General features: G+C 41.1%; 7 protein-coding genes across 10 annotated transcripts; 2 read left to right on the top strand and 5 right to left on the bottom strand.

Annotated features, from left to right (window-relative positions):
* Window positions 1-24178: 24178 nt before the first annotated feature.
* On the top strand, window positions 24179-37600 carry CHRNB4 (cholinergic receptor nicotinic beta 4 subunit). Its single transcript, XM_020583409.2, has 7 exons — window positions 24179-24325; window positions 24427-24479; window positions 29106-29251; window positions 31025-31069; window positions 31195-31304; window positions 33792-34764; window positions 36803-37600. The coding sequence occupies exons 2-7, from the start codon at window positions 24434-24436 to the stop codon at window positions 36941-36943; spliced, it is 1461 nt and encodes a 486-aa protein (XP_020438998.1). The 5' UTR covers window positions 24179-24325; window positions 24427-24433; the 3' UTR covers window positions 36944-37600.
* A 4461-nt stretch (window positions 37601-42061) lies between these two features.
* On the top strand, window positions 42062-50667 carry CHRNA3 (cholinergic receptor nicotinic alpha 3 subunit). The gene is made up of 6 exons (XM_039557640.1): window positions 42062-42472; window positions 44376-44515; window positions 44583-44627; window positions 45816-45925; window positions 46998-48009; window positions 49483-50667. Exons 1-6 carry the CDS (start codon window positions 42418-42420, stop codon window positions 49609-49611), a joined length of 1491 nt encoding a protein of 496 aa, XP_039413574.1. The 5' UTR covers window positions 42062-42417; the 3' UTR covers window positions 49612-50667.
* Window positions 48098-67400, bottom strand: CHRNA5 (cholinergic receptor nicotinic alpha 5 subunit). 3 transcript variants are annotated; one of them, XM_039557642.1, is made up of 7 exons: window positions 67230-67400; window positions 58669-58820; window positions 58338-58382; window positions 56978-57087; window positions 55194-56025; window positions 53119-53148; window positions 48098-48527 (listed from the first exon to the last, which is right to left on the bottom strand). In XM_039557642.1, the coding sequence occupies exons 1-7, from the start codon at window positions 67333-67335 to the stop codon at window positions 48474-48476; spliced, it is 1329 nt and encodes a 442-aa protein (XP_039413576.1). In that variant the 5' UTR covers window positions 67336-67400; the 3' UTR covers window positions 48098-48473. The 3 variants fall into 3 exon arrangements, 2 of the variants coding, with proteins under 2 accessions (XP_039413576.1, XP_039413575.1); XR_005602778.1 differs by having other exon boundaries at window positions 48101-48527; window positions 49921-53148; XM_039557641.1 differs by having other exon boundaries at window positions 48101-53148.
* A 2867-nt stretch (window positions 67401-70267) lies between these two features.
* On the bottom strand, window positions 70268-78500 carry PSMA4 (proteasome 20S subunit alpha 4). The gene is made up of 8 exons (XM_039557644.1): window positions 78424-78500; window positions 78167-78209; window positions 77246-77408; window positions 75852-75929; window positions 75534-75622; window positions 74542-74672; window positions 74203-74326; window positions 70268-73770 (listed from the first exon to the last, which is right to left on the bottom strand). Exons 1-8 carry the CDS (start codon window positions 78424-78426, stop codon window positions 73616-73618), a joined length of 786 nt encoding a protein of 261 aa, XP_039413578.1. The 5' UTR covers window positions 78427-78500; the 3' UTR covers window positions 70268-73615.
* Window positions 78424-84601, bottom strand: HYKK (hydroxylysine kinase). Of its 2 annotated transcripts, XM_039557643.1 has the most exons (7): window positions 84267-84601; window positions 84079-84158; window positions 83444-83781; window positions 82529-82671; window positions 80485-80668; window positions 79362-79825; window positions 78424-78506 (listed from the first exon to the last, which is right to left on the bottom strand). In XM_039557643.1, exons 3-6 carry the CDS (start codon window positions 83772-83774, stop codon window positions 79362-79364), a joined length of 1122 nt encoding a protein of 373 aa, XP_039413577.1. In that variant the 5' UTR covers window positions 83775-83781; window positions 84079-84158; window positions 84267-84601; the 3' UTR covers window positions 78424-78506. The 2 variants fall into 2 exon arrangements, with proteins under 2 accessions (XP_039413577.1, XP_010410646.1); XM_010412344.3 differs by lacking the exon at window positions 78424-78506 and having other exon boundaries at window positions 79306-79825.
* A 1511-nt stretch (window positions 84602-86112) lies between these two features.
* Window positions 86113-109411, bottom strand: IREB2 (iron responsive element binding protein 2). The gene is made up of 22 exons (XM_039557639.1): window positions 109305-109411; window positions 108610-108699; window positions 105321-105486; window positions 104066-104203; window positions 101849-102070; window positions 100188-100257; window positions 98976-99159; window positions 98261-98400; window positions 97702-97873; window positions 96498-96598; window positions 95952-96068; window positions 95088-95247; window positions 94109-94244; window positions 93441-93525; window positions 92689-92845; window positions 92287-92411; window positions 91879-91983; window positions 91457-91599; window positions 90849-90996; window positions 90637-90759; window positions 89931-90116; window positions 86113-89328 (listed from the first exon to the last, which is right to left on the bottom strand). The coding sequence occupies exons 1-22, from the start codon at window positions 109321-109323 to the stop codon at window positions 89218-89220; spliced, it is 2898 nt and encodes a 965-aa protein (XP_039413573.1). The 5' UTR covers window positions 109324-109411; the 3' UTR covers window positions 86113-89217.
* A 19965-nt stretch (window positions 109412-129376) lies between these two features.
* CRABP1 (cellular retinoic acid binding protein 1) lies at window positions 129377-142671 on the bottom strand. Its single transcript, XM_010412347.2, has 4 exons — window positions 142436-142671; window positions 141786-141964; window positions 138984-139097; window positions 129377-129707 (listed from the first exon to the last, which is right to left on the bottom strand). The coding sequence occupies exons 1-4, from the start codon at window positions 142503-142505 to the stop codon at window positions 129657-129659; spliced, it is 414 nt and encodes a 137-aa protein (XP_010410649.1). The 5' UTR covers window positions 142506-142671; the 3' UTR covers window positions 129377-129656.
* Window positions 142672-143700: the final 1029 nt, after the last annotated feature.

Here is a 143700-nt window from a genome sequence, read left to right as displayed (position 1 = left end):
AGAAGTATTGCACTCTGGAGTTTATCTGTTACGTGACATATGAAAATGCTGCCTAATGAGGACTGACCTAGTTTTAAGAATGGAGAGAGCACCCGCTGTTTGCTTCTCCTTTCACTGCTCATTAGCAAGTCCCTTCCCCTCTGACAGCCCCTGACCAAACCAGTACAACACATGGCTGATAATGTCATATTTTTCACTATCGCTTTAGGATTTCATTGGGTAACAGTAACTCTAAATTCCCCAGGGGAAAACAGACACCACCACCAGCCTCCCCTGCACCTGAAGCTCAGGAGCTTCTTGATACTCATCCTCATAGCGGGGGCCAGAGCAGTGTTCAGAACTCCTGGCTGGGCAACCTGTTTGAAGAGTAGTTACTTCAGCAACATTAATACACCACAAGGAGGAGGCAACACTGCAAAGAAAATTAAAATATTTCGCTGATTGCATTGAAAATCCAGCTCCAATTAAATATCATTGACACTGGGGAAAAAAAAAAGGACCTGCTTCTCTCAAATGGCTTCTAAATTAGAAGTCTGAGAGAGGCCTCTCGCCCAGGCAGATTTAATGAAATATTATTTCAGAAGCAGAGATCATGACTGCATAGCAAAAGCACTTCATCAACGGGAATCTGACTCATAAGGCATCTACATCCTAAACAGAAAAGATATAGCCAAGGTCAAAGGGGAAATGAAAGCCAACGGGGTGGAGGCAGTGTGCCCAAACTCATGCTTCAGACCCGAGCCAGTTCTACTGATGCCACGATGACTTTTTGCCTTTTCTTTTATACCTGTTATATACCTTTTATAGCTTTTTGTATTCTTAGTGTTTTTTAGCTTACATTCTTAGACTTATTTTGTTAAGCTAGGAGACTAAACATCTCAGAAAGCCCCAGACACCAAGGTCCTCTCCAGAACACATTTTGTAAACTAAAATAGAACCATCCAGGGGAAGTTTCCCTGGGGAGGGGGGCTCACTCGAGCCTCTCACTGGGGAATCTTTGATAGATGTGCTAATTAGTAAGACCTATAATGATATACCTGATCTATCGTGTGTGGGCATTGTGGTGTGCATTTCGGTGCATTCCACCTGGACGTAGTGCACCTAAGGATCCTTAAATAAATACTGAGGTAAAACCCCTTTTTCCCTTCTAGCCGTGTTTGATTCTTGATTTTAAAACCAGGAAAAGGTATCATTACAATTGGTGTCCTGACTCTGCTCAAGCAGTCCTGAAAGGCTACTGCTCACTGCATAATCTTCCTTTAGCTAGTCATGTGTGGATTAAACTAAACATCTTAAAAGCAATTTCTGAATTAAAAGCCTTTTTTTTGGTCATATAGCCAATGTCCTTCATATATACCAGGAAAGCATACCTGGAAATATACCTGGAAAACTTGCATTTGCTCCTGTAAAAATTCACCACTGTAAATGTATCACATATCTTTCTATCCTCAATAAGCTTTAAGTTTTTACATGTCTATTTATTTTCTCTACTATTTATATGACTTTTTAAAAAAACACAGATATAGTATAAAGAAAAAATAGTAAAAGCTAAAATCCTTTAGTTGTGAAATGATAAAATTATCAGGATTAGGGAGCTGCTGAATTACCTGAAACTACATTAAGTTCTCTGTTCTGTGTGTCTCAAGTAACTCTCTTTATGGTATATACAAAGAAGCTGCACCGAATCAGACTAATAAATGAATAACTGCATGAAAAGCTACTGGGCAAACAGCCAATATGCAGACCAATAATGCAAAAAGGAACATTATTGCATTTCTCACTGCTTCTTATTACACATGTAAAAAGCGGGGTGCTCTGCTCTTTTGACATCTGGAAAAAAGGAAAATTAACAGTCATTGTAGTATGAATACAGTAATTGAGTAAGACAGCTCCTTCATATTTATGGGCAAAATTAAAAACAGTAAAACATTCATTTTAATCCTGTGGGCATCAGCTCTATAAAGCACAGCTCTGGATACTAGGGTGAGCACTCATGTAATTACTTTTGTAAAAGATTATGTGACTTAAATGTTCTTGAACTACAGCCAGCTGAAAACCCTCAATTCTTTTCTGTAGAAGAGAAGAAACACGTTTTTATTCTTAACTAAGATACACAATGGAAGTCCGTATGCAAGGAACCTCTAATTCTCCTGCTGAAACTCCCTGGCCTGCCATCTAAAATATCATGCAATTGGCAGCGGATTAAGCTGCCATTCTTGAGACATTTTCTTTCCCTGCTGCCTGCCCTGCCCAAGTGAACTGACTTTCCCCCCAGAGACCAGCACACAAACCCACTCCCAAACCAATGCCTTCCTCAGTCTTGAACTTCAAGGCAAATCACGTTCAGTTTTGACTCACACTCATATTTCAGGCTAAAGATTGTTGCCTGTCTGATGCTGATTTGTGGCCCATTGAGGTTTCTGGCATGGAGAGAAGCAGTGCAAAGGGTCACAACTGGTTTATCCCTTTTAACTTAATGCACTGCCAAGTGCATGTCAGTCCTGAGAGTTAGCTGACATGAAGCTTAGCCCTGAAAATGAACTGTGGCCAGTGCCATGTCACAGTGATAATTTAATCCTGTTTTTATTTACACCGACTACTCAAATCATGGCTTTCTCCAGTCAAGCAAGCTTAGTTGCTTGCAGTGCTGCACATGCAGGAGCAGTTCAGGCGAAGTACTGTGGATAAACAGTGATGAGTTTCCCTTGGTTCATTGTCATCCTCTGCCATCACTGCTAAAAGCACCATCTAAAAACCAGGCTAAGAAAAACAAACCTGTCTTATGTGGGTCAAAAGGCCTCTGGATAGGCAATGTCTGTGGTTTGCACCAGGCAGAGGGGCAAAATCAAGTCCCACTTCTTAAGGTAAAGCATTTAATGTTAAAAAAACCCCAAACCATAAAATGAGCTGGCTAGTATCTTCCTCTCTTCTCTGCTTATTTTATGCTCTTAGGTGGGCTAACCAGAAAGGGAAGCAGGCCAGCATCATGAAGCAGATAATTAAGTCATCCTGCATTATTTCAGGTATGATATTGACCATTCACAAATATAATTGGTAGCTAATGGTGAATTAGTGCTGCCAAGTTGTCTTCTCTCTATTTTTCTCAAATAATTTTCTCTGGAGATGTGCTAGAAAGGAGACATTCCAAACCCCTTTAATAGGAGTTTATTTAATATAGACACTGACTTTCAAATGAAGTAATCAAAAAGGACAAAGCAGAGACAGTGACTTAGGGAATTAACTTCATATTCTAGAAAATAGATTTGTTCTCACATCAAGTGAAAAAGAACTTGATGGTCTCAAGCAAACCTTCCTGGGCTTGTTCAGGTTACAACCTCACTTACAATGCAAAAAGAAAGCCCAGAGCTATTATATAAGCAAATTTCAGCTTCAGAGAACTCACAGTGTCACAAACTCATGTCATGGAAAAATGACCCAGCCCTGCCCCACAGCTCTGGGCAGCCCCACAGTGGGCACAGCTCCCCCAAGGGAAGAACAAAGCAGGTTTTTACCAGCAGGAGCTGTTAAACATTCAGAGGCTTCACTCATGGCAAAGCTATGTACTTCATATCAAACAAACTCAGGAGTGTTTGGGGTACAAGGTACCATTCACACCATGTCTGGAGTGAATTCCTTCATGTGAAACAAATGGCTCGATGGATGGGTGCTCCCAGGATACGCATTCTGAGCATCCCACAGCACCTACAGGTGGCTATAAACCATGAGGGGCATCCTTCCATTCAATTTTCTTGATTTTGTATCAAGAAAAATGACAGTTATTCCCTCCTGTAAGAGCCTTTAGTTCTCTTTAAAGACATTCATCCTCCAAAGAGTTTGCCTTTTTCATCCAACCCCTGCACTTGCTGAAACCATTTCAAGGTGACAGTCCGTGAGGAGATAGAAATTATTAATGCTTTATTACTCACATTTTATTGCATCTTTATGGAGAGGAGACTTTGCTTTCCTTATAATTTGAACAAGTCTTTTCTGTTCTTTACAATTCATAAAGAATTAAAAACTACTTTCAAGTTCACACTGTGAGGTTCATTTGTGATTGCTCTCCCAGCACTGGTTTGGTTTTTTTGATCAATCTTACCAGTCCAAATACTTGTAGAACAACTATATTATCAACTGTTACCAAATCCCCTCCTACTGCCGCAGTCAGACAATATTAGGTTACTTCAACATATCGAATTATAGTCATCTAAAGTTATGTATGTAAAAAGCAATACTGCAACATAATTTCTGTCCTTAAATATCTAAAATAAACGTGCTTTCAGCATTGTTTCCTAATTTCCAGAGGAAAATGCATTCATCTCTAAATGTAAGAACTGCATTAACTAAGAACAGAAATTGAGAGTTTGAGTAGATTGTGTGGTCCCTGTGCACACCTGTGAAGTTTGATACTGGACACAAGAGGCTACTCTCCTCGTTATCCACAGGTGTAATTGTATTTTTTAAAGTCCCGGACTTTAGTCTTGGTCATTTTATTTAGACATTTAAATCTAAAAAAAAAAAGCTAGCAATGCTATGCTGTCATTAGAGAATTGTAACAGCATGAAAATCTGTATTTGTATTCAAAGCATACACACATTCAGAGTGTCTGTCTCAAAGCTAAATTGCCTCGCAGTCACACAATGAAGTGACTTGAATAAGAAACTTGCTTGATTGGTTCCGTAAGGATAGAAAGTTATTTCAGGTAATTAAATCCTCACGTGACTGCAAGGAGTTACAGAAAGCTCTGACAACGCTGAAGGAGCATTCAAATTCAATACTCTTAAAACACTGTAATGCACACAAGGGTAAAACCGTGCTAACTAAATCTACTTCTTAATAGAAAACTTACTATCCCTCAATAAAGTAATATGAGAGTCATTATGAATGGGTTTATGAAAGTGTTTGATACTCACAGGCAGTAAAAAGGAAGGTATGTCTGGAATTCTTAAAAAGAAAATGAAGATAAACAGAAAATATTTGTTTTTTTTCCTAGCAGAAATCTCTGCATTTTGATCACTAATCTGTTTCTTTTATTCTTCTCTAAGTGTTCTATGTATTACCAAAACATCAGCAGAGATCCAGAATTTGAATGCCAGGACCTTTGTTTGCTCAAGCACAATTGTTCTTGAATTAAAACCCCTGTTTTAATTACCAGTCACCTTTTCCTACTCACATTTTCAGTGGGATTATGTTTAAAAAATATACAACTGATTATTTATTTATTTTCATCCCCCTGCATACAGTTGAGCTGTGGTGGCAGAAACTTCTGAGCAGTTATCACTGTTCCTCACAGAAGCCATGTGAGCCAGCACTTCCCCTGGTACCACATGGGGATGTGCCCTGGTATTGCTGCCCTCTTGCTGCCCTGCCAGCCCCTCCCTGCCTCCACGGCTGGACAGCACATCAAATCCTCTGCTTGCCAAACATGTCTGCAGGACAAAGATGTGCTGAAGTGGGACTAACGCTGGTTCAGAGAGAACACCTTCCAGACTATCATAACAGAAAGGTGTCAGAAGAACTAATAAATAATGAAACCTGACTTTGCTTTTCAATATCTGCAAGTCTGGCATTTAAGAAGTTGTCTGTAAATCCAAAGTTTAAAAAACGTGATGATTCAAGGAGAATAATCAGTTATTGTATAAAGAGCAACTAATTCAATTCAGGATGAAGCAAATTAGTTTCCCTGCATGGGTAGAGCAGCAGAGTAAGCAGTGTTTGCTGAGCACTCCCTCCCACCTGCTGCACCCTTGCAACATAGTCACATTGTTGCTTCATGGATGTGGCAGGACTGAGCTGGCATGCAGAGGCAGCAAAAGAAACACAGCATCCCTGGGAACTCATACATAGACAAGGAGAGCCCAAGGCAGAGCCTCAACCCACCAGGAGATAACACTGTTGAAGAGGATTTCAGACACAGAAGGCCAATACGGACACCCAGGCTCACCTGCAACTATCCAGGAATGCAGCACTTCAGTTTATTGGTACTATTGAGAAATCACTCTTCCTGCACAAGAGGAAACAACTGAAAGCAAGTAAAATCTTTATGGTGATTTCTGTGGTCTTTAGAGTAGTTTTTAAATATTGTGTCTTCAAGCACTGCCCCTGGAGACACTTCAACTGCTCATGGCTTCCACACATGGAAAGCCCATAGCAGGTCCTTCCTGCGCAAAGTGACTCATCTTCTGCTGTATGTGCCCTGCTCTGCCTTGGGAACTGATAGAGAAAATCTTCCAGTTCCTTAACCTCCTCTATGCTCTTTCATCTCATACAACACAAAACTAATGTGCTTACTCCTAATGGCCAGTTATTGTCCTTCCTAAAGGAAGTCACTAGTGGTGTTTGCACATTTCAGAGAGTTTGGAGTGAGTCACTTGAGTTTCTTCATCAGTTTCTGTATTTATGAAGGGTGGTAAGATCTATATTGTACAGACAGTCCTCTGTTACAAGAGTACTGCTACAGATTACTATAAGCAAAAAAGTGCATGTCATTCATGAGAGGACATTTGGTAAATATTTTACAGTGCTGGTTATATATGGGCTCACCGATTTACCTACAGCCTGGTGCACACACCCCTGCTGGGACACCATTCATTTTTGCAACACTTTGTCTTCAGGTAGGACAGTGTCCTAATACCTAAATGCATTTGTAGAGTGAGTAAATTTCTCTGTTCCCATTACTCATTGACTTTTCATTCAATGTCCTGCAAGTCCCACACATCCTGAAAGCAGCAGTGACTTTTTTAAAAACCTATTATTAGAGCAAAGCAGGAGCCCAAAACCATGAGGACGTACTTTCAAAACCCCTTTGCTTTGATTCTGCATTTGCTATGCAGAAATGAACTTTCCAATACAGACAGTGGAGAGTCCTGGCAAACAGGCAAAAGTCAGAGAGATGGCATTATCTGATAACAGGTACTTTTCTTGATGTCAGTTCTTCCATCTCAGAATTTTTACAAGGACAGCATTATAGTTCTACCAGCAATGCTGGGATAGGAAAGACTGAAAGAAACAAAATAAAAAAAAAAAAAAAAAAAAAAAAAAAAAAAAAATCAACATGACACTTAGTGTGTCTATTTTCTTACTGGTCTCTGGGATAGCATGATCTATTACAGCATGCCTTCAGGAAAAGTGGAACAGAAAAGGCATAGATATTTAAATATTAATAACTTCTACTGCTCTAAAGCATTAGAAACAGCTCTGCTCACTACACACTAGAGAGCTGATCCCAGCACCAGAGGTATAACCCACCATTATCTTCCTAATGTGGGCAACATATTGATTTTTGTTTCTTTTATTCATGCATCAAGGCTCCCAGAGAGTGCATGTGCACCTGTGTCTATTTGAGCGAGTGGAGTAAAGACTTGAGATGGATGATATTCTTTGGAGATTTTGATCCATGTCTTTGGACACAACAGCTTTTGCCCTAACATTTTATGTTCCTCTGCTCCTTCATCTAGGAGCTGTTGTTTCCATGCTCACCCTGCAGCTGTGAAATGAAAGAGTCTGAGCTGGGCCTCAGCTGAGAGCAAGCGGTGAAGCATGATACAAACCTGACCTTCCATCCTCTCTGCAGGCAAATATGTTGCTTTTAGACTGCTTCCAGCCTCAGCTGAACTGAAGTTGAAAGGACAGACTCATTCTGGATCCTGCAGCTAGTGCAGCGTGTTGTACAGTGCACACATCAGATGTCAGCTAAGTCTCTGTCGGCAAATTGAACCATGTCAGAACTGTCTAGAAAAGCAGGAGAAATAGAGAGGAGAGCTAAATAAACTAACTCTCAGCAAAGTAAACTCACAAGCCTGTTTCTTATTACTCACTAGCAGTATTTCTTTCTGTTTAAAGAAAAAATCAGAAGTGTGTAGCAATTGTTGTAGTTCTCCTGGTATTTTACTTATGTGGAAAAAGGTAATAGAAGAGGCTTTTTCATGATACTCCTCACTCCCTGTTAGCCAGTGACCAACCCTACATTTCAGAATAAACTCTTTTTTGCAAAGGTAGAACTGGCCTTGAGCCCCAGTGCATATTGGCACCTTTGATGTGTCTGTACTTCTTTTTGCAAAAGAACAAGATTTTTCCTAAGGGGAAAGGCAGAATCCCCTGAATGAGTGTTCCCGATGGCTGTTTTTGGGAATGTCTGAACATGTGTGTGAAAGACATTGTTGCTATTACAGGACACACAACATGTGAATGGGAACTCCAGGGCTCATGTGTGGTCTGTCTGCAGATTCCAGCCTGCTGTATTTCTTCTCCAGCCAGGACTTCGGAAAGATAAGAGGAGATATAAATAGCACTTAGCATGCTGGCAAACTGAGCTGTGACAAAGTGCTGTGCTGACTGCTCAGTGTCATCCTGAAGGAATCAGCACTTTTTTGGGATGCTACTTCAAATCTTAATAATTGGAATAGATTGAAAAGATCAAGTGTGCCAAATACACTGATTCCAGTTCAGAGCAAAATTTTAAGTACGCAAAAAACAGGGGCATGGAAGGAAAATTCTCTCTAGAAATAGTCTCTTTTCCTCTCATTTATCTAATCCAAAAGGATTTAGCCTAGTACTTAACATACACACTGGTTAGAGAAAACAATCCATCCAGCATTAAGTGCCTTCCATGGCATCTGCTGCAAAAATCCAGTGTCCCAGAATACTCCCGACTTAACCACGCTGTTTTTGAGTGAGCTCATGGACAAAGGCAGGAGGAAGACATGAATACATGCAGACTAGACAGAAAATTCACTTCCAGAAATTCAGTCTCATCTTTTCACTGACTTTCAGGGACACTATAACAGGGATAATTCTGCCCCAAATGTAGCATGGTGATGACTTCAAAAGGCTGTGCCAGTTGGTAGGAGAAACAGAGAAGAGTCTAACAAGGAATGGTGCTTGGAGTGTGTACAAGCCCAGAAAGCCCTGACCGCCCTGTTAGAACATGGAAAACGCTGAAGTAAAACCAAACCACTCCTTCCCTAGACGCTTGGCTGGACTCATTTTCAGTTATAAATCATGCTTACCTAGCCCTTGCCAAGAACTGCCTAAGTAAAACCAAGATGACTTCCTCAGCCACCTCACTCTCCTGTTTACACAACAGTATCATGTACTTCTCTGTACTCCCCAAGAACAACCTCACTGGCTGTCAAACAAGCCAAAATATTTCTTTTATTATACACCTCTCTCAGACCCTAAAACAAAGACACTGTGTGATGTCTTTTTGGGTGTGATGACAAACCCAACAAGGGAGGCTTCAAAACATCATTCCAGTGACCTGGATAAACCAAATGATGGTCTTGTCCAGACTTCCTATGCAGCTCTACCTCCAAAGGAGACAGCCTGGGACTTAAGGCACTGAATGCTCCTCCTCAGACTTTGAGGAGGTCTCAGTAGGAGCCGTCCTTGCTGTACCCACCTACACAAGGCTTTCAAGCATCAAAGAAAGGAGTGGAGTCTAAAATGTCCTCTTTTCCTAAGTCTGAAATCAATAACTATTTGCCAAAATGTTTGTGTCAAGTACTACTCAGAGGTCATGATGTTCAGTGTGAGCTCTACTGCCTTATTACGCGCTGGTAATGAACTCATAAATGTCTGAAGGGGACATGAAGTGAACGTCACCTTGAATTTCTGTAGAGGCCAGTTGATTATTATGGCCCACATAGAGTAAGGTGCTACTTGACCTACTAAGAGGCTGACTGCATGAAGATTCAGGCTCAGGAGCTTCTATGCCTAGATGCACTTTTCATGCTCTGTATACTGTAATTTACTGGGTATTTTTGCCTTACTAGAATTAATTATCTCTCTTTTCTGTCAGTTTAGTTCAATCTCATAGAGCAAAATAATTGGCCTTTACCAAAGCAGGCATCCAAAAATACAATTGAAAGGCATACAGTCCAGCGTTCAGACTTTAGACTTTTTTTTCCATTCCTCTGCCTTTATTTGTAAATTTTTCTGTTAAAAAACAATCACACTCCGACAGAACAGTTTGAAAAAGGATGGCAAAACCTGTCAATAAACCCAGTGGGACTGGGAGCTGGAATGCTTGCTCTACTCAAATACAAAACATCTTAGTTTTTACCCCATTGGTTTGATATTCAAGCTGCTGCAAACAGCTCTTTTTGGTCTTAAGAAAGTGTTCTTTGCATAAACCTAGCCTATGGCAGACACCATAAAGCAATTTTTAGAAACACTTCTAAAGCAACTGAATATCCTGGATGAAGTGAAGCTCGACTGGCACATGAATCAAGCTGAATAGGTAAAATTCACATGAACACATTGTATAATGCACAGATGTGATCCCTGTTAACATAGGATTTAACAGTCTCCAGCTTTGTAAGTCGGTTATCCTCTCAGCTTCCCAGTGAGGAAGCAGAGAGAAGCTAAGGGACTTGTTCAAGCGCACAGAGAAATCGTGGAGAATGAGGAAAAGATCCGACCTAGACAAACCAGGTACAGAGCTCTGTGTGCAGAGCCTGCTCTGCTTGTGCCACAGAGCCAATCCACCTGCTGAACCCCCAACACAGAAAGACAAATCATGAGGGGAATCATAGGAAACATCACACAAGAACCTACATCTTGGGCAGAAGCAAGATTTCTTTCCACGGCTCTCCTCCCTGACTGCTGGTTGCCTGCTAACAAGCTCCAGTGGTTTCAGCAAGGCTCAGGCTTACTCCAAATGCTCTTAATTAAAGACCAAGGAACCAGCTGAACTCTATTCTCTGTTGCCTTCAGTTATAAAGAATTTTCCTGCTTCTAGGACAAAACTCCTGGATATAGAGGAAAATAATTAAGAACTGTCTCACATTTTGGTTGCTACCATCTTTCTGCTAATTAGATGACTTATTAAGTAAATTATCAGAAATAAAACCCAGCCAATTAATCATCCTTTATAATGGCAGATTACTTTGATTTTTTAATTGCTGCAAGATTTAAAAAAATCCCCAAATTAATGTGCACACTCACGAGCCAAACAGGAGGAGCTCATGATACGACTGCCCCAGAAGCACATAACCCAAGGAGTCAGTTGTGATGCAAGTACCAGAAACCAGCACAATGTTGTGTCCCCTGTGAGCTGCACAGTAACAGCAATCTCTCTAGAAGAATACACAGCTGGCCTGGGCTCAGGAACTGGGCTATTTGTCATTTGCCTGACAAAAGTAATCAACTATTGCTATGCTGCAGTCATCAGAAAATTCCCGCTGCAGCAACCTGGTGATGGACCCAAATGGTTCTCCAAGTGGTGAGAGAAGTAAAAATAAAACACATGACTTTTCTTAATTATTTAAACCAATAATCCTTGCAATAAATACTGAGCCAGTAACCAGGAGTTCTAATATTTTATTGCCAGACTTAGAGCACACATTTTTCATCCCACCTGATTAAGGTGACACTGATTGTACACAGGGTAGGATCTGGGTCTGCAGAAATGGCATAACTGACCTCAGAGGGGGAAGAAATCACTGACAGCTGAGCAAAAGTAAAATTCAGCCTTCCTCATGTGGAAAGCTACCAGTTTCTGCACCTGCTACTTTCTGAACCCAGCCTGCCTCCTCCTTTACAGGAGCACTTGTAAATCTACAGGTGAGTAATAAAAGAGAAAAGCTCCCACAGAGCATTTCCCTTTAATTCTGCACCAGCAGAACATGATATCTGATCACCCTTAACTCCCCTACCCCTCTTGTCTACCCAATGTGCACAAAACCAACTCAAGTGCTGCTCTCCAAGTCATAACAGAAACGAACCAGCTGATGCACAGAAAGCAGTGGGTGGTTTGGATCTCATAGTAATATGAAGTTCAATGAAACTAGACTGTATCTGGATTACCAGCATTTAGTTCTCCAGCTGGGTACTGGCAAACATAGCAAGAACCATCAGTGAAGTGGTTTCATGCATTTGCCAACTTCCTGGTCCCCCAGTGGTGTAATAAAATTGGAAGAAGAACCAGCTGAGGTGTTAAGCAAAAGAGGAGGAGGTGGGTAAAGGTAAGGAAGGAGTAAGGGGGTGCAAAGAGTAAAGTTAGAGAAGGGAAAGATGTCTCTAGAAACTCAACAGTAAAAGGGGTCTTGTGCATAGTTAATTCACAAAAACATTGGGATTAACAAACTGTGAGAGATTTAAAGGAGCAAAACCAGAGGGGTTGGGAAAATAAGGTTCAATGTAAGCACCATTTTAATATTAAAAACCATACCGTATGAGTAAAAAGCAAATAAAACAAGGAAAAGCTCATCTCCATAACTCCTGTGGGTAGTGACTTTATGCTTTATATTCCTAGCCTTGTTTCCTGGTAAAACAGGAGTTCTTATTTATGTCACATTCCTGCCCAGTTGGCCCCCAGTCGCTTTGGAATTTCACAGCTGATTGAAGCTGTGCTCACCAGAAGGGCAAGGCTTCGAACCACTTCAATACCTCTGCAGACAGGCAATCAGCAGCAGAGAGAAATCCCAATATGCTCATCTTGATTAATCAGGGGACCTGTACTAGAAACAGCCTTGCAAACCAGACTCCATTTTCAGCCAGTTCTGAAATTCCTGGGTCTGAGATACTCATAACCTACTCTTGAATGACCCAAGCAACTACAGAGAATAAGACTGGGTACCAGAGTTTCTGGGGTTTTTTGGTGTTTTTTAGGCAGCAGAAGCTGCTTAAATTATGGCACAACATAACATTGTATGTAGTTGTGTACTAACCCCAAATAAAATACTTCGGCTTACTCTGTATTAAAAAAACCCCACCACCTACCATGGGGGATGAGAGCCTTAATTCATTGCATGATCTCAGGCAAAGCAGTGTGTAAGTTTTCAGATACTTTGAAGAGTTGACAGACAGTAGACAAAAGATTCTCCCATCGGTACACACAGACATCCCCCCAGGCATTCTGGTATTCAGTTCAGTGCTTCCAGCTCTCACCTACAGAAGTGTCCTTCTTGTCTTGGCAAGCTGGCTGCCTGCAGTTTTGTGGAACCTGTCTCCTTAGACACCTCTCTGACTGGTGGCATTGAAGGGCTGAAAAGCACAAGCTCCAGATCATCTGTACTTCTGGTTTAGATCCCCATCTCTCAAACTGCTCCTGATGGCAGCATGGCCACGAGCAGGCGGCCCTTCAGATGCATTTAAAAGCACTGCATCGTTTCCAGCACTTATCAAACATTCACACAGATTCACTCCAGAGTATTTCTAGTTTTAGGTTGTGGTTCCTAATTAGTTCAAAGCTTTTTTTTGTGAAGACTGCAATACAAAGTGAAGTATCAGGCATACCCTTTCCAGCTGGGAGTGGTTTATCCTCTGTACTGCCTTCTACAAGATTCCATCTCTTTTTATTGTAGCTGCCTGAAAACAGCCTGGACACAAATCATATTAATAAAATACTAATCTGCTTTAACTGAAGTATTTTCCAAGTGTACACAATAAGGTAGTATGAAATACCCTGAAGATAATTGCTTTAAAAAGCACTGAAGCCAACATAAACCTCAATAATTGCTTGGCAAAGCATAAGGAAGAAAAAGACCTGTGGGATCTGCAGTTTCCTACAGGCTCACATCCATGCTACCCTCTGCTCAAATACAATAAAAGGGCCAGGACAAATGGGTTACACAGACATTTCCAGTTCAGCTGTGCTCTGGAGAGTACAACTGGAATATAAACAGCATGGATCTTGGTTTAAAGGAAACAGCACTTCATGCTAATGGTGTGCGTGCTCAGATCAATTCTGTTGCTGGAGCTTTGGAGGTGTCCCTGGCAAGTGAACCCATGCAGACATGGAATGGGTAGTGGGAAGTAAGACATCAGGCAGGAGAGTCCTTTGAGCACAAGCTGGCAGAGGCAGAACTTGTGAAAGCTGGGGGATGTGATATTTCCTCCTACCCACCACACAGCAGTTGACTTCAGTCAGAGAGAGAGGAATGTAAGGGGGAAAAAAAAGCTAATGCATGACACGCAAATATTCTGTGCTCCCTCGTGACCACCTTTCTCTGAAACTTTTTACCAAGAGACCCAGCTGGTCACAGAAAGTCTGGAACAATTCCTCTGATTCCTCTGTTAGAAGAGAGCTGTTCCATACAACATGAGTTTCCCAAAGCCACCTCTTGAAAGCCTTGTGCATTAATGAACAGTGCCTCTCTCTCTCCTCCTTCTCTCTCTCCTCCTCAGGTCCGGCTAATAAGCCCCTACAGATCTGCTTTGAGAGCAGTGGGGAAATTCTGTTAGCTTGAAAATCCAATTTCATTCCCAGCACAGATATTTGTATCTTCACAATCCACTCATTTCTGCTCTCCTGTGACAGTCACTCACTTTCTGCAGTCTCCCTGATCCCAGTGGCCCAAAGCCAGAAAGAACCACTAGGCTCAGAGAAACACAAGACAGTTTGATGATAAGTGGATTCTTGTGAGAATTAGGCAAAACCCAAGGGATTCATCTGAAAGAGAAGTTTTTGAATCATGGAGTGATACACTTTATCAAGGTTAGCTTGCCTTGAGGTTGCTAAAGACACTATGAAAGGCCTTTGGCCTCTTTATTAGCCATTCCCATATACTAAGGGATGATGATAAATCTTTAACAAACAGCACTTTAAAATTCTTTGTTCCAACACATTTAGCCTTTATAAAGAAATCAAACATTATAAGCTCTCTGAGCAGTTTGTCCCCCTTTCTCAGCCAGTGTAACTGATCTCTGAAGAAGCTGTTTTCCAACACCTTGATTTCCAACCCCGTTCATGTCACAGTCTAAGACTGCTTTATCTCTGTCTTTCAATGACAGCAGCATCAGGGACATCATCTTCTCAAAGTGCAGGGTTAAAGGAACTCTCGTCACCAGGAAGGCTGGGAAGAGGAGTATCCTCCTTTGGACAAATCTCACAGCTCCAATGACAAAGGATTCACCTTTCTCTCAGATGCTCACATTCAGCAGTTCTCTTCAAGTGAAAAATAACTCCTCACTGACAGCTGTTACAAAAATTAATTGCTCTTAGAACTAATTGGAACCTCAACAAAATAGTATTTAGGCAGAAAAGAGTGAGATAAATCATAAGAAGTCAAGACACATCTGTCAGAGACAAGGTAGGGGCAGGCAGAAATATCCAGCCTAGCTCTGAGTTTCAAATGAGGGCACATGCTTCAAACCAAGCATCTTCCTGCTCCAGTGGTAAGTGGCCACTTAAACCAAAAGAATTTTAAAAAGAGGAATGTGATTATTTTTAAAACTCTGGGAAAGGAAATCAGTGGCAATCAGAGACTAGAAGCAGTTCACCTCAGGGTATCTCCAGTTCAGTGCCTGTAATATTTACAACTTACTCAAAATCAGGCATTTTGATTGGAATTATGACAACACAAAATATTTATTAAAACATCTTCAGCAAGAAAAATCCTTACACAATTAGTTTAGTGTTTATCTGACCTGATCTGTCTGGTTTTGTGCCAGTCCCACTAAATCAATTACTCCTACTGCCTCAAATGGGACTGTAACAAGAATATCACAGACACAGTTCTAGCCTAGTCAAAACAGGATGGCTTTTGTTCCCTTGCATGCTGGCATGCTTCAGACTGCCATAAATAAGGAGCAGATGGAATACAGATTGCACTGGGTAGAACTCAAAATAGGTTTTTGGCTATGGAAGACACAGTAGTCTCTGAAGCTTCTCAATAACATATAAGAAATTGTAAGGTTCCAGTTGAATTCTAAAAATACACCACCTTTACTGACAAGCAAATGTATCCCATGTTTATATTTAGCTCATGGCCACATTCAGAGTGACTGCTGTTGAGTTTTATGTGACAACAAGGCCATTTTTGTTTTTGACCACACACTGGCATAAACATATCACAAACCCAGTTTGACAGAGATTTTATGGACTGCTAGAGAGGAATCACACAGACATACATAAGTTAATTATACAGGATAAAAAAAAAAAAGCAAACCAGAACATGTAGTAAGCCAGATGCTTTGTTAATCACTTTATGTGTACTACTTAGGAAACAAATAAACGACCCTGTGAGTCAGATCTATTACCTGCTGAATCAAATATTTTGCTACTCAATCAGATACCTCATCTCTTAAAACAGAAACATAGTTCCTTAAACTATAGGCAATATACTGCCTTGTATGTCATATAACATGGTGTCCATCCACTGGGAAAAAACACAGAAGCAATGAGGTGCACATGGAGGGTAAAGATCAGGTCACAGATGCTGCTGGGTAGAGCTCCCCCGGTGAGCTCTGTGTGGCTCAGGGGCACCACGGGCTGGAAATAGAGAGTAGGTGTGCCCCCTTTGGGCACTGCAGCTGCCTGCATGGCATGTTGTGTGCTGAAGGCAGGGCCATGAGCACAGCCCTGGCAGGTTAAGAACTACAAATAACCACCAAATGTCCATCCATCAGTCTGGGCTGTCACAGGAGTTTGCTGCTGGGGAGGAGGACCCAGCCTGTTATTCAGCATCAGCACCTCACTACCACCAACCCCCAAAATATCAAGCATTTGTGGGGGTTTCCTTGCTTGGAAAAATAAACATTTCCTGAGTTCTCATAAGCACAACTGCCACAAAGGATAATAAACCCCATAAGTGGTTAGAAAACTGAGGCCCTATTAATGATTTCCTTTCAGTCATAACTGATTAAATCCACACAACAGAATCCCAAGACGTTGCTAATGATAGTAGAATCTGTCAGTGTGTGAGACACTATAAGACTTTGTGAAATTAAAACCCATTATTGCCCTAAATTATATATAAATTTCTCCCTTTCCTTGGTGATATGCAACATATTTTTTCTTCAGGGCAGTTAGATGATGTCAGCACAAATTACTGCTTTCACACAGTGCAGATGATAGAACCAGAGGCATTAGAGAAACTTACAAAAGCCAAACCTGAGGAGACAGAAAGAAGTGCTTCCTTTGACTTGGAAATAACAAATTCTGCTGTGGTATGATGGGCAAGGCAAAAAAAAAACCAACTTAATTTGGGACATTGATGGAGCTTCAAAAGTTTCACATACTTAAAAATCTAAATTCAATTTGGATTCTTGCTCTAAGTTACCAAAACCCCTCATCAAATAGAAGTGCCTGTCTTTAGATACTCATATCTCTCCATTAAATGTATATTGATGTGTAATTGGATTGTTATCTAGCAAACTAAGGAACTCTATTTTCAGCTTGGAAAAACAATGAATATACAATTAGAGTGTTTTTCTAAATGGTTTCCTATTCTTTTAATTTTTCTTAGTATATCAAAGTTGAAGGAAGGGCAGAGGAAATGCTAGAGGTTACATGACAGGTTCACAAGTTCTATACATGGCAAAGTTTGCAGGCAGTAAAACCCCAACGGGTTGTCAGACATATGACTCTATAAAATTTTTTTGTTACTTGAGATAGAAATACTGAACTTTCAAATTCAAGACCTGGGAATTGCTTTATTACCCTGCATAATATCCCTTTATTACGCTTCCATTACTGCCGTGTGTGCACCAGCAGCCAAGCTCTTGGTTGCCATCTGCTGTTCCTGCTTCTACACGTCTAGCACGGCCAGGCCATGACAAGGAGACTCCCAAGCATTGTTAGGAACAGGCACAGCTGCTGCTTTCACACACAACCTGGGGCCCGGCTGGTCACATGGAGAGTAATCAATGCCCTCTCAAACCCAAATGCAGAGCACGAGTAGAGAGCCCAGGTTCAGTAGCAGCAGATCCAGTAGACTGGCTATGGATCATTTGGTGACCATGCATTGGTATGAAAGCCTTCCTTCCCAGGGCTGCCGTCCTTTTGCCAGCTCTGTGCTCGCCATCAAGGTGACTGGCAGCACTCCCTGCTGCCATTCGCCCCCGTCCTGTACCTGGCTGTGGATAGAACTAAGAAAGATCCCGCTTAGACTTCCACTTCAGCCCTGCCCCCTGCATCCAACCTGGAGCTCCGTCTCCCAGCTATCTGCTCTGGTATCAGACCTCTGGGTTCCAAGACTCCCAGTGCCTGCTACTTCCCAAGCTAAGACGGTATAAAAGCCCTAAATTTAAAGTATTAATTTTGGAGCCTCTCTCTAGGCAAGAATTAAGGCTGTACCTGCCCCTCCACCTGTGAGACCTTTTCCACCTGTGTTTTCAGTTCCATCCCTCTCTGCAGTGCAGCAGGAACAATCTGACTTGTACCCAAACACTTGTAAATGACCTTGAGGAAAGTCCCTCATATTGAAGATTTTATGCATAGTGCCTTCCCATATTTACAGAATCACATGCCCTGCTAATCTGTCCTGGCCACATTTCTTTACATTTAACATGTTTAATTAATCAGTTTAGAGAGATCAAATTCACTTCATGACAGACAAGCCCAGGATCCATTTGATTTGCTTGTTAAGGAAGCAAAAGCCTCTTTGGTAGTAGAAGTGTGAAAGCCAAAATACTAAATGGCTTCCTTGTGTTTTCATGATTCTTTTTCATTCCCTGCCATCCAAGCCCTCTACAAACATTAGTTAATTCTTTGCAAATCCTTATCTTTGCTTTACACCTGGGGAAAATGAGCAAGGATGGTACTTATCTAAATACAGCCCCAGAGATTCACCGGTAGAGCTGAGAACAAAGCCCATGTATTTGGGCTCTCAGTCTTGTATCCTAAAGCCCTCTTTTTTCAGTGCACTTTTTCATTTTTCTCATTTTGAAAAGTAGCAGTTCCAAATAAAAAGGTTAACCTCAAACAGTACAGTTGTCCTTCACTCTTCTCCTGCTTCTCCATTTGAAGGGATGTGCAGATACAGAAGTTACGATTCCCTCCATCTTGGGTGCAAGAGAAAAACCTTTGGACTGTGCCACAAACAGTTGTGAGTTTATTTATTTTTCTGGCACACAAGTGATCTTAGTAACAGGAGATTAATCCACAAATGCCAATGTCTCATCCTAAAAGCCCAGTGTACAAAAGAACCATTACTACCCTGGCATGGGCCCAACACAGTGAAAGCAAGGAAGGAGGTAGCAGTGGCCAGGTCTGTCTCACTGAAGAGCAATGGTTAGAATTCAAGTAAAACTTTTCACAATTTTGCAGTGAATGTGTTCTGCACCACAGCACTGCTGGGTTTTCCAGATGACCAGGTATGTACTTATCTATTGCTATTAGCATCCTGTAGTATAGAGAGGCATCTTGAGAAGCAAAATCATTTTACTGCCAAAAAAGTGACCCTTCTAATACCAGTCTGTCCAGTACAAAGTTTGCCAACCTCATGGATAAAACTCACATCACCCTACAGTCTGAGCAGGATCTGCAGGTCTGGCCCTGCAACATTAAATTCCAAAAAAGCTTGAAAAGATCACGTTTGATTTATTCATAGCATCTACTTTTGGTAGACAGTAGAGCTTTTCTCATTAGCTTACCAATTACTGCAGAAAACACGGTAGTAAATGGTATTAAAATTTCAATCTGCATAGTTGACTCTGCATTTGCCTTAGCACAGGCTGCTTATTCTTTACTCTTGGGATAATGATGTTTTATTTCACAGCAACGTTATTATATACATTAAAATTTTTGACACCCATGGTAAAAAGCTTTTTGCTGTAGGTTTTCACTACAGGACTTTTCACGTATTTCAGTAGAAAGGTGTAAATACTGAAAAATGCTGGAAATAAATCCTTAGTAACTGACTCTTAGGCTCTGTTTGATAATAAAGAAAGTGATGAGGATTAAAAGGGGAAATTCTACTGGATCTAGAAAACACTGTGAATACTAAAAATTTACAAATAGACCTTTACTTTCCACCAAAACTGGAAACTGCACAACAATTACAGCGATTCGGCAAGTAAAGAAGCACAGTTTCTTAGTCAGAATAATGTAGCAAGACACATAAACTTAAGAAATTGTTTCCTACTCCTGGAATCTACATTTAGAGTTTTTACTTCAGAAAGTAAGAGCACACAAAAATGCTTATGCTGCATATAGAACACACTGGTATTGCCAAGGATGTGCATATACTTAGCCCCTTATTATTAACTTCATACAAAATACAGGCATTGCAAGAAAGGCTACAGCTTCATTTACAATGTTTTCAAAGAATGCATGACTGTTTGCCAGTCATATATTGGGCACTCAACAGGTTTTTGTGCAACAAATCTCAAAGCACATAAGAGGAAGCAAAAGAGACTAATAAAAATATCAGCTCCAAAACAGCATCAGCATGTCCAGCTGCTGCTTCTGCACTGCTTTAGAGAGCTCTCTGGACTCATTACACTTGTGCACTTTGAAGGTTAAAGATGTTGAAGGTAATCACTGACTGTTAGAGGCTTTAATATTATTGTGTAAGTACTCTACAAACACAACACACCTGTAACTCACAAAGCACATGGTGACAACTTCCAAAATTAACCAGAAAACAAAAGCACTGTTTTTCCAGGAGTGATTTGGTCTGCCATCAGGCATATTCCAGAGCAGAAAGGTGGCTTTTCATTTATCCATAGTAATTCATATTTTAACAATGAAAGCTCTCATCCATCGCTACAGAGTCATTACTGTTATTAACATTGTCCCAGTGCTATGAGTGGCAATTCTCTGGAACATTTTGGGGGTTTGGAGCAGATTCTGATGGGATAACATACAGTATCATCATTTGAAACCCGAAAGGAGTGTTATTTACCTGATTTGGTAGCATCCACAGCTGTTTTGCACTGCCATTTGCAAAAGCTTGATGGTGTTTTGCCTTGCCTGAAGACAACTTATTACAAATACCTGTACAAATTGGTTAGAACCCATCTGGGAAGGCGAATCATCTACAGGAATGCTGGAGGAAACAGACTTTATGATATGATTACCCACATAGACACAGTCCATCCCTGTAGAGTAAGCCTCTGGATGAAAACTAGTTCTCCTGTATAAAGCATCTACTAATCCAAAAAAAGCTTACTAAATTCCAAAGCTTTAGATTACAACAGACTAGATGTTCCACATACCCCTGCCCTTCCCATTAATTTCTACTAACAGTTGTGAGCTCATCCAGCTGACAGTTATTGAAACTACAGTGCCACAGTTTTGTTTTGCCTTGCAGATTTTAAATCGGGCTACACTACAGCACTGTGAAATGAAGCTGCAGCAATACAATTTAACCCAAAAACATTAGCACCAGAACGACTGAGGCATCACATGTCTCTAATAGGACTGTTAGTGCACTTGTAAGAAAAAAAATTTCAAGAATGCAAGATGTTAGCTCCAGCACAGCTGTTCTAATGAGCTCATCTAGGTAGTGGTCAGTAGGGAAAACCAGGATTTTACCTGCAGGGCCCTCTGGGTATTTGCAGAAGTTACCTGTAAGAAGTTCCATTTTCAACCAATCAGAAAGCAATGTAAGCCTTGCTGCTGATGACACGAGCCAGGACTTTGGTAGATGTCATTAACTTCACGTCTATAAGGGGCTAGGAAAAAGAAATTGCCATTAGTTGACATTTTCTGTAGCAATTTTCAATCAGAAAGGGACAGCTGTTCTGTTAGTGCAACAGTAAGTCAGTCCTATGTGTTCAGAAACATCATTTCAGCATCACAACTACTGGAAACTAACTGTGCCCTTCCACCCAGAAGCGTTTACTTTTGCAGCAAACTCCCTGTACCAGTACTTGTGTCATTAAGGAAGCTGGCTATACCCCAGGTTACTTCCACTTTGAAAGCTCCAGCATTTCTGACTGGTTCTTTCCTAATGCAGACAGGAGATGGAAATCACCATAATAAATCCACAGAAGGGGACTGCCAGTTTCCCTGGACACTTGAACATCTTGCATTCCTCATGCATCTGAGAGCTCTAATACCCTAAGGCATGCAAAGCATGATAGTACCAGTAACAACCCCCAGCCAGTTCAGTGAATGGCTCTCTGCCATGCCATTCCCACGCTTTCACAGTGCATTAACATGCAAATCCACAATATCACATATGCTAATGTCTGCTAAAAAGGCTTTTCATTTCGGGACCTCAGCTTAAAGAACAAATGAAATCCTGCAGCATCACTGTGGGGAAAACAGTTGCAGTGCACAAGCGATGAAGGAAGACCTTGAGTGCTGTGTCACAATGAATGAACACAAGTGGATAGCAAAGGAAGGAATATGAAAACCAGCTGTGGTAATTCCTCCCTCCCACCTCAGCTTCAGCAGGATAACCAGAGCAATCAGTGCATGGTCTGTGACCCTTTGGCTCTGTGAGGGGCCACTGCTTTGATGAAGCAATCCCAGCCTGTTTTGTTATACCCTGAGCTGCTACTCAGCTCTCAAGCACCAAGTAGCACAGATGATACAAGCACAGTGACTTCAGGGGCCATACATCTGTTCCTTCTACAACCACCACAAAAGCACAGAGCCTGAGTTGGCAGATGGAAGATTTGCCTTTGGGGAGAAATAGGTCACATATCAGAAAGTATCAACTGAGAAACAGATGCAGTCTTTCTTCCCCAGCACACTGGTACTTTGCTCAAACACATCCTTATTAACTGAAGGCTCAGCTCTGTGAGAGCAATTCCCTGTACATTATGAGAGACAATCTTGCCCAGCAGGCTCAAGAGTGTAGCAAGGTCTCTGATGTACAAGCCTCTGACAAGGTACACGACAAGCACACTGTCGTGAGAAGCACAACGTGGAAGGCTCGGAATAAAGACTTTACTTGGGACACACCACCTAGGATTTCTGACCGTTGCAAGGGAACAATTTTCCAAGGTCTCTTTTCTACATGCTGTCGATTAAACATGAGAAAACCAGAGAAATGGTGTTATGTTTTCATGCAGTTGGGCTATTTACAGGTATTCACTAGGACTGCACTGGTATTTTAAGTCAAGTAGATTTCCCCACCGTGACCGGTCTGTTTGTCTTACTGAAACCATTCACAATGCCCCTCAGGTCCCACACTATTTAGAATCATAGAATAATTTCAGTTGGAAGGGACCTTTAAAGGTCATCCAGTCCAACTCAACCCTGCAATGAGCAGGGACATCTTCAACTAGACCAAGTTGCTCAGAGCCCCATCCAATCTGACTGTTTCCTTGGCTGGGGCCTCTACCATCTACCACTTCTCTGGGCAACCAGTTCCAGTGTTTCAACATCCTCATTATAAAAATGTTATTCCTTATATCTAGACTGAATCCACCTCTTTTAGTTTGAAAACATTTCCCCTTGTCCTATTAAAACAGCTGTCCTTATCTTTCTTATAAGCCCCTTTAAGTACTCAAAGGCCACAGTAAGGTCTCCCCAGAGCCTTCTCCAGGCTAAACAGTCCCAATTTAACCAATTCTAGCTAATGGATAGTGAATAAGGGAGAAAAAGGAGTGATGAAAGTGGAAAAAAAGACTGAAAATAACAGGCAGTAACTTGCACAGGTGACCTCTGATACCAGGCTCAACTTACCAATTACAATCTGCAGCAAGCCCAGCACATTCATGTTGGTATGTTTAACAGTAAGGCAACAGTGTGCTGCAAAATTTTTTGAGTACACAGAAGTCATCAACTATCAATTCCACTACACAGTCCACAGAACTTTTTATCATCTGAGACATTTGCATAGCACTAAATACAATAAATGCAGCTCTAAACAAAATTGATTACATGCATATGTAGAAAAGTTTAGAAGTTACAGGGGATCAAAGTTGGTTTGGTTTTTTTTCTATCCATGGACTTCAGCCTGTCCTACAGTGCTTGCAAAGGGCACATAAGATCTTCCCCCTTCCTTCTACACAAATCTTCCCATGGCAAGTCCCAAAACACATGACACTCCACACTCTGCTAAACCCTTCAGCACTAAAAGATGAATTCCATAGAATTTCTCTAATGCTCCTCTGGAGTGTCTTTATCCATCTGCTACTTCACCACAGATTGCTTTAGCTTTCTTTAAAAAATCCTGTCAGATGCTAATGACAACAAATTTTCTGTTCCTCTCTTGGTGCTCCCAAAAATTTTTTGGAGCTCTAGTTTAAAGAGATCACATGTGTGGGCCTTGGAGTGCAAAAGGGTTGGCAGTAGGTAATAAACTTTCTCTCTTGACACAGAAAATAACCCTCTGCTGGGGCTATAATTTACTGACACTAAGAGGTTTTATGGCACAAAGTTATAACCAGCTCTTCCCACACAGCTATTCCCACCCATTGCACTCATTAATCAGAAAGCTTTTTAAATGTTATCTAGTAGCAAGAATTAAGCAGTTGTCTCTCACACATCATGTCCCTTAGCTTGCTCTTTCATTTCCTCTTTTTCAACATTATCACATTATGTTCCCTCTTCTTATTTGCTTTTCCTCTTTGCAAAGCTCTTTAAACAGCTGCAAAGGGGGAGGGACCACTATGCTCACGAAAATTCCACTTTGCAGAACGCTTCTGTCAGGTCCTACTGTCTGTCTCTTTCCAGGCATTTCATACCTCCAAGATTCAGGTTTGCTTTTACATCTCTTCCCTGTGCATCCCTGAAAACAGAGCCTATTGCCAGCTGTCTAAGCTGAAGAACAGTAATCCACCTCTCCTTGTTACTGCCAGGAGGAAAATGTACACCCTCGTTCTCTTTGTAGTGGGCTCCTTTTGTCTGAACGGTAAGTGACCTTTTCTTTCACATACAGTTTCAGAACAGTGAGAGCTTTTGGGGGTAGGAGGTAGGACAGTGACATGAGCTCGCAGACAATTTGTAACCATCACCTCAGGAGGTTGCTGACTTTAAGAGGATGTATAAAATTGATTATTTTAGTGTTGTTTTGAGCTTGTTTGATATCAGCAAATGCACTACGATGGATAGGGACAGACAGTTAAGTTGGATATAAAATTACATAACTGTAGGAGATGACAGTGATAATCACTAAATAATATCCCTTTAGATGCTCCCAGGATCATCTGTCATAGGAAAAGCAGATATTGTGCTGAAGGTGAAAAAATGAACCATGACGTGATCCATAAAATAAGACAGATCTCATCCCTCCACCATTATTTGCTCAAGTTCCTATATTTTGCAAAGTTCATACTTCCCAATTTTTTAAATTAGAATGTAAACAGTTTAAATTAAGTTGTCATATGTAAATATATGCTACAAAAAGCAAACGTACTTCAGGAACATTTCCTTCAGTCTGTCAGGATTTCTTGGATATGTTTTAGCCAACATGAACAGCCTGACAGCAGCATGAAATAGTGCATTTACCATGGGAGCTTCTTCCCATGGAGAGGCTCCACTGAAGTGTTCTGAGAGAAACTGGCTGAAATTGAACCAAGACAAGATCACACATTTCCCATTATCACATATTTCCCATTATTATCTCACACTTGTTTTGTTTCTTCAGTCTCTGAAAGGGAACTTTAAAAAACATCTGCTTTGTATCAAAAGAAGAGTGAAGGCCCACTTTAGATTTTTAAATTATACACTTCTAAACTCCTGAGTATTTCCTTTTTTATTTGCATTAATTGCAATGTAAAAATTAAAAGTCTTTAAAATACAATAAATTCACTGCTAGTTCCATTGGAAAAATAAGCATTCCAAATCAGCATGTGTTGTTCTAAAAGGTTATGAAAATCTTTTTGCTTGAGAGTATGTTGAGAATTAACAACATCATGAAGTAAATTCAGAGAAGATAACGGGACTGTTTCATTGCTGCTTCTCATTTGCTCTTTACTAATTACAGATGGGAATTTGGTATGTCACTTTTTGTGAGAGAGTAAAGAACTAAAATGATAACACATGCTCCAATGTTACTTCTAAACAAATACTATTTCAACGCTTATCACAATAACTAAATTAAGGGAAACACAGAAAATATGCCTTATGTTAAATTTTGAAATGTAGACAGTGATAACAGTGGACTTGCCTGTATCTCTCAGCATTGCTCCTTATTCTTTTCTGTGGAAATCACTCTTAACAAATTTGTCATTACACTGAAAACAAACAGCATAAGGCAGCATGTCTAGTTATTTCATTTTATGTATTTAAATTAGACTATGTAAAAAGGAAAGTCTCCACAGGGGAGTGAATGAAATCTGTGGTTTAGTTTCTTCTGCTGTGGAATTGGAAGCATCTTGGTGCAATTTTTTTTTAATGCTTATACTCCCACAGAGAAAACAAACTTACTGAGGAATGTGTACTGCAAGTTATGTGGCAATTGCTCTCTTTTTCAAGGAGCAGATGTGTAGCATGTTCAGTGAAGCTAAAATAATTCCCCCAGCTCAGGATCCACCCCGATGGGCTTTATTTATTACTGCTTTCCATACACAAAAATACTCCACCCCCAAATTAGGACTGCTTGATCATTGTTGTAAAAATCATTTGTCTAAAAGCATCAGTCTACCCTCTGCAACATCTCTGCTATTACTGATTACTGCTATTTGATAAAAAAACAGTTTGTGGGGGAAACTGCTCTTCATTTCTTCCAACTCTGAGAGGAAAAAGAGAAGTTTCAAAGGCCTGGCAACTGACACACAGTGCATGTAAAGATGAAACTGGATGCCTGGTAATTTTGTTCTCATTAGGTGCCATCTGATTTATATGCAGATTGTTAATGGAAAGTAGACTATAAAAATTATACAAGAATCACTCATTTTTCCCCAGTATTTACAGAGATTGGTTTTAACAAGTTTTAAGGCAGTGCAGGGCTGACATCTAGTGGTGTAAGATACAGGCTTCTGAGTGAGGTGACAGAGTGGCCCCTTTGAGCTTTATTTCTGATTATTAAGTTACGAAGGCTGGGATGGAATGGCAGTTTTTTAAAGGATCATCCCTAGTGAAGGAATGCCTTCACTAAGAACAGGTAATAATTTCTCAAAGCGATTCATTGTTGAATAAATACTTCTTATAATTAAAGTCATGGCTTGTCATTAATCTGCATAAAGTTTATAAAAGCACTTGGAACTCTGAGCTGTTCTCATCAGACATGCAGACCCCACAGTATGTTTCGATTTGCAGACCAGACGACTGTGATTGCTAAACATGGGTTTCAGAGTAAAAACTAATTACAAATCCAGAATTAGCTTTCTGCAAATATTCTGCAGTTCCGACTTCTTACTCCCTGTTTAGCAAATACTCTCTGTGCTGGAATATTCACAGACAAAGGTAGCAGCGCAGTGAAAATATAGTTAACAATTCAAACAAGAACTTACCATCTTTGCTAACAGCATTCAGTGACCACTAAATGAAACAAACCAACTGACAATTTATTTATATTAGAATTATAGCCATCTTATATATGCAACAGTGGGAATGTCTACTAAAAAAATACTACAAACAAACCCAACAGAAAACTCCACCAAACCACATAATAAAATAACTTCAACCAGGGTTCTCTCTTTAACTACCACAGGACTTCTAACCTATCCTTATAACCACAAAAAGATTCATTCCTAGAATGTGGCCCACTTCACAGTATCAAATTTAGCTTTTCCTTGATTGCTATACACAAAAAACCACCCCAGAATCTGAAGCTTAGCAAGACTCAGCACAGCTCTGGCTTGATAAGCTTTTGATTAGGCACCTTGCATTGAGAACAATAAATATCACACGGTATAGGGCTTTTATAATGACTTGCAGGGAGGTATAAAGCAAGTGTGAATCTAAAAACACACTGACCCAACAAACACAGATACATTCATCCTAATTTGTTTTCCCAAATGCCTTGGAAAGTATTTGAAAAGCCTATTCTGAAGAACAATGTTATATTCAGTAATTGTGAAAAAAATTGGGCTACCAGGCCACAGCACATCCTGGTCTTACAAGAATTAAATCAGGCCTGGTGTTTACCTCAACCTTTCCACAGAGCTTGAGTAAAAGTTGTTCTTAGATGTGAAGTCTCTGTTTGATAATCTTTCCTCTTACCTCACTCCACTTTCTCACTGGATCAGAAACAAGAAGGTCTTAGGGTAATTTTTTAACCTGAGCTGGATTCAGAAGAATTTCAGGTTTCAAGAGAGACTTGTTCAGCCTAGCAGCTTACAGCCCAGTTCACAAGGAAACTTGGCACCTTCCACAAACTTTGGCTGCTTATTTGATCCTGGCCTTTTGATGTCTGCCTTTCCCCAGATTTCATACATATGCTACAACATAAAAAAACCCCAGAATAAATTAATGCACCACAAATTTAAAATACTTGCATGGCCAATGTTTTTTTACTGTGTGGAACTGCTCTGGGAAGTAATGAAGCAAGTATGCTGTAAGGACACTACCCTCATTTCTGCAATATCTAGAGTTGAATAATTCAGGTGAGCTGAATTAGGTGACTTTTTCTACAGAAGAATCATTCTATCAATTGCATTGGAACCTGCTTTCACTAACACTGTAATTTCATCAGCATCACAACACAGAACTGCCCGACACACAGCACAATGTCTCTGGGTCAGTTCTGTTGGCAGGATGTTACCGGGACCTTTCTCATCAGTATTATCAGGTGGTCAATAGTGGTTTGAAAAGTCCACTGGGATGACTTTAAAAAGCACACAAAGAACATGAGAACAGAATGAACTACCCTGGGGTTGTGCCAGAAGCTGTTCTGCTCCATAGGGAACGATCAGGCTTGTTTGATAGTAACCTGTAGATACTATATTTTGTAGTCACAATCCAGCTTTGGCAATCAAAGATTTACAGTATTTGTGCTAGGCCACAAATCAGGTTTTACTTCCACATAAAATAAGGCTAACATACTGCCTTAGGTTTTCAAATTTTGAAACAGAAACATCACTAGCTACCAGAGAGTCCTCAGTCATTAAAAAATCCTTTATGACGCCTACAGCTTATCCCCTGGTTTTCTCTACGTAAATCAGAGTCTTTAAAGTTGTATGTGTACCTGCAACTCTTTCTCCTATGGCACTAAAGAGAGAAGTCACAGCTGGACCCCCTGCCTTTGGATCATAGAATAATTCTTCACTTGCTATTAAGAGGGTGGTTTGCTCCCAGTTTCTGAGTGTAATCCCAAAAGTATCTATAAATTTTAGTTTCACATTTTATTGCAAAAAACCCCCAAAGGGTTCTGATTGATCTGCTTTCATCTGTGCTCTGTGAAAGACAGTCAACTTCAGCAGAGCAGATATTGGTGCAAGCAGCATATCCTCCTGTTCACACAAGCCTACAGTCTTTAGAAAATCAAAACCTGTCATTATTTCCCAAAGATGATCTGATGCACAGATATTCTGTGATCCCTACACCATGTCACTTTAGTCTCCCTTCCATAATCCTGTTTTGTGATGCTTTACAGGAAGCATGGCAGCAGATGCTGAAGAAAAACTAATGAACCACCTACTGAGTCCTGACAGATACAATAAGTTAATTCGACCAGCTGTCAACTCCTCCCAGCTGGTATCTATAGAACTGCAGGTTTCCCTGGCACAGCTCATCAGTGTGGTAAGCTAAAATTAGGCTATGCCTTTAAATTCAATACTACCTGCACAGCACTCTAAGTAAAAGTGATATTAGTATTGCTACATCTCTGTTCGTTGCTCATTTGTGTAATACTATTAATAGGCAGAGCCCATACATGCAATTTACTGGTTTTATACCTCACAATGGAGCTACAACAGGGAAATCAGTCTATGCCTAAGCATTGAAGGACAGGACCATATCTTCATCCGATAAAATTCCATCTAGCTAAAATTCAAAATCATTCCACTGATTTCAGTACAGCTACTCTAACTTACCCCAGGTCAGGACCTATCCTGGACTGTGCAGACCAGCAATGTGCACTCCATCCACCATCAGTGGAATGGTAATCCATTTTCTTCTGACGTGGTTCAATGGCCTGAAAATAAGCTACAAAGCCAGATTCAAATCACATGAAATATCAGGCATATCAACAAAGAACAGTGGAATGTTGTAAAGAAAAACACACATTAGTTCTGGCTGGAATAGGTTAACATAGTTAAAACAATCCTCATGTAAGCAACTCCTCATATTCAATAAAATTATTTCAATGGGTCTGAAAGACATTTTCACCCACAAGATTAGCATATGTTTGACAGTTATTCCAAGGTATAAACACATCATTGCTAGGAGAGGTTAACAACGGCAATGGGAACGAGAGCCAGCACGTAAGCAGGAATAATTTTCTCCACTGGGGCTTTCAAGTCTCTCCCTGGATGACAAAGAAGATACAGATGACTGCCTCCCTGTCAGATTTTGTGTAAGGGCTAGTGACTGGACTGCTGCAAACTTTTAGAGACATAAAGAATTTATGTTCTGAAATTCAAGAGGAAATGAGAGAGACTCTGATGGAACGAAAGGGAAACTGTACAAACAGTTGAGGTTTCATACACACATGCAGACTGGATATAATATATATAGATACACATGGATGTATATACATATACATACAGGATTTAATGCCATGTATACCAGATGACTCAAGTTCAAGTGCTCTCTCTCTCCTGGGGAACTCCACCTGGACACAGACATGCCTCCCTACGTCCTGCACTACCACCACGAGCACAGTTTCCCCCCCAGACTGCAGATTCTGGGCATAAAAAGGGAGACGTCTTGCCCTAGAGGCCCCAGTGATCAACAACCTAGAAAAGGTAGATGAATGGGCAGGGATTGAGAATAGCACAGCTCAGCCCCTATCCCTCTATAGCCTCACTCTTCAAGCAGAACACAAAATTAGGCCTCTTGTAGGCTCTAACAATCTTAAGCATCTTCAGGATCAGAGAATTAACTCATTTTCCCACAGAAATACTCCTGACAGATCTTCTGCAGGGAGGTTTCTCTTCTGGACTGCGGTCCAGAGACAGTAGTTCATGAAGCAGAGCCTGCCAGCTGAAAGATTACATGGCAAACCTTACACCAACCTGACACAACCTCCTCTAGGCCTCCTTAATGGTCAAATGTCCCTTCTGTTTCAAATCAAAGGTGGAGAAGTGGGGTGGGGGGAGGAAATCAAGCTTGGCAAGAATCATACTCACTCTTCCCATAACTGTTCTTATTAAAAGGCATTAGGAATTCTACATTTATGGGATTACTATTTATCATCAGTATGTGTACAAGACTGGCCATCTTCCTCAGAGAAATGTCTGTCTTGAACTACACTAGACAAAATCATGTTCAAAAACCCACTGAATAAGTCTTATTACTGCAATAAAGTAAAACATTTTAGAGGCCAATTTTTGTCTCTGTTTTTCCCTGCAGAATGAACGGGAGCAGATCATGACTACAAACGTCTGGCTGAACCAGGTAACAAACCCACAGAGAAACGGCTCTCGCAAACCACAAATGCGACTGCTTTCACTCCATCAAATGATTGTTTTGTTAGTGCTGGTCAGGACACTCCCATCACTACTGTACAATTCTTCTCTTAGGAGTGGATTGATTATCGGCTGGCTTGGAAGCCCTCTGACTATGAAGGAATAAATAAGCTGAGAATACCTGCAAAACACATCTGGTTGCCAGACATTGTGCTTTACAATAAGTAAGTAAAATGGGTATAGTTTATGCAGACAATGAACAAAATTTTAACCAAGGTACAAGCATCAGAAACAATGAAGTAGGTCTGGTAAAATTTTAAAACTGAATTTTGTATCTTTTAGATAGTTTCAAGTGTATCTGACTGGGCTACTGGGCTCAAAGATAGTTTTAGTAAAATCAGTGCTCTGGTTAAAGAAATTCTGGTAGAGCTGGAAGATGTCTGCAGTGTGAATGGTTACAGCAGAGGATCCATGACAAGGCTCACAACTGAGACAGATTTATATGAAAATAGACTGTATGGAAAGAATGGATTGTAGGTATAACTGCAGTTGCAAGAAGACATCTGGAATCCTATCAGACATCTTAGGGTCTGAGATAAGAGTTTTGTCTCCTTCTCTCCCCACTCCTTTTTCTACCACAGACCCCAGGACATAAATCTGTTACAAAGTTCACATATACCATAACTCCAAGAGTTCATATTCATGCAGAAAGCCAAATTATATTCTATTTTCATAAAGCATTGAAAAAATCCATTATATGAATACATAATAAATCTGTCAACACTTGACCACGTTGCTTTATAGTACTGAGAAAAATAAACTTGATGACAGATCATACCTCAGTTCCTCTTTCAAACAAATAAATGCTAACTGACAATTTTGTTTCGCCTTGGTTTAAGTCTCTGGCAAAACCTTGAAGTGGATGATAAACAGGGTTCTTTTGAAAAATTATCAAAATTTATACTTTTATGATACTTTGAAAACCAATGAATTCATGAACACATGATGATTTATGAACATATACAGATGGGAAGCTCAGGAAGTTTATATATAACTGAGTTAAGTCCTTGGAATCATACTACTGGAAATCAGATTTGATGCACCTTTAAAACTAGTGTATTAGTCACAAAATAATTCAGTCAGTGGATTAGGATGTACTCTGCCTGCTCTAAGCTTGTTCTGGTAAATTGTGCCTCTGCCCTCTGCTTCTTTTTGCTACTGGCCAAGTAATACCATTTAATGGTTTGTAAGAACAGAAATAGTTTCAAAAGGTTTCTTAAATGCACAGGAACAAGCCCCACCGTGTTGATTTCTATGTTAGTACAAAGCTTCAATTAAATTTTAGCTAAAGGACAGCTACATGTAATTTACTGCTGCTGGAGCAGAGTTTCACAGGCATCAGTCAGTTCAAGCTGCTCAGGAAAACACAAAGCAGATCCCCACGTGCACAGCTCTGTCTGTGGTCTGTGCAGAGGGCTCTGAGACTGCAGCCCAGCCTTTTCCCACAACTGAGACAGGGCAGCCAGCACTAGAACCCACATATTCCCAGCCCAGGAGTCTGCCCAGCACATGGTATTGCACGATGGCAAAGCTAACTCAGGGAGCACAGATATGTGAGAACTAAGATACAATTAATTTCTCAAAAAAATAGCTGTTTTATTGACAATGAACTAACAACCCCTATTAGTGGATGTAGCCACTCACTTCTCCATCTGGTTGTTTCACTGTCTGCATGAATTAGCTCCAAAGATCTCATCTCAGTGCCAGGGACTCATTGCTTCACCCAGGTGAGCCCTTTCTAGAGCCAAACCTAACTGATTCAGGCACATGTGCCAAGCTTTAGATATTTGTAGCATTTCCCTGCTTAGAAAAAAAAATCACCCTTAGCACTGAAATAACTATTTTCCACTACGTCTTGTCAACAAACAAGAATACTACCTCAGGATACTTACTGGCTTAAACAGCCCCACCTTGTTTGACCAGAATATTGAGCAGGAGAAGATACTATTGACTGATAATGATCTTCTCCCTGAGTTAAAGGGCCCATCACAATGTAGAAGACTCCCTTGGTGGAAGCTCAGCAGTTGGAAGAGATACAAAGCCAAGATTATTTGTGGGCACTAAGAATGCTGTGGCTTGTCTGTTCTGGCTTTGTAATAAGTAAACATTAACTGGAGTGTTGCAATAAATTATAACCAATATAATTACATTTCCTCTGCCTACACTCTCCCTGCATTTCTAACTAATGCTGCTCATCCTTATTTCCTTGTCCAAGTCATTTAGGAGTGTTGCTCTGTGCTCTTAGCAGTGGCTGTGTTCCAGATCAAAGGTACCTCCATTTTCACATGGGATGATCTCACTCTTGCTCAGCCTTCAGAGATGTAGTAAGCTTTAATTACTTGAGCAAACAGTTACAAAACACATTGATGAAACAGAGGTGTGTATTTGGTTTTTAATAATAATTTTATAAATTTTTTTCTCTAAGCATTGGACCAAAAATCAACTCTCTGACTGGGAGAAATGCATACATTGATCTCCCTATCAAGTCATAGTTCTCTACAACACGGATTTCAAAACAAAAATATTACTAAACTTTGATTCTTGGACCAACTGAGGCCCACAAGACCAAGAATATCAAACCTTTTCTGTTTTCAACTGTATTTTTCCTCCTAATATTTTATCACCTTCTCTCCCTTCTCTCCTCTCCTTAGTGCGGATGGCACATACGAAGTCTCACTGTACACAAATGCCATTGTAAAGAACAATGGAAGCATTCGCTGGTTGCCACCAGCCATTTACAAGAGTGCCTGCAAGATTGAGGTGAAGCATTTCCCATTTGACCAACAAAACTGCACACTGAAGTTCCGATCCTGGACATATGACCACACAGAAATTGATATGGTGCTTAAGACTTCCATGGCAAGCATGGACGACTTCACGCCAAGTGGAGAGTGGGACATTGTAGCACTCCCAGGAAGAAGGACTGTAAATCCTCTGGACCCCAATTATGTTGATGTGACATACGATTTCATTATTAAAAGGAAACCACTTTTTTATACCATTAATCTTATCATTCCCTGTGTGCTAATTACATCCTTAGCCATCCTGGTATTCTACTTGCCTTCAGACTGTGGTGAAAAAATGACCTTATGCATATCTGTGTTGCTTGCCTTGACTGTGTTCTTGCTGCTGATCTCCAAAATTGTCCCTCCAACATCTCTAGATGTTCCACTGATTGGGAAGTATCTCATGTTTACAATGGTGCTGGTGACCTTCTCAATAGTTACCAGTGTCTGTGTGCTCAATGTCCACCACAGATCTCCAAGTACTCACACTATGCCCCCCTGGGTAAAGCTGGTTTTCCTTGAAAGACTCCCAGCCTATCTGTTCATGAAGCGCCCAGAAAATAATTCTCCCCGGCAGAAGCCGTGCAACTGCAAAAAGACAAAAGCAGAGAATCCTTGTATGGAGCCATCTGACTTCTACAAGAACTCTACCTATTTTTTGAATACAGCCTCTGCCAAAAGATATGATATGAAAGTCTCTGAGACACTTGACAATGTCAGCAGTCATCGAGATTTTAGGTTAAGAACAGGTGCGAAATTTTCTCCGGAAGTGCAAGAAGCAATTGATGGAGTCAGTTTTATAGCAGAGCACATGAAAAGCGATGACAACGACCAGAGTGTAAGTAAAACTGAGAAATCCCTGTCCTTCCAAACTTCATCTCCTGCTCTCCTCTGTAACATGCTATTCCTCAGAAAGCATATTTGACCTATTGTCAAATTTTAGAGAGATTCTAGGTATAGCTCATAAGAGGAAATAATTTATGCCATTAAAAGAACTTAATGAACAGCAATTTGGTAACTGCAAACACTCACCTGATAAATAACATGGCTATTTCTACAAAAGGAGTTTGCTGATTGCCCAGTAAGTCATGAAACACTCTAAAAAGCTTTGTTGTCACATTCAAGTGGTGATTGGCAGGGGAAGAAAACAATATTCAGTTCCAGGTTAGAAATAGAATATTTTTCACCACTGTGAATCAGTAAGACTGTGATTCGACCCATGGCCAGGCCAAGTTAACCAGAAACAATGTACCTGCAGCTCAAGCATTTATTTACCTAACTGAGCACAACAGGAGGATTTAGTAAAATTGGTAGAAGGCCTTTGCAGACAGCCTTTCTGGGCTAAGACAACTGTCTGTATATGGCAAACACGATGGGTAGGATTAAAAACCTCAGCAGAGCTGACACTTCTTTCATTTGAGTTAAACCAGATTAATTACTGGTTAGGAGAAGTACTTTATTTAAGCAGTGCTGCTGCTGCTCTATTCCCCCACCCTACTCACAGGCCACTAGCTAGCACAATTGAGCTGATATAAACACTCTGTGAATAATGCTTGGAAAACTCAGGGTTTTTTTTTAGACAAGCACTCACGGTTGGGAAAAATCATCCTCATACCTACCATTGTCCCCTCTCTAACCCACACCCCAGTGAGACTCCAGGTTCTCAATTCCTGTTGTGCTTCCCCTCCCTCAGCCAAGCAGATTAAATAAAGTCTGGTTTCTGATCTTGCAGAAGTCCCTAGAGGAGCATGCTGCTGAGTAGTTCATGTTTTCTATTAACTGAAATTACTGTCAATATAAATAAAGAAGTTCAGCTATTAACATTAGACATGAGCTTGTAAACACTGAAGCTGACTGAACAGAAGCCGACTTCATAGTGTAGGAAAAGGTCTTCTAATAGCTCAGAAATTCTTGCAGGAATGTGTTGCACACTAAATGATCTACAAAGCTTTAACTTGATAGTAAGAACAATTTTCAAGAGCATTTTATATATTTAAAATCCACTTAATGCTTTTTACATAGGGTCCTCTGATATTTTACATAATTTTTCTAGATTCATAACTTTATTCTCTGCTTCCTTCCCTCATCACAATGGTCTGATAACAACTGCTCATGTACATTTATATGGTCTGGCTGCAGAAGTATTCAATTCCCATTAGCAGTGGTGGGAATTAAAAGTGTGCACTGAAGGAAAAATATGTAATATTCTAATATCAGACATGATTCAACTGACAAGGATGATAAAGTCACTGATGTGAGGACATCCCATCTGTAACTAGAATCAATGAGAGAGGAAAAATTATTCCTGAGATGCAAATGAAAATTGATATATTTCCCCTTTACAATAATAGCCCAATTAGTCACTTCAGTCTGAGACAGAATCTAAGGCCATGACTTTTACAGACAACATATGCAAGGCAAAAAGGGATTTTAATAAAAGCAATAGTATTAATATGCATTAAACCCCATGAATAAGATGACTGCTGATAAGAAAAGAACTCTGAAGCTAACCTTAACAGCAGTAAACACCATCTATTTTTGCTCACTGAGATTAATAGCATTTACAAACTAAAATTAAAGAAAAATAATTCCCTAATTGGATTATACTGTGGGTCCTTTGGGGCTGGCACCACACCAGGCAGCCACACTCAGTATCTGATGTATCCAAGAATGCTAAAAAAGATTTACTGTATTTTTCTCCACTGCTCAGAAGGGTTGTAGGAAAAAAATCCCTTACCAAGCCTAAAGTCAGTTTATTCCCTGAACCTTGAGATTTGTTTCCTTTTATTTTCATAAACAGAAACTCAGCACTAGCACGAGGAAGACCAAAAGAATATGACAAATTGCTAATATCTTTAATTGGCTTTTTCTTCCAGGTCATTGAAGATTGGAAGTATGTTGCCATGGTAGTGGACAGGCTGTTTCTCTGGATATTTGTCCTTGTTTGTGTCCTGGGGACTGTTGGATTATTTCTGCAACCACTTTTTCAAAACCATACTGCTGCCATAAACCCTTAGTTGTTATTTAAAACTGTCAATACTTACACAGATATTTGGTCTCATTCTGGTCTCAGTTCCCCTCTGTTAAATCCACAGAGGTGCCAAGTGAGTTGCACTTACATCCCTTAGAGTACAGAAAAGGAAAATAGAACTTGACTTATTGGGATAGGAAAAAAAAGCAAAACAAACACAAAACTATTTTTTTTCCAGTGAGTCTAGTACTTCTGGTGATATCTTGCCCTTTTTTCAATTATTTGAAGTCTGAACATTACAGTGAAAGATTTTTACTGTACAAGGTGTCATCCTGGCATAATCATCATCTTATTTTTATTATTATTATTAATTTTACATATATTGCCTTAGGAAGAATATTTTCTTTCCTTAGAATACTACAATTTCCCTATTACAAAGTAAGTACTGCTGTGAAATTTATTTCCTTCAAATGCATCAAAACTATTTGTGTCTGATTTATAAAGAGCTTTGCAAGTGGGTTTGATACTTAAATCCAAACTGAGAAACAGAAACACTTCTGAGGTAACCTCTGAAAGGTTTGTCACCTCACCATCTCTGGTAGCTGATGGATCAACAAAGGCCAAATTAATGTATGATAACCAAACATGTATATAATACTCTGTTTGATGATGAAATATAAATAAAACATTAAATTTTCCTTTATATAGATTCAGTCCTCACATTTCCTGCAAGTTTAACAGCTCATGTAGTTGGGGCACAAACACACTTTAATGAGTCTAAGGCTAAGAGTACAGGAAAGCAGTGGGAGAAGACAACGGTGAAAGGCAGCAAGAATGAGAAGACACCTGAGAACACACAGACCTGCATGTTTTTCTGGGGAGATTTTAATGTGGATTTAAGTATAACCCACAACAAATCAGCTAGGGAAGCACGTAGAGTCTTAAAGTCTTTGGCAAAGGACAGATTGAGGCCCTAGACCTCTGTCACAGGACAATCCCACCACAGTTTGTTCCACATAACCTGCAAAAAGAGAAGTGGGCCCCTGGCACTTTTCGAGTTAAACCAGTCTCAGTTTTTCCTTAGGGTGCTGTCAGGACATACAACAATTGTACCACCATTAGTAAGTACAACTAATGTTGGTGAACAAACTGTTAAAATCCACTGCTACTTGCGAAAGGGATTTGAGGCTCACCTGTCCCTGCGGAATTAGTTGACACCTAAATCTGTGTTCTTCAACAAGCCACAGCTGAAGACAGTTCCAGCTCTAGTTACCTTCATCAAGACCAAGCTACATTTCCACCTAGATTGCCATTCCCCAGGCAGGCCCAGGTAAATACATAGATTTAGATGTGCCAAAACATCTGCATCCACACCTTTTCAGTTGTTCAGAGTAGCTACAGGACTGCATTCACTCCCTCCCAGCCTGTGGCTGAACTCCCCTGCACCAGTGGCACACACACCCATCCCTGAGTCATGGGAGGGCTCCCTGAGGGCCTGAGCACTTCAGCAGGGCCTGGTGCCCAGCAGTGTGGGAAGGAGATGGGGGAAAAGTATCACAAATGGGGTAGGTGAGGCTGTCTTCAGCCCCATGTTAGAAGAAGGAAGGGTTGTGACACTGTCATCCTCCCTTCCATTCCCCTTCCTCTAAGCACTGTAACTGTGTCCCTCAGAAAGGGCAGGGAGGTGATGGATACCTGTAGGACTGGTCCACTGATGCAGGTACACCCTGGGATCACCATATCCTCCTTTCACAGAGAGGGCAGCCCCCTGGCCATCTCCCCAAATATTAACTACTCTGGACACTCCCATGGTGACCAGTGGGTGGTGTAAAGTTTAGGTGGGTCAAACGGGCTTTCCCCACCTTAAATGTTTCCTTCTCCCTTTCAGACCCAAAGAGCAGAGCTACTCTGCAGGCAACTGAAACAACAGCTGTGAGGTGAGATGGGGGCACAGACAGGCCCTGGCAGCAGAGGAGTGCCTTCCCCATGCAGGGAGATGCTGCTGTATGTTAGGTTCTATCCCAACCACAGGTGCACACACTGCCCCAGCTGCTGAACAGCTCTTTCTGCTTACAGAGAAGGCACAGGGAAGCCAGAGCATCTGCCAGCGCTGCGCAGGCAGTGTAAAAGTGAAGCCCCTTTAAATATCAAAATAACCCAGAACAGGGAATCTGAAAGAGGCAATGCAGACTTAAAAACTGTGAGAGCTGCTGCACACTCCTTCAGGGCAGGAGGGACAGGGACTCACCCAGCCAAGGATGCAGCAAGGCAGCTGCAGTCCCCGTGACTGACACGGGCCTGTGCAGAGCAGAGACCCCTCTTTACTGTTTTCGCCCAACATCAACAGGACTTAGGGCTCTGTCCCCCTCTTACCCTCATTACTCTTCCACCCTTCTCCTTCTTATCCTTCCCCTCACTGCCTGAATGCGACCGTAATGAGGCTTCAGGTGCTCCCGTCTCAGACTTGGCCTTATCTTTATGAGCAGTAAAGACTGATAACGCTTGGCTCTGTAACTGCAGCCTTCAGCTGAATTATCCTCAGCATGGACAAAAGTTTTAGAAAGGATTTGGCAGCTCAGCTAGCAGCTAACACAGAGTACAGGCAGATGAAGGCCTCAGACTTGACAAACCCAGAAAAAGCTTTCAAGAGGCACATCACTGGCCCCAGGGAGATCCCTGCAGAACCAGAGCTCCTCATCCAGGAAATGGTGGGTTCTGGTGCTTTCCATACAGTGTGGCGGCCTTATTCCTTTTTTAATCTTGAGTGAAACAATATACTCTTTCCTTGTTATGTTCTTGGAAACTACCACTGTATCTTTAACATTTCCAGAAATAATTTAATCCATAGCAAACTTCAGAATGAAAAATTTCACCCAAAGTCCTAAAATTCTGAAAAATCTGACCTCCTAAAACTGCACTTTCCAAGTGGCAAATGCTATTTTTGCCTAACCCTCAGCAGCTCCACCTACATAATACATAGAACTGCTCCCAGTTTCACCTGTCAAAGAATTACAAGGTTTTCTGCTTTGATTTTTTGGGCAAATTTTTAAAACTAAAAGACTAGAGAAAAGGAATTATCAAAAATGTCGTCTTCCAGGCAAACATGAATATGACAATGTCCCAGCTCATTGAACAAAATAAACTTCAACAATTCTACTTTTCAGGGGTTTTACCATAATGCTTTCCATTAAAACAAAAAAGTGGATATTCAAAATGTATTTTACACTAAAATTGTTTTTCAGTGGTAGCATGCAACCAGTCTTTGCTTCCCTACCAGTGAGGAAAAGCCTCTGTTTGGTCTCTCTCCATTCCGTACCATTACAAAACTCTTTAATCCGGACCCATCTTGCCTTCCATCAGAACACATAGAAATGCCAACACCACCACTCACATGCACCACCTGCACCCAGCTGAGTTTACTGGGGACTGTTTCTGCACCCCTGCAGCCACAGCAAATTGGGAACAACTGGGAGCATCAATACCCCAGACAAAGATGGGAAAATTTTCTTTTCTTCATCTCCTGAGTTGATTAAGATTTGATCTTAACAAATCTTAACAAAGTGAAACCCCTCTAATAGCAGCGTGTTTATTAAAGAACAAAGGCTGCATATTTTGTTACTGCAGATCTTCTTGGGTAGATCAGCTTCTCCCTACCCATACAAATTCTTCTTCTGTAGTTCTGCAGTGCAGTCATGGTGACGTGTTCTCATCACATCACCCTCTCTAGCCATAAAAATAATCCTACCACAATTCTGAGCTGATTTCACCAGGAGATCCAGTATGGGATGTTAGAAACAAAATATCTGTGCCATACAAACACGACTTAAAATTTCAGTAACCAAGCAAATTAAGCTAAAATACCTATATCTCTTGATGCTATGGCTCTCTGCTTCCTCTGCAGATCAGATGTTTCCAAATTATTCAGGTTAAGCATTGACTTCTGGGGAACACAGATTATGATCTGATCTTTGAAGCTTGAACTCATTTCTAGTTGGGATTAAAAAGAAAAAACAAAATTCTCAGTTATAATGCTGCTTATAGCAAGGAGACAGAAAGGGAAAACATTTAGTCTCAATGCCCTGGAAATGCAAAACCAAAAGTATCCACAAAGGGTTAAGCTAAAAGACCAAGCAGCCAAGTTCTCTGGAAAAAGAAGAAATAAAATCAAATGGACAGTAAAGCCTATTTCCTCCAAGCTAATAGAATTACAGAAATTATCATAAGAGCATGTGTCTGGGGACAAAGTGAATGATGCTCTGAGAAACAGGGCTAACAGGATAAACAAGCTCTGTGCCAAGAACTGAACCCAGTCTGATGCTCTTTCTCCCACTGCTACCTCTTAACACAGTACCATAGGGGGTCAGTGCTTATCCTTCCCTAAGGGCAGGCAATGAAGCACCTATTGGTGCTGTCCTACAGGGCTTCCTTCTCATCTGTTCTAAAAATGAGGGTAGATTCCCATATTTTTCTCTCCCTCCTTCCTCCTTTTACACAGATGTGTGCAACGACCACTGCATGAGCTTGCAACACCTGGTCCTTCCAGATGGGGAGGGGAGTGCAAAAGGTGACATGTAAGTTAACAAGGAAGCCTGGGACATGCCTCACTTTGCAAATCATGATTTTATGGTTGAATTTCAAACAACTCCTCCTTCTTTCCAGTGTCCTTCCCCATGAACAATTAGGTTTTGTGGGATCATGTTGGGATCCTGTGCTCATATTCCCCTTCTCAAATGTCACCTTTCTAATCTACAAAAGTAGGAATGGTCCAAAGACAGTTATTCTCAAGGGTTTGGTCAAGTTTGATTACCATTCAAAGCCCCAGATTCTTGCCAGATCCCAGCTGCTATGTTTACCACTCTGGGCTCAGATCCCACCAACAGTTGTACATGCCTTTAATTACTCCTTGGGAATAGCACATCCTTTTTACATGGTCAAGCACCCAGCACACGCTCTTGCAAGATGAGACACAAGCAGGAAAAAAGCCTCAACATTAACAGCATAATTGGAAATTCAGGTCCCATGATCTCAGTTCACTGCTAAATCAAGCATCCCTAATGTCAATAGTCATTTCAGTACAATTCAATTACAAGATTTGTATTAATTAAACTTCCCCTAGTAGATTGGCATGAGCTTCTGATAGATAAGAATTCTGTATAGCAGCTGGCTGGAAAACTCTTCAGCATTGTCAGATTACCAGGCTCATTTATGCACCATTTTAAGGAATCTTGCCTACTATCTGTGCCAGAAGACTGCTCTTTGCCTACAATAACATCTGTTTTTCCTGCACTTTATTTGCCATTTCCAAAGCTCTGACAGCCTGGGTAGCTTGAAAGGGGGCAGCACAGCAAACCTAATGGGATCTCAGTGCGCAGAGCTGTGCTCAGGGTCCTGCCGACTGCTGCTTGCAGGCATTTCACGCATCGGAGGAGCACAGCTCGCCCCGCTCCCTGTGTTCGTACAGTCCTGGCAGTGAAGCTCATCCTCAACAGCCCCTGTCCACAGGCAGTAATTCATAAGACCATGGAGAGCCTGAACACTCTCCTTCTAACTGCTGCTGTTTGCTTTCTCTGTCAAGGTGAGTGATCCTTAATTTGTTATTCTTTGATGGTGAAGGGAGGGTTGAAAAGGGGAGCAGGAGATAGCTTTGGTGCAAATTATTTTTAAGAAGTGCAGAAGCACTCTCCAGCCTAAGGGGCAAATGGACAGAATCGTGGTACAGCTCTTTCTGTTACATAGTTTGTTGTTCAGTGGGTTTTTTTTTAAGTTTATCCTTGCAAAGTAGTTAGGTAGTCCTGATTAAAGATACCAAACAGGACACATAAAGCCATTTTAACATGAAGAAAAAGCACCTTATACATAAAGGTGTGGTTTCATATACAGCAGAGAAGACAAAAAAGTGACAATATTAAAGAGCTTTAAGTATGTGCTGCAAACAGCATGTCTTCTCTCTGCAGATATGGAAAGCACGAGATATTTAAATGAAAAACCACATAAATGCACTTCTCTAGAGACAGTGGATGCTAGATTTAATTAGAGTGCTGGTGACATGTAAAAAGGCTGGCAATTTGGGATTGACTATAATAGTGTTAACATCTAGATTTAAAATTATTTATCTAAAAGATTGAAGGGTATTTATTCCAGGAAATCTCAATCTATGAGGTAGAAGATATCAACAAATAGTACAAGCAAGACTGGCAGTTAAAAATGTTCATTTTTTAGTTAGCAAGCCAGTTTGAATGATTTCACTAATCTGAAAACAAAATTGCACTCCAAGGGAACAAGAGAAGGCACAAGGGGTAAAAACCAATCAAACAACACCAAACCAAAGACCTTTTAGCTGAACAGTTTCACATGAGGGGAACCCTCTTGTCTTAGGGAGAGGTGAGGTCTCACAGATTCGAAAGCAACACCTGCTTGGTGCAATCTGTCACCTGCAGATACTTCTGCCTCCCCCCTCTTTCTCTACTAAAAAACAACTGGCAAAAAATAAACATGTCCTTGCAAATATTCATATTTCCATTTCAAAGGAACTGTAGAATATGTTCAACAGACTTCAGTTTGTGACTTTGCCAAATTTGCATAGTGCTATCCATTAATGACAAAACCTTTTTTGGTTTTTCAGTTGGAATTCATGAGGATGTGTAGTTCCGAAGAGAGTTTGAGATAGCTCTCTAAAAATAAAAAGGCCACTGGCTTCTAATAGTGTCAGGATGGTTATTGCCTAGTTTGATAGTAAAATAGTAGTGTAAAATACAAGCTCTCACAGCTCATCCTGAAACAGGTGAAGTACCTTGTTAAGAATTTCAGCTTGCAGCTTTTTTGTTGGCCACAGAGTACGATGAACTGCACTTATGACTGGCAAAAGGACAATAGGAATCTACTATAAATAAAAACTACTTAGAATAATAAAGGGGTAGTTAGCACATTTCTTTGAGTGTGCTGAAAAGTCTGTGAATGTAACAGTTAATCAAATTTTAATCTTTTTTCTTTTTTTATATTTTAAGAAGCAGGCTGTTATCCTCACCGTAATCATGCAGTCATGACTCAGACTAGAAAGCAGACTTCTCATTTCCTGGGACTCTTCCTAATGCAAGGCGTTCTGACCCCTTACCAGAGGCCTGGTCTGTTGGGTTATACTTTCCCTTTCCTCTGTTCCACAGCCCTGTGGCCTTGCCAGGTCTGGGGGATTGGGACTGTGAGGGAAAACGGTTTTTGCAGCCCTAGTTCTTCAGTAATTCCCCAAAACTGTTTTTTTAACTCACTTTGCAGACGTGTGTTAGGAAACCTCTGTCATAGCATTACCTTTCACTGCTTTTCTTCTCGCAGCCCAAGCGAATGTCCCCCATGGCACACTACTCCCCGCTTAGGTGAGGCTGGGGCTCTGCCCAGCGCACAGGGATGCTGGGCAGTCAGTTCAGTAGCGGGGCGGCCCTGCTCCTCACGGGGCTGGCCCGGCGCTCACCCCGTGCCCTCCGCAGGCTGCGGCGGCTCCGAGGCCGAGCACCGGCTCTACGCGGCCCTCTTCGAGAGCTACAACCAGTTCGTGCGCCCCGTCAAGAACGTCTCGGACCCCGTCATCATCCAGTTCGAGGTGTCCATGTCGCAGCTGGTGAAGGTGGTGAGTACAGCCCCGCCGGCCGCCGCGGCAGGGCCGGCACATCTCCCGACACACCTCTCTTTTCCAGGACGAAGTCAACCAGATAATGGAAACCAACTTGTGGCTGAAGCACGTAAGTAGCGCTCAGTGACAGCGCAGACGGCACCGACTCACTTCCCCTCCAGCGCGGGAGTGTTCCCCGCTCCACCGGGGCGACCCGGGGCGGGAGGACCCGCCTGCCCAGCGAGGCGTCTGCGGGCTCCAGCAGCACCGGGGTCGCGGGGGCGGCGCCAGGCTCGGGTCCCTCGGGGCACAGACGCATCCCGGGACAATATCCCTGGACAGCATCCCGGGAGAGAATCCCAGGAGAGCATCCCTGGCTCTCCCGCTCCGTGCCGGCGGCGCCGCCCGAGCCCTTCCCCGGCGCGCTGCTGCCCCCCAGCGGCCGCCGCACCGCCCGGCGAAAGGGGACGGGAAGGGACGGGACAGGAGCGGAGGAAGGGACGGGACAGGAGCGGAGGAAGGGACGGGACAGGAGCGGAGGAAGGCTGCTACACTTACTGCAGTCGCTAAATACTAGATTTTTTCTCTGGAGACTCCCAAACGCGCTGCCTTGGCAGACACCAACGCAAGGGAAGCAGCTCGGCATGGAGGTCCCGCACAGCGCCACTTGGTGCTGGTTAGCTCCCGTAAAGTGAGAACGAACCAAAAATGTGTACTTCACGTTAAAATGGCTTTTAAAAATGCAGTTAATAACTTTTGCAGTCAGCTTAGTAACCAACTTAGTTCCCACCTTCACCTTGATATTCAACCTCGTTAAAATGGGGTTTAACAAGTCCTAGCGACAAAGGCTGTTACCTGAGCCGTAACACCCTGGAGCTCTCTCTGACCCATCTACCCAAGGTCCCTCGACTGATGCTCACAAATTGCTCCACAGCCTCCAGGAATCTCTTTTCACTGTCCCACAGATACCTGCTTTTTTGAGATCAAAGTTATTATTACTCTCTTTTCAGAGAGTGTGGGACTGTATCTTAGTCCCTCTTTCACCTTGTTCCAGCTACTGAGTAGACATTCCTGGGACAGTCACATATATTTAAGTCATATATGCATATGACCAACAAGGTCTAGCTATCTAGGCCCACCTAAAATCTGCATATGAAAAAACACCACACATATGTGTTTGTTAAAGAAACATCTAAACACTGTAGTATCCAAAATAAATCAACCGTGGAAGTGATATGACAGCACTCAGTTCAGATCTAGTCCACTGAATTTCAGTTTCTTCACAAACCTAACATAGACTCATTTCTACCATAATTAGATCTGGAATGATTACAAGCTTCGGTGGAATCCAGCAGACTATGGAGGTGCTGAATTCATCCGAGTTCCATCTGGCCAGATCTGGAAACCAGATATTGTTTTATATAACAAGTAAGGCTCTTGCATATTTAACTTCTTAGTTCAGGGAGAGGGGTTGATGTTACCAGTTCTAAAAAAAATCAGCAGCAAGTTCACAGAATGCACTGAAAAGCTGCTTTTCAACACACCTGTGTCCTGCATCCCCCCACTGCTGTTCTCACCTTCATGCCAGCCACATCAGCATCACTGGGCAGGAATCAGCTCTAACCTGGAGCTGCAAGTGAGCAGGCCAAAGTGAACTTGGCTTTTCCCCTTCACAAGCCCCTGTGAATCACAACTTTAACTGAAAGAAATGCAAATTCTAGCTTTTTAGCAGTTAAATTCACAATTTGACACCTTTTACTTTAGATGTCAGTTTCTGAGACTGTGAAGAGCCAAACTATAACTAAATGGATCTGTAAGAAAGCAATTCTCAATGAAATGGACTCAGCTACAAGATCCAAAACTCAGGTCTATGGATCAACAGTGATGACACTCCTTTTCTAACTGGGGCCTTAACATTTCAAATTACCCTTTAATTTTACTTTTTCATTTACTCAAGTGGATCATATAAGATAGCAAAGTGGGACTTAAAAAAACCTCTTAGAAAATACACTCATTATGCAAAGATAGACCCCAAACCTAATCCCTCTTTCCACAGTTACTACCTGCACTGTCCACAGAAGAGGTGGAAGTATCAGTAAAATTCTTACCATCCCCTTGAGTTCTGATGGGCTTGATCAATCTAGATATAGAATAGAATGAAATAGTTCAGTTGGCAGGGGCCTACAACACTCATCTAGTCAGACTGCCATTTGCAATCTGTTATTTGCCATTTTGAATATTGATTGCACCAAGCCATGCTATTAATAAGAGAGAGTATTTCCTTCCAACTCCTCCCTGGTGAGTTTATAGAGCTTTTGTTTCAGTTTAACTGTGCAAATTTATGACAGTCACTGACTCAGTCTTGCATAAGCAACTGAGCTCCAAGTAAACAAGTAATTGCTGACTTCCCCAAAATAAAGAGTTCATGTATATGATCTGAATGTATGGAACTGCCTGGAGTAGATCATTCTAATTTTTGTTATTTTTACTTGCTTTACAGTGCAGTTGGGGATTTCCAGGTCGATGACAAGACAAAGGCCCTTTTAAAATACACGGGTGATGTGACCTGGATACCTCCAGCTATATTTAAAAGTTCATGTAAAATAGATGTAACCTACTTCCCATTTGATTATCAGAACTGCACCATGAAGTTTGGTTCCTGGTCTTATGACAAAGCCAAAATTGACTTAGTTTTAATTGGCTCTACAATGAACCTGAAAGATTACTGGGAGAGTGGAGAATGGGCTATAATTAAAGCTCCAGGGTATAAACACGACATCAAATACAATTGTTGCGAAGAGATATATCCAGACATCACATACTCTCTTTACATTAGGCGTTTACCTTTATTTTACACTATCAATATGATTATTCCCTGCCTGCTGATTTCTTTCCTGACTGTATTAGTTTTTTATTTGCCCTCAGACTGTGGTGAGAAGGTGACACTCTGCATATCAGTTCTTCTCTCTTTAACAGTGTTCCTTCTTGTTATCACAGAAACCATACCTTCTACTTCCCTGGTAATTCCCCTTATTGGGGAATACCTCCTTTTCACCATGATATTTGTAACTCTATCAATTGTCATAACAGTATTTGTACTAAATGTGCACTACAGAACACCCAAGACACACACAATGCCCGTGTGGGTGAGAACCATTTTCTTGAACTTACTTCCCCGGATCATGTTCATGACAAGGCCTGCCAGTGATGAAGAGAATAATCAGAAGCCAAAACCATTATTCACTTCTGAGTTTTCAAACTTAAATTGCATCAACGGTTCTGAAACCAAATGCTGTAAAGATGGCTTTGTATGTCAAGATACGGCATGTAGCTGCTGTCAGTACCAGCGCACGAAGTTCTCGGATTTCAGTGGCAATCTCACTAGAAGTTCAAGCTCTGAGTCTGTAGATCCTATGCTTTCATTCTCAGTTCTGTCACCAGAAATGAGAGATGCTATTGAAAGTGTGAAATACATTGCAGAAAATATGAAAATGCAGAATGAAGCAAAAGAGGTAAGAACATATTTTACTGTTACTTAAACTGCAGATACCTTTTGCCATTAGTGTGTTTGGTAAGAAAAAGATCTCAAACAAACAGACAAAAAAGATAACAGAGACCATTATTTTATGCAAGTAAATTACACAAGCTGTATTACAAGTATGTGCAGTTTTGAACTTACATAATTGAGAAGCAGCTCTGCTGCACAATGATCTCTTTTATTCACAATATGTACTGAGTGAGGCATGTTAAGGCAACCACTGCTAGGGGAACATACGAGACCACCCATCCCACAAGAGTTGAAGTTAGGATTTTCCAAGTTATAATCTTAATAGTGGAATTTGCTGACCCTATGGCCTTTAGAAAGTTACATTCTTCCTCCCACAGCTTACCATCAACAACAGAAATGTAAGAGTGAATGTCCCTCACAGTGATGATGGTGCTCATTCTGTTGCTGCTGCAGAGTAAAGTTCTGTAGCTAAATGAGGCAACTACTGCGAGACAGGGACCGGCATCTTTCACAAAGCTGCATCTTAACACAATAAAGGAGAAAAAAAAATTAAAATTTTTTTTCTATTATATTCCTCAAACATACTATGAGCAGTAGCCACACCATCACAATTATCACAGAATTTAAATCCCCACACTCTGGCACTTCATTCTAACTTCACTTTGTTTATACTGAAATCAGAACTCTATTTAGTTTAGTTGGTACAGAAAATACAGGGCTGCTTTGGGTTTTTAAGTTTCCCTTAACAAACAAGTTCTAAGCTAAAAAGAACAAATTTTAAAAACAACAAATGCATTATTCATTTCTTATCATTCTTGAAGAAAACAAAAAAAAATTGAATTGTAATCTCAATAGTAACTAAAATGATCACCAAGTTACTATTAATATATAACATATAGAATACTTCAGTGTCACTCTTGCTAGAACATTCACTGTAAAAAAAAGAAAATTAGAAAAATCTGTTGTTTTTTGAAACTTGGTTCCCTTTTTACATGAAAGGGACAGAGATGAATTTTGCATTATGCATGAAAACAGTCAAATTTCAGTACTACGTAATTAACATACCAAATAATTATATACCAATTAATTTTTGCTTTTTACATACTACCTAAAGACCAGCAGGAGCAGTCTGTTTCAGTAACGTTTTCTGGACAAACCTGTTCATCTAAGAATCTAAAGCTTTACACTTTCATCTTTGGAATAGAGAAGTTGTATCTCCTCAAGTCCAGTGTCTTGGTGATCAACCTTTTGGATTTGAAGCAGCAGCTTTTGGCTTTGCTCCAAAGAGCATATGCAAATAAAGCTTCTTCAAAATGAATTAATTTGTCAGTGAAAACAGATGTGTAAGTTGTGTATACATAAAGATATCTACATACAGAAGAAAGTGCACTTCCTATATGAAATGGTATTATTGCTAATGCAACTTATTCACCTAATAAACATGCCAACTTGCTTTTTTTTTTTTTTTTTTTTCCAGATTCAGGATGATTGGAAATATGTTGCCATGGTAATTGATCGTATTTTTCTATGGGTTTTCATCCTGGTATGTATTCTAGGAACAGCAGGATTGTTTTTACAACCTTTGATGGCTGGAGATGAAATGTAAAGATTAAATAAAACATTGTGAAATCAAATAAAACTGCCAACCAACTTTGCATCCCCCTCCCAGCACCTCATGTCTCTTCCATGTGTAGTAGAACAAGGATCTCTCTTGGCTTAAACTTTGCTTGACCAAGGCGGCTTTGTTCAGAATGCGGAAAAAGAAATTACTCTGAACCTTTATGACAGCGAATCTCAAAGTAATACGAGCTATGCTTTACAGCTACTTCTCTCAATAACTGGAAAAGATGGAAGCAGTGTGTTAAACTTCATAGGAATTATTTAAGAAGGGGTTAATAAAGAAATGGAAAATTACATGAATATTTGGAAAGTCAAGATGGGTTGAATGCTTTGGCCTACTAGGTTTGTTTCCTAGTCTGGTGCCAAGCCTCTTCAGACCATGACAGGATCTTCTGGAAGGAGTTCATAGTGAGTTCCATGAATACCCTCATGAGGATGGAATGGTGGGAAGCACAAGTACCAAACTGCTGGAATGCAGACATTGCCACCTGCTGTACAAACTGACCCACACAGTGTCAAGAAAGGACCGAGAAGTTTATCACAAAAGGAAAACAAATAGGTAAATAATAGATGATGGTTATAAAGCAGTCATAAAGTAAACTCTCTGTATCCCCAGAATGCAATGTATGTGAAGGCCATCAGAAAAAAAAGCTGCTCAAACCTAATGATGTTTAGAATTGTGTACAAGTGAAACACACACTAAGACAGTCTGCAAGTGATGCAAAGGATCACAATGCTCTGATTGGATAGTTTGGATACAGAGGCATCCTGCTATAGCAAAGTGTTTCATGCCAAGGGAAGGCAGGTAGACAAAATAGTCCTGTAAAGTGTGCTAAAATTGTTGCTTAGGCATACATATTTTTTTTTTTTATCAGTAACTGCAGATTATTTAAGAGCATGAATAAAGAATGCAACAAAACACTGTACATATTTTGTAAAAATATGAACTGTTCTCTCTGTACCAAACTGAAAACTTTCTGGAAATACAGTGTATCATGTGATATAACATTTATGAAAATAAAGAGAATTAAACTGTTGAAAATTGTGCCTTATTTTCATTTATTTTGAGCAAGTGACAGTAATCTATGTAAGGTACCATTACCTACAGTTCAATACATTCAGCAATAAGTTACAGAAGTAAAAGTCCATGCTTCTGAGTATATTAACATTCTTTTGTTTCAGACACACCTGATAAGCAGAAGACCCCAAGGATTCCAGTGTCAGCTGTTACCTGAATCTACCATGATCAGACTAGAAGTCACTAAAAAAAATTCATGCATTTGCAAAAATTGTGAGTTACTATAACAAAGAGAGTGACTCCACTGGGCAATGTGCTGCCCATCATGATATAACTGGGCAGCCTGGAGACATCACTTAACAAGGGGAAAGAGATGAAATGGAGAGTTAAAAAAATAAAGATATAGATCTGATCTACAGTTTTACTCACTTTGCTTTCTCTTCAGGTAAATTTCAGTAATTCAAACCTATGGAAGACTTTAAAAAGAAATGTTGTATTTGAAGAGGAAACAAGCTATCCGAACTATTTCTGCAACTTGCACACAGAGAAAGTCACTGATGCATTATTTAACCTCAGTAAAACTGAGAAAGTCAAAGCTCTTATATCTGAATTAAATCAGATAATCTTGAAAATTCACCTTTAAAGTTATGATGGGAATAGAGGAAACATGGATATCCAATGTCAGATGTAACTGAATTGTAACTGAAGAAGAGTGACTCCCTAACTAGTATTAAAAAAACAAACAAAACAAAAAAGGCCTGCCTGACATCATTTTCCTACTTGTGAGCCTTTAAAAGCTACACAAAACCAAGAATATCCTGCAGATTAAAACATTTTGAAATAAATATTTAATTATATATGTTACGACATAAGTAATAACTATTATAATCAGTACAGGGCTATTATAAAGGAGATCTGGGAGGGGGTATGGGAGAAATAAGTATCTGTTGTTCAAATTTATAATCACTATAAAAATGTAAAATTATTGAAGATACCAGAGTTTACATTAAAACTTCTCACCTAAACATGTTATTATTAATGTAGTAATTTAAACAAACAAAAACTTCCTAAGACTTGCTCTAGCCTGGCATTCCTGTATTAGCCCTACAGGATGCAACTATATTGTGAACAACACTAAAACAACTTTGGTGTAGGAAAATACCCAACTATTTTAGAGTCTTTTCCAGAAATAAAGCTATTAAGAAAGGAAGAAAGGTGGCATTGGAATCAATGTAAAGAATGTATTTAAATGGAATAATTGAAAAGTTGCAAGTTCGTTTTCAACAATCTTAGGAAAAAGGAAATATGGAAAACTCTAAGTCCTTGCTGCTTAGAGTTACATATGGTTTTGTAAGTGAAAGAAATAATTTAAGGTAGCTCTCAAGTTCAGTTTAATAAATGTGAAAATCATTAATCATCTGTATTTGGTTCTACAGCATGATAATTCGTTACCCACTTCCTTCAGAAAGATGCTCCACAAATTCCTTCTGCCTGTGCTTAAATAATTCTGAGAAACACCCAAAGACAGGAAATAATTAATGTGTCTGCAAACTCACATACTGTATCAAATTCTTCATCAAGAGTAAAGAAATCTGAATGTTCCAGCCCCTTAGAATACAACTTGGGAACTCAGTTAACTGCCTTTGCCTTCCTTTCCAAAGCTGATGGAGACATCAATATACACATATGCTTTAAGCATTTTAAGGCTTGTTAAATGCTCCTGTTGGTATCACAGAATTAACAAGCTTTAAAATTTAGCAGCAAATTCCACTGAAAAGTTATAAAGGCCAATCATGGTCAAACTGCTGTTCTTAGTTGTGTATTAGATATACAGGAAGTTTAACTTGTATTTTTATTATATTTTAATTTACTCTGGCGAAATTTCATACTTCTACAACACACTGAAGAGAGCTGATAAAAATTGTCCTTTGTATACTAAATTGAAATAAGCAACTCTACTGTGTAACTGCAAATATTTAATATTCAGTGTAGCAATTTATATAGTAATTTAATAATTGGACTACAGTGATTATCATTAAAAAAATTTAAATCCTTCTATTTCACAGTAGGTGTCAGTGTATGCTTTTTTGATAAATCATACATGCAATGGCTTGAGAAGGTTCTTTTAATTCTGACCTGGCTTAGCAGTAACTCAGTAGACTGGCAATAAGCAAATTGACTTCTATGTGTCCTGGGAATGCCATGCTTTAAGATAAACCTAATTTTCTAGTTTTGGATTTTTCTTTTTTACTCTAGCAGAAACATGACTACAAAGAACATGCATGGAAACAGAGCTACTGCAAAACTCAGAGACATATCAGCAGGACATGGCTCCGAAAATGTTTATGCATTGGTACTGCCTATATGGGTAGGTACTATTATACTTGCCCATTTATGAATAACAGGAATAAATAACACAAGTGATCCAATTATTGAAACCAGAAGAAAAGCCCATAAGAACATTCGATCAAGCACCTGAGCAATGTATTTCCAGTCTTCAACAACCTAAAAGAGAAAGAGCACAAGAGTTGGTCAGTGTGTGCAAGAACAGGTAAAAACACAGTACCAAATCCTGCAATTCTTAGTTATTTCAAAGTACACTTTTTTCAACCATGTCCATATGATAACCCTCTTGAACAACATTTTACAATTACGTTGTGAGTTAGAACAGAAGCAAACTTCCCTCTGTGAAGATTGATAAGCTATGTAGATTTTGATGCAGAAATTGACCCTGACAAGCACCAAACATCCTCATCTACAGAGAGATGAGACTGGTCTGCCATCTTCTAACATACTGCAGGATTCATGGCCTGTGACGTCATAAAGCAGAATTCCCAAGCAGGAGTTGGAAGCAAAAGTTGTAAAGAAAACCCAAACAACCAACAACACCAGCCCACAACAAAAAACTAACCAGAAAACCAAACTAATCAGAAAACCAAAACCAAACCTCCCCAAACAGTAATAATAAAAAAATTTTTTTTAAATCGTTAGTACAGAGCAGCTGTTGTGTTACAAACAAGAGCTGAAAGCTGCAAAGTTACTGCTCCACAGAATTATACACTGGGCAGAATACTCACAGTAGTTTCAAGACTACTTTCCTTTTTGATAAAATTATTCATATCTATACACAGCTTTGCAAGTATTGCAGATATAATTGTGCAAGCAAATTAAAACCTTCCCAAACAATTGTCTTGGATTTGAACTGGAGCTATCTACATTTCCCAAGCCTAATGCTTCCTAAGATGTAAGGCTCCAATAGCCAGACACTAGGTGTCCAGCATTTATTAACAACTTTTGTAATTAAAGCTTGCATTCTCTGGAGCCCAGTAATAATAAAACAAGTGAGTCCCCAGTCAGCTGTATGTTAATTTCCACGGTTTACAGTCACAACAACATTACATTTGTAAAACAAAATACTTATCACTTGTCACTCACAATCAACCTTTAATTTACAGGAAATTATGTATTTAATAGCAAACTATTCTATTTCTGTTGTTCATACAATGCAGGGCTATTAGATGCTGCTTTAACAGTACAGCAGATATATTTCTTAAAAATCTAGGCCGCATCCCTTGTGACAATGTCAGAATCAAGTCCTGAGAAGGCACATCAGAGGAGGCACATTACTCCTAGTCTAGTATGGGAGAACACACTCAGCAACCAGAGACAGCAATTCCCATATAAACTGAAAGAACCTCAGGCTCTGCCATCAGAAACAGACAGTACACAATAAACTTCTATATTTCTACAAACTTCTACACTAGACTGGAAATAGCATTTAAGTCTCTGATGTACCTATGGTGCTAGCGTAAAAAGCATGTAAAGAAAAGAGATTTTAATGCTCTTACACAAAAGTTGTAAACATTTATTAAGGACAATTCAGAGTGCAAATGCACAGACTGAAAAAAGCCTCTGACATCTTTTGGTATGACTTAGAGACAAATAATAGTAAGGGTAGAAGAGAACAGTTATGAAGTCATTGAGTCCATATTTGATCTCAGCACAAAATGACCGATATATGGCTATAGCTTGTATTTAAACTAATACATGTGAGTTAGAGCCCTTATTTGGAATTGAAAACTGCAAGGTAAGTCTTGCCAGTATTATTTGGAATTGAAAACTGCAAGGTAAGTCTTGCCAGTATTTATTTGGAAAATATAAGGCAACTGCATTTTTCAAGATAGTCTTCAGGTACAACATTAAAGTGAAAAATAGCTCCTTCTCTCATCATCTCAGCAGTGCTGTAGGGAACAGTTACAGTACATGCTCTTGTAATAGACGAGTGTCTCACAATGTGTAACTAATGACAAGAACTTACTTCTAGAAGAAAGCAAAAGACTTCTAAAGAACCCAAAGACTGTACTGTATCAGCCAAATATTCTCAGTATTGTACCATAGTTGCACATCTTTTCAGTGGAAACAACTACACAGCTTTCAGTGAAGTACAAAAGCTGTAGCACATCTTTAATATGCAACTGCACAGTAAACCACTACTTGGTTTTCTAATTTCCACTCGTACAAAATCAGTGCAGCAGGACTAGCATACCCACCTCGCGAACTTCATTCTCCTTCATAACGTGTCGTGTAATATAGCGGATAGAATCCAGAGCTGCTTCCAAGGTGTTCCTAGATGATTCTGATCCATTCATATTTGCTGTTTCCTCCTTCTGAGCAAAGTATCTATCGACATGGCTTCTCATGCAAAGCAGCTTGGGCAGTTTGTGAAGAAATATCTTGCGAACCCAGGGTGCCATCGCATTGTGTGTGGACGAGGAGCGGTGGTGGATATTGATAGCAAAGACAGTTATCACAATGGACAAGGTCACAAATATCATAGTAAACACCAAGTACTCTCCTATGAGTGGAATAACTTTAGAAGATGATGGAATAATTTCTTCAATAACAAGAAGAAAGACAGTCAAAGATACCAGTACTGAAGTGCAAAGTGAAATTTTTTCACCTTCATTTGAAGGAAGATAGAAGACAAGGACAGTTAGAAATGAAAGCCCAATACAAGGAATAATGAGAAACAAAGTGTAAAAAAGTGGCAAACGTCTAATTATAAATGAATATGTAACAAAAGGATACCAGCAGCATCCATCAGTCCTGTTTCCTTTGCTCCCTGTTGCAGTGACTATTTCCCATTCTCCATTATCAAAAAAATCTCTTTTGTCAACATCATAATCTTCAAGAATTAGATCAACCTGTGAGCCATCGTAAGTCCAGGAACCAAATTTCATGGAGCAATTTTGAAGGTCAAAGGGGAAGAATGTTACATCAATAGTACAAGAACTTTTGTAGTTTGCTGGTGGAGTCCAAGCAATGGTGCCATCGTATTTTACCACAGTTTTTGTAGATGTTCCCTCAAAACGTCCATCTGCACTGAAAGAAGAGAGATAATGCATGTAATTACAGTGGAGTGTGGGAGTGCATTTAAATACGAAATTATGCTTTGTTATTGTCATTTCTATTATTTATGCCTGGATAGACAAAATTTTGTATTGTCTTCATAGTCAACATTTTTCCTCAAATTTGAATCCCACATAGGTAAACAGCTTTGGAAGATAGAAGAATATTTTCCAATCCTGAAAAGATCTGTGCAACTTTCTATGGTCCCAATGACTTATGAAAAGATTGGAAAAATCCTGATCTTTAATAGCATGACCCAGCTCTGGTGTTTCTATTAGTAATACAGAATAAGTACTTTTAAATTTGGCCAAATCATAATTATTGAAGAAAAAGAGTCATGAAACAGGTAAAGTAATACTTGTGTCGAAACTTGAATTTACAGTCACCGCAACAGCCTTTTATCCTGACTCAACAAGTCAGGAAATGTAAAAGCATTGTAAATGCACACAAATTGTGCAGAAGGGTTAATTCAAAAGTTACTGTGTCTGAGATCTGTTAATTTTCAAAAGAAAAAAACCAAGAACAACCCAAAACCAAGGCAACCCCCCCTTACAGTTAAATGTACCTGACTTTAACTCCATTAATATGACCTACAACAGCATAAATTAGTTGCTTCCCTCCAATCACTCTATACTATTTGTACCCAGCACTTTGCAAGACATTTTTTTCTAATTAAGAAAAAAGTTTACACAACAAAATGGAAATAACCTTTTCAAAGGGACTAGAAATTCCATTCAGAAGTAAAGCAAAACATTGGAGCATTTAACATGGCAGCAAAGTCCATTTGGATTCAGAGGCAATTCTTCCACAGATTCTTAGCCCACTAAACGTACACATTATGTCTATCCAACAAGCCTCCTAGAAGCAGTTTGGCCAGTGAAGTTATAACATAAATGCATTTTGTATGAGAAGATTCAAATCTTACTTGTCATACAGCACGATATCTGGAATCCAAATAGAATCTGATGGGACACGAATAGATGTTATCCCAGCATAGTCTTCAGGATTCCACCTTAATTTTACATCTACCCATTCCTGTGGATATGAGAGACGTAAAAATCATTATTATTGGGAAGTGGATTTAAGCAGGGTGATACTACATGAAAATAGATAATGAGGCAATTAACAACAATCAAACTGGCTTCTTAAATTTGCATAAAACAATGAATTTGCTGAATGGACATGTAGTTACCTCACTTAATATTTGTTTTCTGTTATAAGAGCTACTTGACAGAACTTAAGATAAGATGTTCCTTTTTCAGAGCATGTATTTATAAGTAAGAGCTATTATAATGTAATTTAATTGTATAAATTAAATTTGAAAAAAGCTTGTTCTGGATGAATACCAATGACTGGAAGCTAATCAGAAGCAATTTAGACATTTTCATTATACAAAAAACCCCATCATGGCTCCAACTCTTGAAACTGGTTCAACTTCAAGAAGATCTGCAGAAACTATTAAAGAGGGCACAAAGTATCATCAACCCACACGGCCATCTCATTTTTGCTGACTAGTCTCAAAGTTTTCCTAAAAATAAAAACTTGGCCTAAAATTACAGTTACTGGAAAAGAAGGGAATGGGAAGCAAAAGGAAAAAAAATCAAATAAACAGAAAGGAATTAGCCCAAACAAAAATAATTCCATAAGCTATTAAGTATAACCAGCATCTGCAAAGATTCTTCTCAGTTACATCAAGAATGATCTGTGAGCAGCATTACCCAAGTAAATAGTGGCAATTAAGTTTAGTACCGGACCCTTACAATTACAAAGCTTGAGGATTTTTCCTGCCCAAACCCAAATATTCTTCAGAGGAAAAAGTACTTCCTTCTAGCAAGCATATTTAATTGAAACTGGAATTCTTCAATAACGTATATCCAATAGTTTCAAACATCCCACAGGAAAAAGACCTCAAAACTATTATACAGAAGAATACACCAACCATACTTTTCTTAATAAAGCTTTTGAATGAAAACTTTTGTACTGAAGCAGCAATTTATGGTTGGAAATACACTCCTTGATGTATTAAATGGTCATGCAATACCATAACAGATTTCTTTTAATTTGGTGAGTTTTTACTTACCTTGTTGCTATGGGTTTTTTTAAGAGGTTTGTCACAATTAATCCTTTAAAGCATTTCCAGGGACATTTTATAACGATACTGTGTGAAATAAAATTTCATGCAAGAACTAAGTTTTTTGAATATACAGTTAACTAGAAAAGTTTCTCCCAAATTTTGATTTGCAGTTATGAAGCTTCAGAATTTTTTATCAGTATTTTACACATACCTGTTTCAACCATACATTTGTTGTCATCAGTTGATTTTTCTCATCCTGTAAAATAAAGCATATATCACAAAAAAAATCTATCCATAGGAAACAGTTGCTTCAGTTCACAGAGGTCTGTAACTTGAAATACAAAATACACTGCCAAAAGCATTCCAATCACTAAGTATGTTTATATGAGAACATCATATATCCATCTACAGTGCATTTTTATTACAACTGATAATAATTTTAGACACTTAATCTATTGTGTTTAAGCTAAAACAGCCACAATTATTTCACATGAAATTCTTCTAAAGTTAATGGAAAAATACAACTTATTTCCTGTACATACCACATCTACTAGCTGAGAGATTGCAAGGCCAAACTTGATTTTTATTGTGTCATTCAAGTGTTCCACTGGACGAACCCATCTTTGATAGTCTTCAAATAAATGCTTAAACAAACGATCTTCACTTTTAGCAATAAAAGAAGGTTCAGATACAGCTATATTAAAAAAAAAAGAATGTATTAACATTGATTCAAATGAGCAGTGTACATCTGCATTCTTGTGTCCAAAGAGCTACAGCTGTGCAGAGTTCTTTCTCATCTCATCCCCTTCTCTCTAGAAGCATGGCCAAGGTCCTGGAAGTATACTTTTATAAAGTTACCTGGTTTGATTAGCACCCTCATACCATTGTCACACTCCTGAAATGGATGACTCAAGAACATTAAGATAATCTCAGTAGGCAAAAAGCTCTTATATCATTTACCCAATGCCATGCAATTATGGAACTTCTCTAAAACTGAAAGCTGATCTATGAGAGACTGAAGTTCTGTCAGTCTCAAACAGGGTGGTACTTTTTAAAAACCTACATCCACATTATACATGTCTGTAGTATATTGCGTAACTTGCAATCCAGTTTGAAACTTCAGTCTCCTCATGTTTTAATGTACTTCTTCTAACGTTTGGGAACATTTATCATGTATAAATTTTGCTGCACTTGTAGAGCACTTTCCCTCACACTGTTTTGCATCTTAGATGCATATGCCAAACTATTTACCAGTTGACTCTACCTATTCTAATGTTACACTGACTGGAATGCACCTTTCTAGTTCTTTTTCATAGTTCTCAAGGAGTCATTCTGGGTAAGATAGAGGGGAGGAAAAAAGGCAAGATCAGTGTCTAGCTAAGTAATTCAAGTAAGAACAGCTTTCAAAGATGGTGTGAAATACCTGAAGATGGCCACTGCCTCGAGAAGCACAAACTACACACACCACCTTGCACAAAAGGGTCTCCAATTCTCAGACATAAGTTAGGGTGACCACCAGAAAACACAGACATATGTTCTAGATAAAGATTTTTACTACTTACCAATGAGATTTAAAAGGAAACTACTGCCAAAAAAAGACATAGCAACTATTATCATCAGTTTAAGGGACAGCATAAGCAAAAGAACAGACCTCACCACCATCTCTTTTTAATGCAGACTTAAAATATTATGCCATTACATAAATCTATGGCACGACCTCTCTAGAAATCATGTGCTCACTAACAGCATCCATCTAAAAAAAGATGTATCAGAAGCAGAAAAGCACCAGAGAATGTCATAAACAGATTAAAACCAGAGACAGTCATCCATACAAGGAGAGATTGAGAAGATTAACATTACTTTGTTTGGAGAGGAGGTGAATTTAGTCAACACAACAGAAGTAGATCAACTAGGAATGATACAAGCAGAAAAAACATTGGTGGTATTTAATCTTTCTCATAAAAGAAGCTAAAGGAAACAAAGTATCAATTAAAGGCAGCACAAACAATGTCTACTTGAAGTTCATTACCATCAACACTCAGTAAATCAGCGATTCATAGATACTGAAGAGGACTAGAATTTTAGAATTGCCTGGGATGACTACACTGTATGTCAGGCAGTGTCACACCTGCATAGAATATCAGTTCTCATTCCCACAAAACTCGCAAAAGCTACCTCAGAGTTTGACCAACAGTTCCATGAATTGGCATTTGTGGCAGAGGCTTGGCTAACACCATTTAAGCCATTAATTTGAACTGACCTAACCCAGTTCCATGTGACTGCAGCCTAGACAAATTAAGATGGGCAGCCTAAGTTTTAAGTTCCCTCCCATCCATCAAAGTGTGACAGCAGTGGATTTCTGCTGTGCTGCAAAAGGCTTCATGTCCAGGTCCTTTGGATGAAACACCCAAAGCACTGCAGAGCCCAACAAGGCAGTTCCCCTCCTTTGGCACTGCAGTTGTGGGGCAGTCCAGCAGAACTATTATTTTAAATACTAACCAGATTTCTCTGAAGTGTCATAGTAGCAGCAAAAGCAAAACGTAGCTTAAGAAATTGGACCCACAAAATGGGAGCAGCAGGACTCCTTCCTCCTACAAATATTACCCTCACTAACATGCTGCTGAACAGTTCTTGCTGCGGGTCAAATCAACATTTGGGGTTTAAGACAGGTCACCCTTCGGTTCCAAAATACAAATTATCTGTTTAGAGTGTATTTCATTTGCTCACAAACCTACTGTTCTTTGAGATACATTATTTGTACATGTTCTACATTTTGACACATCTCCATTTCAAGATTGTTGACTTGTGGGATGTGCAAAGAACTCACTGTACCACTGAGATACCTCAGGTGCATACAGGAAAACTCACAGGACATAAGAATTGCTGCCAAAAAGGATCCAGCAACAGAATGTTGCACATGTACAAGTTACCTTGTAAATGTACAAGTGCCAAAAATATATTTAAGTGGTTCAGTATATCCTCATTAGCCAAGGATTTTTTCTCATTTATAACTGTATCAAGATTTGTCAAGCCTACATTTTACAGACACCGAAAAGAGTGCTTCCTGAAGACACAACTTAATTTCTCTATTTCTATATCCCTATTTCCTGAATTATTAATGGTTCTGAGTATATTTCAGTCTAATATTTCATAAATACTTGATTTTTATATTAGCATTAATTACATTTTCCGCCTCCAGTTAAAACTCTCAACTGAATTTTTCGTACAATTCAAGACTGACTATGGAGCTGGATATTATCTCTCCATTAATTGACCTTGAAGCAATGCAGAGGCAAAGTTGCACTTTCACCATTTCTGTGTTCCTGTAAGATGACCTCCTGAGCATCTTCAGGGTACATGTTGTTTCCAGATTAAGCTTCTCTTAAAAAACAGCATCTCCTCTGCTATGCTAAAAGGGGACATGTTCCTTTACTGCCTTTATATACTAACAGGTTATTTTTCAAATATTTTATACTCAGACCTATAGTATACTCACTGACCTATTACAATGACCATTATTTACTAACAATATAGTTCAATTATTTCTTTCTTTTTTTTCTGATCATGGATGTATCCACACTTTTCAGTATTTCTAGTTTATTCTGTTTATTAATATGCTGGGGCAAACTGGTCTATAAAAGACATCTTAAACAAAGGAGAGCTCCATGAGGAGGCTGGGAATGGTAACAGTATATTAAGAGTTGGCAAAAATAAAATAAGTAATCACCCCTACCCTGTACATTTTATTTAATAGGGCCATTGAAATAATTTGTTACACAGACTGCATGTGTTTAATATCTCTTTTCCACATATCTGTATGATTTTAAGATTATAACAAGGGTGGTGATTCTTAGTAACTCCTTGTACTAACATCAATTAAAAAAATTGTGAAGAGCTGGTGACAAGTGGAAAAAATGTAAAGAGAAGAAAACAGGTAAAACAGTTTTAGTGGCTTAAGGCAGCAGACTAGCTATGATGGTTGGAGAAAAACAGAAAGAGGTTAAAACCTATGACTAGCAAGATTAGCAAACAAACAACTCAGAGCACAATCTCATACTAAATCAGATGGCAAGAGATTATGGAAACACTCACCCCTGCCACTAGCTCAGTGCACTAAAAAATACTTAGAAGATCTGCACCCTTTGAAGGGCAGTTCTAAGCTTGCCTGTATTTGTACGTCTTCATTTTTATTGAGGCTGGATAACCTCTGCAGTTTAAATCAAAGGCAGCTCTCTGCACTGTTCAGTGGTAACTCCCAATGACAATGTTTATTATTTGCACCTTAAACTCTTCTCATAGCCCCTCAGTATGAGTTCATATTGAGCAACAAAAAAAAACCCCAAAAAACCCCACCTAAGTCACATATGATGTTGGATGGCCTAAATTTTAATTCTGCACAAAGGAGACAAATGTTTATGCACAAAGCAGACCAATAATTCAAAATTTTTTAAACTCTGAAGTAGTTGGAGGACACTTTTTACAAAAGACTAGGTAAAAATTCTAATTAAACACTTAACCTTGGAAACATTGTACTTAAAAATTAGTTTCTACCATTTCCTCCATAAGCATTTAACAAACTTTTTTATTAAAGTACTTTGGAAGAACTATTTAGAAAATAGGATGAAGCATTACGTGGGCCTCAGATGCATGAATAGCATAATGAAACGCACATGTCTATTCATCTTGTTAACATTCTCAAGTCAAAATTTCACATGAGCTGCTAATGACAGACTTTTAAAATGTTGTAGATAAGAAACAAAAGATGGGTTTCACAAAAGAATAACACTTTCGTAATTTACTGTACCATTATGGGATTAAATTTCCTAGCATCTTAAAATGATTTAGCAACATTATTCCCTTTGTAAGAATTACCAGTAAAATACTTAGTGCTACAGCTTGATCTCAGATGTATTTTTATAAATCTTTGGTTTGAAATAGGAGAACATCAGAGGCCATGTTTCTCCAAATAACAAGCTTTCTTTGAACTGTATTCCTCTGCATTTCCTTAGATAAAGTGTCTAAGAGCCAGATTGGGACTGCAGGTGTAACACTGCTCCTTACACATTAAACAGTGTAGTTCAAAGCATTTTCTAACTGACAGAATCGAGTGTTAATGATTTCAGGCTTTCTTTGCATCACTACTGGGTGCAGTTTCGAAGGGAAAAGGGTCACTTTTTAGAAGTGTAATGTTAAGATGTAGATTCAGAAGTAATATATATTACTAATGCATGTTTATAATCATATACCATTATAATGAAAAAAACCCCTACTACTGAGGACAATAAACATTGTAAAATACCCATACTTTGTGGTTAACATTATATTATTTAACTCTAGGCTATCATAACACAGACTATTGTCCACAGATCTAACTACTACATATTAAAACTAATAATTTGCTTAGAAATGGAGAAGGTGAATGAATATATACAGTACACCTGCCTCCAGTACTCTAGTATATTTATTAAGACTATCTCCCACCATTACGTCATTAGGTAGAAAAGACAGGTAATGTATTAAATGGAAATTTTATTTTTGTACTGATTCCCCTGCCTCTTTGAAAAGCATCATGAGTCATACTTCCAGCATGGTCTTTAATTTTTTGGCCTACTTTTCCTTCTATGCATTAGCAATTGCCAAGAATCCAATCACAGTCAAGCGTTTAATTAACAGCAAGCATTTAGAAAGATCACAATCATCTTAACTAGGATTTCTGTAAGTCAAAGCAGCAATACTAACACTATTCCATTTACTGAACAAAAGTCAGAAAAGCTAACAATTACATTCTGAACTTCCCAGAACTATCTTTTCCTCCCCTGTTTAAAAAATAAAGGCAGACCCCATCACCACAACTACAAGCATGGAAGAGGTGGCTTCAAAGTTACTGGGAGGACTTGTGCCTTCTCTCTTACCTAGACATCAACATCTGGCCAACCAGCAGCAAAATAAAATGACACATATTGGACAGGAAACTATGAGGAATTTTGAACTGCAATACTGCTTAGTAATTACCAATATGCACAGAGGTACAACAGTTGCTCACAGAAAGAAGGGAAGGTGCTTCTTACGTTCAACTCAAATTTGAAAGGTTAAAGTTACAACTTGATAGTTGTAAAGTAGAATGAAGCTATCCCCTAACAGCTTAGCAACAAGGTATAATTATGGCACATATTTCTAAATACATTTACAAGTTTGATTAGTAACCACAATAGACTGCCATGTAGTTTGTAAACTAACCAAGAAATAGATGTGAACTGACAGTCTTTAGATTAAGAGCTAGTTGCACCACAAACCGTTCCTTTCTGCATACTTGTGCTATGGATTCTCGGGTAAGTACACACCATGTGCCAAACAGCTTCCTGACCTCTCTAGTGACATGACTGCCAGCAGCAGTGACAGCCACCTGCAGCTGTAACTGCAGGTCTGTGCCGTGCCACAGCACCTTCTCCCGAGCTCACTGACACACTAACGTGCTCCACTCGGCTTCCCACAGACAGAACTGGGATCCTTCTCCCTGCCCAACAGCCAGGCCATGAAAAGGCTGCCTCTCGTCAGCCTCCCGTGAGGAAAAATTCTGTCACGCTGAAGTCAGGAGAACTTCTCTGTAACCAATCCAGGATTTTGTCATCTCTCTTTTGTACCACTTTTAATCACGGCATCATTTTCACTGATTGCTGACCTGTCAGTAAACACTGAAGATGGACTGTGAAGTCAGCACTGAGGAATGCTGAAAGAGAGCAGCAAAAGGGTGTATAGAAGTGCAGATAGCACAAGGAGCAAAAGGAAGAACAAGTATGCAGAATCTTGTCAGAAGAACCATTTATAAATTTAGAGGCTATCTGTCACAGAATTAAACACAAATCCAAAACATACATAAATAAGACCTTACGGAAATAAGAAACAGGCCTGGGCTTCTCACAGGTTGTTGCCAGTGCAGGGCTGGGTGCTGCAGACACTGGGCACTGGACTTACCTTCTGCCTCAGTAGCATTTTGCCCACTCAGCTTCATTCCAGTCTTGGATACACTGGAACATACAACCCTACAGCTCACAGAAATCAGCTACATTGCTCAAAACCAGATAAAAGAGTAGGAGATTTCAAAACCTATAACATCACACAAACCCCAGGTTTTACCATTCTAAAAAGCAGAAAACTATGCAGGTACTGCCTTCCACAGCTCCTTCTACAAACCAATACAGACATTTCTCCACAAATCAATGCTCACGTTTATCCCCCTAAGAATCTCTAAAGAAAGCACAAAATATTTTAAGAGAAAAATCACAAGAAACCCATACAAGCAGGAAGGTTTGCAGCTTCCTCTTGGGTAGGGAGAAGGATTTGATTCATTAAACTGAGTGGAAAACGCTTGGGTGCATGAACTGCCAAGGAACACTATCACAGGTCTGCAGCACAGCACAGCAGTGCTAGAGGTTGCTGTTAACCTCACCTCCGTTTGGGTGTTCAAGTCTCACCTGTTAGTTTAAAATTCAGAGCAAGAACAAAACTTATACTTTGACTATATTTTACATCAGCAACTATTTTCTCCTGACAATTCAGAGTTATCCAAGCACTATTAACTGAAGGAAACACCAAATTAATTTACAAGCACTCTTACAGCAAATTTAATTTTATTTTAGAAAAAACAAGTTGTGAAAAGAAAATTTTAGCCTCACTATGTACGATCAGTTGTCTTTTAAGTCAAAACTGCTGGCTTGTGCCAAAAGGAAAAATTTGGCTTAACCTGACTGCAGGTAATTCCATGCAGTCATATAAATCATAAAATGTAACATAATGATTTTGCATCTTCTGTCATGACGAACGTGAAAAGCACTACTTTTCCAAATGTTGAAACAAAGAATAATCTTTTAAATCACATTCAGCAATAAGACTGAGTATTTGTAGGCTGAATTAAAACCAAGACGTTGATACAATCAACCTTCCATAAACCATATTTACAACCACTTTTTCAATTTTCAGTTAATATTAAAAAAAGGTCAAATTTATCTTTCATTAATTTTCTTTCTGCCTGTAATTATTGCAGCTATCGTTTCAAGACATTCTGCAAAACTCTTGGCAATGTACTTACAAATTATGTAAGTGCAGCGTTTTGAAACAACTGTTTCTAAATAAATCTATGGAAGAGCAGTGATTTTGCTCCTTTAATCTTTGTGTAAGTCTATGACCACTCCAGCTTCACATGCTATTTTACATCCTTCAACTCGGGAAGTTAAATCCTGATTGAATTACGAGACTGACTCTTTTGAAGTCAAAGAAATAACGCATGACCAAACTAAAGAGAGCTCTGTTATAAATTCTTAAGAGGGTTGTTTTCATGTGCAGTCATATTCATATGCGAATTACAGTTATTAAAATATATTCTACAAGTTTACCTCTGTACCAGCTGCAGATGCAGAGCACACACTACAACTGCACCTCCGCTCAAAAAGTGAGTGGAGCAAAAATTGAAAGCTATGGCAGCTGAGATCTTTAAAGCATGATATATACTACATTTAGAAAGTGTAACCACTGCGTAATGAAATGTGAAGCACTCAAGACTGCTAACGCACCTGAAAAGCCGTAGTTTGGCAAAGACATTTTCCCCCTTTTCTGTGAGGGGGCAGCCCTGGTGAGCCTGTTCGACCGCGGTCTCCGGAGGTCCCGCTCGTTTTCTTAAAGCCAGCGGAGCTCTACGATCCTCCTTCAGCAGCCACCGCCGGACCCGGCACTAGCCTTACTTTAACCTCGTCCGGGAAAAGTTGATGGCGCGGCAAACGATGCTGGTGCGCAGAGACCCCATTGCCGGCAGCGTTTACCTCCCACACGCAAAATCCCGCCTCATTTCCCCTCACGAACCGCTCCCGCTGCCTACGCTCCCAGCCGGGCCACAGCCGGGAGGGGCAGCGGCGCACCCCGGGCCGCGGTACCACCCGCTCCATCGCCGGCGTCCTTGCACAGCGCCAGGAGGGCTCGGAACCCCCGGCCGGCCGTGCCCTCCCCTCCGACACCCCCCTGGCTCCTCACCGGAGCGCCTTTTACCCTTCATTCTTCTTCCCAGTGGCCCCGCCGACCCTCACCCCCCCGGGGCCGCCCCGAGCCACCTTACCCGCGTGCGAGGCTCCGGGCTGGCCGAGCAGTGGCGCGCAGAGCCAGGTGAGGAGGAGCAAGGAGGGGGGGCGACCGCAGCGCAGCCGCGCTCCGCGCCCGGCCATAGCTGGGGCACGGCCCCCGCTGCCTCCGAGCCCCGCGGCGCGGACGGGGCGCGGCGGCGAGAGCTGGGAGCCGCTGGGGCCGGGCGGCGTTGGCCCCGCCCTTCGGGGGCCGTGAGGGGGCGCGAGGGGCGGGAACCTCGGACAGCGCCGTCCCGGCACCCACTGCTGGCCTCCCCCGCGCCGCCCCTCCGGGCCGTGAGGCGCGGTGCGGGAGCCGGTGTCGCCGAAGGAGCTCCCCGGCAGGTACCGCGGGGAAAAGGCGGCAGCGCTGCACCCACAGGCTCGGCCCCCCGTGCCCGTCCCGCAGCCCGGGAGCGGCTCCTGCCGAGGCCGAGCAGGTGCGCGCTGAGCGGGGCCGGGGCCGCTGTCCCGCGCGGCGGCAGCTGCAGTGCCAGCGCTAAATAACTCCGGCACATCCACCCGGCCAACGCCTGCTGCTTCTGCACCGTGGTTTTGGGAGGGTACAAGTGTAAGTGACTTCTAGCGAAAAAAATAACTTTTAATTTCCATTCCATATGAAACACTCAGTAGGGTTGGGGTTTTAAAAAAGTTTTTAAATCAGTACGATTTTAAAAGTTTCTGAAGCAGAATATTTCGGAACTTTTAATCTAAAATAGATAAACTGATGCAAGCTAAAAAGACCTAGGATATTTCCACATCTTTAGGTATATTATAGATATACAACATATATAATAAATACTCTGTACAAAATACCACTTTTTTCTATATCAGATAAAATCTGTTACAAAAGACAACTTTCAACACACAAACTGTGAAATTTAATCAGTGATTTTTCCTAAATCATCCTAATGGAAATGTACAGTGTACACGTTGCCACAAAAAAAAATAGAAGCAGCTGGCATTAATGCATTTTTTACATCTAAGATAGTGTTTAATATTCTATAGAGAGAAAAGACGCGGAAAGAAGGGCTAAATGACTTTACAGTGTTAATAATCTTCTACATGAAAAGTGCAAGATACTGGATTCCTCAGGAAAATGGTCCTTACTTAACTCAAATAATTTTATCAACTTTATACCTTTCTAAAATGAGCATTACCCGAACAGCAATTTCATTAATCATGTTGTCAATTGTCAAAATTCTTTCATACCAATTTTTCATTTTACAGAAAAACAGTGCATCTCTCAGTGCAAATGGTGATTCTTTTCAATGACTAAAACAGGATACTGGAGCATTTCAACCCCTTTCTTAATTTTTAAACTCATGTTTTTCTGTATTTTCTTTTTCTGCAGCCATGTTTGGGTTATGCATGTCTGTGCAAGACATAATGCAGTCTGTACAAGCACACAAAAAAAGGGTGCTTACACAGGAGTTTCTTCCAGCATACTTGTAGTGACAGGATGTATTGATTTGAATGCTCTGCAGTAAATATGGTCATTTTATATATTGAGAATCCACTTGTATATGCCGTATCTTCCACAATCAAAATATTTGTGTAAAGGATGCAGCATGACTCTTATTTTGAAATGCTCAGTGTACATGCAGTAGTCAACCTAAGATTGTGTAGTAAATGAAAAATATATTTTAGCCTAAAACAGGGCATAAAGCCCCAGGTTTTTGGTTTTTTTTCTTTATGTGAACTGTAGTTCTGATGTTTTCTGAGTGCTTCAAGAATTACTGGGCAATATTTGTACTGAAATTGCAACTCTGTAGTTTTTGATGTAAGCTGGTTCACTGCTGCGCTGCACCTGGTGTTCCTAACATGAGGTTATCAGGTAAGATCTGTATTTCTGAGCACTGCAGTAGATGCATTTTAGAGCCATAATGTGCCACTACCAATGTTGAACATAGCTGCCACTAGAACGTGCAGGACATAGGAAACTGGTTTTATTACATAACTGTGGATTTGTGTGCAGCTGGGTCCTAACTAGGCAAAACAGATGCTGTAAGATATAAAAGGATTAAACTGTCTGGGTTACATGCCTAACATTTTGCTAAATATTTTATGTAGCATCATCTGGCACACATTAATTATGTTGTATTACTACTGTTTTAGAAAACAGTAGTTATAAATAAGTAGCTTTTTTTCCTGCTGCTTTGAACTTGGAGCAAAATGTTAATAATATCAGCAGCATGTTAAGTTTAATATTATCATTAAGCGAAAGCCTAAACAATTACATGAGTAATGCTGTCTTTCAAAGGGCCCTTGTCAGCAGGAGGTGACATCTGAAGGTCCCCACTAAAGTATGCTCTGAGAATCTCCAATAAATTGGCTGATGGCAGCTTTTACTGTGCTCTGAAGAGTATTTTAACCGGAAAGCCAAATGCCAAATTAAACACAGATAAAAATAGCCAGCTGCTCAGTTCTATTTGTAAAATAAGAAGGATTCTAAAAACTTTGTGAAGCTGAATTTTCTCCAGATTAAAGCCAGTGAAGGGTACTCTTAGATCCAGTAACTTTAGTGGGTTTTCATATTGTAGTAGAAATAACTGCAATTAAAACTTGAAAATGAGGACAATTTTTACTACAGAAGAACTGTAATGGAAACTACTTTAAAGAAAATGAAAGACATTTAAATAAGTCTTAGAATCTCATCCAGTCTGAAACGAGGTGATTTCTCTCATGTATGAAGTATTTGAGTGCACCAACTTCTTGCCTTACATGTCTTGTATACTTATCTGTGTTACCTATGTATCACATACAGTCCTGTGGCTTCTAAAACCATTGACATCTTTCAATCATTATATTCATTTTCACAACACAGTGGAGAAGTATCATCCCTAATTTTAAGGTTATGAACAGAAAGAATAAATAATTACCTTGGAAATCCATAAAAAAACAGAAGTAGCTGTCAAATTTAACATTGGTAGTCTTTTGTTTTTCATCTTAGTTTGGGTGCTTTTGTATCGACAAGTAAAATATTTGGATGAAGAGGAAAGCATACCTAAAAGAGGTCATATAACAAGCAGTCTTGGAAGTTAATTTGACTTTATTTGAACAGAATACAGTCACCTAGAAAACAAGCTAACTATTTTTAAACACTGACAGATGCAAGAGACAGCACAGGTAATTACTGGAGAAGCGGTAGTTTCATTATCTCTAAACTACTTAGAATAACAAACCACATTACAATTCCTTAGGACAATCTATTTGTGAATATTTGCATACTTGCCCTAACAAGTTCTATCATGCACTCAAGTGAGATATAAGCTATCCAGTTTTTTAAGCTTACAAACATCATATTATGCAAACAATTTTAAGTAAATACTTTTTACCTAATTTGAAAAATCTGTCACCTTCCACAGCACTACATGAAGTTCTTGTTTTAAAATAACATTAAATCCACAGCAATAGCTAAATATTTTAAATACTTATGTAATACACTGTAAACTCTACGTAAACACTACGTACACCAAAAAAACATACAAAGAACAGGAAGATCATTTTGATTAGCAAAGATACCTCAAATGTATCGCCAGAATCATTTTTTCTGTTCTTACGACTTATCCCCAAACCACTCCCAGAAAAGGCACAGTTGGTGGTGATTTTTTTTTTTTTTTTTTAAACACACAAAGCCAGAATCAACACAGTAGGCCAATGCAGTCAAATACTGCTCTTATTTCCAGGAGGAACAGGTAAGGAACTTGCATTAGTGTCCGGATGGCTCAGGAAGATTCTAATCATGAAAGATCTCCAGCATCTGCTTACTGCCCTAGGCTCAAATGCAGAAAAGAATCACAAATTAAATTTAGGTTCGGAGAACTTGGCTGTACATCTTGGACATGACTGCCAGCTAGAGTTACTTGCCTATTCCAAGGCAGTACTGAGGCTCAGCTCACAATCAGCTATTAATGGCACTCAGGAGAGATGATAGTTTTTAAAATTAAATTGGTAATTACTGTTCAAAGATTATACTCATAAAGTATTAGACAATACTTCCACTTTGTGCAAACAAAACCTTTAAATAAATAATCTTTTAAAATTTATCACAATGCTTCAATACATAATGCAGTACAGTTCAGAATATTAAAGTCATTCCAACTTTTTATTATGACAGTATCTAAAAAAGTTCTCCTTTACCAGCAAATGGTGCCATATTTGGCAAAGAAATGGTATTGTTAATTCTTTAAACCAAGATATGCATATATGAGTTATCCCCATTTTGTTAGAAAAAGATGCATTTAAGAAAAATATTTTAGTAAGTCTATATTCTAAGCTATCTGATAATACTTACACTACTACACTAAACGAACTGCCTTTTATGGACTATATACATTGATGAACACAAGTTCAGATGCTCTTAAGTTTCCTAGAAGACAGAAAGCGTTGCTGGAATCTATCACTTATTGTTGCAAGTAATCTTTGAAAAGTGAGAAAAAACTCCATTTTGGGATTGCTGCTTTTAGAGCATATTCCAAATACCTGTATAACCATCATCCAGAAATCTGCAAAAGATGCTGATATATTGCATTCATGGTATCAAAAAATAGAAAGATTGAGCACTGGATTTCTACATAAAAATGGAGCTTGAGGTATTTATACAATCCTTTATAATGGAGATTAAATATTACCCATTGCATGTTGTCTGCAACTATTCAGGACTTGTTACACAAAATACCATTCCTATGTTGTTATTTGGAAGACCTACTGTTGCACAAGGTGTAAGTTAATTAAAGTCAGTTGAACTTTCATTAGCTATAAAATTTGAGTATTAACAAAGTGCTGTCTAAGTTCAGTGCAAAAGACTAAAGCAATTGGTCTGCACCAAGACTTAGATAATGACCAAGCAGGTCCTGCAAAGAACCCACAGCCTCCCTCTCTGTACAGAGGCTGCCAGAGTGAGTGCAGGACAACTACACAAGCTGCAGCACAGACATCTCCAGTCAGATTCCTTCCCTCTGTTCTCAACAGTGACTCTTCAGCAGTGAACTCAAAAATGGGTTTAGTCAAGAGAAAGGGTCATTTCTGGCCATGTTGACAAAGTACATTTTAGTCAAAAATGTCTGAGATGGATTAAAACCAACAAAACACTGTTTAGAGTCACTCAGTTTCTTTAAATAGTCATATTAAATCCTGTATACATCAGGTATCCTTTGGGGTAAGAAAACCAAACCAAACCAACCAACCTACAAGATCAATACAATCCAGGGTGGGCACAAATGGGCTGGATCACCACTGTCATAGTTTGAAATTCAGCAAGACCTCACATTTAAGCATGTCACTCAGGCTTTTCACTTTGCTTTTGGTATCTGCATGGGTGCACAGTAATTTTCAGTAACTTGTTTTCATTTCTTTTGTTCACTCCAGATGATTTTTTTTTCAGAAAGAGATTTTTGCTAATCTGACAATCATACTGTTTTGCATTCAGTATAGGGGCAAGCTGGACAAAAACTACTATAATTTCCAATTCATACACAATTATGATTTCTTGGTGGTTAACTGATTAGTTTTCTTGACTGGTGCGTCAGAGAAAGGAACCAGATTCACTGGGGAAGTATCAGCAACACTACACTAAATATAAAACATCTCAATTTCCTTTCAGGATAAAATGTGAAATAGTCAACATGGTCTAAAATCATGCACTATTTTACTTACCTCTTTGTATTTTGACAAGATAAAACATTTTCACGTGGCCTTTGTAAAATGTCTTTCTAGTTTGTGTGAATATAACTAGTGTTGTATGATTAATTCCTTAGAAAACACATGCACTTGTGAAGGCTATGATAAACTGAACACATTTGCTACAGGGCATTTTTAAAACACTACTGCTTGCAAGACCATCAGTTTGACAGAGCCTGCTATAGAACAAAATAGGCCAAAACTAAAACTTGGCATGCCAGCACACTTTAATTCCGTATTTGTGAAATGACTTTTCAAACTTAGGAGCTCTTTTCACTACCTTAAAAGGAAAACCCACACATACACATGAAATTCTAACAATTCTAACACCATATTTGTTCTTTACCAACTAGCATATACCTTGTTTTAATGGTTTAAAGCAATTAAATTCCTCAAGATTGTGCATATCCAGGCATTACTGAGGAAATAAAGACACTCATCACTATTCTTCTTAAATTTTATTCCATAATAAAAAATAGAAGATGAAAGAAAGAGTATTCAAGAATTAAAGCAATTATTGGTCAATGTAAGGAGCAGTAAACTAATTATCTAAATGATGACTAAGGACCTGGTTCATCAAAACTAATTCTGGGTCCTCCATGGCATAGTTGTAGGTTGTAGGCTTCTACAGAACAGAAATCCAGATTATCTTTTGCTGAAGCAGGTCCTTTATTATCTAGAGAACACTTGATTTCATATACTATTTATCCTTCTCTTTTTGTTCTTTCTCCTTCTTTTCACGTTCAGCTTTTGCTTCCTCCTCCTCATGTTGTTTTATCAATTGTTCCACCTCCTTTTGCTTCAGAACCCTTATTACTGTCTTTCCGTTCTCTCTTGTCAGTGTTGCAATTTCAACTGAAACACATGGAACAGACAGCAGCATTTAGGCAGAGCAATCATCAGCAGGGCAAGGTTTGAGATTACAAGTGACAGTGAGGCAGAAGGCTCCAATCCTCCCTCTGCCAAGCAGCCTGGCTGGAGGCAGCCACCCGCAGTCCCCTCCTGCAGCAGAACACAGCAGCAGGGTAGCTCCTCTCAGGGGTTCTGCTCCCAGACACACAGGCATTTCAATCCCCAGACTGCAGCCTCACCTCTGCAGCTGGCCAACAGGGATCATCCTGGACTAAGCTATCTGAATGCCTCTTAGGCTAAGGCTGAGAACTGCTGCATCTTCTAAAAATGGGGTTTTTTGTGACAACTAAAACTCCAGGAGCCACATCTGGAATATGTGCACTCACTGTTCCCTTTGTTTAAGCAGAGGGTGCCGTCCCATCAGCGAACGCTCACCTTTCTCAGCAGAGAGCTTGCTGACATCCATGGTTTTGTTTAGAACCTTAATGGCCAATGCCAGGGCAGTCTTTAAGGTCATTTCCCCTTCTTTGTAGTCTTGCTTCAGCATTGACACAGCTGCCTGTAAATGTCACAGAAATTAAAATGGTGTCTTTGGGCAATCAACCAAACAGTTGGGGTTCTGCCAGATAATACTAACACATGAGTTAACAGCAGCATTTCTACAATTACCTATAAATCTCTCCTGCACTAATAATCAACAATTCAGCTTAATTAATACAGTACAATTTACACTTTTTAACTTGTCTTTTTGAGAAGAAAACACCCAGAACTTACAGCACTGTTATTCCCAATGCATGTGGCTTTCCACCCTCCATAATTTCCACTAGGATCACTTTGATACAGCTGAAATCCATAATGCTTATCCCAGCCAATGTAGAGCAATGAAACACCAAAAGGACGTTTTCCTGTTGAAAAGAAGGCTATTAGCAACCTAAATTTAGTAACAAGATTGGTCGTGAGTGACAATTACTTTCTTTGATTTCGTTTTTCAATCTATTCCTGTGAACTAGGATTTAACAGAGAGTTCTGCACTTCTGTTGCTTGAGATAAGCACGCCAGCATTTCTTTCTAAGTCACGGGGTGGGAGGCAGCGGAGGTTTATTCCATTTAACCTTAAGAGCAGCTCATTTGTGTCTCCACAAATTGTAATTTATCATCTCAGGACTTCAAATCAAATTTAGTATTTCAAGTATGTAGCTTAGCTGTTAAAGCATTTAACTTAGCAGTGTCAAAAGCCAGGTAGTTAAAAAGGTAGTTAAAATTCTCTCCCACTACATATATGTAAAACAACAGAATCATCAGTTCATATACTAAGGAACACTACTTACAATATCATTTTCTAATATGTTGCTTGAGCCACAGAAATAGTATTTTTTTTTAAGTGTACAATATTGATATCACTACATACAGCCTTGCTTTTGATTCATTGTGCCATTATGCTGGATAGGCCCAAAATGTTGAAAGGTTGCCTAAACAATTCTCTGCTGGTCTTTTGAAGGTATTCATTAAATGGAAGAGCAGTCAAAGCATTCTATGCAATGGCCCAGCATCTCAGCCATCAATTTCCCGAGCAATAAAAAGTAGAAGCCTCAGCAGCAAAAAACAGTAACCATGACTACCCATTCCCCTCTTAAATTATTTTTTTCTAAACATAACTTTTTAAACAGAATTCACTAGGACTGTCCACAGACTTGGATCCTTCATATTATGTAAGAGAATTGTTCTTGAGACATTTAGTAACACAATGATTCATCACACTTCATTACCTCCAAACTGTGTATAAGCCTGCTTGATATCACACAGTGCTGTTACTAGTTGTTCACAAGGAATGGGCTCTTGATACTGTAACAAATACCTAATATCAAAGAAGAAAAATACCAGGTTTCAAAACTTGTTTTGCTGACCATATCCTGTATCACATTTAAGAGGAAACAAGTTCCTAAGTTAAAGCCTCTTTGATCTAGCTGTTCTATTTCAATCTACTTCTGATCTACTAATGCATGTTCATTCTGATCAAATGCATAAAGAGAGCTGAATGTGACAGCACAGGCAAGTGAAACCATGTTAGCTGTCAGCAGACCTACCTCTGTGCAATCAGTCTCAGCTCATTTGTTAGAACATTGGCATCTGAAGTTATTCCTGCAACACTGCAAGCCATATCCCTGCAAGAAAAGCATACAAATTAACTGAATTCCTGTCAATCTCCAACCAACAGTCAGGTCTTATACAGGGATTCAAGCAGAGCACCTACTGTCGGGCTTTTCTGATAAAACTACACAGCTGCCATACAAAACAGGTTAATCAGCTCCTGCCTTTAGGGTACACCAGAAATATCCGTAACCTTTTGCTAAAAGCAAAGGTGGACAGCAAAAGTCAGCGAGTCAGTATATTAGTTATACATACAGTTCTGAGAAGAGGGTTGTGCCAAGGATGATTAAATTCTGAGTGGCTTTACAAGAGCCATTAGGCACATACAGGTGCCTCTCAGGAGGCCACCTGACACAGCACACCACAACACCAAAGGAGCCACACAGATGTGACAGGCCTTCAGTGGGAGTTGCTGGCTGACACATGGCATCTGTGTAACTGAAACTTAGTGGTCTTGATAGGACCCTAAGAAAAATAAGCACTTCAATGCTTGATTGTTTTGTTAGCTCTTAATTTAGAATCTCTTTAGCTCAATCTGATATGCTACAAAGCTTTCACTACACAAAAAGGATTCGTGAAATTACGAATTTTCCAAAAGATAGAAGGGCTGTTTTAGGTGACTACTCCAGTGTGCTATTACACTGCCTCCTTGAAAATCCAGCACTTCTTCCTGCCATTCTAGATGCTTTCAAGATCAGTGTGGAATAGGAAGCTGACAGGATGGAAAACTATTTGTGTTTCATGTGCAGCTTTTGTCAAGGATGAAGCTCTACCTCCCTTGCTACAAGAAAGCACAATCCATAAAACTCCTTGCTCTGACATCACAAATTTAACTTCCAGGAGCTAGAAAGGAAATGGTAATAGAAAGACATTTTATCTCTGCAACAATTATGGCGAAGAAGCCTAAGGCATGTTTTACCCAGTTATCTTGTTCTTTTTGAGTCACCAAAGAAAAACAGAGACATAGAAGGTGAGCTGAAATAGCATGGTAATTTTTGTGGGCATTCTTTATTCTGCCTCCCAATGGCATTTTGTAAAACTGGTATTTCCCAGTTTTCTTAAATGCTAAAATACCATTACTTTGTATCGTGTAGTACCAACAAACAAGCTATTCCACCTAGAAAATTCTCCTAGAGATAAAAAAACAAACCAGCAATACTTCTACTTTAGAAGAACTACTGAAGTGAACAATGACGAAATAGTCCTACTTGTCTAAAACGCCAAACAAAAAGATTATTAACAGTTCAAATAAAATAAGACCAGGTTACGTGCTAATCAGTGCTTTGTGGCTAATAACATCACTGGACATTTAACCATCATTTCAACTTACTCATTAAGTTTGTATATTTTCTCTGAGAAAAACACTTCATCAAGAAGCTTGTGAATGTTGCGCCTCTCTGCTGCCAGCAGAACTCCATCATTTGCTAGAATTCCCAGGCAAGTGCCTGCATGCCCGATGGCTTCCATTGCATATTCAACCTGGTACAGGCGACCTGGGAAAGGATTGAAATTCCTATCATCAAAAAATGACACTGAACAAGACCAACTACACAAGGTGACTTAAAATTACAAGAATCTGACAAGTGCTCATTGTACCGTCTACTCTTACTTCTTCAGTGTGTTACCAGTCAATAGAAAATTAACTGGCTGAAAAGGAGGGAGTCAGAGAAGGAAAATAAGGTAATACTGGACATGGCCACTGGGGAGAAAAACCCTTTCTATTAAAAAAAAAAGAAAAAAGAAAAAATTTAAAGAGCTCTCCGCTGCAGTAAAATGAGCCAAGACAAATTTTCAATAAACAAAGAAAATATTTAATATTGGACTTCTTGAGTTTATCCCATCTAAGAAGTAAGAAAACATGGTTTGTACGTACTTGTTTCAGCATGTGCAAGAGTAACAAGGAGAGGTGTGATTGCACCAGCAGGTTATTATCCATTCTCAGGGGACCATACTCATAACCCATACTCATAACCATACTCAAACAAAAGATAAATGGTTATTTCAAAAACATGGCAGGTGATATTATTAATGGTACAAGGTCTCATTATTGCTTCAATTAGAACGAATTTGAAAGTGCCCACTTTGGACCCTTGTTGTTCCTACAGAACTGGGTGTGGGTAAATATGATTTCTGTAACTTATATTCAGACAGAAACATGCTTCAAACCACCCTTTGTGCAAGTGTTTTGATAGTTTTGAGAAGATGGATAGAACAGTCAGAATTTACTTAAAAGTGTCGGGTTAAAAAATACCTTCCGGAGAAAATATGGTAGTTCTGGAGTCATATCTTCGAGACTGTAAAAGGAATAGCTCAGTAAGTATCACCAGTCTCCTGTCACCAACGCTCTAAAGCCCCTGTATAACAGACCCACCCACTCGGTGACCAGGCTGGTCACTGATGCCCGCAGCCCAGCCCCTGCAGTGTGACCGCCGCCCGCCGCCCCCGCCCGGGCCGTGACTCGGCAGGACCCGCGGCTCAGCAAAGCCCCTGGGAAGGCGGGTCACTCACCATGGTGCCGGGGACGCGCCGCGGGCAGAGAGGAGCGGGCCGGCAGGAGGGCACGGGAACCGGCACGGGAACCGGCACTGGGTCTGCAAGAGAGCACAGGGCACGTGAACCGGGAACCCCGGGAGCCGGCACCGAGCGCACCCCGGCACAGCCCCAGGGGGCGCTGCCGCCCGCCTCCCGCGCCCGCACTGCACAGTCATCCTCAGCGCGGCGGAGTGCGAGGGCCGCGCCGCCTTCCGCACCGCGCAGAGACGCATCCGCGCCCCATCGCCCACCCGCCGCCCGTCCTCACTCACGGCGGGCCGGAAGGAACCGATAGGCCGGGCGGGGGAGGGGCCGAGGCCCGGCCGGCGGGCAAGAACCGGGCGCTACGGCCGCGCCCGAACCTTCACCGCCGCGCCGGAAATGGCCGCCGCGCCTGCGCGGTGCTGCGTGCCGGCCTGGGGCGGGGCTTGCGCCCGACCCTCTCGCCGCGGGGCGGGGCTGGCGCGCATCGTCCGCTGCGTGACGTGCGCGTGCCCGCGCTCCCCCGAAAGGAGCGGGAAACGGCTCCCCCCGACCTGTGAGGGCAGGTAGTGGTCACACCACACCCCCGGTGTGAGGGCGAGTAACAGCCCTGCTCCCGCCGTGTGAGGGCAGGTAAGGGTCACACCACACCCCCGGTGTGAGGGCGAGTAACAGCCCTGCTCCCGCCCTGTGAGGGCAGGTAGTGGTCACACCACACCCCCGGCGTGAGGGCGGGTAACGGCCACGCCCCAGTGCCCGCCGTGAGGGCGGTAATGGCTTCCTCTCCCGCTTCTCTGCGAGGGGGACGAGCCTGGCCCGGCCCCTGCCCGCGGAAACAGCGCGGGGGACGCGCCCCATTCAGCCCGGGCAGCGCTGCCTTTATTGCCTTTATTCAGTCCAGTGTCACCCTCAGCACCTCAGCGGCCACGGACCTACGGGGCAGGTGCGTGGTGCATGTACGCCTGGGCAGTCTCAAACCACGTCTTCTCCACAGCTTCCTGGCCCACTTCGAACATTGTCATCAAATGTTTCCAACCAGTTTTGGCTGTGATTGTGAGGTACTCCTTGTTTTCCGGGTACAGCAGAGCCGTGTGGGCAGCAATGACGAGGGACTGTGCAAACCTCCCGCTCACCAGGAGGAAGAGGGCACCTCTCTCCTCGACGGTGAGTGGCACAACACTCTCAAACCCTGCGAGAACATGTCCCCCAACGCTCAGAGGGTCTGGGCTCTCAATCATCATGTACATGATGGCTATCGCAACCTCAAACACGTAATACCCATAACTCATGTCGCTGAAGTCCAGGATGCCAGACACTCTGTACTGGGGATTCTCCAGGGAAGCAGAACTAGAGTCTACTAGAATGTTGTGGTCATTAAGGTCGCCGTGATTGATACCTAAACACAGAAGAAATAGAAAAAGTATTTAATAATTATTAAACAGCTGAAACAGCTTTGAGAAGATGCACATCAAACTAACACTCGAGTACAAAACCACACTAGTCCCTTGCAGCATCAAGTGCTGCCTTTCACACCTTTACTGCTTCCCATGAACCTCCACTGCACTGCCAGATGACTGACAGCAATGGGTAAGAGGGAGTGTTACAAGATCTCACTCCAGGCTGGTGTGACCTGCAATACACTACGTGTTTGCAAATGCACAATAGTAGTTTCCAACTGTAGAACTGTCACATCATCATCATCAGTATCAATGTCAATTGAATTCCAAAAATATGATTAAGTACTTATATGGGCCTTTTTTACAGTAGTACTGTATTCCATATATATTTAGAAAGCTGATATAACAGCATGAAAATCATAGCCTTAAGTGGGAGGAAACTCATCAGAAACAAAGAATTGATCCTGACTAGACGGAACATTCCTCTTGGCTTACTCTGTGCTGTGCACATTCAGCACAATATTTGTCCAAGTCTAAGCTAGGGAAAAGAGATATACTTTGTTTGCCATTTTTGTTTTCCTTTTCCACAGACCTAAACTCCTGTAAGAAATTTCTGTGTCTCAGTTCAACATAATTACAATAAGAATAAAATACTCACAGGCTCGGAAACTGCTTAGCTTGGGTATTACTTTGCCTTTAAACTGCTCAATAACTTGCTCCACCACTGCACGGTATTTGTTCTGGCCCAAGGCATAAATGTACTGATCTAGAAGAGGAACATTTGCCAGGTTCCAAATGAACTGACCTCGATGCAGACTTTTGACTGATGGGTGCTGGAATTTCTTTGGAAAAAGCACACAATAATGTAGGCCATAAGAAAAAAATGCTGACTTCATGATTAAAGGGCTTGATTCAAAACCCCTATTAATTATAACAGGTTTCTAATAAGACTGAGAAACACTATGACTTGGACTATTGCTTTAATAGTAAAGAGTAAAAAATAACCTGAAGAATGATTAAGGCAAGCATCTTAGTATCTACATACAGCCTGAATGGCTTTTTCCCCATGTTTTAGGTACAAAGGTTATCTTAAGTAATTTGTCACTTTAATAATCTAAAATTGCTGTTGACTGTCCATAGGGTGACATTATGTGGCAACTTTGAGCCTCTGCCAAGGTCAGAGTCCCCCTCTGGCAGAGCTCAGCCTGCATAGCTGGTGCTGCAGAAAGCTCTGGGAGCACCAGAGACAGAAAACCTGCCAGTGTGCTGGGAACAGGCATACTCTGTGCTTTTAAAGGTGAGACCTTTGGGGGACAAGCCTTAGGAACAGCTGGTGTGTGAAAAATCCTGAGCACAGTAGTTTATGGAGACACTGACCATGGCTTTATTCTTATGGAAATTTGCCTTTGTACATCCAGGTCTCGATACTTTAAACAAACAAGGTCCTTGACCTTTCTCTCACTAGCAAATGGAAGAGATGGTTTGGAAAGTGACATTCAGAGGGGAAAAGCATCTCTCCCACTGCACATCCCATGCTTATCTTGGACTCCTCAGATGCTTATTAAGGTTACCTCTGGGCCAGATTTGATCAGTGCATAGGGCAAATAAAAAAAAGCTTCCCACAAGAGTAGCTGGCTTCCTTTTAAGAAAAAACCCAAAAACTATGCTTGTAATTAAGGCTCTTAAAGATCACTAAATGGTAGTCAAAAGTGGACAGCGTATGAACAGGTGAAGAACAAGATTGAGCCTAAACCACCTTGGTGGATGATAATCCATATGTTAAGGGAATAAAGAGCCTTTTCCATCAGAATTGCTTCTCATTAACTACTTCCTCCTTGGCAGGACGAGTCACAGGCATATTTTGAGACTTATTTTAATTATAAGAGTGTGACCAGTGTGTAAGAAGGCAACAGTAAGTTATCTTCCCCAACTGAAAAATGCTCCTGTAATTTAAGAATATGGTTAGTAAAACTGGCAATTCACATTTCATAACTGTCTGAAGCTGGTAGCCAGAACATGAGAAGAAAAGGTTAATGAAAGGTTAATAAATAATGTGAGTTCTTTCATGCATCAAACTTAATTACTGGCTGATTGATCAGCCTTATTGTCCCGTATAACTGCAGAGTAAAGACAGAACTTATTTTGCACTAAAACTATTTAAGTGGAAGCAATGCAAATGAGAAGTGTCACAGATCCCTGTTTGTTGGCACAGCTGGCACTGTAGGGAGGGTACCAGCTGCTACCAATGTGAAATGGTCACATTGCTAATGATGAGGAGAAAGTCAACAAGTCAAAAGGAATTCAAAGTAATAGATCAGCCAGCTGTGCACTATGCAAAAATCCTTTAAAACAAGCTTGGCATTCTTCTAATACAAGATCCCTAGGGTTCATTCTCCTCTATTTGCCAGGTTTGAAACACTAACAGGTGAGCTTTGCATAAGTAAAAAGAACTCCTTATCTCTCTGTGGTACAAAAATGCATTGCAGAAGGATCATCAGTACCAAGTCACTTGCCATGTACTTGGAGAAAGGCTTTAAGTAGCAGCCAGCTCGGAGGCTGGCACCTGAGCCATGAATCAAACTGACATCTGCAGTCACCAACTTGCATTGTGCAGGTCAGAAAAGCAGGCAGCAAGCACGTGAGCAAATACTGAAGAGACATTGATTAAGAGAGAAGTCTGAGGCTGAAGCATGAGAACTCACCTCTGAGAGCACTTTATCCACCCTGGCAGCAAGCTTCCCAATCTCATACAGAATCTGAGCATTGGTAGCAATTTTTGCTACTGGTGTACCTGGCAGGTAAGTCAGCAGTCTGACCATGTACTTCTTGCTCCCAGGTCTAGTATCTGACAAGGACACATGCAGTCAGTCACTCCGATATGTGCTATTGAGTATTAATTAATGCAAGAGGCAAAAAACGTTTATCCCAGTATAGAAGTTGTCAGATGTAGCTCATAAAACAGATTTCATGCAAAGATTTGATTTACCAGAATGTTGTATAATAATGTACAAATCTTAACACACTTACAAAATCTATGCTGGATCTTTAGTTCTTGTGCTTGGACCCAACTCAGCACTAGGCAGGGTTCCTACAGTGCCCGCGCACACCCACGTAAAGTTTTGCAGCAGAACAGGTCTCAGGAATCCCAAATGTTGTATGGAAGTTACAGTGACAGTAAAAGCTAAATGCCAACACAATTTTTCTTCCAAACACTTAAAGCAATTTACTCTGGCTTCAGAGATGGGCTAGAACTGTATTTTACACCACTCTGCAGGCAAATAATTTCGAGCACCATGTAGTCAATGAAGCGTTTTTTAACATTTCTTGTGCATGGACACAGACATCAGATAAATGTTTTCTCCAATTTGTTAAACTGAAGTGTTTTCCTAGTTAATTATTACTCTCTCTGAGTTGCTTTGCTTCTGGTATTTTAAGTTTGGACTATTATGGCTGGAACACAGGTCACCTGATATATATCCCTACTATTGAAACACAAGCCTAGAGTTTCCCTTTAGCACATACATGGTGTGCCATATAGCAAGCTACTGCCGAGCTAAGGGTGAGAGTGGGCACCTGCTCTCAGGTGCCCACTCTCAAAGGTGCCCACAATGGCTCACCTCCCGACTCCAGAGACATTATGTTACCATCTTTTGTGAGATAAGGAGTAGCTGAAGGAAAGCCTTCAGCACTGAGAAACATCATGGCCTGGGTCTGCGCTTCAATGAGGTCAGGCTCCTGGCTGTCTTCTGAATTGGTGATTTTGAGGACATACTCATCAGCACCTTCAGCTGAGACACGCACATGGAAGTTCTGATCATCATAGCTGGGGAGTGGCCTGACCCAAGATACCTTCAATCCAAACACCCTGTCAACCAATTCAGCTGCCTCTTTCTCACCAAGTGTTGGTTTGGTCAAGGTCTGGGGTTGACAATCATTTCCAGAAGACATTGTGTCTCTAGGAGAAAAAGAAAAGCTGGATGATCTGATCTGTAATCTGACATCAGAAGCAGTAATCACTGCAAAAAAATACATTCAGCTACTGGAGAAGAGTTTCCCACATTTATTAAACAAGTAAAGAAAACCAACCCCCCTTGCCAGCTCGGGTTTCTTACATCGTAGCTTATGAACTACTTAGGCTGCAGCCACTCCAAAGAAAGACTGTTAGAGAGATGCACTCAGTCTGTTCAGAAGAGCAGGCATGAAAAGCTTATTAACCAAGCTTTTATTATCTCATTTCTAGCAGCAGCCTAACCTGGTATTGTTGATAGGTAGGAATGACTCCCTAAGGAACAGAGTTGCTGAATCCCTGATCAGGAAGTCTTCAATTCGTGCCTGCAAAAGGCAAAAAGTACTTTAGTAAATCATAACGTTAAAGCAGATTAAATCTTTCCGCTTGGTCACGGCCTTCCACATTCCTACGCTAAGAAAGGCAGCACAAACCTGCAGACGCTCGCTCGTCTCCCGCCCGCCCAGCTGCAGGAATCTCGAGCCTCCCCAGACGAGCAACCCTTGGACTCGGCGGGAGCCGCGCCAACCTTTGCCCAGCCCGGGGAGGCCGAGGAGCTGCAGAAGCTGCCGTCAGCCGGGGGCCCAGCCAGCCCAGCCCCCACCAGCCCGGTTCTCGGCCGGAGCGCCTTGCGTTCAGCGGAACGCGGGGCTGCGCCCGCCCTTGCCCACCCCGAGCGCGGGCAGGGAGGGCCCAGCGCTGCAGCCGAGCCCGGCCGGAGCCTCCCCGCGGCGCGGGAGCGCTACCCCATGGCACGGGCTTTGTTTTTCAACAGCACGAGAGGGAAGGAAAGCTACGACTTCCTGTTACAAAGGCAGAAGAACACTTAAAAAACCCTGCGCCCACAGCGAGCAGGAGGGAAGACATCCGTTTTATTCTTTTGTTTAAACCCTTTTATCAGCACACCAGATAAAAATCTCTGCCAAATGCTTAGCCTGAAGACCACATCTATAAATATATGTAACAAACCTGAAGCATCTTGCTCAGGACGTCCTTTAGACTGTCTCAGAAATCAGACTGGGACAATGGATCCAGTCCTAGAAAACTTTACACTTAATGAAAATAATGACAAACTTCAAGATTAATATAGAAATCTCTTCTGAAACTCCGAATGAATAAAAGAAGTAATCTGTCATAGTTGACGTTCTGCTATGACAGAATTAGGAACCTGAACAAAAAGGAATTTAGGAAAGGCATGCTGAAAAAAACCCAAAACCATCTCTACACGCCCCCCCCCCCCAACAGCACCCTAAAGCATCTTGGGTTTAGGTAAATCAGTTAAGAATCTTCTATAACAAAATTTTAGTATTGTTTGTAATATTATGGACACAAAATTAAAAACATTATTTTAAGCAAGTAGGGAATTTAGAAAAGAGAAACTATTTCCCCAAGGAACATTTTTTTCCCTCCAATTTCAGAACAGATATTACTAAAAGTAATCAACCAACTCTTCTCTCTAGAAATCACAAAATTAAGGTTTTTTCAAAAAGAAAAGAGCTCTGTAAAATATTTAGGGTTCCCTCTCTTGGTTTCTGAGGCCCTGAAGCTTTAGCTCATTGGAACAAAATTGATTCAGTGGGGAAGCATTCTTGCTGTGCTTTAACATAGTTGGTTACAGAAATGTACTCCTGCTCTCTGCAAACAAAATTACAATGCACTTTGCAGACCTCTTTACTCTTGCTTCAGTTGGCAGACTAGAGTGCCAAAACTGAAGACCTATCTCTGCTTCTCCTGTCTGCCTGCTACGCTGGGGGAAGCCCACTGTGGTTGTGAGCCAAGGCAGAGGTTGAAGGTTGTACTTTGGCCTGTCTTATTATCTGTAGAAAGATAGACTTGAATAATTTAGCATCCATGAGATGAACTCCAGTCTAATGCCTGTGCTGAAAGTGAGGGTTGAAGTAGGTTAGTGTTGGACATCCCCAAATCTGAGGATCTTGTCATAGCTGTAACCTTGGCCAACAGCTTGCTTTAATACAGGATTTCATCTAGATTCTAAATTAGACATTTTTCAGAAGGGAAAGAAAAAGTTATTCAAAAAGCATTTGATATAACATCCAGACTGGTGTCTGGAGCACAGCTAATCCAGAGAACATCCTTCTACATCAGCTAAGCATGCTTTGCGAGCCCACCTCAAATACTCCTAACAAGAAAATGAAACAGGCATAATTATATGATATATAATATTACCCCTTTCTTTATTCACCCTGCCCCTTCACACACAGTACCATTTAAAGTGTATTCCATACTATCTATTCAAAATAGACAGTAACATATAAGAACTGTGATACAATTTTCTTTATTAAAAATAATTTACAGCATTGGTAACATTTTATGCACAATTTTCATCAATTGAACTTAAGATATATCTATACAATACTTACTGAACTTAAAACTTACACTATTCTGTTGGCTTTAAACATCAGACAATGATTTGCAGTTGCTTAAATATGATTAATATACATAGCTTCTTGTCCTTATATTTAGGTGTAAAATGTATAAACATCAACACTATCCCAAAGCTTTGTAGTTTGGGATGGGGAGGAAGAGGGAAGCAAGAAGAGAAAACATTTACAAAAATTTCAACATGATTCTCCCCCCAAATCCAAATCAAGAGAGGTCTAGGTTAAATACATTTAACACACTGAGTCACTTCTCAAACAAGGACATGTCCTCCTATGTTTTAGGATACTGAAGAGAGGTCTAACTGAACGGTGTTCGGTGTGTGAGCACAGCAATCCTGACTGTCCCCTGCCCTGCCCCTGCCAGAGGGCTCCTGTCACTCCTGCCCACCTAAGGCTCTCAGAGTCCTAGCAGTGTGTCCAAAGTTAAATGTCTTCCCTTTGCTGCTGGGCTCTTGAGGTGCACTTTGTACAGGGGAGAGGGAACAGGGCTGTTCCCACGGATCACAAGCCAGTGCAGTTCCCCACCACTGAGCAGATGGTATGTGGGCAGTGCTATCCCACACAGCACCCCCACACCACAAGGTAGGGTAGGAGTCAGCCTGCGCACCTCGGAGATGCCACTGACTTGGGCTTGTTTAGAGCTGGACCTGCTGCAGCAACAATAGGAACCTCCAGCTGAGCAGCCCCCGTGCCCAAGCACTGCTCAGAACTGCTTCTCTCATGGACATAAGACTCCATAGAGCAGCAGAATTAAAGTAGCTGCTAAGGTAATGAAGCCCCCTGTGTCTCTAAAAAGAGCTGACTTGCTTTACTGGTGACAACTTGCAGGTAAGTCGCATGCCTTGAAATTGCACTTCACCTCATCGGTCTGCCTTGACATGGCTTGGATCCCTGTCTCCTGAAACATGGAGAGAGGGCAGGGGGCTGTGTTCCCTTCAAGCATTAGTAGTTACACAGTTATAAATAGCCATGGAGTTGCAGTTTTATTATCTGCACGAGGCATCATTATGTACTAGCACTAAATTCCCTTTTTTTCCCCAAACACTTGTTTTCTTGAACTAAATCAAGAATATACCTTCAAGCTGGGATAAAATAGCAATCAGACACTGTTGTACAAGAAGTAAGATCTGCTCAGTCAGTCTGGATAGAATTAATGGAAGTGTACCACCGAACAGGAACTCATTCAGCATTCAGTTGAATATAATATTCAAAACCGCATTGACTTATCCCCCTTAGAAGTGGTAGGAGTCACCGGAATGGTTTTCATCTCACCCAAAATAAAACCACATCAAACTAGTGAAATATAAAAACGGATTATACAGAAGTTAAAACTTTAGTGAACTTTGTCTAACGAAACAGAAAAATATGTATCAAACTTATGTCAATCAAATTAGTTTGGCCTTTGAACTGTCAAAAATACATTGTATTGATATAATTATGCAAGAGGTTTTGGGGCTTTTTTTTAAGGAATGTCAAACATACTATTTAAAGATTTGAACAGCGCATCTGTTAGTTTACAAGTCAGCTATCTTAGTGTCTGGTTATAAATGAAAAGCACATGTAAATAAAGCTAATATAGTCCTCTTGAATGTTTTGATATTTAAGACAACATTTATCAAGAACAAAAAATCTTAAAGCAAAATCTTGACAATTTATAGGTAAGTATTGCAGTTTTGTTCTCCAGCAGAAATTAATCTCTACACAAACTGTAAGTGGAGTTATGAAGCTTTTCAAGACACAGGAGCACAGGAAGAGCCTGCTGGAGCTGCAGACTCACTTGAACAGCTCAGACACCACCAGAGCTCAGTGCAGTGGGAACACAAGCCATTCTGCAGGAACTCTGCATCTCCTGCCAATACGAACTATGGAACAGGGGCTTTACCCTCAGTGTGCTGACAATTCCATCCACAGCTACTGCAGTGCCATAAGAGAAAGGTTTGTTCAGTACTCTGGGCTATTCCTCAGAATGGGACACTCTGTAAGAGCTGGGAACTGCCAGCACATGAGGAAGCATTAAAAGGCAGTATGGCGACCTGGCTGGCTCTTGAACATCTGACAAGTGTAACATTAGACATAGGTTGTATTTAAAGCAGAGGAATTTAAACAACCCTAGTAAATGTTTTAAAAGGTTTTTAAAGGTTAAAACATTATGGGGAGGTACTTTGTCTAACGATATTGCAGAGAGCACAATAAAAATAGATGTCATAAATGAGAAAGTGCACCCTTTGAAGCAGATGTGACAAACTTCAGTTGAAGGGCATGAAGAAACATGGCTTAACCTGCATGAATGAAACAACTGTGAGATTTTTTTTAATGCAGAAATGTTTCCCATATTTCTAGGCACACAGTGTTTCATATATTTCATAGCTTGAGGAGTTTAAATCTGGATCCAGATGAAATATAATCCCGTAACAAAGGTAAGGAAGTCATCATCTGTGATACAGGATACCATGGGCCTCATGGGGACTGCTTTTGTTCAGCCCATAACCTAAAGAATTCGAAAACTCAGTATCTTTTCTAAGTTCTGGATGAGGAAAAAAAAATTAATGTTTGGCCTTTAAGATTCTATGCCATCTGCTACTCTTAAACCAACAAACAGCAGTACGCAGATTTACAGGTGCAAAAACTGAGTGGAAACAACTGCAGAAAATCTTCTTACATAATAATCTTCAGCACAATCAGTCTCAATTTCGCATAGTTTATTTACAAAATGGTCTGATAAAACATCCCCTCCATACTTACAGCTCTCTTGTCACAATACACATGTTGATTTTAGCAATGTTTAATAGCACCATTAGAATATTATTTAAAATCAGAAAGGATCTCGTTGCAGTTACAATGATTCACAATCTTTTACATCCATGGACGAAGTAACTTTGAGCACACTAGGACTGTTTGCAGTTCCACGGTACAGATTCCTGGGTTCACACAAGGCATTTGCTGAGTTACCAGTTATGCAGGGTACCCAGAGAGTCAGTAGCTACTATAAGAATCTTCGAGCCACAAAGTTTAGACTTCCACCATTCTTGTATAAAGTTATCTCCATATTGTTTTCAAACAAGGCAATCACGCTGAATACTTTTCCAGTGCTTGTCTTCAAAAGAAAAGCAAAAAAGAGAAACCAATTAAGCTTTGCTTTCACTTCCCCTTACTTATTCTCAGTCAACATTCTAACCCCAAGTTTTGTTGAACACAAGCAAATGTGACATGCCTCTACAGCCCCAAGCCTGCTGGGGCTGGATGGAAGGAAGGCTTGTTTTAGGGCACAGTTTAGATGCAGCTGTGAGCAGGCCAGGGGCCTGTTGGTAACCAAAAACCACCATGTCCCTAAGATGGCACCAATTGTGTTACGGGCTTGTTTACAGAAAATGGAGAGCTGAAGCCTCTCTCAAATCATCACACCTATGAGAGACAAACTCAATTCCACCCTAATACTGAGCCCATGAGGGGCAAAATACCACTCTGATCAAAAATATTAGGCTGCATACAAAGTTGTGTACGAAGAACATGTGTACATGTACTTTGGGAAACTCCAACTGCCATGACAAACTTCAGGTAGGACTATAAGCTTACCTTCCAAGAGAATTAAATTTTGTTTTTTCCTGCTTTGCTTCCTATCATCAGAATTAACTTCTCTTTCTCTGTTTTTAATCATCAGAACATTCAATAGAGAAATTAAAAATATTGCAAAGATACCTTAATATCCAAAGTCATTCTGGGCAACAGCTCTGGAGGGAACAATATAGAAAATTGCTCTCTTCCAGTGAGTCCCAAAGTACTTGGATTTTCCCCAGGATGAAACTGAAGTGGAGCGATGCCAATTCCAATCAGCTGACTCCTATGAACCTTCTCATAGCTCTCAGCTAGGACAGCTTTAACACCCTGTGAAAATGCAAGCAGAGTGAAACACAGAAGTAACCTTTGAACAGAGATTATGTCCAACATCTCGCAATTCAAACTCAAGAGTAAAGAGAGTGCTTTGCACAGAGTCCTTTAAGTACCCTGGTAACATCTTTTTAGCTTTCCAGGTAGATGGAAGCAAACAAGCCAGAGCAGGCCCATGCAGTGTGAAACAGTTTGTTACAGACAGTGGCCATGCTGGAGTTAACAGGACATGAATCAATGGCTGACTCGGAATACATTCTCAATATAAGTGGAAATTAGTCTCCAACAGTGAGATACTGATCACCCCATGGAGACCAAACAGAGGCCAGCATAGACAAATGCCTGATTTGTCTCAGTCTGGTATTCAAGACAGTAAATTACATAATGAGGAAATTCAGATTTATCCTGACTAGTGATTCTCCCCCATGAAGATTCTAACAAAGAAATTATACAATGTGTTTTTAGGTATTTCTAGAAGAAACAAAATCACCCCCAAACCCAAACAAACCAGCAGTACCAGTAAAAAAGGCCCTTTTGCAGCCCAGTCTCTTGAGCTACCCAGTCCATACTTCTTTCCTGCTAGAATAATTACAGGAATGCCTTCCTTCTGGTACAGCTCTGCTGCTTCAAACACATCTAGCTGTGGAATGACAAAGTGACACATTTTGAGTGAGTTCTAAACCTGCAATCCCCATTCCAGAGCAGCTGTACAAACAAATATATTCCTACCGTTTGTCCTGATGGAAAATGAATTGTTTTAGGAGCTGGTTTTCCTATGAACTTATTCAGAAGCTTGATATTTGCAAAGGTACCTCTTGTCATCACAGCATCATTACCTCTTCGAGCCCCATAAGAGTTGAATTCACGAGGTGTGAGTCTGGAATAAAAAGCAAATTGAAAGAAATCAGTTAAAGATTATCTGATTTAAAAGGATATCATGATTTTTTTACAATTATTGCAGCATATCTTCAGTGGAAGATGTAAACAACTAGACCTCCAACAAATGTAATTATTATAAATCATGAACAACATGGGTAAATCACTGCTAGGTTATTCATGAGGAAAACTGCAATTTTAAATTAATTTTCTACAACTTCGTTATGAAGTGCTACAAGCAGTGTGGTACTTACAGAAGACTTATGGGGAGATTGCTCTAGGAAACAACCCACCTTACTAATCCTCTTGCCATTACCAGCATATTTATTAACATTGATTAATTATTTTGCTTTTCCACATATAGTCTCCCCTTTCTGCAGACAGGCATTTCTAGAGGAAGGTGACAGTGCGAATCAATTATCCAGCATGTGCAGCAGTCCTGTGCTGCAGCAAGTGCTCACCCTTTGCTGGTCAGGTACTTGGCAGCAGCACTGCTCCTTGCGATGCTCCCAGCAGGGGAAATGTGATCTGTGGTGACAGAGTCCCCCAGGTACAGCAACACATGGGCGTTTTCAATTGCCTGCGGTGAAACTGGTTCTTTGGCCTAACAGGGAAGGGTGGGGGGAAAGAACAACAGAAGGGAAGAAAAGGAACATTAAACATTTTCTTCCAAGAAACAGACATATAAACTGTATCTGCAGTATAGGAAGGCCCCTTGATGTACAGGCTCCACTCACTCCAGAGACATAAACAGTATTTAAAAGACTGAGAAATATTAGTGATAATTAAACTTGTTAGTTCAACATTGAAGCTTTACTGGAATAGCTATTCCTTTACTTAAAAGTAATCCATATAATCTGGTGGATAGATCCACTGTACTTACAAGTTTATCAAAAAAGGAAGGACATCTAATATAAGTAGATTTTAAATCCCAGGGAAATAAAGTTGACTCTGGTGCTTCCAGTAAATTCCATCGTTTGTTTCCTTTCTACAAGAAAGAAAATTAATTGAAAAGAACGGAAGTTAGTTTATTGTATTTTTATACTCAAAAACTAAAGTTGTACTGGTGATTTTATTAATTACTATTATTTAGTAATAATTTTCTATTACATATTCCAAGTTACCTCACTGGGTATTACTTGGGAATTGCTTTTAAATACAAGTACCCCTCAGTTAAGCCCTCCATTACCATAACAGAAATAAATGGCAAAACAATCACATTCAACTGCAAGATATTATAAAGCTACAATGAAACGCAACCTTTAAATTAGGTAGAACAGACCATTCTTACCTCCATCTTTTCTTTCAATTCCTTAAACATGGATGATATCACACACTCTTCTTCCACTGTATGAAGTTCTTGTCGGGTGGGCCAAATATCTCGTAAGTAAATACTTTTGCCGTTAAAACCAGTGCCTAAGATTTTAAACACAACAGTAGTTTTGAAGAATAAAATACTAGACTTGAGATTTGTATTAGAACATAGATGTGTATATATTCAGGCCTGCAAAGATGGTACCAGATAGGCAAAGAATTTGATCAGTTAAGTGAATGCTTTGCTTTAGCCATGAGCAAAGCAAATATGGCTGTGCTTCCTCTTTGAATATATTGGCTCTGGGTGTTGAAATCATGTGCAGGAATCTCTGCCCATGTGCACCAGCTGCAGAAACAGAAGCTGTAGGAAAACACTCACCCAGAGGCTCTGTGTCAAAGTCTATTCTGACGGTGCCCGCAATGGCGTAGGCCACGACCAGCGGAGGGGATGCCAGGTAGTTGGCACGGACACAGTCACACAGGCGGCCCTCAAAGTTCTTTGTGCCAGACAGTATCCCACAGGCAATGATATCACCCTGAAAGGCAGACCCAGACATAGTGTTGCAGCAGTTTGGGGTACTTAAACAGCTTATGCTATTTTTGTTGACTAAGTCAGATGTGCTTTTAGCATTCCCCTTCAAAAATTAACACTACAACTGAAAGGCATTTTGCTCTCTCCCACTGCCCTTCTCATCTTCCCTTTTGACCCTCTGATATGCTCTCCTGTCAATTCAGTCAACTCCTCTCCTGCCTTTTATTTCTCTTCTGCTTCAGAAGAGAAAAAAGTTGTAGCTTTTAGACACTGCTGGTTAAAATGACTTGAGCCCATAGCTCTTTAAAACCCTCCTCTTCACTTATGATACAAAATCTACACATTACATCCTCTGCAAGATTAGATCACATGTATTTATCTTGTCATTTATAACTGTATTCTAAAAATACTACTTATTACATTTATTTTACATAGCAATGAATTGGCATGGTCTCCCTCTAACAAGCAAATATGCCAACAACATCATGCGAAGTCCAAACCAAAAAGGAAGTGTATTTTGCATGAATTACTGTATTTCTTGATTGCTTAACTGGGTGAGAAATACATTTCTGTGTTCAACAAGCCAGACAGAGCTTTACCTGTTTTATTGCATTCCTGATGGCTTCTGGCAAAGGGGCCGTGTTCCCAACACAGGTGGAACACCCATAACCAACAATCTCAAACCTACGTGGGAAAAACCAATCAAGTCACACCTTACATGGTCACGAGCAATTTGTTAACAACTGCATTTTCTTTTATTAACAATCCCCAATAATTTTTTGTCCTTCGACAGTTCTTTTTAGGGAATGCACAGCAGACACTACATGTCACTGATGCAAACCACAGCTGAGTACCGTTACAGAATATTGAACATAATCCCACTGTTACTGCTACAGAGCAACCAGAAACCAACTAAACAACCCTTGACAGCAGCAATGATAAGAAAAGACTAATACAGACTGTCCTGATAAATTTGCATCCAGCTTCCACTTTTAAAATACATTATCAAGTACATCCTGTCCTGCAAGTCACTTAAAATGAAGTAATTTGTGACTGGAAAAACAGAGCTCTGATATATTAGAGCTATACATCATAAATTTTAAAGAGGGAATACAATGAAGCAAAATAATTTTAAGTCAGTAAGTAAGATGGCAATCTACTAAGTTAGGAATTAGCCAACCCAAAATGAACAGCAATCCTATTTATCAGCCTGTACAACCCCGCTATGTACTACTTGCCTAAACTCACCAACAGAAACAGGCCTTACCCAAGCTTGCTGAGGTATGGCAATACTCCACTGGAACTGAGGTAATGTGTAACCATTCCACTCCCTGGTGATAAACTTGTTCTGATGTAGGGTTTCACCACTAGGCCAGCCTCAACAGCTTTTTTGGCCAGGAGTCCTACCAAACAAAAAGGAAAAAACGACACAGATTATGATTTGTATATCCCTTAATAGGACATCTGTATGCTTCTGCCTTAGTTAAAGCAAGCATAAAAAATTCCAGAGGATTAAACAACTTTCAGTTTATTAAACTATTACAGCTATTACTGGCCTGAATAAAGTTTCTTAACTCATAAAAATACCATGCATGGTTTTATTCCCATTCCTGGAAGGTAGACACCCATTTTACTTTCTCTAAGACAAATCTCTGCCATGTTCTAGCTGACAGTGCCAATCCGTTCAGTCTCTAGAGACAGGCCACACAGCCCTAAGGGGAAGCTCACCCTGGCCACAGAGGATCTTAGAAAGAGAGCAAGGTCTGACAGATGAGCTGTTCCAACAAAATCATCTGCAGCTTGCGAAGGTGTGGCAGATACTCCTGAACCAGTGACAGAACAACTGCTCAGCAATACAGAGTTTCTGTCCTGGCTGTGGCAGCACAGCTCATCATCCAGGACAGGCTGGAAGCTAAAGCTCACCTCCTGCATCAGCAGTGCCACTGTGTGCATCCACCTGACAGGAGCCCTAGAACTGCTTACCTGCTGTAATACTACCAAGTGTAAATATTTTATAATTACTCTCCTTAATACTTGCTTTTATGGGACAAACTAAGATTGTATTATGGAAAAGCAACTTTCCCTATATAACCTCCAGAGCCTACAAGCTAAGGCTACAAGTCTGCAGTTTCAAACCTGTAAAGTTGCAGTTTCAAACCTGTAAAGAGAACCTACAAAATTGAAGGTGAGGGCTGTGCAAACATGAGTGCACCATTAAGACCCTGAGCTGTCTGGTCCCAACATACCTGCAGCAAGCATGACAGATGGATTGCAATTGTTTGTACAGCTGATGACCGCAGCAATGACAACACAGCCGTGGGACAGCTTGTATTCATTTCCTTCATACTGAACAGGCACAATGTCATTCTGCTTCTCAGCTGCAATCTGAAACCCTTTAACACCAGACTGGATGACAAAAATACATGTTACCAGTTGTTACAGAACAGAAAGGATGACATTACATCAAGACCAAGTGAACACTGGTTTTGAAATAACACTCAGCTGTGCCACTAGGAACCGTTATAGATCTAAAAGCAGCCCTCAGTTCAGGTCCCTCTGTCTGTACACTGGTCTCGGCCTTCTTCCTTCACAACTGCTTTAACTTTGCAACAGTTGTGAACAAATGCCAGTCTATGTGTGGCTGTTCCACAATTCACTTCCTTCTGTATATGGAAGAACATCCCTTTAAGAGTACATGTCTAATCTACACAATACTGGTTCCTGAATTAGAAGCATGTCCAAGATTTTAATTGCAAGAGGGTGGTAACTAAACCAGAGTAGGTCAATTAGCATTTTACACCCTCACCTGAGTGCTCTTCAGCACTCAAACATCCTCCAGAGGTCCCTACCTAAAGTTCTTTCTCCCTAGCAATCTAAATTAGGACTAATTAATAAATCCCTAAATTAAGGATTTTTGGAAGGTCATGTTCCTGCCAAACACACCAATGATTTACCCTTGGGATGCCTGTCAAGCGAGAACAGAACACCCTGGATAAGCAGTTGTGTAGCAATAAGGAGGGCTCAGCAGGTATACAAGGAATAGGTAATATAACATTTATTCATGTGAATTACAGGAAATACCTTTTGAAGAGAGCATCAGCAATACAAACCTTTTCACTTAAGCAGGCTTGGAAGTCACTTTTCATGTTATTAACAGCCACTCTATCTTGGGATCTCTTGGGGCCACTGACATATGGAATTATAGAACTTAGACTAACTTGCACTACCTAAGAAAGCAAGAAACAGAAAGTGCAGGCATTACCAACCCCGGACCAGTGGTACATGGAATATACTCCTGAGACACCCAGGAACTCTTGTTTCAAATTTGAATGTTCTCAGACATTTAGAACTCTGGGATTCCATTTTCAACACCACTGACTGTAAGAGGCTATTCCTCTTATTCCAAGCATTTTTTAACATTACCCATAACTTTTCTACCATTCACAATCCTTGGGATGACTGGAATTCAGTATAATGTTACCATACTCCCTTCTTTTCCCCATCCCCTCCATGTTTTACAGAAAAGCTCTGCTTCTCGAAACTGTGAGTTAATAAATACAACTTTGCTGAAAGCAATGAAAATTACAGTGGGAGACGAGACTGTGAAATCATCAGTAGTTATTTATGAGAATCAAACAAACAACTTTCAAGCATACCTGGGAATACTCGGGCTCTCCAGAAGAACTCACATCATTTCTAAATAACTTCACAGCTTTAAGATACGCTTCCATGACTTCAAGCTTGGCCTTATCAAAACCTAAGGAAGGTTATTTCAAACATGAGAAAAGTCACATTAAAATACATAAATAAAACAAATCACACAACTTTCAGACACTCAGATTGTTTTAAATGTAACATTCAAAGTACTTTTTTTTTCTCCAAGTATACCACTTCCATATCCCAAATTCTATTCAGGAATGATACACAAATGAAAACATTTATAAATTATTACATTTTTTTCTAAATTAGCTTAACTTGTCTTTCTATGTCAAGAAACAAAATAAGCTATTCCAGCTCTAGCAGTGGTAACTCTAACTAAATTGACAGTTGTGTCCCTGAAGTCCATAAGGCTTTTCTGTGTTAGGACTTCCTTGTTTAATACAGACCCTGTGCTTAGCTGACAATAGGCAGTACTGCTGGCTACTCTTCCAAACCCATTCATTTACTCTGCACCGATCAGACAAACATGTTTGCTATTGAAAGCATTTAACTCTCATTTGAAAGTGACAGATTTCAGTCTCAAAGTCTCACTCATGAATGAGATTTTTTTGGCATCTGTCACCCTGTGGTTCTCTGTTTGCAGTAGCTTGATAAGGAATTGATATCCTCCTTGCTTAGCTTGAGATGCCAGTGAAATCACACACTTCAAAGGGAAACAAACCACTGGGAAAAATCAGAGACATGTTCAGATTTATTCTGCAGTTTCACTTATTTCTAGTAATCATTTTAAATTTCGATTTTGTAGGGAATCTCCAGGTGGTTATGGGATTCATTTCAAATCAAGAAGACTTACATTCCATACATATTTCAAAATGTAAGTGAGAATTTCTTTAATAGTTTTCTTTTATAGGCTTACATGTGCTTCCAAAAACTAGGATTCTGGATGTTGAAAAGTAGTATCGTGTTCGTAAATCGGGCATTAGACAAATGGACCAGACTGGACACAAACCTCAAGCAAAAGCCTAATTACATGTTAAATCCATATCAGAACTCCGCAGAAAAGCGCCACATAGGAATTGAGGAGTTTTAAGCAAAAACTCTATAGTTCTTATACTGGGTTTTTCTGCAGAGCAAAAAACATGTTTTACCACAACTGAAAAACACAATTACAATAAATCACTGCTTTAGTTTAATCTTTACCTGCATGCTTTAAGTGCTTCAATGTCACATTATCAACAGGGAAAAAACTCAGAATAGCACCATATTCAGGACACATATTTGCTATTGTGGTTCGGTCTGCTACGGACAGTTGGGAAACACCACTCCCAAAAAACTCAACAAATTTTCCAGCAACATCAGCTTGTCTAAGATGCTGTTGGAAAGAACACACAATACCTGTTATGTGAAGAGGTACAGTGCAAGTTATGTTTGTCACAATTCACAAGTCATGAACATTTAAAACAAGAAGTTGTAACCCTAAGGCCTATGTTTGCAAAAAAAAAAAAAATTATAAAATTATTATGAATTATTTTTAGTTAAAGAGGGTCTGTAAGTAAACCACTATAGAGGAGAAAGAAAAAAAAACCCATTACTTCAAAGGGCTTGCAAATATAAATGGTTAGAGATTATTTGTACCTTTCTGCACTGCCATGATTAAAGGTATACTAAAAACACTTCCTGCATTTAGTTCATTTCTCAAACACCACTGGCAGTACTTGCAACAAACTCTCTTTTGTTTGAAAAGGCATTGAACTCTTACCTTTGTAATGCTTAGAACAATATCTATGGATGTGGCAAACGGGCTGACTGTGCCTGTCAGCTCACAGCCCACAACCTCAGGCAGAGTGAGAGTGACTGGCATTCCCAGCATCACCGCTTCCGTCTCAATGCCCCCGACGCCTGCAAGGAGAGTGGGACATGGCTTTTCAGCACCTTAACTAACCTACACTCATTACATTAAGGTACTAAAACATAATAAAACCCTTTATATTGAGCCTAAAGACCTATGACAATAAACATACTTCTGCTTTTTCTCTCACAAGTGGAGCGCATCACTCCATTCCCCAAAAGGACACAGCAAGAAATGTAGAAGTTCCGTTAAAAATTTGCACATTAAAAATAAAAATCAAGCAAGACTTATTACTCAAGTTAGACATAACAGTCAACCAGAAAATATTTTATATCTGAAACTAATTTTCTGAGAGAAAAGAAACCTTCACGCACATTTCTGCTGTACAAACGGCACTTATTTGAGTATCAGCTAGTTTTTGGCTGTTTTCTCTTTAAATTACAAAGAGTGGTTTCTCAATGGAAAGAAATCTTCATCAAGATTACTTGTAGACAAAAAGCATTCAGAACAATAATTCAAGACAGTCTCTTATGCCTGAGATACAAACATCCAGTGGGAAGAAATATTTTTTAGTCAACTTTAGTTGCCTTTCTAAGAGCAATGAAGTTCTGGTGAGCATACTTACCCCAGCCCAAGATACCCAAGCCATTTACCATGGTTGTGTGCGAGTCTGTGCCAACCACGCTATCAGGATGCAGGAAATCTTTAATGTCAAAAACCACTCGGGACAAATATTCCAAGTTCACTTGGTGTGCCGTTCCAGTCTCGGGTGGAATTATGGATATATTCTCGAAAACTTTTGAACTCCACTGTAATTTTCCCAAAATGAAAATAAGAGTTGTATTTTTTTCAAAGGTATATTCAATTCTTAGAACATTACTAAAAAGACAAAACAAGACACAATAAGAGTTTTTGCTATTCACCCCAAGTGGCTTTTGCCCCTTTGTGAAACAGAGGTGTGTGATCTCCTTGGATACACTCTTAATCATCAACAAAAGCTTTCACTCAATTCCTCTGAAGGCTGAATCAGTAATTCATGCCTACCTTTCAAAAGCAGGGCTGCAGAAATCTCTTACCTTCCAGTTCACACAACTGATTACAAGCTCACCTAAGACTGGTATTCAGACAACAGAACCTAAGCACTTGTATTTATAGCAGAATTTATATTTATAGTAAAACACAGTTTGACACTCCAGGGTGAGACTGCTTGCAAACTCAGGACGGGACATTTAATAGAGCAGACATGGAAACTTGTAACAAGATCCAGCCTGGCCATTTTCCTTCCTTAATAATGGAAAAGCTAATTTACAACTTTCAGAAAGAAACGTCTAGTCTACATCCATGAAAAGAGCTTTAGACCATTGCAGTGAATTCCTAAACCATGTCAAATTAGTGCATGAGGATCAAATAGCAATGTTGCAGAGCCCTGCCCAGGAGCAGAGAAACTGATGTTCACCACAGGACTTCTGCTGCCCAGTTTGAGAGCAGCCATGTCTGAACACTGGTCTCCACTCAACACTTCCAACTTCAGCATCTTTTGTAACAGAGGTATGGATAAATGACCCTTTCAGCCAGAAACTCACTGTGACCTAAAGCACTGAGTTCATGAAAGGCATTAAAAAGACTAATGCTTCATAAATCCCCACTGACAAGAATCAAATCAGAGCAAACTTTTTCAAGTTAGAAAGCAAATTTTCTGTTCTTGTAATTAATTCAGATTTGAGAACCTGGCATTTCCAAATAATTTCATTTAATTTATAATTACACCTGAATACTGGTAGACAAATGACTCTTTAATAAAACCCAAACCACAAAGCCTGCAGGTACACAGACATACCTTAAAAAATTGAAGCCTCTCTCTATTTCTGCCAAATTCCATCTCTTGATTTTTCAATACTGTCTCAGGCCTAGGAAGAAAACAAGTTTACAAGTACTGTCATAATTTATTTCAAATTACAGAATAACAAGTTGTAGTTTTAGTTTGTTTGATGAAAGACTTATTTAAGCCTGCAGGACTCTTTGAAGTGGTTTATTAGAACAAAGATAACTGCTTCCCTGCAGCAAGCTTTCTGTAAACAGTGAAAAATAGCTGATTTCATATGTGCTGTGTCCGAGAACCTGTTTATTCTAGGTATGGTTTGCCTGAAGTGTGCGATCTTGAAAATACTAAGAGATCTATTCCAAGCATGTGCTACAATACACAGAAGCTTTTTTACCCCCCTATCAGTTGTCTCACAAGCTGCACATCTCAAAACTCCATACATTAAAGAACCACAATGTTCACTAGTTCAACTGTAACTATCCTCCATTTTTCCCTCCAAGCCACAAGATTTTGTCACAAGTACTCATCAGTATAGTCCCATAAAATGAACTATTTTTTCTTAGTAGGTGTAATTTATTAAGACGCTGATACTTGTTGTAACAGAGTAATCCATAATTTAAGAAGAATAATCTCTGCTTTGGGCAGCTGAACAAGGAAGGGGACACACTTGCTTTGTACAAGGAAGGAAGTCCTCAATTTTTAGAAGTGTATTTTACAGTCATGACCCTTTCCTTTCTTCTCTGCAGCAGCAGCAGGTCAGCAGCTCTCCTGCTTCACCAAGTCCCGAGGGACAGTCAGTGTTCACACTGCAGCTTCATAAATACCACTGTTGGTGTGCTGCCAGAACACCAATATTGCTGAAAACATCACTCCTTCTGCATTCCTACACCTGTACTGAGCAGGAATATTTCCACATCTATTACCGTTACCACAGCATTCAGCACAATATCACTGTGGGATACAGATTTGATCAGCTTTCTAATTGTACACCTGTCCAGCACAGGCAGATAGGGATCTGAACAGTCCATCAGGCAAAGAGGCAGCAGCTGAAGGAGGAGGATTACACATAATTGGCATAGATTGAACGGTGCACAAAGACCTGTTAATAACACAGAAGTCTGGGAGAGGCACAGACATGAGGCTCCCCATGGCTACTACACAGGCAGGATATTTACTGAATTTCAACTCAGTGACAGATGGACTGTGAGATCCTGTACAGGCTGGGGGATGATGTATAGGCTAGTTCTTAGTTCTTTAAGAGCCAGAGGCTTCTGAAAAGTTATTACACAAAAGCTGTGAATTACTTCTAGAAATAAATTAATGCTTCATTGAGTTACTCACTCAGGCTTGCTCTGGAGCAGAGAATGACTCCAATTTGTTGTTGTGAAGAAATGAGAGAAGTACTAATATTAGATTTAAAAGTCACAGCCATGAGCCAATAGGTGGCCATCTTCAGGGTGTTCAGTAAGGCTCTTCTTGTAAAAAGAAAAATTTATTGTAGACCAATTCCTATCTGCTACATCCGACCTACTTCTAGATACTGATACAACTTTTCTAGGCATGGGTGAAAACTACAAAGGATGTTTAAAAAAAACCCAACCCCGTTTCCCTGAGCTGTCATAGGCAGTGCTCAACACACAAAAGTAAAAAACAATTTAGCACAGGAGCTTTCATACTCAGGCACGGGTTGAAGGTGGAAGGGGCAGAGGATGGGGGTGTTCTCAATCTGCGCAGAGAAGGGTCCCGAGCTGCGGCTGGACTCCCCTGTGCTGCATGAGCCCCTGCAGCCGCTGTGGCCGCGGCACGGGGGCAGCTTCCGAGGCTGCGCCTTCATCGGGGACAGCTTGGCTGGAGGCTTCTGCTCACCCCCACCAGGGTTGGGAGCATTCTGTATTGCACTGCAACATTAAACACAACATTCATTGAGACATTGGGAATCTGGTTACACATACAGACACACACCCCCTTGTTTTTGAGCAATTCCTTCAACAGATTATAAAATAGTATCTGAAAAAATAGAGTTATTTTATTACAACCCTGTTGCAAAGTAAACTACCACCGGATGAGCTTAGTTAAGTAATGTGGTGTGGTAAGAAGTGAGCAAAACTGGATTGTCTGAAAGATTAGCACCAAACAACTCCTTCCATTCGTTCACAATAGACCAGAAATCTATAAACAGCATTGCAAAGGCTGAACTCAAGAGTTTTAAACTTGGAAGGTTTAGTAGAGGGTAGAGTCTCATCCAAATGGTAGACTGAACTTGTTTCTTTTTTTAATACAGTGCTGTACATGTTCTGTTAAAACCACTGCTTTCTCAAGGAAAGAAACATAACTTGATCCTTTAATTAGGCTTTTTATACAAATTCTCAAAGGCTCAGATAAATTGGCTACTCAAGCCAGTCAGAAGAGAGAAAAGCCAGAGTTTTCTTAAAAGAAAAGTCCATATAGCACACTACCCTCTATTTGTGCAAGATTCAGTATCTGCAGGACAGCAAAGAAAGCTTATTGTGAAAAACTAATGACTTTTACCTCTCTCAGTAATAATTAAATCACAAAATTGCATTAAAGCCACTGCTTTCTTCTGCCTCAGTAACACAGCCAGATACTTAGTTATCAAATTGCAGGGTATTGCCTGGCCTCAGAGGATACCTTGTCTAAATCCCACCCCAGCCCACCAGGCTGTGGCCCACAGATGGGAGCTCTCTATAAAAGCAGCACAAATCACCCTGCAGCTAAGGGCTTCTTATCACAGGCCAGCAGCTGCTGAGCCCCCACAGCTTTCCAAAGTGATGCTCCAGAGGCTGGATTTATCATTACAAAGCAGTATGTTGAGACCTCTAGCCAACACTTGGTCTGCCTGATAATTTTAGGCTGGCCTAATTGCAAAGGAATCAGCTGTCCCTCCGGACATAGGCATGGACAGAGCACAGAACTGACAACACATACTCAGCACAACAGATAATCTGTAGCTTCTTGCTCTTCTAACACTCAGCAAACTGAAATTCTGTGAGCATTTGGAAGGTTGACAGAAATGACTCACACATCTGTGTCCTATGACCACAGGCTTTTTCCCCATGAACTTTTAAGATTTCCAAAGAACCTGCTCAGTTTATGCAATTCTGCATGGATTTTGGAAGGCTCCACAATCAAGAGGCAGGGGAGAAGGTGAAGGGAAACTGCACTATTTAGTATTGACTTCAGCAAACACTAAACAAAAGCTCCAAGTTTTTCCTCTGGGGCAGTATTTATGTTTCTAGCACAGGCAGCCCCAGGCTGTGTTCATCACATAACTGCCTGTCAGACAAGGAAAACCACGCTGGTAGCTTTCCAGTCCCTTTACTTTTCCAGACTTCTCCAAGCACACTTCTCTCTTTGAAAATATCCACAGCCTCATTTATCTGGTGTTAAATCAAAGGCCATAAAAAACCCAAACCAGTCACAAGCAATGGACTGCAATGACAGTCTTTTAATATGCCCAGTAGAATTGCAGGCCCCTTCTCTGGAGCTGTGACGAGGCAGCCTGTATGGAAAAAACAGCTCTGTTAAACTTGAACAATAAAATCAGAGCAAAGCAAAATAACAAACGCCCTCTGCCTCATTCTCTTGAGACACATTATTTTCTGAAAACCATGCCAGATCCCGTTATTTCAGCCCAGAATCTGGATTATCAGTCAGCTTCACCCATAAGGCCTCACAAGTATTCTTCCTCTCCTTCAGGAGTTCTTATCCATTTTTATCCAGCCCTTTTTCAGATACCACAAGGTCTTGTTTCAGGGATCCATGCATGGCAAACGATTAATGGGACAGTAACAAGACGTGAATGAATCCACATTTCAGTGTCAAGACAAAAATGTTTGGCTTGTTAAAAAAAAAAAGGTATGTTGGTATGTTACCATTTGCTGAAATCAATCTGCAGAGAATGGTCAACAGTGAGATCAGTTGGGCAGGCAGGATTGACTTTCACCGGATCTCCTCCAGCATTTCTCACAGCTTCCCTCATGGCAGCAAAATCGACCATTGCTGGTATTCCACTAACAGATGGAAAAACAGAATAGTAAAACAACCTGAGACATTAACTGACTGAAATGCACAAACTTATTTTTAATTTTATTCAAGTCTAGAACTAGCTACATCCATATTTCAAAAAATATACCTGTTATTCTCTAATTTTTAAAGGACTGGAACCATTCTGAAAGTCACTGGAGTAGGTACACCCTCTCAAGCAACAGCATGTTTGAAGACAATAATGGGCCCATCTCAAAGATGACCACATTTCTCTCATGTCTTGTTTTGCTTCTCAAGTGTGATGGTACTTCAGCACAGAAAGGATCTTTAGATACTCCTTACCTTTACAACAGAACCTTGCTATGCAAGTGAAGCTTGTGCTATACATTTAACACCTCAACATGTATTATTTGTCTAACAGAGCCATTTCTAAACTCATAGCATTTCACAAGTATATTCATGTTGCTGTACAAAACAGAGAGGGGAAATGTTTATATAACACAGTACTACATAAATCTTACTGGCTTTGCCTGCTAAGCAGATGTTACCTCATTTTTATTATCATCATAATTCCTTTTTTTAATTACCTGACTGCTTAATAAATATACAGAGTCAGCAAGACAGATTAAATTTAATATTTGCAAATTGCTGAAGGACTGCCCTTTTAGCTATGCCATAGTCAAATCACAAAGGAAGTTAATATCCTAAGAGGCTGCTTTTTCAATATATGTATTATTCATGGTTTCGACTGGATTACTTATTGTGGAGTAAGCAATATTTAATCTTCAATTATCTCAAGGAAGAACTGTCAGTGACAGTGTGAACTGTCAACCATCTGGCTACAGCCAAAACATCACCACTTCCATTTGTGTTCTGGCTCTTATCTATCCTGTGAAGTGTTCCTTGCAGGCCAGCAGTTTCAGCCTTGCCAACCTGTCCCAAAGCCAAAGTACCCTACGGAACAGCTTCTACCCTTGCATCATATGGAATTATCATGAGGAATCTACTGAACAGCAGAGGCAGTGCACAGGTTTCCACCTGGGTATCAAGAGGGAGGTGTGATTTATTCTCAAGCCAAAGAATTGAACACAAACTCAGTGAGTTTGCACAGGTTCTTTTGGGGGTTTTGGCACACACACTCACGTGAAGTCTTGAAGAACAACTCTGGCAGGACAGAAGGGCACTTCAACATGGTTCTGTTTTGTTTTCCAGTCCAAGATGTTCATAGCATCCGTTTCTTTCACTAAGAAGCCATCGCAGTTACGGACACTGGACTCAAACAGCACTCGGATGGAGTAAGGCAGAGTACCTGGGGTGAGGCAAGGGACAGACCCCATGAGTGCAGCACTTGCAGCTTACACAGTTTTTTTAAAATTACAATCTCCCATTTCTAAGGAATTCCACTTTTCTACGGTTTGGAAGGGTGAGAGCTTCAGGAGCCTGCTTTTCCAGTTGCCTTTGGGTTTGATCTTCCTTACACAATATGGAATGGTGAGTTGCGCAATGTACGAATTGATGGGTTATCCTATGGGATTTTAATGGGAGATACCAATGGCTTGACCACACTGTTCAGACAGTGACATTTAATAAGGTACCTTATGCTGGCAGGGGAGAGATGCAAGGAATATAGACCTGGGATTATTGATCAGAGCAGGTCAAAAGCAACTACTACTGGAATACTCAAAGTCATTTTAACTGTAAATTTCACCATTCCGTTACTCAAGATACCAAGCCAAAAGCAACCAATGCCAGAATATTATTTTCAATTAACAGTGATACAAAGACCAGAAACTATTCTGCCATGTGCCCTTTTAAAATTATCACATTTCATAAAATATAAAGAACAACATGTCATTAAATACAACTTGAGTTAGTTTGCTACTGATACGAATTAAGGTACTGAAAACCAGCTGTTTTCTGCACAGAAAAAAAAAAGGGAAATGGAAATGAGAATGAATAAAGAGGGAAGAGGAAAAAAACCCCCAACATAATTATTCACTGCAAACAAAACAAAACAAATAACCACTAAAGAAAAAACATCAAGATTTATTGACATTCCTTCCCCAAATCCCACTGTGTTCAGCATCATTCAAGCAGGCAAACAGCTTCATAAGAACAGTGAGAAATACAAAAAAAGTTACCTGGAGGAAGGTGAAACAATTAAGTTCAGGCCTCAATTAAAAAAAAAAAAAGGTTTGGTGGTCTCAACCTAATACAGTGGTTTGTTCACAAACTATTAATATAGAATTTGCTGACTCTGTTCTCACTGTGTCTTTCACAGATAATATCCACTGTTTTCTAGTTAGACAAGTCACTATTTTGAGTTTAAGATTTGAGTAAACTTGAGTATAAAGATGTCATCAAAAAGGACTAACAAACCATGCCACCACTCACTCAATTAAAAAGCCAGGCTCCCAGAGGAGAACTGGTTTGCTTTCTTGTGGGTTACAAACCCCACTGCCCCAGGGGCTGCTCAGCACCAGCTCTGGAGAAGCAACTGCTTCCAGCAAGGCACCAGCAAGCTCCTGTCTGCAACACCATGTGCAGTTCGGGGCTTCCCAGGGTACAGGATAGCTTCAGAAATGAGATCACATCCAGCACAGGCCCCTCTAGGAGGCTCTGTACCATGCCTGACACACAGTAGCTGCAGGGAGAGCGGGGCTGGCGGAGATGGTGACCTGATTGTAGTGCCCAGCACCTCCTGGGGACTGCAGCCAAGGGGAGGCCTGACTTAGCAGAAGTGCCCAGTGAAGGACACTGGGAATGGGTACAAGGGAAAAGCAGCTCACAGGGGGCACGGTTAAGCACAGGACCATGGGAGGCAGTGGAATATCTGTCCTCCCAGACTGGCACAGCTTAATCACGAAAGGCTCCCCGCATCAGCTCCAGCCCCTGCAAGAGCCTGGTCTAGATCTCCACATGTCCTCTCTGCCCTAAATCCTTCTGAGCTCTTCTCATTTTCCCCGTAAGTCTTAAACACTAGAAAATTTGCAACTAAATCAATTAACATTTACATTAGTAATATGATTAATATCAGCTAGCAATTAATGTCAAATTACAGTCAGAAGCCCCAAGGCAGAGGGCAAACAGGTAAAACTCAAAACTATTCCAGCAACAAATGCAGTGAGCAATTCCAGATGCTGGATTTGCTACCAGTGCTGTCCCACACTGTGTCTAGACATTATTTAGTATTTTGCCATCTTGAAGTTAACATGAGGCTTCCAGCTTCTGCACAGAAGTTTCTTTTGGAAGAGAAAGACCCTCTTAGTGCAGTCTGTTTAGACTCCTGAGAATATCTTCAGGAATACCAATTACTGCAACAACCTTTATGGCACATTTTAGCAGAAAGTTGTATATTGTTGTTTTATTTCCACTGCTGTCATAAGGCTTTTCAAAAAACTGCCGTGGAACCGCCTGGTTTTGTTACTACCACAGCACTGCTTCTCCCTGGACCAAGCCACAAACTGAAGCAGTTTCCTCCATGTGTGCTTATCTGAAAGACTGACTTTGTTACTACATGCAGGGGAAATTTGCAAGAGCACACAGCTGTTGCACAAAGTTTCAGCAGACACTGTGCCCTCCTCTCTCTTCTCTTTAAACAACAGGGCATTAATAACTGTGGCCAAATATAGATTTAAAGTGAAATATCCACTGGTATTTTTTTCATTCAAGAAACGTATCACAAATTCCATGAATAAAGAAGAATTCAGACCTTGCAAAACTGAAAAATATCCCAAACGCCTTTACTAAGTACCCCATGTAAGTATTTCAGTTTAACATGAAAACAAAGGGAGAGACTATTGCCAGTATGCTTTGATTACCTGCAAGACTAAAGCCTGTTCCAGCTGGCACAGAGCAAAGCACCGTCCCCTGCATGGACTTCCCTCCCACCACATGTGCAACACTGTGAGTTTTTAAAAGGCACTTGGACACAGAGACCCAATAAAGGTCTTTTTGGCACAGACAGCTATTGCATACTAATGACAAGCTGAGATTAAGCAACAGCATGAGCACCACAAAACCTCACCCTGCAGCAGGAGCCATGTTCCAGCAAACAGTGACCCACTATGTAAGGCTGCTGGGGAGATGAAACCAGGACACCTCAAAGATGTACAAAACTACACGAAAAGCGGTATTTATTTTTGAAGTATTAAATAGGAGTTCTTTGTCACTTCATTTTTTTTCAAAAGTGTAATTCTTCTGATTTGGAATACTGTTGAAAACTGCAGAAACACCTGTATTTTCTTCCTTACTAAAAAAACGCTACAAGTATTGCCCCTGCCAACTCCATAAAGTACTAAGAAATTGGGAAATGATCAGCTTCCAAACACACCCATTAAGAATTCCCAACTGCGTCTCCTGCCACCGCAGGGCAGCCAGTGGTGCAGTCTGCTGCTGGTACCACCCCAATTACACCCAGAGATCATCGTACCATACTTGGCGCCTCCGAGCTTCGACACATTGTAAAACTTTTTCTCGGGGTGGCTTTCCAAAGCTTCAACGGTGGGCTGGTAAGGGCTTCCTGGGAGACGAAACAAACAAAGTTACAGCCACGAACGAACCGGATATTTCAGGACTGACTGAGGACTCCCAAAAAGAGATCGTATTTCTGATTCTGCCCAAAAAACCGTTCCTCTAGACTGTAAGTAAATGCAATATGGAAAGGTTTCTAAATGGATTGAGACACCTCGTGATGTAGATGTGTGACTAAGGTGAGTTTTAAAAGCATCAGTAAGAGTAGGTACATACAGGTCAATGCAGGTCACTAGCACAGCCTGAACACACCTGACCTTTGTTGTCTCAGTTTGCCATCTACACACAAGATAAGACACCTCACCAGAGCAGATAAGAGACATGGGTTTTAATACAGCAAGAAGCGTAGCGCGCTGACTGCCAAGGCAACGTCAAGGGAACAAGGGACAAAAATAAACCTCGTAGCAGCCATTAGGTGCCCGGAATAAATAACCCACGGGAGGGAGCAGACAGAGGGGCGGGGACGGGGCCGCTCCCCCCCGGCGGGACCCCTGAGGCCTGGGACACGGCCGTTCGGCGGCGCAGAAGGCGACCTGATGGCCAGGGCCACGGTGTCCTGGCAGGCGGGGCGGCCCCGTCCCCGCAGTGACCGACCTGTCCTGGGAGGGTCCATCGCCGGCGACCATGTCAGCGTGAGGGAGCGGGCCGGGGGGCGCCGGCGGGCCGGCAGCTCTCGCGAGACTGCGCCCCACGCCCCGCCCCTCCTTAGCGGGAGGTGCCGCTCTCGCGAGACTGCGCACCCTGCCGGGGAGGAAAGGGCACGAGATCGCGCGAGGCTTCGCCGAGAGGGCGGAAGTAGCTGGGAGAGGGCAGCCGCCTGCTCTCGCGATAGCAATAACGAGAGCGTGGGCGGAGCTGCCCGGTCAGGCCGCGCTGGGGGCGGGGCCGCAGGCGGGCGGGGCCGTGCGAGGGGCGGGGCCGCGCCGGGAGCGGGGCCGCGGGCGCGGCGCGGTGGCTCCGCCTGGTGGTGCGGCGCGGTACCGCAGGCGGGCGGGGCGGCGCCGGCCGGGCCGGGCGGTGCCCCTTGGGCCGGGCTTGCCCCACCCCTGGGCGCGGCCCCGCCCTACAGCGCATCATGCGACGCTGAGGGGGTGGAAGGGGCCCCAAAGATCATACGCTCCCGCTTCAAGCCCCATCCGACCTGACGTTGAACTCTTCCAGGGATGGGGCATACACAACCTCCCTGGACAGCCTGTTCTAGTGCCTCACCACCCTCACAGTAAAGAATTTCTTCCTAATATCAAATCAAAATTTTCCCCTTTCAATTTGTACCCATTCCCCCTTGTCCTATCACTATAGTTCCTGCCCACCTTCCCTGTAGGACCCCTTCAGGTACTGGAATGCGCTGTGAGATCTCCACACAACTTTCTCTTCCCCGGCCTGAACAGCGCCAACTTTCTCAGCCTGTCTTCATAGGGGAGGTGCTCCAGCCCTCGTGGCTTCCTCAGGAGTTGCTCCAACAGTTCCAGCGTCGTCCAGCGGGGTGGCACTAAGGACAGCCGGTGCTGTGGGTAGCGCTCGCCGGAGCCCTGCGGGCACACGGGCACAGCAGCAGCGCTCGGAACACAACAAAATTCATGGTGGTCCCACCTCCCACTGCTCAGATGACAAAGAATGACCCTTAAGGAAATAAACAAATGCTAGCAAACCTCTCCCAGGGCAGGCCATTAGAAGTCTCCATGAGCTGAGTCCCAGTGCAGGGCATGGACATTACCACAGCCCACAGTGAGAGTGGAAAGGGGTGTACTCAGTGTTCTGTCCCACAGCTGGGCCTGACCTGGCTCTTGCTCTTAGTCTCTGATGGTAGATTTCTTCTGAAGGCTTTTTCCGTTTCATATCTTTCTTCTTTTCTTCCTCTTAAATAAGAGGTTTTTTTCTTAGCTGGATGGTGGAATTTTATTTTTATCTTAATCTTTAGTGCAACAGTAGCAGTACATGAGGCCACACTCACAGTGGTGAACAAGTCAAGCAATAGTCGTTTTTCCAGGCTATAAGACAGAGATAATACTTAGGGTTTAGACACTAATGCAGCCAGAACGCACCACCAGGCTCAGGCAGAAAAGAAGATTACCAAAAAGATATCTGCATCCCAGGCTCTAATCAATCAGTTTTCCCTTTTGCCTGCATCTCTTTTGACCTAAACTGCCATTGCCTTCCTGAACAGTGACAGAGGGACTTGACACACATTGCAATTATTGTACTCAAAACTGCATGAGCAAGCCTAGTTCTGGCCTCTTTTTCCCTGTTCTAGGTTACAGTGATGTCTGGCGTATCTCTGATAGACTGCAGGCAGAGGGAACGGGATGGGTGGAAAGGTGGTGGAGAATGTGGCCAAGATGTGTCTAGAGTGGCTCCCCAAATTCTGCTGTGTAAAGCATGTTCAGGGTCTTTGAAGAAATCAGTCACGTGTGACATCTCAGGTACAGCTCTTACCCTTGTTGGATCAGTGCAGTCCTTTCCCATGCTAGAGCCCTGACAAGCAGTGAGGGCTGCAGCCCAGCCCAGTCCCTTTGCCCCAGCACATGTGGCTGCCTCTCATGCTGGCCACGCACAAGCTCCCACAGGAATTGGGCAGGAGTGTCTGGGTCAGTGCTGGGTGACAAGCAAATGAAGTGTTGGCAGACAAATGCTGGAGCTCTGTCACTTGACAAATTCAGATAAGAAGCATCTCCAGGGATGTGCTGCACCATCCCTCACTGGTTGTTTTCCTTCGCCAAAGATGCTCCAGTCCCGCAGGGCTCAGTACTCAGGATGCCAGTGACAAAACAGCTGCTGGTTATCTCCCACTGTTGGCTGAAGGCTGACTTTGGTGTGTCAGGTACCTCCAGGGAAAGGAATTTTAGGCAGCATGGAGTATTTCTTGTTCACATGAGAAATCCTTTAGCCGCAAATGTTTAGAGGTTTGTGCCCTTCTTACATACCAGACAGATTCTTGGAAAGCAAATTCCATATATATTTGGTTTTAACACAACGTTTGGCTTCCAATTTATGCTGAAAATTCTCTTTCTTTTCTCTTATTACCACCTGAGCTACTGCACTGTTCTGCTTACTATTTTTTTGTATGATTCTTTTAGAATTAAGTCCCTTAGGGAAATGTGTGACCGTCTAGGAAGAAAGATGGTTTTGCAGCTTCCAGAATGTATTTTCCATTTCCCAGCTGGCATCCAACATCCTGAAATAAGTCAAATTCAAGGGAGAGCTTATCCAGAAGAAAGTGGGGATGAGCATTGCTGGTTTGTAATTAGAGCTGACAGAAGCAGGCTAAGCAGAATCTTAGTGAAGATGAGAATGTGAGTAGAGGGAATTACGTTGTGGTACTTGTGTGAAAGGCAGTCACTCCACAGAGAGAATTTCAATATTGCTGTTCACCATATTTCAGCCTTCAAACAGAGAAAGCAGTTTTGCTGTGGAGAAAGCTGAACTAAATACTGCTCTCAGGTCTGTGTTCCACAGCACTATCATAGAAGAGAGACCACAGCAAGATAGAGAGAACCCAGTGCAATGCAAGACACTTTTTTCGTTGTGCCCTTTTTTGTCTTCCTCCCTTTTCCCTTTAAAGACAGATGAAAGGCCATAGCAGTGACAACCAGGCAGCACCCACACCATACAGCCCTCTGCAGGAGAAGCAGGTTGACCCAGGAGTTTGAAGTACAATCCTTTGAATCAAATCGCTTCTAATCCTGGCTTCCACATGACTGCTGTATTTAAAGCTCAGATGCACTAAATCTTATGCTGTTCTTGTAAGGCAGTGAGAGATCTTTAGAGGAAGGGAGGGAAACTGTTTAAAACTACCTATAGATGTAAAAAATAACCTGGTTTTATTCTAACCGAATGAATACATGAGATTTAGAAAGAAAATTTGGGAAACCTCTTTAGAATATTTACTTAGGAAATTTAGGTCAGTCCAAATAATTGAGTCTAAAATCCACAAGTGAATGTACAGAGTGGGTAAGGCACAGTAATTATGCATAGTGAAAGTTGGGGCTAATTGGGGCAGCTGAATAAAAAATCACAAAGACATTTTGACATTGTCACATTTCAGTAACAAACTGAAAAAAGGGTTTGTAAAATTCAGGTTGGACAATTTGTAAGAAGAAAATCAAACGGTCACATTCTTCTATGTCTTGTGCCACAGCAGCAAAGCCCCAGGAATTAGGTGAGCTGTAAACTGAGAACATGGCAGGCTGGATACTTCAGTAAGAGCATGACTGAATATTTTTTTTGACACCGCATGGTCTGAGATACAATCTTTACTTCTTTAATTTTTTTTTTTTTTGTAATACAGTATCCTCAGTGCTACCACATCATCTTCAAGAATATGAATGTAAGTTTTGCTTTTTATTGTATATTGCTTATAATCACTATACAAAATCACTTATGTCAAAGTAAGTAGATTAATAACTGCCAGAGGAAAAAGCATTTCTTCTTGACACAAGGTTATGGCAACAAGTCTGTGCTGAGTGAGCCTGTGTCACAAAAGACACTGAAAGTCAAGTTCCTTACCCATGCTAAGGCTCCACTAAGAAATAACACTCCCTAGATTTCTCATACCTGGAATATTTGTTACTTCAGACTGGTGTTTATTAATTGATTCACTGCTGGCAATTCAAGTTGCTGTCATAATTTTCCCTCTAAAATGCTGGCACTCAGGAAATAAAAAATTCAGTTTCAAGCTCTTCTTACAAGAGCAGCCATTTAGACAGACATACACATCTCTAACATCCCTCTAAAAGTCCCTCCCTAGCATTCAGCAGACCGTTAATAAATCAGGTGACAATGCTGTCTTGTGAATATCTAGAGATAGCACATGAACTGTTCTAAGGTTCAGGTTGGGTATACGAAGAGGCTCAAGTACCATGGAAGCTGGTTTTCAAAACTTATTTATTGGGCTCAGTACATTTGATTGTCCAGACGAAAGAAAAGAGGTGTTTAAGATGATTTTCACTTGTGAAAGAAGTGCTTGTATACAGGATCCTGCAGAAATTGTGTTTGGGAGAACAGCCTTGCTGTGAAGAGTTTATTAGAACCAAAAGGGAAATTCAGTAAACATGCTTACTTCCAAAGACATCATCTAATAGAGGAACAGGATGGTGAACTTTTGCTAATCTGAAACCAGGCACCTATTTTCAGGTTGCAGCACTGTTGGGCCTCCTGTGTCATTAGAGAGCTTGAACAATTGCCTTTTCTAGTTACTCAACAGAGTCTAAGTGTGTGCAAAGTCTTTTCCCAGAGATGTCAAGAAGAAGAAGGACTCTTTTGTGCTGATGGCAGATTAACTGAACTCTGAGTTGTGAGCCTGAGGTCTTCATTTCAGGAAGTGCAACAAGCAACTGGGGAACCTCAAGCTACACTGCCCAGCTCTTCTGTCTGTGAATTATCAGGCTTAACAGCCCTAGAGATCACATCTGGTTTGGTTCAGGCTGTGGTTGTTACTGACATGCTTGTTTTAAATGGATGGCATCTGTTGCCTTCTTTCCTCAATGCTGCCGGAAAGAGAGAGGGGAGGCACAGTTCAGCTTTCTTACCTCAGAATTTTTTGCAAGTTCAGGCACTGCTGGCCTCTGGGAACAAGTGTTTTCCTTCTCAGGAAGGCAGTGCTCACCTGGAGAGCCAAATTGCTTTCTTTCCTGACTCACTGCAGGAGAAAGCTTAATTTGGCAAGTACCACTATGGGCGTTTCTCACACCTGCAGGGAAGAAGGTGACAGGAGGGTTGGCAAAAACAGTCATTAAGTAACACCCTTCAGCACTAGGCACTGCAATTCCCTAGTGCATAAGGGCAGTGTGGATGGTGTTAAAGCTCTTCTTAACTGCTGATTGCTATTACATGCTTCTAATCTGATGACAGCTCATCCACACCTGACAGTCCTTAGTCATCCACAGAAACCTCCCCAGCGGGACAAGCCACTTGCTGTTTTTGTTTTCTGGAGAGTTAGGATGTGGCTCACAAGTTGTTGTGAGTTATTGCTCAAAGCAAGTTGTGCTTTGAGCTCAGTCACTGTGACCCAAACGACAGAGAGATGTTGGGGGTATAGTCAGGACTTTTTAATATATTGCACTGTTTGAGGCTTTTAGTAAGATAACCCCCAGCTCCTAAAGTTAATGACCACTCAAAACCATATCTGTCCTTCCTACAAACTGTTAACAGTCTGAGCTAGGAACATTGTATCATCTATCTTAGAAAATGGTCCTCAAGTCAGCACAGGGTAAGAGTCCCACAGACCTGTGTATGAGGCTGACTGGGAGAGAAATCTGCTGTGGGAGCAGACAACTCCAATCTTTCTGTCTAAATACTAAAACACACTTTTACTGGAGGTGGAAAGCCCCTCTACAATGAGAGGAATCTACAACTTAAAATAGGAGGGATGCCTGAGCAAACCAATCTCCTCCACCCCCGGACCCTGGCTGAGAGAGGCAGTTTTTCTGCCACGCATCATTGCAGCTCTCTCCACAAAAAAGGCTTGTGCTTCCTTCCTGGGGTGCAGGCAGGGAGGCAGACGGAGTCTCTCTTCTGACACTTCTTTGACTACTAGAATTAGATCTTCCCTTCACAGCTATTGTAGCTTGCAGGAGGCTGGATCCAGTGGCTCCTGCAGATGGCATCTGCATCCTAGGGATGGAGTGAAATCTAGGCTAGAGCACGGCAGTGCATTAGAGAGATATCAAAGGAGCTTAGGCAATTCTGAACCCTACTTCTGTCACTCTATTGTTCAGCATCCCACTGGGGTCACCCATCTGCAGCTCTTTAACATAAGAGGAGCTGTTCCAGTCCTGCTGTCCTGGCTTCTTCTGCACAGACACTCTGAACTATTTTCTCTTAAATTTACACTCTCTGTTACTCACTTCCAAGTGCAGTTTGAGTCTTCCAGCCCCTCTTCATCCCTGCATTGCTACTAGAGATTTCTGCACCCCTTTATCCACAGCAGAGACAGAAACACTTGTTATTGCTGGTTTTACAGTCCTCACCATCTGAAAGTTCCACCTTCATGTGGCCTGTCCAAGGAAATAGCTGTCCTGCCTCTGCCGAGCAGCCCCCTGGCACACAGGGGGTTGGCTGGCCACAGCAGAGCTCACCTATCTATCAGTGCAGAAGAGCCAGCTAGAGCATCCAGTCCTGGTGCCCAAGCCCAGTGTAGAGGGGAGAGCAGAGCAGGAGTAACCTGGCATCTCCCATGCTCACAGCCTCACTTGTCCATGTAGGCAATTTAATTTCCTTGCTAGTAACCCCCACCATCCCACTCATCAATGTTGTGCTGAAGGTTGTTCCTGGGAAGTGCACAGGATATAGAGATGGAGACTGTTATGTCTAAAGCAAACACACAGCACAGGGAAGGAGGAGGAAGAGGAGGAAGAAGAGGGAGTAGAAGAGCAAGTCTTTGAGCTAAGCTGAGCAGGATGATGCAGCTTCCAGAAGGAGGGACAGCAACAGCAGGAAGTGGCATTTACTGGAAGCATTTTTAAAGTCAGTTGGGGAACAGCTGTGCTGATTTTAATCCAACTGGACTGAAGTGGCTCCAGAAGAGCCAAAAAGCCCTTTGATACCCACCACCCAGGCAATAAAATGTTAATCACAGTTGAAAGTCTTTGTTCTCCTAGTAGCAGTATTTTTCTGCTTAGCAGAAATGTACTGCTGCCTTCAGTCCCAGACCCCACTGGGATATGGACCATGCACATGTAACAGCGACTGCTCCCGCTGCAATGGCTTCAGCATCTGAGAGCTGGCAGGGAGCTCAGAGTACCAGTGACCATCAGGAATAGTGGCATGGCCCTTCCGCTCCCACAGCACTGCCCTGTGTGTCAGACACTGCTTGGGACAGGCAGGTTTTCTAAAGAAGGGTGATATTATGGCTCTGGGGGTTTTTGCAAATGTGTGAAAGTCCAAGAGAGCTAGCAGGGCAAGTTTAAAAAGGCATAGGCTGAGGTTTCAAGGGCAGGTGTGAAATAGATTGTCAAAAGTATTTGAAATGATAAATTAGTAGAGGAGAGGCCTTGAAGGGCCTCATTTCTAACCCATCCTAGTGAAGTTAGCAGTCAGTCTCCCTCTAGGTCACAGACTCCCATGATATATGTGCTGTTCTGCCTGGGTAACAGATAAGACCTTATTAATATAGGCTGCCAGCTGTTCTTTCAGCACTGATCTTTAAGTACAGCTATTCCAGTGGTGCATGTCCCTTACACCTACAGCCTTGTTCTTACCAGACCTTAGTGACAACTTTGTATTTTTTGTACATAGAACAGGCCTACCCGGCTGCTCAGGGCTCACGAGGGCTCAGGCAGTGCCTGCGTTATCATCCAGGAATGCTGTGAGGAGTTTGACAGAAATGAACCAGGCTTCCTACTTCCCCATATGGTTCACCCCATCCTTGAATTTTCTCTGTTCCCGCTCTCGCTCAAAATATGTTTTTTTTTTTTTTAATTCAATTTCATTTAAATTATGCCCCAAATTTTCTTAAAAATCAGAGGAAGTAACACAAAAAGACACTCCAGCCTTGCTGCATTATCAGATAGCATTAAGTGTGAACTGATAAGGTGACCAGTATTCTGTTTTAGAAGTGCATATAGTTTAGTTTTCTTTCTCTCAGATATTTTCATCACTTTCAGGGATTAGGAGAATCTCCAGGCATGCCAAAAAGCTCATACCAAAAGCAGGCATCTTCTATATCATCTGGCTGAAGCTAATGGCATCATCTAAACAGGAAGAGGAACCTGGAATAAATTTTCCCGTGTCTCTTTTAATACTGTTGAGTGCCAAAATTACTGGGATGTTTTATATAAGTGGCTGCTTTTTCAGTAGAAATCCTACCCTAAACCTACAGAGTTTTTTCATAGTTTATCTTCCATCCCTAACAGGAGAGGTTTGGGGCCTGACTGACATTTCTTGACAAAAAGAAGTGTATTTCTGAAAACATTCTGACTGGTTTCCACTTAATACTGTTTGCTGAGATATCTCATTTTGCAGAGGGCACTAGAGATGCTACTCCTGCTATCTGCAAATAAAGGTATAGAGGCCAAAATATACTTCTGATATTCATCATGTCTGTTCATGCTTTCATGATCTCAGTGATGATTTCCTGCCTCAGAGTCTTTGGTACACATCCCTTGGAGATTTTAAGCAACCCTTCATCCTTGTAGGTTTTGTCTATTGCTGCCTCTTACTACATTAATAGGCTCCATTATGCTGTTACCTTTATTGCCATCAGAATCTAAAGCTGAGGTAAATTCTAGGCATAGCCTGTTTCCATTATTACCTTTATTTTGAAGGAATCATTTGTTTTCATTATCTGCAGCTGCACCCTGAAGGATTTTAAAAAGGTACATATGGTATTTTCCTCCTATGAGAGCTTGGGTTTTATGCAGGGCTTTCTCCCCTCCTCCTGCCTGTTAAAAAAAAGTTTCCACTCCACTGCTGGCGTGACAGTGTAGAAAGAGTCTCACAGACAGACTGTCTCTCAAAGAAGCAAGAATCCTAAAATCCAGCAGATCCTAGTCTAAACCCCATTCTTTCCCTGCTGCATTATGAATCAGTGTACCCTGCTGCAGTTTCTTTCCCTCTGCAGTTTTCAGCTTACTCTACCTTTTTAATTTCCTCTGTAGCTCTGCCTACAGCTGGCAAACTAATCAGTGCCTGAGCAGTGCACCTCAAAATATTTGTTTATGCTGAATGAGTCTAGCTGCATTTTCTGTTTCCCATCATCTGCTGGTCATCTTAATCTCTTTCAATGTTTGGTTCATGTACTGAGCTCAAAGAACAATAATTTTATTCAGGGCAAGGAAGTGAGGCAGTAGAAAAAAACATAGTATGAGCAAGCTGTGAAAATGAGTGTTTGGCACACTTGTAGCATGAAGAGAAGCAGAGACTTTTAGCAATCGCACAGGTAGGAGAGTTAGTTGTGTGGACTTACAGAAATGTACAATTCAATTTCTTCCCACTACAGGGTCTACGTGGCTACAGACCTCTGCTGCCACAGAATATTTAATGTTGCAAACATCTGGCTTAGACTTAGACAGCTGTTGAACTTAGGTAATTTCAGCTTCGCTCCTTTTGCCTTCAGTCAATCCCTCCCATAGCCTTTGTTGCTGTGACCTACATTGTGAGCAAATGCTTTCTGATGGCATTTCAAAGGAAACTAATCTTGCACTCAGACTGAGTCATGGCTGGATTCATCTGTACTCCATACTCTGTGCATATGTAAGTTTATTTATGCCTCCATCCTGGAGCAGCAAATCCTTAATGATCTGTCCTTACACACAGGCTCACCTGCAAGGCACAACTGCCTGGAAGGAAGACTTCCAGGGCTTTTCTTTCTCCAAAAGCTAAGCTGCTGCTGGCTACAGGGACTAGAGATTTATTAATGCTATTCAATGTTTTTCAAAATTCTAATGTGCAAAGGAAGATAAAAGCTTCAATTAATAACTCCAAAAACATGCCATAAGACTAATAATGATGCTCCAGTAATTACCACATACCCTGGTTACACTGTGCTAACCAAATTCCCTATCTAATTGTACTGTCAATAATACACCATGTGGAGAGCAGGATACTCTCAGTGTTATCCTTGGAGTGAGGCATTCTCACAGCCTCCAGAGCTCTGGGACAAATAATGAGGAAGAGTGAAAGAAAAATACAAGAAAGGCAGCTACTCAGAGAGCTCTTTTAAGTTAAAGTATGTACTGTTAGATTTCTGCATGAAAATGGTGACATTGAAATGCCCCTTTGAGAATGACATATCAATATTAGTCTCCTGTGTCATGTACCTATACCCTATGAGGCAATTTTTTCTTTATTTCTCCAAAGTACCCTGCCCATTCCCTTCTTGTTAAAAGTGCTGAAGCATCTACTGTTGCAAACCATAAACTTGTCCTTACTGTTTTCACACAGACAGTGCAATTGTCCTGTTCATGCATTATTAAAGCCTTGCTATTAAAGGGGACAGTCTGATTCAGGCCTTGCTGGGACTATTACAGTTACACAAGCACTCACTCCATAAGAGGGACTGCTCCAGAGAAAGTGCTACATTTATGGACTTGAAACATGCACTCTCACACTCCCAGGTGTGGAACAGTTTGAGTTTGCATCCCTCTGAAGCATCCTCATAGACTAAGTGCAATAGAATAGAATAGCACCTTTCCAGTCTCTTTCCAGTCCCCTCCCAGGACATCACTGGGATTATCCCTGCACCCATAGACTCCTTTACCTAAGTGAAATGCTTCGTGCTGCCACTGAAGCTACAACACAGATGCAAAGGGGAATGAAATCAGCTGCAGTAATTTCTGGCACTGAGGCCCAGGGCTGATGGGCTTCCTTCCAGGGACATCTGGTCATTAACCCTCACAAAATAAGGGCTTTTAGGTCCTTTCAGTCAGGACAATGGGCTATATGCTAGGAAACGCTAACTTCGTGCAGCAGAGACTTAATCACACCTTTTGGGACTTTAAAAGCTGGTAGCTATTGATTGAGGCAAGGGTGATGAAGCGAGGTCACAGCTGCCCTCATCTTTCATATGGGGTCCATGGAGACCACACGTAGTAGCATGCAGAGTTCCCTATTGATTCAAGTGGCTTGGCAATTAAAATCCCTGTTTTCATCTTTTCAGTCATTTACCTTTCACCAGATGAAGCCAAGAGGCTCAGCCAGTTATCATGGCTGCCCAACCAATCTGGATGCACTCAACTGTAACTCTAGATAAAGCTGAGCACAGCTCCATTTCATGCAAGTTAGAGTTGCCTGAGACACAGACACCCCCCAACAGATGGGGCAATGTTTCCCAGACACTGGCTGAGGCCAAAAACCCAGTGAAGTGAAAATGGTGTGGCTCTGGAGAAAGGCCTTGCTGTGGAGAGAGTTGAGAGGGGAGGCACTGAAGCAAGGCTGTGTGAATGATTTATTTTCTATGCTGCTTTAATCCGCCTCCTGTCCCTCCATCTCACCACTGAAATTTAAGAGATGACAACCTCTGCATAGATCATTTGAACCTCATGAAGAAGAGGAGTGTGCCTTTCTGTCCCCAGGACTATTGTCCCAGGGCATTTACAAAGGCTGAAGCTTGGGAGGGCCTCAAACCATCCTAGTTCAGCACATAGCACAGTAGAGTTGGGGGCAGTGGAGGGGCTCAGTCCTCCTGTGCACTCCAATAATACCAATGGTAACAACTATGGCAGAGGCACAGTCTCAGCCCACAGTCTGCTCTGGGCCTTAAAGCACACATGGACTTCCTGTCAGGGAAGTGGATGCGTCTTTTCATAAATCACTTTGTTGCCTAAATAAAATAAAAGGGCATTTAATTTTCTTAGCCACAGTTTTATAAAACAATAGTCAAGAGTGCCCAGTTTATTGTGCACATGGATGACAAGCAGAATAATGCATTCAAGCTACAAAGATTCCCAGAAACAATGGAGGACTTTGCCACGTGTTGTGGAGAAAACATCTCTCATGAAGGCTCATGCAGGCTGACTGCCTTCTGGCTATTCTTGCAACACTAAGCATGAGAAGACAGTAGTTATTATACCAATATAAGACAAATTATGCCCTTAAAGTCACATATACAAAAGACACTGTTGCTATTTTTATAGTTAAAAATGCAGCTGGCGCTCTCCAAATGAACTCTGAAAGAAATCCCTTATGCCTACACCAGTAGTTCCCCTGAGCAGCCTTGCACGAAGATCTCCCAGTGCTGAAGTGTGTTTGTGCTTGGACAGCACATCCTAAGCAGCTTCGAGCAAGGAACCATCTTGCTGTCAGGTGAGCAGCACTGAACACAGCTTGCAGGACTGAAACCTTAGCTAGTGGAAAAGACATGTAATACATCCTTAAATATAAGGACACCCTTGCATCCGTTTTCAAGGGATAGAAGTGTGTCCTGAACAAACACCTTCTGTTCATGGCTGCAGTTCCTGACCATTCACCTTCCTGTCATTTCCTCCATTCCTGAGCCTTATTCCTAGACTCAGCCAGAAAGGATGACTCTGTTCAGGCAGGGGCAGAGGAGGAGCGAGAGCTGCTTCCTTGGCCAAAGCCAAGTTTTGGGCTGCTGATTGGCGCTGGCTCTGTGTATTGCATCCTCTACCCGGTTGCTCCATGAGGTCTTCTCACATTTTATTGCCATGGATAACCCTCCAAAGTCAGTTAGTTCCTTCTATCTTCTGTGCAGCAATATTAAACTCTGGACAGTGCAGAAAGTCAGTGGACTCCGCTGGGAACATCTGTCCAAACTACAGAAAGAAGACTTTATTTTAAGGGCCTTTACATATATGTGGGTAGCTATGGCAGTAAATCCTTGCAAAGCAACAATGCAATTTCATAGGAATAAGTTTAAAATTGCTGCCCAGAGTGCAGTATACCAGGGTGATTATGTGCCTCCAGCAGTGGTTAACTGAGAGGGAGATTCATGCCATTCTCAGCCAGTGAACATCGTGATGTTTGTAGGTTCTCATAATTTCCTTGAGTCTGATCTCATCTGATTACGACCAGCTATGTGAACTGTTCTCTTTACCAGCTGGATGTTACTGGGCTGCCATCAGATGCTTGTGCTGTGCCCAAGACAAAGAGTGGTGGGCCCCTGCCATCCCCACGGGCTGCCTCTGCCTCCAGCCACCCAGCTGTGATGGCTGCTGCCTGCGAGAGGAATGCTGGGACTGTGGCACTGTTGAATTGACTCCAGAAACTTAACAGTTAACTCCTGCCTTGCTTATAGAGAAATGAATTTTAAATTCTTATGCCAATGTCGTCTTCTTCAAAATACCAACTTTTTCTCCTCAATTTCCCTCTGTATTTACTTAGCGTTATTAGATGATGAAATTTGGCTATTGGGTACCCTAATTATTGCAGCATCCAAATGATGGGCTTCAGGCAAAATTATAATTACTTATTCAAAAGTATTCACAAAACAAACATATCCTGAATAAATTCAGGCTTAATTTAACAGGCCACTGCACTTATTACAAGCATTTAGCACATGCAATTGTTTAAACTTAGCACAGAGCAACTGACTTTTAAAAAATATCCGGGTCAGAAGTAGAAGTAATCATAATTTGCCCTAACAAGAGCAAATGTCAAACAGTTTAGGGAGCTATACAGCAATTTGTTCAAATACATGTAAGTTATAAAAGCCTACAAAGAAGCTCTTCCCAGGCTTTTAATTATGACAAAGTATCCAAACCCTTCCTTAAATTTTGTTTCTCAGCCAAAATCAAGAAGGAAAAAAGTGATAGAAAAAGCTATACATTTCCTTTCTCTCCTTCTCCTCCCTACCTTGGAACAGATTCAGGGCTTTATGCTGAGATCCCTCTACACTTCCAAGTATTATATTTGAGACTTTAAAGACTTACATATACAATGCAGAGTGTTCCCCACTGACATACTAACACACTAAGTACTATCTATGGCGAGACGGGAAAGAGCTATTTGTGTTCATATGAAAAACCTCATGTGCTACAATGTCAATGCCTACAGTAAAATCAAAAAGCTTTGGGAAAATAATGGAATGGTTCATTTCATAGAACATTCACCCTACCTGCAGGAGAGTACTGTATTCCTTCTGTCACTAAAACTGTGTCACCCGTACATCTTTCATTGTATTTCATCCCGGTTTCCCAAGACTGGGGGGAGGTCTTTCAGTCATGCCATATCTCTATCTTTCAGTCAGGTAGAAGTGAATAACTTTTGAACAAAATGGGTCACTTTTTAATAAACTGAAAGAAAAGCAAGAGAGCATTGTGTTCATCTTTATCTAGGGCTGCTAGAGCTGTGTGAAAACCAGGTCCTGTGACATGATGGCTATTTCACACACAGACAAACATACATTACACCTCTCTTGCCTCCTTCTTCCCTTTCTTGAAAACACAGTTTTGTGTCCATACTGCTTGGGACCCTGACTATGACGTCAGGAGAAACATTGCAAGGTGTCCCCCATCCCAAATCCTGGAGTATATTCTTAGGTATTTTTCCAGCAGGATGAAATGTTTGCAGTAAATCAGTGAATTAACTAATTCTCCTGTTACTTTAACAATAGCAAGGAAGACCTGAAAATGGTCCTTTTACAGGACTCTGACCATTCCCATAACTGCCCTGTGACCTGTTTTGAAGATCTCTTTTGTTGCTGCAACAAAATCAACAACAGCAACATTTCTGTATAACTTGTACTAATGGAAAGCATGACAGATCCTTACTGTTTATTCTTCCTATTCATCAGGTAGTATTGATACCAAGTTCATTAAAGGAATTATGAAATAAATCACACTTGAGAGAACATGATGCCAGTCAGGCCCAGATGCTTCCAATTTACTTCACTAAAATACTTCTGATTAAAACATATTACTGGTGACGTGCCTTAAAAGGAACTTGGACTTCAGGCTCCATAATAACTGCAATATGTTCGCAGTCTCTAGCCTTGCCACATGCCTAAGCTCAGTGTTAAAAACTCCTGCAAAAAGAGTTATTAGGTGCTTACTTCAGAGATGGACTTTCTCACTACAGTCATTGCTGATGTCCTGGCACACCCTATGGAGGATCATGCAAATTAATATCATTATTTAGATATTCCAGACTGACTACGCATCATTATGGCATAGTGTCAATTCTACATAAACTTCCACACATGGAACATTTTAAAAATCTCCCAACTGCAGCAAGAGAAATAGAAAGCAATAGCTTCAGCAATCATCAACCTCTTAAAAGCAGCAGAATCTCAGCACTGACATGGACTATATATTAGTGCTCAAAAGATCTTTCCAAGTAACTTTGATATGCAGGCTCCCAAGAGTCTCAGGGAAGAGTCTTAGGCACTGAATTCTGGAGGAGAGCAGACCTTTACACTGACCCACTATAGCTATTCCTGTCTGCAATTCTGTAAGATCACTGCAACTCCAATTGCACCTTTATCTCCCAGCAGCAGCAGCTACTTAGACATGAAAGCTTCAGCCCTTTGAAAACTTTCTGTGAACTCATCAGACTTATGATGAAATCAGTCCCCCAGTTCCACAGGAATATCCTGTGAAGATTAATGTTGAGATACATATCTGCAGGGCTTTTAAGAAATCCGTAGTTCAGACACTCACCTAGGCTGTCACATCCTTTCTGCTTGAGCAACTGAGCTTCCTCTCCTTGTGAGCAGCTGGTTTGTGCAGTGTCTAGTAGAAGGCTGTGGTATTGTCTGCTGCAGAAACCATTTCAAGCCTCACCACCTTCTTCTCTGGTTGCAGGAGTTGACCATACAGCAAATTCTAACAGCAAATCTTAATCAAGCCTGTAAAAGAGTTTAGCTGCCATGTTCCTCTTTGTTCTGAGAACATGGAAAAAGAGCTGTGTGCCTGCCACAGATCATGTTGGTGGAGCATCAGGTTGTTCCACTTCTGGCATGGAAGTGCTCAGAGAGCATGTATTTTAAAAAGATTCAAAGACTCTGGATTCTGCAGCCATGTGGGGTTTGGGGCTTTCTGTCAGCAGAAATAGTTCTCTTTGCACTCAGTGTGCAAGAAGTGATCACTTGAGCTAAAGCAGCACTAGGTCTGCAGAGCACACAGCATGCAATGGGACAGCTCTGATCCACACAAAAAGAGCTTGTGGGACAGATATGTATGAACTGAACTGTTCAATGCAGTATCATATTTCTGGCTGAGAATTTTTTTCATATTTTGAGTTTCCCACAGTGGATTATTTTGAATCCTACTTCACTGTCTGATCTGTTTACTGGTTCAGATGTTTATTTTTCCTGAAGAAAAACAATAAATGTTTTATGAAAGCAGCTTAAGAATAAAGTATGGAAAATCAAAGGAAAATCCTAAAATGAACCCTTCTTGCCTTAGGGCAGAGAATATGGCCGCTGGATCCTAGTGTTCCACTCATGTGGGCAAGTCTTGTTGTTGTGAAATGTTACCCGAGTGCCAAGTTGCTGCAGATATCTGTATAACCCTTTCTTTGTCTCGCTGTAGCAGTTGGTTATTGCAGCCACAGCATGGCCTGTGCAGTGTTCAGTCCCAAGCCTGCAGGCACAGAGGCTGGCAGTCACTTGCCCAGTCAGATCCACCTCAGTTATGATGCCCTCAGGCTTTGTCCCAGGTTTACTGCTGCCTTTCCAAAAAAAGGCACAGCTCTCCTGAAGACCCAGTTTCGTGTAGATATCTTGGTTACATAGGATATCTAAAGTAGCTGTAGAAAGTTGTGTTCAGGCGTAATACTGAATACTCACTTGTACTTATCCATTCAAGGACTGTTCAGGCAACAGCAAGACAAAGCCTTTATACTTCAAGGAGGAAGACTTCTCACCTTCTTAGCTGGCTGTATTCTGCTGTCTTTGTGCGGAGAAATGCTCTCAAACATAAACAGTAGCACGTAATAAACTCACAAGGAAGGTTCCCTCATGCATTCATTTATATTGTCAGAAAGTCCTTTGGCCATGAGCATTGAGCACTGCAGAGCTCAGGAGTCTGGCTTATAGGGCACAGGGACATGCAAAACTGCAGATGGGGGAGATGCTTATGCATACAGTGGTCAGTCAGCAGCCATCCAGACAGAGGTGGGCCATGTTTGTCACCAGTCAGTGCTTGGAACCACAGAGGGTTTCCAGCCCAAGTGACAAAGCGTTAGAACATAGCAGCATGAGGGGAAGCTTCTGCTTCCTCACTGATATACATAACTGTGAGCCAGGTTCTGTCCTTGGCTGATTATCTAGAGTTCCAGACAGTGTCTCTTTGACTTGAATCTGGAAGACAATATCTGTGAAATCCCTGGGGCCCTTTTCACACATCCACATGCTATCAAATAATCAACAAACCACTTACGTAATCCTAATTGCGTGCTCCATTGTTCTGGCACCTTTGCTGAGAGAAGTCCCTCCCTCCTGTGAGCAGAGAGCAGCCACCTGAAGCTTTCAGGACCCTATTCTGCTAAGCAATGATTTAACCCTCAGACACCATGAGACTTAATTTTTGTGGATGCAAACTACAGTAATTCTACTCTGCTTCCACCACCTCATCTGGAGGAGGGGGTAGGTGTGAATTCATGACTTTTTACACAAAAAGTCGATAAAACGGTCTCTGTTGGCCACCACAGCATTATTCAACTTCCACGTTCCCAAAGGATCTTAATATCAGCAATGAAAAGAAAAGGCAGGAGACAATTGCAAGGCTTTTGGCCAGTAAATTCACTCCAAATCCTTGAGTGCCTAGATTTGAAGGCTTTTAAATCCAAGAGGACTCACAAAATGCAATTTGGCCTTTGCACTTTCAACAATGAGCCATGAAACTAACACCCTGGACCAGTTCTAGTCTCTGTTCATAGGAATTTACCCATGCACCAGTAACTTTATTATAACTTCACAAATGTCAATCAAGTGGTGAAGCTTCCACACTGAAATTATTAAAGAAAAGAACTTCTGTCATGCCAGACTGCAAATGAAGCATTGGGGAACAGCTTCAAGCCCGGAAGAAGAAAGTTCCCACTTATTCAGGGTAGCTCATATCTCCAGAGCCTGTTTTTAATCATAACTCCTACAAGCTCGTTACATAGCTCATGCTTTACTACTTGCATAGTAGTTGCCAACTGGATGGAAACCTGACTTGGTATTTTCCAGTTGATGGGAAAGTTTTCTGAAGGGTATTTGCTTGAGCAGCACAACACATTAGCTTGAGCCTTCCTAGAAATGAAACACAGAAGTTGTTGCTTCCATTAAATGCACTCACTCTCTTTAGACAGTGTGAGGTTCATGCCAATACCTTGCTGAACCCTCACAAACTGTGTATCAGGGCTATTTTAGACACAGGTGGAAAAGGTAATTGCTAAGAGTGGCATATTTTCTTGGAATGGCAAAACAGCCCTGCTACTCACTGGCTTTGTCTCTACTACTTGCCTCCTCAACTTGTACCAGCCCCCACATCCACCACGCGCTTCTTGGAGGTGGAGGCAAAGTCTCTGTGGTGTTGATGGGCTCTTGGTGCTCTGGAACCTGACTTGTGCCAACATGCCCTGCAATACAGTGCTATTTACTGCTCAGCCTTGATGTGGCAGGACAGTTTTGTGTGCACCCCTGAGCAGCTTTGAGCTAGCTCAAAGCCTGGCACTTTTTTGCGGAGTCCCTTTGGCACAGCTGATAGCACAAGCAGATCCAGATAGTCCTGAAGAGGAACTTGTTTATAACAAAACACCCAACTATTTTAATTTGAATCTTAAAAGATAGAAAATAAATATAGATCCCTGTCATTCCCTCTCATGGTTTCATTCTTACTTCATTCTTCAGCTCTATCTGAACCTCAATGAACTAATTTCGGTCCCTGCTTCAATGTGGGCCAACATGCACTGTATTTGATTGATACCAATAGAACTGAGGTCTCAGAAATAGGATTTGGCTTACAGTTAGAGTGTGGAAGAACCCTCTTTTCAGCTGCAATATGGTATCTTGAGTGCTGATGGCAGAGAGAGCAAGCATGACCTGTCAGAGCAGAGGAGACAGAAAACATTGTATGTTTCTCTCCTCTTGTGCTTCTGTAGCCACACTGCAATAAATAGAACAGCTGGCTGATTTCTCCATGGCAGTTTGACAATCCTGTCAAAGGGGATTTCTCTGCATAGCTGTGTGAGGGCTGAAGAGACAGAGTAATTTGTCATGGATGTCCCAAGATGAGTAAGTTTTGGTCCTATTTTCCTGTTCTGAATAGTGAGCACAATCCAGTGAACAGGGCATATATTCTGCTAACACTGAACCTCTTAAAAATCTTATATGATTGTGTGACATGAAGCAGAAAAATTATTCTTGCAAAGATAAAAGCTGGTCAGATAAGCTTGTGTATTGCACTAAAATAAGTAGTGCTTCTAGTCTCAATCTCCAGATACTTCGAAGGCTGAAGAACTGAAGACTATCTGGTTCATTAGTGGAATGTCTGTTCAGCTTGATTCTAATACTTGATAGTGCTGGGGCCAGAACTCTGAGCCAGAATAAATACATTAAATTTGGTGTTTCTTTCATTCTTGAACTATGGCCCTGGTTTGTGAAACACTTAGTTGCTCAAAGAATGAAACGTTGAATCACCAAAAGTGAGAGTTGTAACATGGAGGGGGAGTGAAGCTTCTTTGTCACAGGTGAGAAAGTAGAAGAAAAGCAGCATACCTCAGCTATATTTTTTTATGGCCAAAACAAGTAAAGTCTGTCAGATTCTTCTGGCTCTCTGATCATGCCTGAGGGTGCTTGGATGTGATGACAAAAAGTATTAATCATGATCACAATGTTATTTTTCCTGTAGTTACAGCTGGGTTTTGTACTTGGATAATGCATGTCTCAACAGGGAAGTTTGGGCATTCTTCAGAGATGCTGCAGGAAAGAGGAGAAAGATCTCGTCTTGTCATATCTGGTTCAGCTGAATCACAGTCCCAGCAATCACAGGATACACAAATTTTTCCTCAACAGGGAGGAAGAGAGGACAAGAGAGGGGAGAAAGGAGGAGAGAAGACAGAAAGAAGGAAAGAAGCAGAGCTCTGGGTTCAAGAGAACAGCTCTGTGAAAGGCCTTGCCATCCACTTGCTCTCCATCCCTTTGTGTTGCCCTAGGAGGTGTTCCCTGACAGCACAGGACCTGCCAATGGCAGGGAAACTACACACTGACTTCAGCAGAGGGTAAAAAGTGTTTCAGTCCTAACCAAAGCACTGCTGGGTTTTCAATTAAAAACACCCCCAAACGGCTGTGAGTTATGCCCAATAAGTTTAATAACTGAGGAGAACATAGCAAGTGACAACTACAAAATACAAAGCAGACATGAAAATTGATGGCATAAAAAAGTGGAAAGGAATAGTGTCTGAAATGAAAAATGAAAGCAAAATACACTTAACAGAGGATCTGGGTTCAGATATAACACACACAGTCACATACAACACCGCGTTAGTAACAGCACACACAGATACTCGTTATACTGGGGGTTTTCACAGTTCTCCGCTTCATCCCAGATGACAAGTAAATCGATGTTTTTACTCTCTTACATAAATTCTTGTGCACACAACATCATCAGCACCAAAGGTCTGGAAAAGAAATAAAAATCAATCAGAAGAGGTAGAACCAGCAAACATTTAACACCACTTCAAAGTGTTATTTTTACTAAAGTAATTGGTTCTACAGCAGAAATATTTTTTCTTCTGTCTTTTGACAGATGAGAGTAAAGAAAGAAGACATTTAGAAAGAGGACTGCAATGTAAATGACCTGTTTCTCAAGGCAGGATGGATTTTGTCAGAATGATAAATGATGCATAGATTCTCTTTTTCTGTAGTTTCTTGGCATGAATTGATAAATAAACATGAGAAAAGAAAGTGAATTTGGAATGTACTGTTGTTATATTTAGAAAGAGTTGCAGCACTTTGAACTAGAAATGCTGAGGGTGGAATTCTGATGGCATGTTCCAAAGGTATTCTTTGATATTTGCAGATATAAATCCAAGCAGGCAAATGAAGTCAGTGGAGGAAAGAGGAAGACCAGGAGAATGTATGCCTATAAACAAAATGCTGCTGCAAGCTGCTGACACCCCATGCTGGCATACCAAATCCTCTCTTCTGGGCTGGGCTGTGGGCAGTGTCAATGACAACCTTCCTTCAGGACACTGTGACCTTAACCAGTGAGTTTGTTAACGATGATAAGGATCTGTAATGCCGTACAGATTATCAGGACATGTAGGCAGGACAATGGTTGTGGCAGCTGTCTGAGAAAGCCAAAGGGTTTGCATGTAATTTCAGGTCTGGCAGGCTAAAATTTAAGCAATTAAACAGGAAGGAAACAATGGGGGCAAGAGTGAGGAAATAGAGACTGCAAAAAACTTCATGTTCAGCTACCCCGACAGACGGTTTTGCGCTCAGCACTAACAAGCTCTGAGGTGGGATGTCTGGTTGTGGTCACTGCCAAGGTCTCACTGAAAAGCACACATTAAGAGCTACCCCAGTGTGTTATGAAAATTCAGCTGGGCTATTTGTTTTAACGCTTTCTACACCTGTTTTGGCCGACACTTTGGAAGGACTTGGCTTTAAAACTGACTGGCTTAAATTTTGTTCTCTTTGTTGGGGTGACAAGTCTGTTAGTATTTTGGATATACAGACTTTGGTTTTATGCATATCAATATCACATCAGTGCTTAATACATATTTTTAGCTTATACATTAATACATCTGAAAATTAACATTAAAGGACGTGGATAGTTCTCTACTGTCCATAGCACCAGCTGTAAATACCCTTATTATGGCTTCCTTCAACATTTCCAAAGTATCCACAAAGGCAAAATTATGTCAGCAGGAGCTTTGCCAGAGAAAGGAAGTAAGAGTCAAGACATCCAGGGCTCAAGGTTGTCTGTGGAGACTGTAAGGTCCCTGCGACAGTGATTGTCTTTCACATTCAGGCACTGCTAAGCACAGTGAGGTTTGGGTCCCCTGCTGCTATTTCAGCACAAATCATAAACAGTAGTAAAACAGTCCCTGTATAGTGTTCTTCCAGAGCTGGCACAGCCCCAGTCTGACAGTTGGAGCTGCACAGCCATGCAGCCACATCTTGTGATGTGAGTGGGTGCCACATCAGCCAATTCTAATGAGAAAGACTGCAGCAGCTGTTTGCCAAAACTCATGCAACCTCCCTGATAAATTTATGTCTGTTCTTTCAGGCAAGTTGAGAGAGAAACTCCTTCCCCTAAAGCTGTGCAACAGCAGTTATTCTCAAAACAGATGAGCAGTTGTATTGAGAAGGAACACTACAGGGAAGAGTAGATTGAAATAGATGTGATTCATACTTCAAGGGAGCCACTGTAGATCTGAACGTCTAAAATTGCTGTGTCCAGTTCTAAGACAGTGCTCCTGGGCAGAGCTTGCTCCTAAGACATCAGTGTAGTCTGACTGGCAGCTTCCTTGGAAGATTCATAGGTGGGAGTGTGGAAATAAAGATAAAAATTTGTGGAGGAAGAAAAAAGACATAGGACTTTCTGGGAAAGCTCAGTAGTATGGGTGAGTACCAGCACCGGAGACTGACCGCTGTGCACTCAGAGAGTCACAGCTCAGCCTGCTTGTGACACAGGTCACCGGCTCCTCATTTTGTACTTCCAACATCCAGCTCCAGATAGACTTCTGGACTTTTGAAAATTTCAGGCAAAGGACTGCATTCAAGTTACTCTAGACAAAAATCAAGTGCAGAAAACATGGACATAGTCAGGGAACCCAAAAAAAAAAAAAAAACCAAACCAAAACAAAAAATCAATTGCTACACACAAGGACTCTGCAACACACCAGTCCCACAGTCTGGAAAACCACTATAATTTAACACAATAATGTCTTTAAATCTAGATTGTAAAGAGATAGAAATCATGCAAAGCACAATTACAATTATTCTGGAGCACCGTGTCACCACTGGGCACTTCTCAAACAACCAAGACATCCTTTCCTTGAAGACCCAGCTTAGGTTATGTGGCCTCTGACCTGTTTCAGGAATAAGCTGCATTTTTTAGCACTTAGATTTCATACCTTATACACATTCAGATGATTAACAATATAATTGAAGCACATAAATAGAGAGCTTTATTGTCACAGTTATGCACACGACTTACACAAAAGGTGTTTCCCTATCTTATTGCAACTTACTATCATTGTTGATAAAACTCCAGTCAGTGTTGCTAAAGAAAGCAAAGAGGAACATGTTCAAACTTGTTGCATTCTTTTTCTTGTGGTAACTCACAGAAATGTCTAATGTACAGCTGGGCCCAGGGTCAGGAGAGGATCCAAGTTAAAAGTCTGTTATTCCCCTCTCCTTCACACTTAAATCCTTGTATTCGGTGGTAGGATAAAGCAGTTTAGCATCTATGGTTCTAATTCTAGACTCAAAAGAAGTGATAGTTCCTGTTACAATAAGCAGACTTTAAAGATTTCCATGAGCCAAAGCAGTCAAACTTCCAAATGAAAGACGGTGGGCAAACCTGGCTATTTGGTGGTGAAGTTCCATCAGAGCAACTAAAAAAAAGAGCAATGCTACCAAACTGTAATTCAGATGTAATGAGAAGATGCAGGATTTTCAAACACCACCTTCTCATCAGCTTGGCAAGGTTCCACTTATCTGACAAAATGCTACAAGGCAAGGCTGCTATCTAAATCTAAAATAGGATTTTAAATGTGCAATGACTCCAAATTACAGAATTGTTGTCTTCACTTAGCTTGTCATAATCTGTAGCTAAGAGTCCAAAAGCACACTGCAAACAAAGCCCTGTGCAGGGGGATAATCCAATAAAATGACCTCTCTCAGTTCACTCAAAATCTGATGACCACTGACATCATGAGAGATTAAAAGAGAATTACAGGGCAGTAATATATTTCTGTAGAAGCAAATCTGCTTTTTGAAGGTCTTCTTTATAAACATTTGCTGAGGAGCCTTTGTGGTAAGTGGAGCACACAGTATAATTAAGAAGAGTGTCTTTGAAACAATCACCTGGGAAAGATCACTTCTGTCAGTGTGTGCAAAAATCCCTTTATCTGCTCATGACTGTTCAAAATGCAGAGGCAACTTACAAAAGGAAGACAGAATCCATCAGCAAACTGATGGAGAAAAGAAGGTATTACTTAAATGAATCCTCAGAAAAGGCTTTGTCCATGAGCAAACTTCCATGTTATCTAGAATAAAGCTATAAATCTTCACAACAAAGACATGTTGCCTATTTCCATTCTCCTCCTGACTCCCATAATATTTTAGGAAAGAGGTTGATCCTTATGAGGCCATAGTCACTGAACGTGCAGCCCCCACTTTATAATAGCAAATAACCCAATACACAACCTCACTTTCCTCAGGATATCAATTGACAGGACCATGCAAAATTAGGTTATTTCTCAAGGAGCCTAAATGTCAGTATTTGTGGTTGAGCACTGCTGTATTATACAGTTTCCTCAAAGTCATGCAGAAAATGAATGACAGAGATCTGAGACAATGGTATCTCCCAGTTATAGTTGAAAGCCAGTGCACAGAGGACATCTAAGCTACAAGTGATATTACAAAAGGCTATGTTCAGGATTGGGTGCAGCCAAAATGCAAATGGCTTTGGCTTCTTTCTCTGTTTGGGATGTAATCCAGACTAGGCTGTAGTAGTGAGCAAGGGCTGTAGATCCCTAAGCCCCCTTGTAAATCCGCTCATGGCAAAGAATAAATTAAAGCATTAGGCCCATGCAACACACACACATACATTATTACAGGCTCCTGAACTTCTATCAAGGCTGCTCTAATGACGATAGCGCAACCCCCTCATTCTGAGCTTGATATGAGTAGACCCTCCTTTTGATAACTGATTTAATATAAGACCACTCTCCAAAAGTTAAAGAGAAGTTAAACACTTAGGTAGTTTAACACTGTTCAATACAAGGCTTAGGCACGTAGGCACATCACACATTTCAGCATTCCACTGCAAAATCTCTTTCCAAATCTGCATTGACCCTTCTCATCTACTATGTTTAATTTTAGGAGTCAGCAAAATCATTTAAAAAATGTTCACTCGCTCATCTAGGCACCATAGTTCACCAGTTTTAATCAACTACAGCATGATTTTTCTGAGGAGGGAATGAAGAATAGAAACCATGCTTGAACCCTCACCAATGTTGTGATCTTTGACCCTTGCTACGATTGATTCTGAGAACCCCTGTGTGATACATGAACTGTGTAAAATGTGGTCAGAGGCTGTTTTTAAAGCCCCTCTTTAGTAATCATCCACATTAACGTTTGTGTGTTATAGATTAAACTTAAATCTATAGAGGCATGAGCAGTCGTGAAAGCAGCAATGTGCCCAAAGTTTGCATATAAATGTGTCTCATTTGAATAGCCAATATTTGTAAGCAGCATCCTTTAACTTTGCAAAGAGCAGACCTTTTGTTCTTTTGACTTACATAAGTGACTGATAGCTCATTAATGTCCCTGACAAAAACACACAGCAACAACAAAAACATTATGAGTAGAATAAAGGGAAGAAAAGCCACTTAATGCCAGATCATAATTTCCAGACAAGCAAAGGAAATTCATATTTTTGTGTTATATTCTGATCTTGATTGCTCAAATGCTAACCCAAGTATAGTTATGAATGTAGAGTTATAAATATAGATATTCTGACTCTCTGTATGCATTACAATCCTAAAGTACAATATAAAGATACAGTCAAGACAAATAAATGTGGACTTTAGTGGGGAACTACCCTTTCCACCCTCTCTTGCTTGCACATTCCATGTAATTTTTATCTACATTGTTCAGTAATTCTAAAAATGCAGCACTCAAATCCCAGCAAGTGCATCAGATGAGATTAAACAGCTCTGATGAAAGAAGTTCCAATGCTCTAGTTTTAGATCAAAGATCTAGTTTTCAGACCATCTTTTTTCCAAAGCAGAACTTGATCCTCCTTCCCCTCCTTAGCTGAAAGAACTCTTTTTCTTATAGGATTTAGACCTACATCTGTCATTGTATGAGCCAAATATTTATTTACTAATAAGAGCAATTTCATTCTCCATGCTGCAAGGAGCTAAGGAGAACTGAAGGCAACTGAAGGTAAAGAAAACCTTTGGTAACTAAACAGTGTGTTCTCAGCATCTGTGTACCAGAGGACATGATGTGAATTGGAAGACCATCATTTTACTCCAAGGAAATATCTTTGAAGAACATAAGGAATTCTTCTGCCAGGATGCAAGAAAGATTGATAATTAAACAGTAATATGGTTTCTATTTTAGCTCTGTGGTAGTCATGGCAATTAAACACTGATTTTTTTTTATTATATGGCATAATAAATGCATTTTATTTAATATGCTGTGTTGGAGAGAAAAATATATCCTTACACTAGGAAAATATCATAAACAAATGGGTCCCCGAAGTAATGCAGCATATTAGATCAAAATTATGTGGCAAAGCTCCAACATTTATGCAGCCAGTACTAACAGAGTAAAATTAATTCCTTACCCCCTGCCTGTTACCCCAAGCCTTTCTTCAATTCATGCCTCAGTCTAACACAGTTTAGATTCTTTCTTGCAACTTCTTTCAAACAGGGTATGACTTTTCTTGATTTCTTCTGCAAATGCTTGTAATAGCAAATAAGGAGTCTCAAGACTTCTTGAAAGATCTTTGGATAGAGAAACAGAAGCAGAGCCTTACTGAAGCACATCAGAGAGAGCAAAGGAACAGAAAACATTTCTTAGGTAGGTAGGGAGATTTGAGAAGTGTGAAGATGGGAATTTTGAAATATTTGAAGCAATATGGGCAGCAAAACTGAATGAGAATGAATTTCAGGTCCTAAAGATCCCTAAGAAAGCTCTGAGGGTGGAAGAAGAAAGAAAGGAGAAGATAAACATCTCTTTTTCTTTTCTTCATTGTGATCTTGGTTTTGAAGAAGTAAGATGTAAGTGGGGGTTTGCAGACTCAGATCCAAGGAAATTTGCCAAGCATAAAATAAAATAATCTAAGTTGAATCTTTGTTCACTGGAGTGATGAAAAACTCAAACACAGTGGAGAGGCAAGAGATCAAAAGAGTCTTCTCACTAAGGGATCTTATTCCTACCTTGTTCCCTTTTATAGCTGCTGAGCACACCTCAGCCAATCCCTTCAAATAGTTTAGCTTCTAAAGACCAGTTGTCTGCAGGAATGTTCCAGGGCTTTAAAATTAGGGACCACAGACAAGAAAATGTAGCTTATCCCCTTCTATCTCTCTCCAAACTGTAGAACCTTTCGTTGCCTCCCAGAAGGGTTAATTTTGGCCATATCAGCTTCTACAAAGGACCAGAGATCTCACACCACCATTACTCTCAGAAACACCTCATTGCTGAGATTTTGGCTATCAGATAGTGAACCCATGTATTTCAAAGATCTGTACATTCAGTCTCATCAAATGTCATGAGGGCTTGAAAATACTTGTCCTGAGGACCAGCTATTGTCATAACACTTAATAAAGCAAAAGAGGCCACTATGCTCAAAAAAAGAGGTAGGAGAATGAAACTGTATATCATATTGAATAGTAAAAAACCCAGAGAGAATGATCCCAATGGATCACTCAGAAACAAATACCATATTTTCATAATGGCCACAGTAAAATCACACATTGCAACCAATGAACGTAATTCCAGCTTGCCAGAGACGGGAAGGGGATCAGTGTGAGGAAATGGAAACCAGAAGAGAATTAACAAGGCCTTTGCATATAAGTCAGGATCATTTGAGATAAGAGTAGGGAGATGAGATCATTGTAACATCAGGTGCTGGATTGCTAGCAAAACAGTACATGCCATGCTGGTTTTCTTAGTTTAGGAGGGAAATTGATAAATTGGACAGGGTTAAAAAAGCACTCAAATAATGGTTCAGTGAAAGCTTTCTTTACATTGAAAGGCTCAAGGTCTTCCAGTGGTTTAGCTTAACAACCAGAAAGTTCTTCTAAGAGGTGGCTTGATCAGTGGTGTTAAGAGAAGTATTTGCAATAACAAATTTTAGACATATTATTTAGGTTCTTTTATACACAATATGTAATGACTGGAAGTCGAATCTACACATACGATTAAAAGTAATGTGTGTATTTTAATGGCAAGGAAATTAACCACTAAATCGACTTACCAAAAGTTCTGAGTTCCTACAAATGGAAATATTTTAATAAGAAGCGAGTTGTTCTAATTTATATCCTAATTGGAAAAATAATTAATCCAGAAAAGTTCAACAGATTGTATTAAACAAGAAAAAAGGTTAGATGGCTTTAAATCTTTGAATCACTCTGGTTTCTTATCCAGCTTCATTATTCTTCCCCAGCAGGGCAAGTTCACATTGCTGCTTGCAGGAGGCAATTGTATTATGAGCAGCTTTCTTGCTTTGCTCGGAGCAGTGCACTTTATTTAACAGCTGCCTCATTAGCTTGTTGCTTAAATAATAAACTACAGAAATGTATTGTTAGAAAGCTGGAAAAGTTATAGTTGAGAATACATTTTGTACACTGCATTACATATAAAGATGCAAAGCATAGATCAAAGTACTTTGCCTCCTATAGTTTTGTGATAATATAAAGAATTCCAGTGGTTGAGTCAAAAGAAATTATGCAGCAGTGGAGTATTCATTCATTAGAAACCAGTGTGATTTCACTAACAGCATACATGTCCTCATAAGGGGTGGGTGAACAGTTCCAAGATGTCTGGAATAACATTAACACTTTAAAAGCTTTTTGTTTATACTTGGTTAGGTTTGGGTCCTGTTTCTGTTTCAGATGCAATCTTAAAAACAGAACTCCATCTGCTTTAGAGAAACACTGGGGACACTGTTCGTTTTTTAAAGTGCAGAGGTTTAGTTAGTGTGACAGTTCGAAATAAAACCTCCCTGCTTTGATGTTTTCTTACCCACCACTCCAGGAGCCTGTCTTCCATGCCCAAACTGATGAGGCATAACAGTCTAATCAACTATTTATCCGGAATTCACTAGTAAGAACATGTGCAATGAAATTACTCTGAACTTGAGCTGAACTGTGCTACTGCGTCTTTACTCAGGTCTGGATACTGGTAAATTAATGTGGAGTGACTACTGAGGAAAGATTCAGTGAAGAGAACTCTAACAGAAGTAAGTACAATCTAAATAAATAAGCCGTGCATGACTGATGGTGGGCACGGCGAGGCAGTTGCAGAGGTGCTGCTCAGAATGCCCACAGTTACCCTGCTGCCAGCTGGAAGGTCACACACAACTGGGGGGATGTTGGCTGACAGCAAATGTGCAAATCTCTGTATTTCTAAGAAACTCATGAAGACAATTCTGAATCTGACTCGGAGATGATCAGGGAATTGGGGAAGGTGGCAGAGATAGGGGAGGAAATTACATCTTTTTCATAAACAGGAGAGATTAAAGCATATCTTTTAGGAGAGATTAATGCATATCTTTCCTGCTATATACCATGTGACCATGGATAAGAAACAATATTATGCACATTCCTAAAAAACAAGATTCTCCAGAAATGAGATGCCTTAATCTCACTTTCACCAGAGAAAATCTGCAATAAATCAAGCAAATTCTTTCATGATGTTGTGAATTTCCAGAGTAGAAGTGGCCCATTTGTGATTATTCTACCATACACGTATGGTAAAAGTTTTAACAATCAAATGCAAGTCAGAACGTGCATACATCTCCATTTGTTCTTAAAATAATAACAAGAATGGAAAAAAGCAATGTATTAAATGTAAGGTAGAGGATTATGAAAATGGTAGTCTTCCAGATGAATTTAAGTAAGGAAAAATAATAACTCATGCTACATGGTAACAAAGAAACCTGTTAATATGGTGCATGTATTGAGTGGGTTCAAAGTTCTTACCAAAATCAGCTCATCATTAGCTAGTTCTCGAGTCCAGTATGTTTTGGGACCATCTCCCTCAATAAGAGTTTGTTTGCAATAGATCTTGTTTTCATTCTCCCAAGTGGCCAAACTCTGCAGGCAAGAAAACCATTAGGAAATACATTAATTATAGTCCCCAGCAGCATGAGACAGAGACAACAATGAGCAATAGTGAGAATAATTGCTCCACTAAAGGAGCAACACAGAGATAGATAAAGGCAAAGGAAAAAAGTCATCAGTGGAAAGTGGTGAAATAAAAATTAAGGTGTGATGGGGCATTTTGGAAAGAGGTATATATTAATAACAAAGTAATTGCAAATGTTTTAGTCTCCATCAAATGCTTGATGTTGAAGAGCGTAATTTAGGAACATGCTAATGTAGTGCTTACATTCCCAAGCATCTTTGTACACATATGATTTGTTCTGACATGTTATTTATCACTACAAAGTCCCCTTAGAGTAAGAGCATAAACAATTCTATATATCATGTTGTGGTCATAAATAATGCAGTATTTGTCACTTACAATCTTTCCTGCTCTATGGCACCATGCCAAGTTAACTGTGTATTAAACATATTGAGCTAACAAACTAGAATAAATCACAGCCAAATTAAAGAAATGTTGTCAGAATTCAAGTGTTTGTGGCATTACTTTTTAAAGGTTGTGAGTCTGGAAATTGAAATACCCTTGGACATTTTTCAAAGTGTTTGAATAATGAATATGAAACCACTGAAAAGTAAAAGAACCCAAAACTACAGGATTTTGTTTAACTTTCACAAACAGGCAAGCCCTGACTCTGTTGCTTTTCACTCTAGCACTGAACTATTACTCCACAGTGCAATGGAACAGCTGTGCAGAAGGATGCCTGTAATGAATGTTCAAGTAATTGCTTTATAACGACACAGGGGAGACATTTATTAGTCTGTGATTATATACATATACGTATATACATATACATATACATATACATATACATATACATGCATGTGTATGCATATGTATGTCTAAATTCAAGTTAACACTTCCCAGACTTTCCAAGGGAAAAAACCCCTTTACTTTGATTTAAAATTAGCTGTTTACTTTTAAAATATTTTTCAAAACAATAGATAAGCCAACAAGCCAGCTCAAATGGCAGTTGTAGAAGCTGTGTCTTGAAGTACAACGACATATGATTCCATCTTTGTCTGCATGAACAACGGATCAAATTAGTTGGCAGTACAAAACCCTCCACCCCATAAAGTATATCAAAATCTATCACCAGTCAGCAGTTTTTCCAGATACTGGAAATTACATTCTGGAGTATTATTTTATTATCTGTCAGTTTCTGCTCTGTGGCCACATCTTGGTTATATACACACAGCAGTACAACTTATTCCTGAGAGTGGACTATAAATAATTTCACAACATATGGAAAAAATTTACTACTTCACAAAACCCATTTCTTTCAGGTTTTTCCAACTTTCATAGCTTACAGCGATAATTATTGTTTTTCCATCTGCAGCAATAAATCCTTCTCTAGAAAGCGGGTCACATTTATTGTATATGCATTATGTATGAAGACACTACAGTACTACTTTTGCCGAACAGGATAAATTAACAAAGCCAGCAGCATTTCCTGAACAAACTGTTAAATATATGATAACTCATCCTAGAGAGAAAGTGGATGTTCTAAATATTCACTGACTCCCAGAATCTGCTTCCTTTTACATAAATTTATGTTGACAGCAATTGCACTGAAGACAGTAAGTTCTGAATTTTTAGTGATGCAAACAGTCTCAAAAGCTGACCCAAGAATTAGGAGAGATTATATTTTGGAAAGTAGATTATTTCATCAGCATTGGATACTTTTAAAACGTGATCCTCATTTGAGACTACATTCTGATACTCTTTCTTTGTACTTCTTTTATAAGAATTTTATATATACTCATATGTTTTTAAAATAAGCGTGAGAGTAATGTGCTCAAAGAAAGCATAACTAACCCATGCCTTCAATAATGCTTTTCAAAAGGCAGCTATGACCACAGCCCAGTTCCCCAAACCTCAGATCCCACATATCTACACGAGCAAGAACCTGGTGTCAGAGGCTGCCAAGTTACATCCCCCTCCATGGCCACAGAAGTGGTTACAAAGGTAGAGGAGCAGGGTCTCACATGCAGAATCAAGCCCAAAACACTCCAGTGAATGCCCTCTAATGCACTTCTGCTCAAGGAGATGGTATAATACCAGCTGAAAGCCTGCCTTATACTGTTAAAGAGCTATCTGATCAGTGAACTGGACACATGCACTTGCAAGGGTGTGAAAGAGGATTTCAGCCCCAAGCTGCCAACTGTCTGTGGTCCTGCTTGAGAACTCATCTGATTCAATCTAGGACAAAAGCTATGTCAGGTTTGTGCACTAAATCCTGACTCTTGAGGTCTCTCTCGCTCCACCATTTCCCGTGTTTCTGTCAGGGACAGAGGCTGGGGAGAGTTTTCACTGCAGCTGAGGTCTTCAGGGGAGAGAAAAGCAAAAAGAGCAGAACTAAACCCTGCCAAGCTGGCAACCAGGTATTTGAACTCCGCCTTTGGGACCTGTCATGTGCTGTTGCCTTCGGATTTCAGTTTTATCCCGCAAGAGGGACAAGAAAAGTGGTGACCATCAAGAACCCCCTTCTTCTGGCAAGAAGAGGGTGGAGGGCAGCAATGCCACTGTCTGGGGACACGAGCAGCAGATGTATCTGTCCAGTCTAAAAAGAACTTGGTCACGCACACACACACACACACACGCCCCAGCTCTCCTCCTACCCTGCACTTTCGTCCATCCACCGTCTCCTCCTCAAAGCTCTCCCCGATTTTGAAGTTGATCTCAGTGGTACGGACAGTGGTGGAAGTTTTGATGTAGAACTGGTCCCCGTCCTGGCGGATCTCCACATGGGGTTTGGAGGCAGCTGCCACCGCCACTTTCCTGAGCATGGCATTGACACCTGGGCGAAGCGGGGAGGAAACAGAGCTTGAAGTCGCCAGAGGTACCCTGGGCTGACCTCGTCCAGCATCACGCAGATCGGGGAGCGGGGCGACAGGCCGGGGCACCGCGCGTAGCCCTACTGCACAGCTGCGGCGCTCGGGAGCTGCGGCGCTCCGGCAGGCTCCGCACGGCCGGCACACGCGGGCTCTCTCAGAGATCCCCGCGGGAGAGCGCCGGGCCAGCCGCAGCCCGGCTCCCCGGAGCAGGACTGCCGGCGCTCGCAGGTGAGGCGGGGACCGTGCCGTGCCTTGACCGCCCCTCCCCGGTTACGGCTCTCAGCCATCGCCCGCACCGGCAGGAGCTTCTCCTGCCCGCGGCTGACGCACGGAGCTCTCCCGGGAGACACCGGGCACCGGAGCGCGGCTGCAGCTGCCACTCCGTGTCCCCTCCCGCGGGACACAGCCCGTTGCCCGGCTCCCCCGCGCCTCACCCAGCGCCTTGAGTAGCTCGTCGAAATTCTCGCTGCTCCTCATCTTCCAAGTGCCGGCGAAGTTGGGCATGGCGAGGCGGGCGCTGCGGAGGGCGGCGGGGACGCGGCGCTGCTGCTCGCTCTCTGGCTCAGGCACCTTGTGAGTGGGGCGGACCGCGGCGGCAGCGCCAGGGAGAGCGGGGCACACCCACCCGGCCCCCCACCCCTTCCCCCGGGCCAGCACCACGCCGCTAGACAGCCGGCCCCCTCCCAGTCATGGCCATCCATCCATCCATCCATCCATCCATCCTGCCCTCTCCATCCATCACTTCTTGCCACCTGCCTTGCAGCCTCCACAGCTGCCTTCTGGGGCTGCCCAAGAATGAGAGCCCGATTGTCACTTGTCCCACAAATGAGGCAGACAGTGAGGACTTGATGAAAAGCCCCAGAGGCAGGCAGAGAAGGCAGAGGGCAATCCAACCAGGCGCACTCTCTCCAGGCTCACACCGCGTTGATCCCACCACGGCAGGGCCGAGGCACAGCAGCCCATTACAGCTCAGCCCCGGTCTCCTCGCAGGCACGGCTCTCCCAGCTGCCAACCTACCCCCAACACGGCTCACTGGGACAGCTAGCAGGTCTAAGGGGTGCCAGGGAGCACAGCCCTTTCCGGGATAGGGAACTGTTGTGAGGAAGTTGTCACTGCCCCTGAGCCGAGTCTCCCCTTTGAGAAGGGTGAAGGACAAAGGGATGCACGATGCCTACAGCATTCGCCGGCCACAGCCACGCATTCCCTCAGTGCTCTGTGGCACTGTTGGCAGCAGGAGGATGTAGGTGCAGAACTGGCATCAGAAAGAGCAGTGCCAATGGCGGTCACAAGCTTTTATGGAGAAACACAGCAAGCTATTTCACACTCACTTAAATTAACACCTGTGTGCTAAAGATTTGAGTGCTGTTCTGAGCCTCTCATAATTTCCTGACTATTTTCATTGTCTTTGCTTTGAATCCCTCAGTTTCAGGTCAAAGATGCCAGATTAAAGTTCCTTATTGCAGCTGATTTATCCACATGATAAAGTGGAACAGAATTTGACAGGTTAAGGTGTATGGAGTTTTTCTGCTGCTGTTGTGCATAAGGAAATACTCAAAACATTCAGAGGCCTGTGATTTCCCACTCAGAACAGAGCCAGATGTACTTTAATTATAGGAAAACCTTTGCTGAGACAACTTCATGGAACATTCACAGCCATTCTTCACTTGTTAGACTCTGTAAAATGAACACATAAGTTACT

This window comes from Corvus cornix, chromosome 10 (assembly GCF_000738735.6).
Source record: "Corvus cornix cornix isolate S_Up_H32 chromosome 10, ASM73873v5, whole genome shotgun sequence".
NCBI lineage: Eukaryota > Metazoa > Chordata > Aves > Passeriformes > Corvidae > Corvus > Corvus cornix.
This window is presented reverse-complemented; position numbering and strand designations above follow the sequence as displayed.

Coding starts and splice junctions, on each gene's coding strand:
- CHRNB4 (XM_020583409.2), top strand. CDS start 24,434: ATGTACACCCTCGTTCTCTTTGTAGTGGGCTCCTTTTGTCTGAACG. Junction 29,252..31,024: donor TGGCACAGCTCATCAGTGTG/GTAAGCTAAAAT, acceptor TTTTCCCTGCAG/AATGAACGGGAGCAGATCAT. Junction 31,305..33,791: donor GACATTGTGCTTTACAATAA/GTAAGTAAAATG, acceptor TCCTCTCCTTAG/TGCGGATGGCACATACGAAG.
- CHRNA3 (XM_039557640.1), top strand. CDS start 42,418: ATGGAGAGCCTGAACACTCTCCTTCTAACTGCTGCTGTTTGCTTTCTC. Junction 45,926..46,997: donor GATATTGTTTTATATAACAA/GTAAGGCTCTTG, acceptor CTTGCTTTACAG/TGCAGTTGGGGATTTCCAGG. Junction 48,010..49,482: donor TGCAGAATGAAGCAAAAGAG/GTAAGAACATAT, acceptor TTTTTTTTCCAG/ATTCAGGATGATTGGAAATA.
- CHRNA5 (XM_039557641.1), bottom strand. CDS start 67,335: ATGGCCGGGCGCGGAGCGCGGCTGCGCTGCGGTCGCCCCCCCTCCTTG. Junction 58,383..58,668: donor TCTCTCAGCTAGTAGATGTG/GTATGTACAGGA, acceptor TTTATTTTACAG/GATGAGAAAAATCAACTGAT. Junction 53,149..55,193: donor AGGAGAATGAAGTTCGCGAG/GTGGGTATGCTA, acceptor TTTCTCTTTTAG/GTTGTTGAAGACTGGAAATA.
- PSMA4 (XM_039557644.1), bottom strand. Junction 77,409..78,166: donor TACCATATTTTCTCCGGAAG/GTATTTTTTAAC, acceptor ATCCTTTCCCAG/GTCGCCTGTACCAGGTTGAA. Junction 73,771..74,202: donor CAAGCTCTCTGCTGAGAAAG/GTGAGCGTTCGC, acceptor CATGTGTTTCAG/TTGAAATTGCAACACTGACA.
- HYKK (XM_039557643.1), bottom strand. CDS start 83,774: ATGTCTTCTGGAAATGATTGTCAACCCCAGACCTTGACCAAACCAACA. Junction 82,672..83,443: donor AATGTCTCTGGAGTCGGGAG/GTGAGCCATTGT, acceptor TGTCCTTGTCAG/ATACTAGACCTGGGAGCAAG. Junction 80,669..82,528: donor TGGATAAAGTGCTCTCAGAG/GTGAGTTCTCAT, acceptor CTTTTTCCAAAG/AAATTCCAGCACCCATCAGT.
- IREB2 (XM_039557639.1), bottom strand. Junction 98,401..98,975: donor CTTGGGTATCTTGGGCTGGG/GTAAGTATGCTC, acceptor CTCTCCTTGCAG/GCGTCGGGGGCATTGAGACG. Junction 95,248..95,951: donor AAGCCTGCTTAAGTGAAAAG/GTTTGTATTGCT, acceptor TTTGTCATCCAG/TCTGGTGTTAAAGGGTTTCA.
- CRABP1 (XM_010412347.2), bottom strand. CDS start 142,505: ATGCCCAACTTCGCCGGCACTTGGAAGATGAGGAGCAGCGAGAATTTC. Junction 141,965..142,435: donor CGAGCTACTCAAGGCGCTGG/GTGAGGCGCGGG, acceptor CGCTTCGCCCAG/GTGTCAATGCCATGCTCAGG. Junction 129,708..138,983: donor CTAATGATGAGCTGATTTTG/GTAAGAACTTTG, acceptor TTTCTTTTCCAG/ACCTTTGGTGCTGATGATGT.